Raw genomic sequence first — 104,155 nt, 5'->3', positions numbered from 1 at the left:
CATGGCTTTGTTTTTGCTCTGACATGCACTGTCAACATCCACTGTCAACTGTGGGACATGTGTGCCTTTCCAAATCATGTCCAATCAATTGAAATGACCACAGGTGGACTCCAATCCAAGTTGTAAAAACATCTGAACGATGATCAATGGAAACCGATATTAAGTCTCATAGCAAAGGGTCTGAATATTTATATAAATAAGGTATTTATGTATTTTTTATATATGTATGCATTTGTAAACATTTCTTAAAACCTGTTTTCGCTTTGTCATTATGGGGTATTGTGTATAGATTGCTGAGGATTTTTATTTATTTAATCAATTTAAAAAATAAGGCTGTAACATAACAAAATGCGGAAAAAGTCATCGGGTCGGAATACTTTATGAAGGCACTGTATATTAATATATTCCATTTGGCAGACACGTTTATCCAAAGCGACTAACAGTAACGGGTGCATACATTTGAATTGCACCCACTTCTGGCATTGCAAGAGCCATGCTCTTCCAACTGAGCCTACAGAGGAGCAGATACTGAAGCAGTTGTAACGCACTCAAACATGGAAATATGGTCACGAATATCTCAACAGGAGACTTACTGCCACTATGTGGTGTAATATGGAATAGTATGGTGGACGGCAGGAAATTAGAACGAAAACGGAACATTTTCCGATAAAAAGACTGATTTCATCATGTTTCATTCACAAGAAAAAATAATTTATTTATGTATTATGCAGTGCTAGAAAGAAACCCTTTAGCTCACCATCCTCATTTTCAAATAGTTTTCTAATGCACGCTAAAACACACAAAACAACGGACTTTGAAAACCCACAGCTGCACGCAACAATGGCTTCATTGGCTCTGTCGGTATACAGCAGGCGGTGGTGCTGATTTAGGACTGTGTGAGATCATATGAAAAAATCTCACAAGTATGATCTCACAAAAACGGTGCAACCACCAACCACAACCAAACTCTGACACCTCTTTGCCTCTTCCTCCCAAGGCCTCTATCCCTCCTCTCTCTTGTTTTCTTTTCTTCTGATGACAGGATGCTAAGATACTCATTAAAATTCCTGCTTTACGATCTTCTGGCACAAGAACAAGGCGAATGTCACTTGGCACTTGTGAACAAACCTTTAAAAACAGGCATGGACACAGAGTGCACTGCTATGGCCTCAATGAGTCCTAAAATTTGCCATGTGCGTTGTAGAATGCACCGATCTCTACCATGATGGATGGTTACTTAGAATAAATTGTATTTGATTTTAAATGTTCCGCACTGTAAACCTGAAAGCTACGGGGGCTCTAAATGCCTAAGGAAGGCCTGCTGATAGCCCTCTAAATGTCTTTGTCCTTGCAAGTTATCCATTGCTCCACTAGATGTCGTTATTTTATATGAAATGACCATATTCAGCCTTGCTACTGGACTATTGGTTAAATACAACACAGTTATGTTCTATTGGTGTCTCACCACACACATTATTAATATATGAACACATTTTTAACGACTGAGTTATGAAGTGACAGACCGTAGGCCTACCTATATGCTTGTATTGAAACACGAACTGAATTTTAAACCGGAACTAGTCTGAATGGTTAGAAAGGAAAAGGGCCCGTGCTGTGCTGTCTGCAACAATCACGGCAATGACTGGAAGAGGACCTTTCAAAATGTGTCAATCACCACCAGGCCTGTACACAACAAATACAGTTCTGCCATGTAAATAAAACGTTTCAATGGTCTAAGAAGCAATGTTAGAATCAATTCTACAAATGAAATAAACCTATATTCTACAAATGTCCAAAATCGTTAGTTCGATTGATTAATAACCGCGCAACGAAAAAAATAATCCAAACACAGGTGCTCCAGAGATTTGGGCTAGACAACATGCCGTGGATTGATATGATTGTCCAAATGAATACATTATTAATAAATTAGAGTAAGATTAAATACCTATAGCATACATTAGGGTAATTACGTTGTTATGGCAGATTTGGTTTCTTGGCTCCAATACACCAAATAGGCATTAATGATCATATTTGTTATAGTTTATGTCATTCATTTAATAAATCGTTAAATTGGGCTACACACGCTTCAGTGTCTGCACTTCAAGGTAATAAGAAGGGCTGGAATTCGGGTGGCAAGGACGTTGGTTGTTTACTATTGAGGATAAATAAATTGCATAGATTTCAGCTCACAGAATGACTCCAGTTTATTCATTTATCTAAATGTAATGTTATTATTATGCAATTATTTCTTCATGTTAAGGCCTATCTACACATACCATATCCAACACATACAAACTAGTCGAAGATGTTTTAAATAAAACATTATAATTTAAACATGTATATTTTAATTGGCTGAGACAGTAACATCGTATGGGGAGCTTGGATACAGGTCAATCACCTAATATTAAACAATGGTGAAACTTTACACAACTTTTCCCTAAACCTTGAGCCTTAGTTGGTTTGGCTAGACCGGCCCATCTGGTACAGCAAATGGAAATACTCACCGGAGAGCTAGAGAGGAGTGCGAGAAGAGAGAGAGGAGAGAGAGAATGAGGGGGACCAGATTGAAAACATATCAGCCTGGCGTCTCAAAAGCACATTTCTGACGAAGAACGAACCACCGTCAAACCTTTCAGACCTCTTTTAGGCTACAAAGTTTCATATCCTGCAATGTTTTGTTAGTAAGGGAGGATCGATTTCAAGAACTTGTTTCGTTATTCTCGGTGATGGATTGTAAAAGTTGAGACGACGCACATAAACTCTACGGTGAACTTTATGAGAAGTTGGGAAGAGGAATGTAGTTAGTCTTGATCGTGTTTAGGCTACTAGAATATACTTTATGGATTTTATCCTTGCATTGGAAGGAGTTTGTTACTTCTTGCTTTTTGACGGAGAAAGTTAGACCTAACGGTAATCTTCGATAGCGTTGCTGAAACTTGTACAGAACTAGTGGACAAACAGAACGGAGGGAGACGCACCGGGTCAGACTCGGACCATACCGAACACAGGCATCACCACTGAGGTAGGTGGACTGGACATGCATGTGATGATGAACTCTGGAAATCATCGTTCTTATTCATTATTAGAATATTATTCTTATTATGAATAGGCTAGTAAATCATTTTAGTGCACATCTGAAATTGTTACTTTGAATTGCCTAAAATAGTATTCAAACGTAACCTTTTAAAATAGCGTTTTTTTTTAAATATTTAAAATATTATTTTTTTTACTTAAAAAAATGTATTATATACCTATTGATTCTTGAAGAATATAACTTATAAATGCCTTATGAGTTTAGTTCAACTGTCGTACCCCATCATAACCCCAAATAAAAGCTTGTTTTAGTCCAATATTTGTAAATGTAACAAACGCTGTAAAACCTCAAAACATGGTTAAAACTATCATTTCGATACCATGGAGGGCCAGTCCTTGCATCCATAGCTATGCATATGAATTTGAGAGTGGTTACATTTCTCCAGGCCCATCCCTCAGCTTTGTACCAAAACAGAGGCTGGATGTTCGCTTTGTTATTGTTTCAATTAAGGATTCTAGGTTTAACTTGAGCTTTCGTGAGTTTAGGCTGCTTGAATGAAAGAGACCCTTCCTAAATCCCCTCAATCTGAAAGGTATCCAACTCGCAAAAAGTTCGTGTGTTTGCTACTGAGAGTCATTAGCAGTCACACCCAATGCAGGAAAATGTACATTGCTGTGCATTTCAATGGCTGCAATTAATATGCATTGTTAATGTTTCCCTGGTGTGTTATTAATGTGTGAATAAATTACAATCAAAACATGAAACAACATTTGAAGATGCATTTGCTAATAGTCATCTTTATTTGAGAGAAAATAAGCTGGGGTGGTTGTTAGTAGAGATAAGCATTATAATCAAAATGTACGAAGATGAGTAATATCAAAAAAGATTCTAAATAAATCAATACCTTCCTCTACTATGTTACCACTCTCTGTTTCCAAACAGAGTTGGTTCTGGCCTGGGACGTCTGTGTGTTTTTATGTGAATGGCCCGTTGGTTGGTTTAGTTCATTTGCATTAGAAAAAAGTTTTAGTGCATTTTCTATTGTGCAGGATGAAGAGTTCCAGCAGTTAGGCTGCGAAGAGTTGAAAAGATTTAAAGAAATGATGGGCCTTTCACATTATTCAAAGGGGACTGAGGCTTGGTGCTGCGGTCATCAACCTACCCCCACTTTCATCTCAGCCTCTCAAATGGCATCCTATCCAGCCCTGGTCAAAAGCAGTGCACTATATAGGGAATATGGTGTCATTTGGGACGTGGACACTCACCAAGCAGAGCCATTCTGCAGCCGTTTTCACACCGCTGGCCCACTCCACGAATGCCTTTATTGATTCTGCTAGCTTTTCTCTTCTCCAGAGAACACAGACAAAAAGAGAGGGACTTCCTGGTTTCTTAAGTGTTTGAAAAAGTGGAATAGAAGTTGAGTCTGGTATTCAGGAGAGAGAGAGAGGAGCAGGGGAGATGCCTGGATGAAAAGTGAGTCAAACTCCCCACTGAGAGGATTGAAAAGTATCTTATCCCCCATAAACAAGAACACAGCACCAATTAAGCTACCTGGCCTAGGAAGTCGTTCAGGCAGGGGAAAGGAAATGCCACTGGCTAAACACTAGAAATAACAGGTTGGTTAAGGCTTAAACCATTGGCATTACCATGTAGTGAAATACACTTTCTATTGGATGCTATCTTATTCTTATTTCTGCCTGTTTGAAAATATGAGAAATTAGTATGAGATACCTACAGTATACACGGTTATCTTTAATTGTATTCACATTTTTAACGTTATCTGATGTCCAACTGTTGTGAAGTGTCCATTTACAATCAAACTACACTTAATCACGTCACATGACTAACCCCTTCCTTCCCTCTCTCAAATCAAATCAAATGATATTTGTCACATGCTTCGTAAACAACAGGTGTAGACTAACAATGGAATACTTATTCTCTCTCTTTCTCTCTCTCTCTCTCTTTCTCTCTCTCTCTCTTTCTCTCTCTCTCTCTCTTTCTCTCTCTCTCTCTCTCTCTCTTTCTCTTTCTCTCCCTTTCTCTCTCTCTCTTTCCCACACAGAAAAGAGCAGTAATTGCTGCCATACCCTCCAGAAAACTAATATTTTGGTTTGTTCAGCGAGGCCCCTGACCACAGCAGTCTGCCCTGGAGGCTGTGCGTGCGTGCGTCTATGTGCACGCGTGCTATGGCTCTATCGACAAAGGCAGCATTAACTGTCTCTGTCCTAAGGGGACGACACTAGAACCACTAGAAAACAGTGGCTCACCTCACATATTTCTTATGGAATAGTCCTTATGGATTACATCATGTGAAGTGAGTCAATTTTGTCAGGTTGCTTAGCTTGACGTTTTTCAGAGGAAAAACTATGACCGTAAAGTTTGAAACTGTCACTGTTAATACCATGAATTTTCACCTTTGTGTAAACGGTGTTCTACAGTTATCCAGCTTGGCTGTTTCTACAGCTTTGGCTCAGACAAAGACGTGAACATTGTTGCACTATTCCTCTCAACACCACATCACATCTGGCTCAGGTCAAACCAAATGCTATCTTTGGAGGGAATTGGAATATTAATCAAACGTTGTTAATTCCATTGTTTAACTTCGCCTCCATCAACTATTTATCTGCTCGTTACACTACCTTGTCTAATATAAGTTTTGTTTAATTTGCAAAAATGTTAACAAAAAAAGAGGGCAATATCCCAGCCAGCACATAACGTTCTGAGAACCATATGTTTGTTAGAGCTTGGTGAGAGTGTGGTTGTCCTATGGTTATTTTGCATACAACCTTCCCACAATGTTCTGGGAATGGTGCAGGGTACCCAGCTAGCGCATAACATTCATGTTTCTTAGGTGTGAATTTCAGGACTTCAGCATAACCTTTCTTACACGTTTCCTCGTGGTTCTATTTAAGCAATGTTCTCAAATTGTTCCGAGAGCGTTCCTCTGCGGCAATTTGAGTAATTCAGCATAACGTTTTCTATAGGTTTCGTCATGGTTCTATTTAAAGCCATGGTCTCAGAACATTTCATAAAACGTTCCATTTAAACCACAAGAAAACAGTATCATTCAAAGAACGTTGTAAGAATGTTGTTTAAAAACATATACTTTCCGTTCTCAGCGTAAACAAATCGCTCTCTATGCTCTATTTTGTTAAGTGTGTTCAGGGGTGTTGGCCACGCCCACTAATTGGCCACACCTGGTCCTAATAAGTGCTTTGTTTCCTTTGAAATGAAGTCTGTTTGAACAGACAAAAATGACCAGCTCTGTATGAGTAAAAAAAAAACACATGGCATGCAAGCTGAAGATTATAGGTTGGAATCCCCCTGAAATCTCCCACAATGAAAAATAAATGTGTTTGCATGAATGCCTAAGCAAATTAATTTCTGTCGGAGTTCAAAACTGTTATCTCAAGCTAGCAGTATTTTTAGGTCTTATTGAAACATGTTCTAAGAACATTAAATCATTATTCAAATAAACTATAATATTAGTTCTCTGAACATTAATAAAACCTCAGAGGAAAACTTTCAGGGAACCACAGTAAAACGTTCTTACCTTTCCCAGAACAGGCCATATTTTTACTTCCGTTCTCAGAACGTTTGAAATACTTTCCCTTTTACCAGTCAGGAAACGTATGGCTTCATTCCCAGAATCAATGGGAAACCTAAAATGTACGTTCCCACAAATTCCAAGGAATCAGATGTGCTAGCTGGGATTTATCTTGCATTATAAGACCATCTTAACAATATATTACAATTGCAGCTTTAAGGGGCTCAGCTCAACCACTGTGTTTGAGGATATCTACAGGTCATATTTATTTCATTTCTTTAGATCAAACAAACAGTGAGTTGTGTTTGCTCTCTCAGCACTCCACAGGAGCAGGGTCAGAGGTCAACGACACAGAGCTCAACTCCAGAATCAGTTTGGTCTCACAGCTAGACGGCCTCTATTATTCTCTCTCTCTCTCGTAATTGTTCTTCATCAATCCCAACCAGTTGTACCCCTCATACTAAGATACTGTATCATATGCAGAAAAATCTATTTTAACGCAAATTATACATGATGAAAACAGAGCACCATTTCATGCAATGGCATCACAGATTACACACACATGACAAGACATTACACACAGACCAAGATACATCACACACACACACACACACACACACACACACACACACACACACACACACACACACACACACACCAAGAGACATGAGAAATCAAAGGTCCGGACCAGAGGGCCACAGGAGACATGGGCCTCTCTCCTCCTCTGCTCCTCGTCCTCAGTGCTGTATTTAATGTAGTATGGCTCTGCTTTGATTCACCAGTTAATTAATTCCTGAAGGGACGCTATAGCCCTGACGATGTCTTCTGACTCTTTTTGACAGCAACAGTGTGTGTGTGTGCGTGATATCAGTAATAGAAATGTCCTCGTGCAGTGAAAAGAAGTAAACAGTATCAACAACACCAACCATTTCAAATGCAGCCCAAAACCAGTGACGGGTGCCAGGGAATCAGTGGACTTTGAATGGTGTCAGAGGGTAAGGGGTCGTTTTGACTTCATGATTTGGCCATGGCAAGGGAAGAAACTTGAGATGTGATAACTTATTTGTCAGCGCTGAATAGCTTCAAAGCAGGCAACCCAAATCCTGCCTGTAGGGGATCTGTATTAGATCAGAGTTAAAATGCTGCCAAGCCACAGACTCCTTACTGACAGTCTAAAGAACCCAGGACAGGGCTTGTCTTACATGTGGTATACACTCAGCCCATGTGTTATCCCTTAGCAATCAATCCCCTTTGCCTTCTTCCCCCCACAAGGCAGCACACTCAGCTCCCAGCTCCTACAATCAGGCGCAGGGTCAGGACATGGTTGGGGCTCTCCGTGGGCCCTCTGAGGCCTCGCTCCTCCCTGTTGAAGGCAAGGACTGCATCCTAAAGGGCGACCTATTCCCTATTTAGTGCACTACTTTTGACCAGGGCCCATAGGGTAGGGCACTATATAGGGAGTAGGGTCCCACTTGGGATGCAACCAAGGACTGACAGAGGCAGTAGTAGTCTTCATCCTGTGGGCCCTCATGCCTTCACATTGAGCAACAGAGCCTCGCTGGGGTCACTGGGCCTTCCACTGTGTCAGTAGCCATTAGTACCGCATGGCTTTAAGGTGAGCTGTGTGGGTTTCACTCTGTTATGCCGCTGTTTGGCAGCTTGTCGGGCGTGGTGGACTGGGAGGAGTGGTTTACAGCCAAGGAGCTTAAGGCGTGTCTTTGAAGAGATCCCCCCTCCTGGCTGTGGTGTCCCCTGTCATGGCGACAGCTTCCTCTGAGCAGGAGCTTACTGGTTGGTTAACGGAGGTTAATGTTCTTGGTGCTATAATGGTCGAGATCAGGGCGTTGCTGATCAGGGTGGCGTTTGAGGAGAGTAGACGGAGAGAGAGACCAGAGAGAGGAGTGAGCGAGAGAGAGAGAGAGAGAGAGAGAGAGAGAGAGAGAGGAGAGAGAGAGAGAGAGAGAGAGAGGAGAGCAGAGAGAGAGAGAGAGAGAGAGATAGAGGAGAGAAGAGAGAGAGAGAGAGAGAGAGGAGAGAGAGAGTAAGAGAGAGAGGAGAGAGAGAGAGCGAGAGAGATGAGCAGAGAGAGAGAGAGAGGAGAGAGAGAGAGAGAGGAGAGAGAGAGAGAGAGAGGAGAGAGAGAGAGAGAGAGAGAGAGAGAGAGAGAGAGATAGAGAGAGAGAGAGAGAGAGGAGAGAGAGAGAGAGAGAGAGAGTGAGAGAGAGAGAGAGAGAGAGAGATCTCAGTCTCACTAACTAATTTTTAGTTACATGACGTACAGCATGGTCAAGCAAGTTAATGTTTCCAACATTTTCAAGACCACTAAACAACTACTGATTTAGAACCACGGGGAGTTACCGCAAGTTGCACAAAAAAACAGGAGCTGCCTCCACTATTCCAGCACCATTACAACATCATCAAATCACCTCTGTTTAGTCTAGTACAGTGACAACTAAAAGTTACTAAAAAGGATTTAGTCCAATCAACGTAAGCTAAATATGATGTGGCTGTCCATGGTTCTAATTTCTGTGTGTCTGCGTGCGTTTCTTGCAAGTAGAAAAAACATTAGTTTTTTTGTTGTCCTAGGCTACCTGGCTAAAATACTTGCTCACTAGCCTAACTCCCTTTTTATGGGCAATGTTAGCCTTCTACATCTAGCTACATATTGAACTTCCATTCTCTCAGGCCAGGGCCACAATCTATGACTTTATGGTTGGAACAGAATCACTGTTATAATCATTGGCCCGTATGGATAATTAAGTAAAACCACAAGTCCAAATCCCTCTCTCCAGACATAGGGATTTCAGAAAAGGGCCAATTTTAGCTAGCTAGCTAGCCACCGGACAACAACACAACGAGATGCTACAATTCAAGTTGATTCTGTCAATGATGTATTGCTCTCGATGTGATGTGATTGGAGTGAAGCCAAATCCAAACTGGCTTCCCTTGAAACTTTTTTTGGTGAGCCAGGACCATTCACGGTTCAGCTCACTCAGCTCACTCAATTGAGCTCCAAGCCAAATTCTCGCTGGCTTCCCTTGCATTCAATGCTATGGGCAGCAGCAATGTCATACTCTTTTTGACCAGACAGTATCATATAGATGGGCTACACATACAGAGATAGAGGGGCGCTGTTTCTCTCACTCGGATGCTTTCTCCGGTGAGATACATTCAGCCTATTGCATATTGAAGGAACATTATGAAACACAGAGAGACTAACAAATGTTTTCATGGTAAATGTTTTGGGGATGCCCGGCTTCCCTTGGCATCCATGAACACACGCCACTGCTCTTGTGTCAACGATAGCCCTTGTTGTGATGAAACGTTTCTAGGCTAGAGACTCGTCCAGTGACTAAGAGAGGTTCTCAGGAGACCCTTGAATTGTTAGGCACAACAACCTTGTTTAACATAACAGTACTCCGAATGGTAAAGATTCTTCGTATTCAAACGCCACACCACAAGTGATCTCCCTACTAAAAGCATGTGGGCTGCTTTTACGTGACTACAATCTTTCAGAAGCGGGGGGGGGGGACACGTAACCATAAATTCCAGAAAGTGCCCGACGCCCGGGCTTCAGTCCCTTCAGAGAGAGGCTCGGTAGTGGGCCTGACTCTGCTCTGTGATTTTACTGCACTGCTGTGACCTTTCAGAGTTCAGTCACAGTCATTTGTTTGGCCGACAGCTCGCGGTGTAATAACTAAGCGTGTTGATGGTTTGTGGGAAGCTGTAAGTAATACTCTGTGACGTGCCAAACTGCATTCTGCTCCCGGTAAAAGCAGGAGACCAGCACCTGGAATGCAGAGACGTACATTTTTCCCAGACACTGGGAATACCCTTCTCTCTCACGGCAGGCCATTTTGAATCCTAGGACATTTCTTACAAGAATAATACATGTATGTCAGAGTAACTCAGAACTACACCCAGATATTTTTGTTGCTCATAATTAACCATATGATACCATACCAAGATTATTTTTCATACAACTATGTATGTATATCACGGTCTAACGATCATGGCTAATGTTTAGTTCATTTCTGCCCTTGGAATTAAGAGGATGTTCGTGAAAAGAGGATTAGATCAACAAGAGGAAAGTCTCCATTGGTTTAGCTATGAGTGGTTAAAGCTGGCCTTGCATGTTTAAGCTGGGTTTTCTCTATTTGAGTTTGCACACAGGAAGTGGACTGGACAGTGGGTTAACTGGATAACTGCACTCAATCACTTCTCAGTCTCATAGGGATGAGGAACATCTTTCCATTCCTATCTTATTCAGACAGTTTCCTGATTATTACGCTTTAATGACCTGAAACTACAATGACTCATAAGTACCGAGGCCATGTTAAATATATAATAGTTGAAGAGTAGGAACAGAATACAGCGCATTAAATCTTTACCTTTGTAGCTCTAGTAGGGTGTGGTTTCGAGGCACATGGGATAGACCCTGTACAAAATTGCAATACCTAAAACAAAACAAAAAAAAGCTGGGAAGAGGCTTGAGCTTCTTCTCCTCTCAGAGCCCCTGAAAGGAAAGGAGAGCTGAACCGTATCGGAGGGAACATCAGTTAAAGACCGAGGTTCTAAAACAAACAGGCATTGGTTTCAACACACAGACAGAGGCTGAATGAGAAAAGTAGTTTGAGGAGGAGTTGTTCTTCTGTCATAAATAACCTTTTTGCTGTTAGGCTTTGCATTGTTCGTTTTCACGGTTAAATGGAACATTGGGTGTCGTCTTTAAAGGTAATGGCGGTTAACTATAGGAGGTAGAAGTTCATTATTCCTCACAGCTGCGTATCTAAATCTACTGCTGGGTTTATTATCATGGTAATTAACCATCTCCTTAGCTACTAAAATAATACTTGTCTATTCCCTCGCGTTTATTTATTTTGCTTTTCAACTTTAATAAAGGTATGGTTTATTGTTTCTACCATCAATAGATTTAGCTATGACTCTCAGAGATAAGATATTCATATCTTGACACAAAGGCACACACAAAATAACACACTCAGGAACATGAGCGCACGCGCACACACACACACACACACTTGACATGAACTGAATTTCTTGTGCCATTCTTGAGAACCCATTTAGTTTTCACAGACTGAGTCACAAGCAGTTAACAGAGTGAAACAGTTAAACACGCTGAACAGAGAGTGAATTTGTAGGTCTACATTGTTAAAACACAGTTTACTGCCCCTTGAACAAGCTGGGAGGGTTGGCAGGATGTAAAAGCCTGATGGACTGCTTTGTCTACTGTCTTTACTGTTGTGGTGTCTCTTTGAGACAGCCTAGCAGGTGTGGGGGGCCAGGGGCCCTTTTTCTCCACCGACGCTGCTTTGTGGGGAAGGTGGTAAATGTGGCACATGAGACAGTAGTGTCGTGGAATTCATTCATGTCCCAGTCAGCCAGTCCTTTGGTGTATTTTGGTTTTCATTAGTTAACATCAGCCAGGCTAGAGATTTTAGCTGCTCAATCCCCCTTCTGGTCATTCATTACACCCTAGTAATAATATGTGCCATTCACACATTTAGTTGAGGTTGGGATTAGTCTCACGGAGTGTTGAAAGTCTTTTAACTATCCGTGGATCTTATTGACATGCCCTCCTCATCAGTGTCATGGAACAAGAGAGAGGAGAGCAGACAAGAGCAGACAAGAGTGGAGTGAGCCCTGGTGACCAACAGGAGAGATCAAGCATGCCCCTGGTCATTTGTTTACCTTGGTTTCCATCGGTCAGTGTGGTGTCTGACACCTGTAGTGTCCCATAGCTCTGGCTCTTCTGTCTCCTGTCTCCCGTCCGGCCAGGCCATTCTCCGCCGGGGGAAGATATGACCATGTGTCGCAGCTCTTCAGAGGAGGAGGGACAGTTTTACCGCTCCTCCTCCCCCATCTCCACATACCCCACTTGCACGTAGTCTGGGCTGGAGGCTAGTCTTATTAATAAGACACCCATTATGATCTAGATACACTAAGCCCAGACTTTACAACACCTTCAAGGAAAAATTGTTTAGATGGCTGTTTGAGGACGTTGATGACTGTGCTCAGGTCAGTTGATATTATAGTTTGCTACACCTGCTTTACACAATATAGGGTAGATAGATAGATACACTAAGCCCGGCCTTCACAAAAGGTTCAAGGAAAAACCTCCCCTATATTGTGTAAAGCACGTGTAGCAAACTATAATATCAACTGAACTGAGCCCAGCCTGCAGTCTCAAACAGCCATCAACACGCTCAAACAGCCACCTAAACGAAGAATGACTTGGCAGGCAGCGCGTCGCTTGTTTATCTTTGTTGAACCTAGCCGCTTATCTTTGGTTGCAGTGCAAACATGTAGTGGTTTTGTCCTGAAAGAAATCTAATTTGAGTTGCTGCTTTCTTCCAGGACCCCAGTGATTCATGCTACGGTTTGCTGTCTCCAAAGGTGGTTTAGCGTAAACTAGCCTGGCTGGCATCAAAGTTGATTTAACTGTGGATCTTTTTATCAGTGCTATTTGAACTGATTGTTCAGCCTCGCTTGCAAAGAATAATACACCCTTATATCTTCAAACGTGTTGAGAAAACACATTGAATCTCTTCAGAGGATGCGGCCTACTGTATAATGTGGCCTACTGGCCTACATATCATTGGCCTACTGTATACATATCATTGGCCTACTGTATACATGTCACATAATGAAATGATAATGACGATGCCACCCCATGTCGTTTCCTTCAGAGCTTCTGATGTCCGGAATGGAGACCTCTGCCCCGACGACCACAGAGAAGAAAGGCTCTGGTCTGGATGGAAACGGCTTCACTGACCTCCCGAAGAAACTCTCACCTTCAGCTGTCACCAGAGGTACTGTCCACTTTTCTTCAATGACTTTAAAGAGGGGGGGGGGGGGGGGGGGTTTACTGGAAGGATAAGGGTCCATCTCTATTCTTTTGTGCACATCCACTCCAGGTCGGTTTCTCCTGCCGACACAGGTTTTACTGTAAGGTAAAGGGTCCCTGCATCCCTACATACTGTAAGACTGTCACACAAGCCAAGGTCTTACAGAGACTGACAGGGCCGGGGGTAAGGAGGAGGTTTGAGAGAGAACATGCACATGAAATATACATATCAAAGATAAAATGCGGTCTTGGGAGAAGTTGCTCTGGGCTCTAATCGTCCCTGATAAGGCTCTTCCTGTAGCACCTGGAGCAGTCAGAGGTGACTTACAGTAGAGCTGATGGGAATCAGTAATGTAACGCAGGGCCCTGTTAAAGAGCATCATTAATACTGAACAGGTACTGTAGCATAGCTGTGTGTGTGTGTGTGTGTGTGTGCGTGTGTGTGCGTGTGTGTGCGTGTGTGTGCGTGTGTGTGCGTGTGTGTGCGTGTGTGTGCGTGTGTGTGCGTGTGTGTGTGTGTGTGTGTGTGTGTGTGTGTGTGTGTGTGCGCGCCTCTGTCACAGGGAGAAGTTCATAAAGACTAAAGACAGCGACGTTGCTCGATTTGGCGGCATAATCTCTGATTAATGGTTCATATAACTACATGGGGCTGGCCTGGGAAAGGTAAAATGGCTGTGTTTGTTGAAATTAATGAAAAGTAGCAGTGTGCCTCTTTCATAGGGCGGCCTGGAGAGACAGAGAGAGAATGCATGTTTTAAAGATGTCAGTGAATGTGTGATGAAAGGCCTGTATAATGAGGTTGAAAGACCTTGTTCTTACCTCCAGAGTATCACACTGATGAATTACTAAAAATGGCTGGTAGAGCAGCGTTGCAGTGGGCGAGACGGACCTTCCTTCAGAGATTGACAGAGATGCAGATTGACGGCTAACTTTGAAATGGTAATACAACTTCTTGTGATTTAGTGACATTTTTACTCTTTAATGAAGGGCTTGGTGGCCTGCCATGATAAAGAAATATCCATTAATTGTTTAAGGAAGAACAAAGATAAAAATAGGCCATCAATGTTCTGTCCCTAACGATTGACATCAGGCCCAATTTTTTTTTAAACCTTCTATAGACCTCAAGTTTGTTTTGTGGAGCTTGCAGCGCAATGCCCGTTAGTCCAACAATAAATTAATGATTTTGTGTAAGAATAAGGAAAGACAATTTGAGTTGACAAAGAGTAAAATAGTAGGTGTCTATAGGGGCGATTCTGTGATGTCTTAAATGTCTACTAGGAATTCCTGCAACAGAATCCAGCAGTTTTTCTCCTAATTTAATTCAGAGTGAACCCTAATTCCTTAACCTATCAGAAGGGCCAAAGCTAATTAGTTAATTTGACCAATTTCAAGATGTCACTGATAACTTCAATTAATACACGTGTATGATGACACGAGGATAGTTTGTCTTTGAAATGACATTCAAGACTAGTGTCCACCACGATGAGGAGAAACAGACAGATAGAGAATGCATGTTTTAAAGATGTCAGTGAATGCCAGTATAATGAGGTTGAAAGACCTTGTTCTTACCTCCAGAGTATCACACTGATGAATTACAAAAAAATGGCTGGTAGAGCAGAGCTCAGTGGGCGAGACGGCCCTTCCTTCAGAGATTGACAGAGATGGAGATTGACGGCTAACTTTGAAATGGTAATACAACTTCTTGTGATTTTAGTGACATTTTCATTCTTTAATGAAGGGCTTGGTGGCCTGCCATGATAAAGAAATGAAAGACGAATTGTTTATTAGGCTAAATGAATCTAGGACGTATTTTACATACACTATAAATGGGACATGAATCAAGTGGGACTTTGTTTTCAATAACTTGTTTCATGTCGACATCAATATCGTTAACTCAATTATATTGACCTACCATTTTATTTCCAGCTAACTCATTAATTTTTTATCACTCTACAATTACTTCAATCATATAACTGGCCATGATTAAGCATTTCTAATATGGAGCTTGGAATGTCTGAACAATGGTTCTTTTGTCGTGAAGGAATATGTTTCCAGACCTGAGACTTCTGGCAATTAAGAAAACATTTGACTGCCTACGAACCTAAAATTCTAATCTGTTAATGTGATCACCCTCTCTAATTTAATCTCAGTATGCCTTCCTCAATGGAGCCAATTCACACACGCTGAGGTCATATGTGGAAATACTCTCGGCCGCAGCGAGCGATAGAGAGGCCCTTCTGTTTGGGCCAATCGTCTTCTGTGGATAAGCCCCCTCAGCCCTGTAGAGAGGGTCTTTTAAAGTAGGTTGATTTAACTTTCAAAGGGGCCTGGAGAGAGAATCTTGATTACCAGGCGAAGGGTAACAAGGCAGGCCCCCTGTGCCACCCCACCCTCTGTCTCCTCCCTGCCCTGCTATAACTATGCTTTTCCCTGGTCTACAATGGCTCTGGTTCTGCAGGGTCTCTGCCTGGTCCGCTTGGCCCAGAACAAGTGCTGTGTTCCAGGCTTGTGTTGCTCTGCCCCCCCCCCCCCTAAAGTGGAGCTGCTGTGTTAAACCTGCATCCATCGTCTTCTCTCGTCCCATAACTCCTTTACCCTATCACTATTAGAATAGTGTCACCGTCCATATTTTAATCTTAATAACACCACACACTCACACCCTCAGTCCAATAGAATCGGGTCTGGGTAGAACCAGCTTATAGAGTCGCAGCTTCATAGGTCTAAAATCTGCCAGCACACCAAGACAGGGCAATTACTTATCTCAATAACATGCATTATTATTCCTGTTTGCCAGACACAGATAAGTGAATATGCAGTGAGAGTGCAGCCAAAAGAGACAAAGTCCTTGAACTTAAAAGCACATTCCCGAGCAGAACCGCCTCCTGCTTTGGAATGAAAAGTAGACCATTGTAATATACCGCCTCTGTTCCCGGCGCTGTAGCTTTACTGTCAGTGTGTAGTTTACTACGGGCTGGTGGATCCTTGTCAGCTAAGTCGGGCCCACCTCAGAGGACCAGACATGGCCGACCAGCTCCATTATAGAATCCCCCCTGTTTTATTCTCCTGTCTGTGTTATTTATTCACAACAATATCTTCTCTATCAGAGGACAGGGCTAATGCAGAGTTTTAATATGTTATTTACGCGTAAAAAAAAACAAGCGCTCTATGTGTGTAGACCGGAAGGGTGGGGGTGAAATGAATGGGCCGCTCCCATCTTTTGTATCAGAGTTTAACAATCTGGATTGCTAATAGAACCATTTATCATGGAGCGGTCATTTATTTGATGTGAACATGCAGGCAGCCCAGGTCTGGTCTCATATCCCAGAGGTCTATGGAAATGGGGGGGTGGAGTCGACGCGTGCACACATTGGACTCAAGTAGGAGTCACTTTGTTTAAAATGGGGGCCCAGGTGCACCGACCGACTAGCCTGTCTGGTCCTGTTGATGATATTTGTGTGTGTGTGTGTGTGTGTGTGTAAGTACGGGGGTGGATGGATGGAGCTTTAGTTGCTGCTCCTGTCCTCAATCTGTCATTTATATTGGTGGAAGGACCAGGAAGGTGATGTTAACTGGACCTATAAAAAGTCTGGCCTGTGACTTCCGGACTGCAGCCCACGTTGCTTATTGAAGCATGGCTGGCCTCCCTTTCTGTGTGTGTGTGTCTGCATGTGTGTTCATTGGTAACTGCTGGGCCTGGACACAGCACAGCTAACCCTCACCACTGGGCCGTGCACAGGGTTTTGGTTCTCTTTAATGAATTGAAATGAGCTCCTGTATTTTCTGTGACAGCCCGCATCTGTCTGGTTAGTGGTTATAAAGGCTGCGGGCCAGGGCAGACCGGGTGTATAGGTTTATGGGGTTTCATGCATGACTTTTATGATTTCAAATCCGTTTCATAATTTGGAAGGCATTTATAGACATCATACATTGTCGAAATTGTACTCAGATTTTCAGAAGAGGTGAATATTTGCTATAATTTTATTCAACCCTTATTGATATGTGCTGGTGAATATTATTTTGTTCTTTGAATAAAAAAAAGTTGTAAGTGGGTGAAATATAGGAAGGTCTGTAACAGGGGTTGAGAAACCGGAAAGGGGCAACGTTTGTTTTCAAAGGATTAAGCTATTTGAATTCCTTTCTCACCCGTCTATCCATGTTTTCTAACCTAGGCCATGGGAGCCTGGTGCTATTCGCTGGTAATGATTTGATTCACTGGCTTTGGTGGGCTGGTGACACACACTACCGTTAAAAAGTTTGGGGTCATTAAAATTACATCAATTTGATCAGAAATACAGTGTAGACATTAATGTTGTAAATGACTATTGTATTTTTTAATGGAATATCTACATAGGCGTACAGAGGCCCATTATCAGCAACCAACCATCAGCAATCCAAGTTTATCATTAGAAAACCATTTTGCAATTATGTTAGTACAGCTGAAAACTGTTGTGATGGATGATTAAAGAAGCGATAAAACTGGCCTTCTTTAGACTAGTTGAGTATCTGGAGCATCAGCATTTGTGGGTTCAATTACAGGCTCAAAGTGGCCAGAAACAAAGGACTTTCTTCTGAAACTCATCAGTCTATTTTTGTTCTGAGAAATGAAGGCTATTCCATGCGAGGAATTGCCAAGAAACTGAAGATCTCGTACAACGCTGTGTACTACTCCCTTCACAGAACAGCGCAAACTGGCTCTAACCAGAATAGAAAGAGGAGTGGGAGGCCCTGGTGCACAACTTAGCAAGAGGACAAGTACATTAGAGTGTCTAGCTTGTGAAACAGACACCTCACAAGTCCTCATCTGGCAGCTTCATTAAATAGTACCCGTAAAACACCAGTCTCAATGTCAACAGTGAAGAGGCGACTCCGGGATGCTGGCCTTCTAGGCAGAGTTCCTCTGTCCAGTGTCTGTGTTATTTTGCCCATCTTAATATTTTCTTTGTATTGGCCAGTCTGAGATAGGGCTTTTTCTTTGCAACTCTGCCTAGAAGGCCAGCATCCCGGAGTCACCTCTTCACTGTTGATGTTGAAATTGGTGTTTTGCGGATACTATTCCATGAAGCAGCCAGTCTACACTGTATTTCTGATAAATTTGATGTTATTTTAATGGACAAACCCTAACCTTTCTGAACGGTAGTGTACATCTTGTTGAGAGTGAGTTTGTCATTGTAGAGTGTGATTGATGTGGCCCGGCGAGCACCTCTGGGCCCCTTGGTTCTCCCCTGCAATGCTCTTGCTCGTTCTGCTGAGTCGGGCCGCCCGTGGGGAGGATGCCAAGTACTTAGCACCTCCCAGTCTGGCCCCCTGGACCCGGGACCATGCCTAAACAGGCTCAGAGAGTCCCACTGCGCCAGGGGAGAGAAGCAGAGAGGGAGAGGAGCGAAGAGGGAGAGGAGAGACCAGGGACAAAACAACGAGATATATTTTCTTCTGAGCCTGTTTCCTCTTAGACGATGCCTTATGCCTATGTTATTCTTGAGGTAATAAACAGAGGTAATGATCAATGACGGGCGGCACTGTCGTAGCTATCTTTACCGGGCTAAACATTGCTGGCTGTTAAAGTGCTTAGGTCCTCTCATACCTTAGCCAGTATGAAGGTGGTTATTATTTTGATTGGCTGGGAGGAATGGAATCCCAGACCCTGGTCATTGGGTCCTCCGCTAGATGGATGGAGATGGAGGATGGGTCTGGGCTGTGTAAATAGTGTTTTAAAGAGAGGTGTGTTAGCGATAAGGACGCTTTCTTTATCACTTCCTTGATGTCTGGTCCTAGGGCCGGGGGCTGCCTGGCTACAGCAGGGAATAATTGATGGCGGCTGAGGCTGGATCGAGGATGTACGGGCCCCAGCCCCTGGCCCCCACCACTGGCTCCCTCTGCAGCAGCAGCACATGAGCTACTGGGGGACAGGCAGGGAGCACTCGGGGGTCAGGCCGCTGGCAGAGAGAAATGCGGCAGAAAAAGCCTCTGCATCCCCCAGTCCACCTCTTCCTACTAGTCCAAAAGGACGGCCACTAATCTTCCTGAGAAGGGAATTTTCTTTTCTTTTTTCTCTCTCTGTCTCTCTCTCTCTCTGTCTCTCTCTCTCTCTCTCTGTCTAAATGAGGCCTTCTCAGGGAGGGTTCACAGGGCTTGGGAGAAGCGAGAGGAGAAGCGAGAGGAGAAGCGAGCCCGCTGACACTGGGAACTAAGGTTTACTTTCAACTCAGGCAGACTGGGATCTCTCATTCTTAACAGCTTTGTGGCATTTTATATCCCAAAAAGTTGGATATAAAATGCAATTAACAGTGAACAGTAACATACACTCTGCATTTGAGAGAGGATAAAGAACCATAGAGGCATACTGTGTCAGTAGTGTCTAATATGAGCATGTATTGATTAAGAAGTCAATGGAATGAATTACAGTTGCACATTTTCAACTGGATTTCATCTAGTTACAGTTAGGTCATTTGTAGCTGCTGTGCTTTCAGGTAGTAGTGGCTGTGGTCTTTCAATAGTGGTCACTATTGGTCTTTCAATAGTGGCTGTGGTCTTTCAATAGAGCGTACAGGTCTTTCCACATGGAAACACTCTGTTGTTCTGAGGACAGAATAATCGGCTTGGTAATGGGATTTCTTTCCGCACAAATACATTTCTGTGGCTTTTTTGTAAACATTTAGCTAGATGGCTTTCCAAGATGCCCTCTTCCTTCTCCCTTTTATCTGAACGTGTACTTGGGGGACTGGCTAGCTTGGAGGCAGCCATTAAGATTAGGTAGACTAAGTGAAAACATAAGTTTTTTCTAATTTTGCTGTCCATTTATAGGCAGGGCAATTGATTGCCCAGATAAATATATACTTAAAATCTCTCTCTCTCTCTCTCTCTCTCTCTCTCTCTCTCTCTCTCTCTCAAGAAGTCGTTTCTTGTTGTGCTGGGATATCCTTGTGATTAGAGAGAGTTAAAGTTTAAAGATGAACGGCCCAGATACTCAAGATATCAGATATATTTTATGTTGCGTGATTTTTGTCTTCCTCAAGCAAAACAACTAATGGGGAAAAAAACATAGCCACTGCAGCTGTATTGAGTATCTAAGACTGTGAATTATTTCAAAAGGTGGGACCTGTTATTAAAATATCCCTATACCGAGGTGACTATAGTAAACTATAAATCTATGTTTTGTTAGCAGAAGTCTTGGTTTTCCGGTTCATCACTGTGAATCAAGAGCAGATTTCTAGACCTTCTAAACAATCCCTGTAATAATGGGTATCAAACAATACCTGTCCCATTGGTTTACCTCTATTCCAAGTTCAAAGTCTAATGTTATAGTGAGCTTTGGGCAACAACGTCTAGAAACATCAATCTATCAAAACCATTAAACTGGGTTGGCATGCACTGAGCCCCAAAAACAACATGCTACATTCCTGGAGATTTACAAGTGTTGGAAGAGAGGTTTGGAGAGGTTTGGAGAGGTTGAGAGAGGTTGAGAGAGCGATATTTGGATGCTTCAGGGGATTAAGAGTCTAACCCCCCACTTCTTTTTTCCCTTCATCTTCTTCTTCAAGAAGCGACATACCGTTCCCAGAAGGTTCTGATTTAGCGCTGCTTTCACTGTCGTGTGTTGTGTTGTGTTCCTATAAATTCAAATTACTCCTTGTCGTCTCTGAAGAGGGTTGTGTCCATGTCTGTGTTTTGTGGCTGGTTGGTTGCCTTCTATCGTCCTCTTCAGATCACAATATTGCTCTTGTAGGCTACAATACAGACCCAGTGAGCTACCCTTCTCAGACAGAGAGGAAAGGGGTCTGCAGTCCAGAACATGGGAATCTGCTGCCACTACCAGCGCCCCAGTGATCTCTTGCTCTAAGTCAGGGATCTAGCCCAGCCCCAGACTGCCACTGTTAGCTCACTGTCTGACAGCGTGGCCACAGGGCCTGTGGATTACCCAAACCATAATAAACAGAGACAGGGGAAGGGGAGCACGTGGGAAGGGACACGACACACACACACACACACACACACACAGAACAAGGGCAGCTAGCATGGTGCACTCCTTGTGTAAACAGGTCAGGGCGTGGGACCCTAGCGAGGGGCGGACGGGTCATCTTGGCTCAAACCAGACTGACTAAAATGCTCATAACGGACCTCAGCTTAGACACATCTGCCCTCTGCAGAATTAAAACACAACACGTGTCTGTATGTGTTCGTTTAGCTCGTAATCTCATACGGTAAACCGAGGTTCACTTTACCATGACGCTGTGTGTTTATCTGAAACATGGAGTCTTCATTGCAGTGGGCTGGGTCAGTTGCTCAAAGAAGAGACAAGCTGAGGCTACACCTCTCTCCAGACAGAGCCTCTCAGAGCTCACTCTCCGCCTGTTCAGTAGTTAACTGTTAGGGTCAGGACTGGAGCACCAGGCAACAGGACAGCAGATGTACTCATGTGGTACTGATCTGTGATACTCAACCATCCAGAAAAGAACACATCAAGAGTTATTGAGCATTGCAAATCACTGTGGCTGCAGCAGGAGTCTGCGTCTCAGGCGCTTTAGTCGTGTGCTGGTGCTCGCCCTGCTGCACACAGTGCTCATTTGCATGATGAGGGGATGATACACAGGTGAAGGGGAGGAGAAGAAGAAGTGAGTGAGAGGGAGGAGTGGAGGAGACAAGAGGACACCCTTGGGTGAGTCCTGACTGGCCCATGCGAGACACTATCAAAGTATTTGTGTTGTGGTGTAATATTGCTTTGTTTTTCTCTCTTCCTCTGTTTTTCTTCACTCGATCGTGTTGTGTTTTGTAGACATTACCCTGCCAAGGGTAGTCTGGCTGGCAGCCAGTTGTCCCTGGGCTCCAGGTAAACCCTCCCTCCCCCGTTAGTCAGTCAGGCAAGCCTCACCCTGCTGGGGGAGACGAGGAGAGGAGACTCCCAGGCGTCTTGGATCTGTGAGGGCCGTCACGGCTGTGCCAAACCCCAAAACAGGCCCCCGTCCTCCCACGTCATTCTGCCTGGTGGTGCTGGTGGGATCAGTCTGGCAATGCTGTGTGTGGAGTCGATCCATTCACACCTTCAGGCACCCTACAAACATTGAGGCTTATACAGTACAGTGAGGGGAGGAAGTCCTTCATGACTGAACATGTATCGAAATATTTATCACATTAATGCAAGTAATGAATTAGGGTTCCCTAAATTTTGTTAACTGGACCTGAAATAGTTTAAATTCACTTGATAACTAGGTACTTTGAATAGCTTGTGGCCTGACCCAAGTTGTTGATTTACATCCCCCAATTATTTTTCTAAAAGTATAATGAACAAATAAGAAATGCTACTTTAAGCAATGATAATAAAGGCCCAAAGAGTTGATGTGGAAATATTTCCCATCCCAGCATGGGCCCGTTCCTAACTCCATCTGACAAAAGAGAGAGAAGGAGGAGGGAAATGGAAGGAAGGAGGGGGACAGGACATGAGGAATCTGTGGGCTGAAGCAGAGAGGCAGAGGGAGACACAGGAGACTGGATGGGTGGGTGTTGAGCAGGGTGGTGAGTCGGAGGGGGTTCCGTTTGGATCAACAATGAGACCCTCTCACATCTATTCAAGCCTCCTTCTTCATTTGTCCATCATAATGACATGTGATTCTTTGGGGGGATTTAAGACTGGTTAGTGGTAACACCAGCGTTCCCCATGCGTATTCACCCCCATACAGTGGGGAAAATGCAGCTTCTATGAGGCAATTTGTCTTTGTAATGTTATCAAAATTGAAAATATGAGCTATGAGGTGGGATATTTGATATTTCATTATATATATAAGGTCATTTTTTGAGACATTTACCATCAACTCCTAGCCACCTCAGTTCCCTCAAATTGATTTTGAGGCATTACCATTCATAGGAAAAGAAATATTGTAGAAAAGAAATGTGGGGGACCTTTTTTTATACAAAATAGTAATAATTTGTCCCCTTTTGTGTTTCAGTTGCAATATTTAACTGCTTTAGTAGTAGTGCAATAAAGTTGTACCTATTATCACACTGCTTAAAGGGGATTTGAAATAAGAGAAGGCGGACTAATTGCCCTGTAACTACGGAGACAAACAGCTGGAGATGAAGCAATAACATCTCATTAAAACTGTCAAGAGTTTAATACACAAATTAAAGCTCAAATGGAGGATAAAACACCACAGCAGTGTATTTGTCTGCTAATTATGAATCATTACAAAAAGACCAGGTTCTTACAGTACATTTATGGTTTGAAAATAAACCTTAGGTGTTCCACCTCTGTTTGTTTTGTTTTACTGTATAACCTATAACACATCCAGTCCACACATCACCAGTGGCCCATGGCCAACAATTAATGACTATTAAACAAGTGCAGGTGGTTTCATTCCCTGATTGAGCCGTATTTTCCCTCATAAACACAGTGAAGTCAACGGGCCCTATTAGCAAGCCTTGTTCTCTCTCCGAGAGAACCAGAGAGAATGAAAAAGACTCCAATTAAATGCTCTTAGTTGGAGTGTGAACCCAGACCAAAGCCAAATGTATTATACATTTCTTGAGCATTAGATTCAACGCTCTCACACCCCTCCAGTAAATACATACGTGTATAATGTACACTGATAATGTGAAAGCAATAATCAAATAGTTTAGTTAATCAATCGAGTTATAGTCCATAAAACACAGAACAAGTACCCCCTTGCAAATGTTGGAACTTCAAGTCAGTCAGCCTCCAAAATTCCGGCTAAACCCCAGTAGAGCTGGGAAGTCCCACAAACCTTCAGTGGAACTGACAAATCTAGGCCCCAGTAGAGCTGGGAAGTCCCACAAACCTTCAGTGGAACTGACAAATCTAGGCCCAACGAAGGTGACCATATTCCCCTCCGGTAATGAACGTCTCTTCCCCTCAGGGTTGACGAAAGACCTGCCTTTCAATGAGACCCTTTGTACTTCCCCCAAATGGGGGTTTCTCTCTCTCCCTCTCTCCCTCTCCTCTCCTCCTCCCGTCACTGCCACTCCTCCTGATCCCCCATCATCAGTGAGTCTGCCTGCCTAAAAAAGGCCTGGGACGAGAAGGGAAGGGGAAGGAGATTCCAATGGAGAAAGTCAAAATACCCAGTGGCCCTTGAGTGAAGTGGCAGGGAGGGCAAACCGAGGCATAGGGTCTGCATCCCAAAAGGCAGCCTTTTCCCTATTTAGTGCACTACTTTTGACCAGGGCCCATAGGGTAGTAGGGTGCCATTTGGGTCGCACACAGGGTTTCCATTGATCGCGGTGGTGGAGGATGTAGAAAGTCAGAAGGTGAAAGAAGACTAAATAGTGAGAGATTGATCTGTTTTCACTAGCTAATGACTTGGCTAGCAGTCCTGCAGATTTCACTGAACAGCGTGTTAAAAACAGGGCAGGGATGGATGGACCTTTTCTACATTGGCTCGAGTTCAAGATCAAATACTGATACGCATATTTAACAAAATAAAATAATTTGACCAACAAAATCTGTATGATTTAACTTACTTGATACGCTGGCTTTTTCATTTAAATATTATCTCTACCCCATGCGGTTGGAACTCCACTAAAAACACAGCGGGAACACATTTTGGAAAAACTCGTCTCTGAGCTGTGGGTGTAATGACACATTTCTCATTGAAGGCAAAACTCAATCATATCTCACAACCTGTCAGCTCTATTACCCGTTTAGTGGTTGGAGGTTGTAGTTGTACAGAGCCGACCCAGCGTCTGGGGTGTAACCAGAGTAGAACTGATAGTCCTGCACAGCAGCATTCTCTCTGCTTTGGCTATGGCCCCATAGTCATGCACACACACACACACACACACACACACACACACACACACACACACACACACACACACACACACACACACACACACACACACACACACTGGTGTGATGCAGCAAGCAGGGTTTAGTGAGCCTCGCTCTCTAACCAGCAGGACCCATGATTTCTCCCCTCGTATCACAATCAAGGGGATTCCTCCCTTCCTCTCTCAAATTATACTGGAATCACTGAGCTCTAGTCCATGTAATTATGAGAAAGTGGTAAGATTGGTAAGATTGATAGTAGCTGAGTCTGAGGACAACTCACAAACAGGGTCTCAGTCGATAAAAACCTTCACTGTTCTGTTCTTTCTTTTGAGAGTGCAGCTCAAGATTGTAGTATTATTTGGAAAACTTCAATGTGTCACGTCCTGGCCATAGAGAGGCTTTTATTCTCTATTTTGGTTAGGCCAGGGTGTGACTAGGGTGGGCATTCTAGTTTATTTCTTTCTATGTTTTCTATTTCTTTGTTTTCTGCCGAGTGTGGTTCCCAATCAGAGGCAGCTGTTTATCGTTGTCTCTGATTGGGGATCACATATAAGTTGTCATTCTCCTTTTGGTGTTTGTGGGATCTTGTTTGTTAGCTCTGTGAAGCCTGCAGAACGTGAAGTTTGTTTTTGTTTGGTGTGCTGAGTAATTAAAGAATCATGAACACTTACCACGCTGCACCTTGGTCTCCTTCCGACGACAAACGTTACAGAATGAGGTTTCTCAATTGTAGCCCTTTACTGCAGTCAATGACCAAAAGCGCCCTCTTTGGCCTCATGGGTGGAATGTTATTCATAATTAATAAAAAATAATTTAAACAACGTAGATCTGGGGTTTCAATGTCAAACCATTTTGTTATATTTCAGCCTTCTGTGATGTATATAAAGTGTAATATTGGGATGCAAACTCAAAATGTAACACATTTCAACTCTATATCTGACATGGTACAGGTGTCTTCTTTTATTAAGCCCATAACCACGTGTGTGAGGTGTGAAGTATCACTCTGTGTGACCCTGATTTAGACCACTGCAGTAGAAGGTTAGAGTAGCAAAATTATCTAATGGGCTTTTATTTGAATATTGGATTATACATGTCAATGTTCTTTCTGTACATGTATGTTGATTAAGGTATACGACAAATGGATGAAATTAGTGTCGTGTTTGTTATTACTGTCTCTGATGCTCTCAGTAGGCCAATGGTCCTTCTGTAGACTAATTGTTGGTGTAACATGCTTTGCCTACCACTGCTTTAGTTGATTGCTTAATTAAAAAAAAAGATTTTTCCATTGTTTGAATCTCTTGTTAAAATATCCCCCATCTGATTTGTGAGTTGTTGAGATCTCTGTTAATCTTATACTCGCTTAGATGAGAGGTTTGAGTTCCGTGTTTTGACTGTGTACTCTTCTCTCTTTGTGTAGCCAGCCACTTTCCCAGACTAAGCACTATCATTACACACTGCTCTGTTTGCTTGGTTTGTGTGCCCCTGCCATTGGTATTCAGCCCCTGAATTACAGGGGTCAGGGGTGTCCTATTGGGGATGTGTAAGAGAGGGATGGCTGGAGAGGGTGGTGGAGTCAAGTCACTGCTGCAGTCTTAATAAAGGCCTGGCCCCAGCCTCATCCAGGCCCATAATGTTGCAAGTGTGCACAGGGCTTGTTCAACAATATTTGCCAGAATGTTTTGAATAGTCTAGTGTGCACGACCAAAGGAAAGCTAGGCGAGATGTAGCCTACTGACACACAGAGACAAGCAGCTGCTACTGCAGCCAGACTACAGAACATGTCAAAGGATGTGACTGAAGTTCTTGGCCAGGGTTCTGAGACTAGAGTGGAGGTATCCTCCTGGCTGAGCCCCGTTGGCTGTTTCGATGTGTGGCCTGGCCTGCTGCTTAGTGCTGAAATGAGAGCGACAGCAGTGAGCACGACACAGGCAGAGCTGGAGCAAGAATGGAGCAGGCTCCCGTCGCAATGTCCAAAGAAAGGGGGATGAAAGCAAGGCAGTGGCGGAGCAGGGTCAGGAGAGCGATACTTGGTCCTAGTCAGAAACACTGGTCTGAGATTCACAGGCTAGTGAGGCTACAGGCTCCTGCCGTCATCTCTCCATAAAAAGCAAGTGTCACGACTTCCGCCGAAGTTGGTCCCTCTCCCTCGTTTGGGCGGAGTTCGGCAGTCGAAAGTCACCGGCCTTCTAGCCAACGCTGATCCTCTTTTCATGTTCCTTCGGTTTTTGTCTTGTCTTCCATCACACCTGTTTCCAATCCCATCAATTACATGTTGTGTATTTAACCCTCTGTTCCCCCTCATGTCCTTGTCGGCGACTGTTTATTGTCAGTGCTTGTTCACGGCTGTCCTGGTGTGCGTTGGGTTATGTACCCATTTGATAGTTCTGTTTTCCGGTGGGTTTGTTATTAAACCGCGCCGTTCGGAAACTGTTTTCGTTCTCCTGCGTCTGACTTCTCTGCTGCCAGTACACACTCTTTACAGCAAGGCTGTATTAAGTGGGTTTTTTCCTGTTCATGCAAACTCTTTTGTGGCAATTTTCATATGTTCGGGAAATAATCCTTTAGTAGAAAATGTTTTGGCGTTGGTCATCTTTAATAAAAACAACAGGCGTTCCTCATTAACTGTTGTGATCCCACCTGACGTGTGGTGCAGGCGAGACTCTTTTTTTTTTGTGCCATATGAATAGCAAGTTTTGGGTCTTTATGTGTTTTAACAGAGTTTTGTTTCTCATTAACAGTGTGTGTTTGTTCTCTTTACTCTGCCCTTTATGTTTGAAAACGTTCCATGAGGGCATTAACTCTCTTTATTCTCCTGTTCCTTATCAAGGTAGTTGTTTACGAACTTGGAACGTTTCCATCCTATGTTCAGCTACGTTCGTACCTTCTAATTGTAAACTTGTGTGATGTTCTTCTGCTGAGAGGAGAGGAGAGGACAGCACCGAGCGGAGATCTAGGAGGGGCAGCCAGCTGATCTCTGAATCGTATGAAAAAGTCTTTGGGCATCACGAGCCCCGCCCTGGGGGTACCAGCGGGAGTCGTGTTATAGGGTGACCTGGGAACGCAGGGAGCAGAGAATCAGAGGGGTCACTGCGACAGATCGTTATCTGTACCTGCCATGCACACTAGGGGCCTCTGGGACCCGTCCGGGGCCCCACAGAGCACAGTGTAGGGACAGAACCTGTGTGAGTCAGCATTCCAAGGCCATTCCTCTCACTTTGTAGTCTGACAACATGATGGACAGGCCCGTCCCCACGACACAGGAAATGGCCCCACTCCAGCAGGTCTGCACAATGCCACAGAGTATTGTGATTTAAGAGGAGTGGTTATTTGAGGGTATATGATTTGTCTCAAGATGGCCAATGTTTGTTTTTACCTTTCCTCTCTCTGGTGTCTGAGCTTTATTTAGTTTTAGAGACTAGCAACAAAAATGCAAGCTCTGGTGAAAAAACATATGGCTTAAGAAATGTGATTGTGTTCTAGAATAAGGATGGTAACTTGACTGATTGATCATATTAAGTCATTGCTTTTCAATTGAAAACACGATTCAGTCCTACAGCCACAGCGCATAGTTACTGTAGTGTTCAGTAATGTTTTGTACTGCAGGGCTTGGGCTTCTAGTGGCGTTCTACCACAGCGGGGGCCTTTTAAAGCTGTTGTGTGAGTGACTCATGCCTGAGTCATATTCCGCCTCTGAAGTGTTCGTCATGGAAACATGCCCGGGGTTCTGTTTAATTTATCTAAAACCTCATAAAACAAAGTACACCTGACATTCAAAACTCCAGCAGACAGACAGGCAGGCAGGCACAACAATAATGCTCCACAGCTGTTTTTAAACACAACATGGAAAACGAGGAGCGTTGCTGCTGTAACTAACTCTCATCCCCTCACCAGATCACTGTCTGTCTTCTCCGTAGTCTGTAGCAGTGGATCTATCTGACCGGCCTCTGTGTGTCTTTCTCCCCTGTGTGTGGGACAGGCGTTTTCCACCATAGTGATGTTTTGACACCAGAATAATAGCCCTCTTTGTGTGACTGCTTAGGGTGGTTGAGTGGGTGCAAACCAAACAGGCTCATTCAATGTGCCGGCCAAGTTAATGCACCATTAATAATGGTTGGGGGTGAATTATGGGAGGGGATAATAGGGGAGCGAGGGGTTGAGGGGTCGAGGTGGGACAGGAGACAAAGAGTAGCCAGAACTAGGTCACCTAAACATGACGGAGCGAACAGGCTCCCAACACCACACCATGGTGTGACCACACTCAACACTCACTGACCTATTCCGGGAAAAGTGACTTTACTGTGACAATGAAAAAGACTGCAAGCTGCTATTTTAATCCCACAAGCGTGCATACAGTGTTAGCCACTAATTCCATCCCTTACGGATACCTGCTATTACATTTCTCACATGTCAACAAAAAGGCTTCACCACTCGGGGGGGACGCTGTCTGTAGCGTAGCCCTGAGAGAGCCCCGAGGCAGGCTGAAGAGGCAGCATGGGCGTCCTGAGCCAGTCAGCTCAGTGGACCAGTGGGGGGATTGACCAACCCTGAGCAGGGTTTATTCCATCACCCAGACAGGTCCATTGTTCACACGCAGCGGGGGAGAACAAAAGGCGAGCGCTCTGGAGAGTTCAGGAGGCTGCATGCGTTCACCTGATTCACTGACTGGGCCCAATCCCCCCCCTGAGGGAAACAGTGTTGGAATGTCCCGGTGCTTAGGCCCTCACATCTATTAGTCTTTGGGTGATAACATTTGTTTTTACATCTGGTGGAGCACCGCAGCAGGCCCTCTCACTTTCTCATAGTCACATACACACCCTTCCACACACACACACACACACACACACAGAACACACACACAGAACACACACACGCACACATGCAGAAACACTGGGTTCTAATGGGACCGGACTGTACATTGCATTGTCTGAACTGGCCTGGCCTGGAGCACTAACACATTCGATAGTGGAAAACTCTTTTATTTTTTAAACGTTCCAACTCTTCATGCTATTTCACACAGAGATCCATCCACTTAGGGACATTCCCACAATTATAAGAAGTGGAATCCGTTCTGTGTCTGTCTTTAAGTCAGCGTATACTTACATCAGGTGTTGACAGTCCTATTGCTTTTCTGTTATACAGGCAAAAATAAATCCCTCTTGTTTCAGGTCCAAACTGATCCCAGATCTGGAGGGCGTAATAGGCTCACTCGGATTAATGGATATCCTGGGAGGAGAGACCTCAGCAGTGAAATTAAAAGCTTTTCTGTCTTACTAGCAGAATGATGGGGGGAAATTAGCCTCACTCAGACAGGAAATACCTCCAGTACAATCTGCCTGGGGTCCTAACTACAAAACCCCATGCCAACTGCTGTTACACACAGGGCCTCATGCTGCACGGCACTCTGGGAGATGACAGGGGAACAAGCGGCTTTAGATTTTCCGATTGGCTTTCGGAATAGCTCTCAGTAGCCTCTCAATTTTAAAGCTTTGAAAATACAAATGTGATTATAAGGAATTACACCAAAAGCTCCACCATGTCCTTCCTGTTATTGGTCAATTTGAATTGTTACCTTCAGTGTAATATTTACACTACCCCACCATGAGCTGCGGGACAGGGAGAGAAGGGGGAAGTTATCAGAATTTGCCAGCTGGGTCCTGAGCCACTTACCAATAACCTCCATGCATCACTGTGCTGCGTTGTGCTGGTGGCTACCTGGCTGGCATTAACAAACATCCTGATGGGCCTCTGTCCTCCGCCACGGCCCGATACAAGCGGCGTGTTGTTAGCATGCTGTTTGTGTCATTTAGGTACTTAACGACTGCAAGGGTCTCCCAGAGACTGATTACACAGTGGATGTAATCACCCAGCAGCATCACACCATCGCTACAGGTCTGATTAATCACCACACCGCCTAATAGCACTGCTTAACACACAGGTTTGTCCTGATTTAAGTAATTACCTTAAACCAGAAGTTTATTATCTTTACGACTGAGCCCAGTGATAAAAAAAGGAGACTGTCGAGAAAAGCCAGGGAAGATTGTGTACCTGGTGAATGAGGGACATAATTCAAATACAATACATTAAATATGGCGCTGCCGCGGTTGTCAGAGTGCTCGCCTGTCAACATCCATATTACCCCACTGGAACACTTTACAGGGGGCGGCTTGGATTACACCTCAGTGAAGGATGTAGGTACCAGCTGAATGGGGAATTACTCCAAAGGCCCATTTAGATCTGCAAATTTAAGGTCCTAGTTCATCTCAAACAGAAAGGGGGAAAAACACATTGTCGAGCTCTGAAGAGAACAACTGAAAACGAGTGACGGTTTGACGGCGTGTATATAAGACTGTGTATTAGCTGTGACCATGTCAGCTGATTTAATGGTGTGAAGTGGCGTCTTGATGAGGTTGGATCGCAGTCTGGCAATCGGAGTGTTCTCTTTCCATGGTGTGGGACGTTACTGAAAGGACGGGGAACTAAATAACGAAGCTGGGACTGTTTATGAATGATGCACCATTCTTCTCCTCTTCTTCTCCTCATTGTATACAGCCCTGTCGGTGATGGATGGTTGTGAGCCAGAAATAGCCCCCGCTTCCTGCCTCCTCGCGCTTCTCACCACTCCTCTCCTGCTTCCTAGTCTGATCCCTCTAACAACGCTAAAATAGAACCAGTCTTCCAACGGCCCTGTCCTTTCAGCACTTTATAAACAGTCTCTTCTGACTCGATGGGATGCTGCCCAGTATCCATGACCTGCCAAGTGAAATGTGCAACTCTATAACTTCTGTATTTGCAAACAAGGCAACGGTCTTCATGACACATATCCCGTGACCTTACTAGTGCTGCCTAGTGGTTTGACTTCTCACTGTTTGTTTTGTCCGAGGTACTTCACTGCTGTTTGTGATGTAAAGCAGGTCCCCTCTCGACTGGCTTTCATACAGGGATGTTTAGAAAGAGCTCCAAGTCTTCCCAGAATGGAAAGCTCCACTACAACTAAGCCCTTCAAACAGGCCAACAGTTGTGGCCACTACAGAAACCACTCTGTGGTGGTGGGTGGACAGAACAGCTCCTATTTCAGCCCAGATTACCAGAGGTCTCCTCTGTGAATGCTAGTATAAGAGGATTGGCCCGGCTCCTCTCCGCCCACATTGTCCTCTGACCTCTGTGTCCTTAGCTTATACAAACTCTGCCCTCTCTACACAAAGAACTTGTTCAGCTCCTCAGGAGTGACCTGCCTGCCCAGCACTCTCTCCATTAAAGAGGTGTGGTCAGGAGAGAGATAGTGGGGGGACTTTAGCTTCTAACCTCCTCACTGAATTCCATTTGATCACCCTCAGGCCAGATTCATCCAAGGTTGCTTTAGAAATCTCTGCTGTGAAACACGGCAATGCTGTTACAGTTGACACAGCATAGCGTTCACTTCAACAGGTTCTGGATGGAGAAACAATCTCAGCCAGGGAGTTTCTTGTAAAACATAAATTAGGACCAGCTGCTGTGGGATGCCGCATGCGGAGGGATGCCTCCTGTTGGTTTGGATCCAAGACTGACCGGTGCCTTAGCAGGGGGGAGTTCCCGGTTGGAGACCGGCCTGCTCCTCGACTGTCTGCTTGGGGGCCCTCAAATTTGTCTTGAAATGCCTAACACCAATGTTTTATAAAAAATGACCTGACCCTCATAAAACCTCTATTTTTTTCCTTGCTTTTTTCCATTTTCCATGCGTGGCCAGCTGTGCTCTCTTGTGTTTCCGGACATAAATAATACAATTCCTGTGTCCCTGGGTCTGGTTTTGGTTAAGAGACTGTAAAGCTGTTTTTAAAGCCGTTTCATGCTAACCCTAATACACTAACGTGACTTTGAAAACTACCTTAAAATGATCTGTGTGTCTTAAACAAAAATTAGGTCTCTTCCAACAGCCTTGCTGAGAAAGCGGCTTCAATTACTAAGCATTTACTAAGACATATTTTGTAAATGTACTAATATATCTTAAGTAAATTAAATTACAATTTATTTCATGTGTGTTTCATTGGGTAAATCCTGTATAACCCTGAATAATAATTTGTCTCACAGCTAAATAATACTGTGGCATTTCGGGAATTTGATTCTGTCATGTTCACAAGCATGCTTTAGACTAGAGTGTGACTGAGTGAGTAGCTGGGTACACTATACTACCCAGTCAGTGCTGTCTACGGTGTCTACTGTCTACCGCCTGCTCAGACGTCAGAGGTGCTGTTACTGTTTGGATGGGTAGTGTTGTTGCAGGGGGCTAGAAGAAGAAGCCTCTTCCCAATGCTGTCAGGCCCAGTTTGCGTCGGGACTCCAGTTCTCCTTGATGCAGTCCATCATCCCTCTTAGTTCAAAGACTGACTAGCTGCAGGTCTTTGTCAAAAGCCCAGTTGGAGATCTTTTATGTTCAAGATGTAGGATTTCTTAGGATGACTTTGATTATTTATTTATTCCACTCCTCTTGTGTGATAGTGCCAATATTTTAGGCGAAACTGCTCAGCTTGCTCTGAAATTCATGTTGCTTTATTGTAGCCCTGTTTTGCCTTTGAAACGAAGCTTTTGAAAAGCCCAGCTCTTATTTATGAGTCTGAACCATTTTTCTCTCCGTCTCGCCCTCTTCTTCTCTGTTCTGCAGCCCCTCACCACGTCTTCCCGACGTTCCACACGCCCATCCCGATTGACATGCGTCACCATGAGGGAAGATACCTCTATGAACCCCACACCCTACATGCCATGCATGGGTAAGTCAGGCTGGTCTCTACTGTATACACAAGCTGTTTACACTAATAGATAGAAATTAGCTATTAGATTGCCTTGTTTTAGCCAACACTGCATAGTATTTAAAGGGCAACCTTCCCTTTAAAGGATGAGAGCAAAAGTGTTGGCCAGATTTAATATCACAGGTGAAATATTATTATCTTTACAAATTACTATCCAATGTCATTTCCTACAGAATGTTAACATTGTTCCTTACATCTCTCATTTCCTATAACAGTTGATGATTATGGGGGACAGCGTTGCTTTTTTGCCAGGTATCAACCTACAAGCCTGTGGCCAGCCAATGCACAGCCTCTTTCCATTAGTTAGCTGTACAGGGCTGGATCCATCACAAATGACTTGACACACACACACACACACACACACACACACACACACACACACACACACACACACACACACACACACACACACACACACACACACACACACACACACAGTGTACAACAATACAACAGTCCTCTATATTCCTTACTGTGTCATAGTGGACCTAATCTGTTTGGTCCCAAGAAAACAACATCATTACTCTCCCACACAGTACAAGTACAGAGGTCTCCAATACAGTATCGTAATTGGTTCTATGATGCTTACATGTACCTTCATTCAACTTTCAGGTTATTGTGCTGTCCGTTGGATATTTAGCTTGCTTAGTAGTGGCCATGAATGGTTTGGTAGCAACATCTCAGTTCTTTAACAAGTGAAATTGAACCAGAACGTTTTTTGACTTTGCTATAGTAACAACGTTATCTTTATCTTAACAACGATAGTAGTAAAACACAAAAAAGTCCATCAAATTCTGGAAATAGTGTTCGGCTTAATTTCCATTTCAATTCAGTAGATTTGATGGTGATACATACTGTTTGCCTGGCTTCAGCAGGGCTATTTATCACAGCACCAGGGAAGTAGATGGGGAAGAAAACCTGTCTCTACACACGGCCACCTTGATTAATGTGATTTGATCTTGACAGTGGACCCCTAATTCATCAAGACCTTGATCTAGCTGTCTTTCCCCGTGCCTGTGCCAAATTCACTCTAATTACAGGAACATTGCACAGCAAATTAAGTGTGGTGTCATTTGTCGAGGAGACGCGGCAGTCAGGCCCACTTTATTATACGCTGGTGGCTGCGTGTCAGAGGTCCCCTGCTTGATTGTCGAACATGACATCTCCATACAGTCCCCTTTATCATTGTTTGCATATAACATAATGAGAGGGCTGGTTATTTTGTCACAGCTGTCATAAAGTGGGGAGGAAGAGAGCGGCAGTGGGAGGAAGTGGGAAGAGTTTTTCTACTGTAATAGAGGAGAGATTTTTAATCACTGTCAAATGAGAGGACAGGAGCAGTCCTGGGCTCAAAGCAGTGGTTCAGCTAGAGACCGAGAACAGTAGGGATGGGGATACTAACCTCCTTTGCTGTGCCGGGTAGCTATGCAGGAGCTTGGACTGAAGCTGTGATATAAACCACCCGCATGGAGTGTGTGCGTTGACACAAGCTGTCCCGGCATTCATGACACTATGACAAATCATGGCTGTTCTAGAAACCTCTCAAAACTTTTTAGGAGTAGTTTTTCACCTGTTGTAAGATATAAGCACAGCTACAGCATAGTTAGGTACTTTCCAACGAATGACAATCCAGAGAGAATATGACATCATTTTAACACGCATTATTCCCAGAGAGAATCTTTTTTTCTTTTTTTTACCTTTATCAATATGATCATTAAAACAAAGTGCACAAGTTGTGGTTCAGTTTCTTTAGATGTTGTTGCTCCCATCCTGAGTATCCCAGACTAGGGGGGGGGGGGGGGGTGGGGGGGGGGGGGGGGGGGGGGAATAACAGTGTCTCAGTCTGCCCATTATTATCTATGAGGCGGATTACGTCTACTAAACTGCCCAGGGCTATAAGATCAGATCAAGTCATTGACAGAGGCTGCCAGTGAGTGCAACATTCCCATTAATATCCTAAGACTGTAGCTTCTGGCTCTGTTGCTCTGTGACTTCAGTTCTAACGACTCTATAATCGCTGTCTCATTCCCATTTCCCATCTGTTTGTTTAGAGCTACCAGGAACAACTCTGCAGAGATGACTTGTTTGGTTGATTGGTAAAGTGTTGTCAGCCCAGAAGGTACATTTTTAAAAAGGGCGAATCGTGTAGTTTCTTCCCACAGTGGATCGCTATGAGTCAGGCAAGCAAGACTATTTCTAATGTTATTACGGCAGTGCTGTTTCTACAGTTTTACCTGTCAGCTCTAGTTTTAAACACAACAATTAGTAGATGTTTTATCAATCGGCAAATAATGCTACAGGTTGGCCAGCTTTCCTAGTAGGTAGAAGTCAGTGGAGGCTCCTCAGAGGAAGAAAGGGAGGACCATCCTCCTCAGTGAATTTAATACAAATAACATTTTTAAAACATTTAAAAAGTGACTTTTTAGATACAACTATGCAAAATATATTCCCATGTCAACAAATAGTTGATTAAAACACTCTGTTTTGTAATGAAGGTCTACTGTAACTTCAACAGCAATCTGTAGGATAGCACCATGGTGTAGCCGGAGGACAGCTTGCTTCCTTCCTTCTCTGGGTCCATTGACTTCAATACACCCCCTTCCATAGACACTAATTATGACAACTTCCAGAGGAAGCCTTTCAGAGCTCTTGCAGAATGAACTGACATGTTGTCCACCCAATCAAAGGATCACAGAATGAATCTAGTACTGAAAGCATAGCATCCAAGGAATACACCTTGGATGCTATGAAAGTGAACTGTGTTTACGCGTAATCAGGGGTGTACTCATTATACCGATTCTGTTGGAAAAAGTTTTTTTTAAACGGAAGCAAAAAAAAACAGCTGAATTTGTCCAATAGAAACTCTCGTTTGCATCTGTTGGACTAATGATTACACCGTAGATAAGCTCTCTTGACCTGTGCGCACTTATGTTGTAAAAATAATATATATAAATTGTCCTCCCTCATCATAAACGGCACTGACCGCCACTGGGAGCAATACCGTGCTGACCCGAGTCAACAAAGGATGGTTGTGTCCACAGAAATAGTGATATGTTAACATTTCATTGTTTCAAACCCCACAAAACAACTGTTTGTTGTAAGTCAATTCCCCCCCTCTTTCTGCATATGTGGAACTGCTGAAAGTATTGCATGCTAAGTTTAAGCCCAAATCATCCATATCATGTTGCAGTCCAGGCCCATATACATCTACAGCAGTAGTTCATTCCAGCCCTGCGTGGACGATGTGATTTATCTAAATCACATCTCCAGCACTGAGGTAGCTACAGAGGAGACACCGTCACATTGTAATTCATCTCTAGTGTCGCTCACCGCAGAGCCCCAGCGCAGGGTGATGACACACACAGACAGGCACACACAAACACACACACCAGCCATACATGCACCACACACACACACACACACACAAAGCATACACACACACATTATTATCCACACCTCATTATACAACTGATATCTCATATTGAGCACACTTTTAAATCCAGACAGCCTATATAAAACCACCGTCAACTGAACAGCCGGGGGATAACATACACTGTTCAATTACCCAAAGTGTTTCAGACAGAACACTAAGTGGACTAATTAGAACAAGTATACAACTGTATAGGCTAGGCTAGCAACTCGTTGGTCTAGTCCTAACAGCCAGGGTAGGACTGGAGGAGCCTCCTGCTCTGCAGGGCGACTGAGAACCCCACAACCTCCCTGATCTCACACCCACCGGGCGCCAGGCCCAGATACGCTCCACAGCCTGGCATTGTATGTTTGAAGCTCCTGTCGCATCTGAAGCCCAGGCCTCCGCAGAGTAATGATGAAACCATTCCACGGGAGGGCCTTTAACATTTGAATATTGTATTACTTATTTATGGTGCTGCTCTCTCTACATCGTATCATTTTAAGTAAAGGCCTACTCTTCTTTGTGGACGAGGGTTTTGTTTAAGTTAAGCATTTCTCGTTTTTTGCATGACTGCTGGCTAAAGAAATCAATATTTATGTGATTCATATTTAAAAGTCAGTTAAATCTATTCAGGTCTATGATCTTGTGACGGGACTGATGCCTGATGTAGGTGCTTGCTATTGTTATGATATACGAACATCTCAGGTCCTATGCAAATAGCTTACTGTAACCCCGGCAACCCCGGGGTATTCTATGACAAGGTCTTGCCAGTTCATGCGGATGACGTGTTAATAGTTAATGGTGCTGCGAGGGTTAATGACGTTGAGGCATTTTAACTATCAATCAGATCGTTATCTCCTTCAAATTCAACAATAGGTCTTGCTTCACTCGTGACGCAATCACACTGTATTGCTGCAATAGAATACGACCGTTGGCTTCTCTCTCTCGAGTCACAATGTTACATAGACTACATGACCAAAAGTATGTGGACACCTGCTCGTCGAACATCTCATTCCAAAATCATGGGCATTAATATGGAGTTGGTCCCCCCCCTTGCTGCTATAACAGCCTCCACTCTTCTGGGAAGGATTTCCACTCGATGTTGGAACATAGCTGCGGGGACTTGCTTCCATTCAGCCACGAGCATTAGTGCACTGATTTTGGGTGATTAGGTCTGGCTTGCAGTCGGCCTTCCAATTCATCCCAAAGGTGTTCGATGGAGTTGAGGTCAAGATTATGTGCAGGCCAGTCAAGTTCTTCCACACCGATCTCGACAAACCTTTTCTGTATGGACCTTGCTTTGTGCACGGGGGAAATGTTATGCTGAAACAGGAAAGGTCCTTCCCCAAACTGTTTCCACAAAGTTGGAAGCACAGAATCATCTGGAATGTCATTGTATGCTGATGGTGAAGTGTGATTCATCACTCCAGAGAACGCGTCTCCTCTGCTCCAAAGTCCAATGGCAGCAATCTTTACATCACTAAAGCCAATGTTTGGCATTGCGCTTGGTGAGCTTAGGCTTGTGTGTGGCTGCCCGGCCATGGAAATCCATCCCAACGAACAGTTCTTGGGTTGACGTTGCTTCCAGAGGCAATTTGGGACTCGTGTGTGTGTTACAACCGAGGACAGACGATTGTTACGCCCTACGCACTTCAGCACTCGGCAGTCCCGTTCTGTGAGCTTGTGTGGCCTACCACTTCGCGGCTGAGCCGTTGTTGCCCCACTTCACAATAACAGCACTTACATTTGACCGGGGCAGATCTAGTAGGGCATAAATTTGACCTCTGGACTTGTTGGAAAGGTGGCATCCTCTGACGGTGCCACGTTGAAAGTCACTGAGCTCTTCAGTAAGGCCATTCTATTGCCAATGTTTGTCTATGGAGATTGCATGGCTCTGTGCTTGATTGTATACACCTGTCAGCAACGGGTATGGCTGTAATAGCCGAATCTGTGAGGACAGATGCTGGGAGACGAGAAGCAAGTACAGGGAGTGAATATTTAATAAATAACGGACATGAAACAAAATACGGACAGCGTCTGGCCAAGGGAAACAAAACAACATTAATGCAGACACGGGGAAGAAACTGAGGAAGTGACAGATCTAGGGGAGTCAATCAAAGACGTGATGGAGTCCAGGTGAGTCCAATGAAGTGCTGATGCGCATAACGATGGTGACAGATGTGCGTAATTGTCACGTTCTGACCATAGAGAACTGTTTATTCTCTATGTTGGTTGTGTCGGGGTGTGATTTAGGGTGGGCTATCTAGGGGAATTGTGTATATATGTTGGCCTGATATGATTCCCAATCAGAGGCAGCTGTTTATCGTTGTCTCTGATTGGGGATCATATTTAGGTAGCCATTTTCCCATTGTGCTTTGTGGGATCTTGTCTATGTATAGTTGCCTGTTGAGCATATTATTAGAGGCACGTTTCGGTTGTTCGTTTTGTTCTTTAAGTTTTCTATTCAATAATATAGGATGGAAACATACCACGCTGCATCTTGGTCCACTCCTTATAACGATCGTGACAGTAATGATGGGCAGCCTGGCACCTTTGAGCACCAGAGCAGGCGTGACAGAATCCATGAATTTGAAGGGGTGTCCACATACTTTGGTGATTCCTTTTGGCTCTCTGGACCTAGTAGACTCCTTCCCATGGTACAGGTAGACTCAGGGAGATGAAAAGGTCTGTGGCTAGAGCGACTAACTGAGCTATAGGCAGATAATATCAAGTTGAAGTTTTAAGTTGCCCAGTAATCTAAAGGCTTTCTGTGTATGGAATATCTGTTTCTTCTCAGGCCAACGACAGAGCCCTTTATGGTCATCCGTTAGCTAAGTCCCATGGCAGAAAGTTGGCTTTGAGACAAGCCTTGGTCGTCTGGGGGGCATTTACTGGAAACGGAGTGGACTCACTTTGGGTCAAGCACAGACCAACTGGCCCCTAGAGACAGACAGTACTGGGGATAACTGAGAGATTGAGGTCAATATGGGTCTGTATTCAAAAAGCGTCTCAGAGAAAGAGTACAAACAGATGAGGATTCCAGCTTCAGACACTAAACTGTACACTCATTTCTCATAGGGTAACTAGAGAAACTCTAGAAACTCAACCTGCTTTAAGTCTTCCGTCTGGGTATATCTATATTTGAATGGAGGTAGTATGTACTAGTTTCTGGTGTGCTGAAGGAAAATGAGTCTGGTATCTCCTGCATAGTGCGTAGTCTGGCTTTCCAGACTCATGGTTCCAACCCCAGAGGTTCAGACATACACTACCTGGTGTGTGCTACTGTATCCTCTGATCTTCAGCCTGTCAGAGGATCTATCTGTACAGCTAGCAGCAACCAGGCAGGAGACACACCTCGCATTGACATGCCATGAGTTCCTCACTTTCTCCTCTCCGGGTCAGGTTAGAACTCATATCACTCACACGGTGTCTGATATATCTTCAATATCATCCCTGTCTGGGATTAAAGGAACAATGACAGGTGAACTGCTGAAACCAGCTACAGTGCCAGAGCCAGACCAACGTCTTTTAATGTTGAGGGTTGAACCTTTTGTCTATCTGTCTATCTGTCTGCCTGCCTGCCTGATGTTACAGTATATTTGTCTGTGGATGAGGTAACTTAGGGTGAATTAGTGCGACATCAGGTAATGCCGTAGGGCTATAATATCATTACATTGCATGGTTGCGTTACACACACACACACACACACACACAGTCTGCTCCATGACCCCATCTCACAGGAAACCTCTGTTGCAACGTATTTCCAGATGAAAGCCCTGATAGGATGAGGAATGACCTACGTCCCAAATGGCACCCTAGTCACTATACAGTGCATTACTTTTGACCAGGGCCCTATAGTGCACTAGGGGATAGGGTGCCATCTGGGATGCAGGCCATGATATTAGACGTGATCTCATTCTCATTCCAGTCTATAGACACAGAGCAAGGAGAAAGAGCGTATCAGATTCATCTTAGATTCATTATTCAGGCTTAGACCTGGCTGGCTGATACACTTATACAAACGTCTCAGGTGTGTGTGTGTGAACGAGTGCTCTGACTGCATCACGCAGCACGGTCTGCACCGCTCTGTAGTATCAGATGGGGAAATGGTTAGGCCTTAGGCTATGTCATGTAAGGACTTAGGTCAGGTGAGATACAGCAGAGGGTCCCGTTGTTTTACTTTAATTTGTAACTGTTTATATTTCCATTGTAACTTAAATAAAATCACAGGAACTTGAGATACAAGAAACTGTTCAATAGTTTCCGTCTAAATACACCATGAACCACAGTGTACGTGAACTAAGATAATAACGCACTCTCTCTCTCTTTCTCTCTTTCTCTCTTTCTCTCTTTCTCCTCTCCTCTCCTCTCCTCTCCTCTCCTCTCCTCTCCTCTCCTCTCCTCTCCTCTCCTCTCCTCTCCTCTCCTCTCCTCTCCTCTCCTCTCCTCTCCAGTCCTGGACTAGGTGGCAGCCCGGTCATGTCAGACATCTCTCTGATCCGTCTGTCCCCCCACGCAGCCGGAACGGGGGAGTCCCCCTTCAGCCCCGCTCACCCCTACTTCAACCCTCACATGGAGCACTACCTCCGCTCCATTCACAGCAGTCCAACCCTGTCCATGATCTCTGCGGCCCGCGGACTCAGCCCTGCAGACTGTGAGTTCAACTGCATGCCTAGATTGTGCAACATCCAAGGTCATTCACTGCCATGAGCATCACCTTACAATGTGGATCCCAACAGAAGGAATTGTGTCATTGATCTATTACTGAAAGCTTGGTGAAGAATTGAAGGATTCTCACTTCTGAAGAGTTACGCAATTGTTTTCAGTGCGGAGAGGGGATTTGCTGTTGTGATTGTCAGTAAACAGCATGTTTGAGGGGGCATTCAGATTAGGTTAGACACATAGAGACGGTGCTACATCGTTGCATAAATTAGTCTTATATGCTACATATTGCTCTTTGTGAAGCTCTGACCTCCCTCTTCTCACCACGTGTTCCATATAACACGGGGGTTATTGGAAAGCCATAGCCATGGAAATTGATCAAACAAAACAGTCCCAATGGAACTCCCCCCAACTTTCCCCCCTTTACCTCAGAGCTGAATTACAATAACGGGAGGAGGCGAGGAGCCAGAATAGGAAATAAATCACCTTTTACAGTCTGTCAACAGTAATGTGGTCCTGCTTTTAAAGTTAAATAAGCAGTGCAGGGTTGGAGATCTCACAGTGATAAAGCCATGGGAAAGAGGGAGCAAATGAAGGAGGCTATTTTCGGTTGAGGGAACGCAAATAGGTGGTTTGGAGAGAGAGGAGAGACGGCCTTGGATTTCATTGAGAGACGGCGGACATTTAGTTTGACGTTTGATGTTCCTATGTGAGCCATTTCAAAAACAACTGTTATATCTTCTAGAATAGGGGCAACCGTGTTCCAGTCTGGATTTTGTTCTTTTAGTTTTCAATTAAAACTGATTTAATATAGAACACTACCCATGGAAATGAAATGGTTTCAGGAAAATCTCTTCTTAGTCGCTGGCCAACGCATATAACAGGGGTATAACAGGGGTATAACAGGGGTATAACAGGGGTAGAACAGGGGTAGAACAGGCAGAGTTTCTGCTGATCTTTTCTTATTGCCGTGTCTGCGCTACATCCCATTAGCATGACATTAGCAGTGACAGGCCTCGGGATTCCTTTGGGCCCAGTCTGCTGTGTTCTATTCGTCATTCACATTCTCTTTCTATGGACTTTCTGTTCATTTGATTGGAGAAAAAAAGAACAGTTGCACGGCAGGGATGGCTCAGCTCTGCTCGGGCCTTCATCGGACTGCTTCAAAAGATATGTTCCTCATTGTGCTGATCCAAAGTGACTCCCTCCATTTAAGTGGTTGTGTGATCCAGGAGAGAGCGAGAGAGAAGGAGAAAATAAAGGTCTGGTTCTGCTATATGAAGTCAGTACAAGCACATGTCTGTTTTCTTTTAGCGCAGCACGGCCTAATTGTGTCTGAAAGATCACTTCCAGTGGGAGAGGTGACACATTAGGGGGAGAGAGAGAGGGGAGAGAAAAAGAGGGGAGTCCTGGTCTCTTCCTCCTCTGGACCCTGACCCAAACTATAAACAGAGCAGATATATCCTTCTTAATTCCTGGAGAAACAGATGGACTTTGGAAGCCTCTGGGACAGAGTGCTGCTATTCAACAGCAACTATAGGCCATATCCAACTCTTATTGCCCCTGACACTTTTAAAAGGGCTTTACTGGGTGTAGTTGTTAACAGACTAACACCATTGTCACTGTAGGATTCAGGGTGCTCCTTCAGGGTGTGTGTGTGTGTGTGTGTGTGTGTGTGTGTGTGTGTGTGTGTGTGTGTGTGTGTGTGTGTGTGTGTGTGTGTGTGTGTGTGTGTGTGTGTGTGTGTGTGTGTGTGTGTGTGTGTGTTTTCAAAGAGAGAAACCCCACATTACTTTGTTTCTGAGTTGGAGGAAATGTGGAGGAATATTGAGTGGGGCCCTTTCTTTCTCTCTCTCTCTCGCTGTCTCTCTCTCTCTCGCTGTCTCTCACTCTCTCTCTCGCTGTCTCTCACTCTCTCTCTCTCTCTCGCTCTCTCTCTCCTTAATCTGCAGGACTTCTGACACGCCTCACTGCACATCACTAACCTCACTGCCCAGCCAGCCTAGCCCTCCCATTCCCTCCCGTTCCTCTTGTCCTGCATCAATGACTGCGTTCCAAATGGCACTATATGCTCTATATAGTGCACTACTTTTGATCAGAGCCCAGGTCAAAAGTAGTGCACTATATAGGGAATTGGGTGCAATTTGGGATGTAGATAATGTCTCCCTAGGACAGGGCCATGATGTCGCCAATCCTAACCCTAACCCTTTTCAAACGGCTCTGGCAGCATGTGGTGAGACCAAGTAGACCGACCGGGGCTGGAATCTGGAATGTCTTTCTCCCCCCTCACTCATTATCTCTCTCTCTTCATCTCATTCATTCCCCCTAAACCTTCCTTCCTCTCCCTGCAATGTTCTTGTCTTCCCTCACTCATTCTCTCCCTTGTCTCCTCCTTCCTCCCCTCACTCATTCTCTCCCTCGTCTCCTCCTTCCTCCCTTCACTCACTCTCTCACCCTCCTCTCCTCCTTCCTCTCCTTTAATGTCGGTCTTCCCTCCCTCATTCTCCTCCTTCCTCTCCCCCTGCAGTGGCGCATGAACACTTGAAAGAGCGGGGTCTGTTTGGGTTGCCCCCTCCCCCTCCTGGAGCCAGCCCTGCTGAGTACTACCACCTGATGGCCAGCCACCGTAACCCCTACGGAGAGCTGCTGATGCAGGGGGGTGGGGCGGCAGCTGCACACCTGCCAGACTACATCACCCCCATGGATGGTGAGTTAGACTGGGACCACAGAGGCCCACTCCTCTTTACCGTATATCTGTTGTATCTACAACAGGTTGATACTGTCTGTGTGGGAAGGGCTGGAATGCATGGGAACAAAAGGGGAAACATTTTTACGAGTATTTTTTCACTTAATTCCTGGTGATTTACAGTGGGGAGTTCTCAGACTTCGCCAGTTCCCAGACTTCCACCCTTGGAAGTGTGTGGGTATGAATTGTAACATTCATTTTAGGGGAACGATTTTCTTTGTGTCCCCTGCCCCTTCCTCTGTTGGTACCAGTGTGTACTCTAAGACTATGATATGGTGGCAGGAAGGTACTTAACTTTTAAAAGCAACCCTGAGATTGCAACGACCTCACCTTAGGAGAATGATGAAACCCCAGATCAATGGAACTGTAGGCAGCAGAACATTAAAAAAAAAGGCTTTTATACATTTTTCATTACAAACAACTTCAAAGGGCAAGAAGCCCTCAGGTACTGTAACCACAGTATAGCTTCAGTAAGTATTTTCCCTCTCTCAAGTCTGTGCCAGGACATTCCATAAACTACAGACCTGATTGTACCGAGACGACATTTACTGGAGGAGGTTGCTCATTCAGAGGGGAGGAGGGGGACAGGGGGAGGAGGGGGACAGGGGGAGGAGGGGTGAGGCAGAGGGCGCCTGGGTCAGAAATATGTTTCAATGTAATGAATGCCTACTTTCATCCTCAACTACCTCTGTCACCTTAAAAGGGTAGTGGTGTCTAAGGGGGAGACGGACTATTATACACAGGGATAGTGTTACCGTGCAGTGGCGTTACCCATTAGGCTATAGTGTGGTGTGAGGGAACACGACAATAAAAACCACCCGATACAGAAGCGTGGATATCAAACGAGTTGACTGTGTCTATATAACAGATGGGTTCAGATTAGGACAGCCACTGATATTCACTTGCCTTTTACTGTATCGCTGCGTGACATTTACAGGAATCCCGAAAGACGTTAAGGCAATAGGAGACACTGTCGGCCCTGATCCGTCACCATATGAGGCTCACCGCTACCAGTGTTGCTATGGTAGCTACTACCACTACTGCTTCCACTGCCGATAAAACACACAACTCACCCCATAGATGTCGCCTCAAGCAGCTCACACTTCGCGCCAAACACTCAGAGAAAGAGAGATCGGGCCCCTCTGCCCCAGGTGAAGGGTAGGGTTTGATTTGACACACAGACAGTGAGTTTTGCTACCTGTCCTGTACAAGTTCAATTATTGCTCTGAGGCTAGTCGGTCTACCTGGGTGTACTGTGAGAGAGTAAACATTGTCCTCCAGTCTCTGAGTTCTACAGCATCCAGCAGGCCCGGGGTTCTGAATGAGCTGTTGTGCTGCATTGTGTCTGGGCCAAGCTTCTGCTTGCTCAGGCCAACCAGGGGCACGCAGCCAAAGGCCTCAGCTTGCTGTGCGTATAAAAACTGTCATAACTTAATTCCCAAACAGTGAAATACACTGAGCAGGCCTCTCTGTAGCCCAGCTCCCAAGACAAATGCTGTGTACTGTATGATGCATTTGGCTTGTTAGTAGTGTAATATCTATGCTACACAGAGACACAATGGACCTTAACTACCAGGAGAAAAAAAGTTTAAGTAAGACCACAGACACTTTGGCTCACACAGCTTCTCCAGGAGGCCTGGCCAGAGCAGGCTGTGAGTGTGAGAGCCAGCCTTATTTAGTGACGTGGCCACTCAGGACTCAAGGCCAGCCCAGCCTCTGGAGGAGGAGGGGTCCACTTCACACACACACAACCTAGCAGTCGGTCGTCCACACACACAACTTAGCAGTCGGTTGTCCACACACACAGCCTAGCAGTCGGTCGGTCGCTGCCTGGTGCCTGGCTTGCTGACATAAATCACAGGGGAAAGGGGAGGCGCTGCGCGGGGGGACGAGGAGAGGTGTGGTGAGCGCCAGGCCCGGCTTTCCATTACCTCATTTATCAGGGGAAGTGGCACATTAATAAACACATCTCCCCTGAGGTGAGCCGCTAACACAGATAAATAAGGCTGCCATTTCTGAATGGCTTGTCCCAGTCACTGAAACTATAGAGCCAGTAATGCAATGTAAATACTAAGGGCTAAATTCACCTCAGCTTTTTTTGGGGGGGGATGAACCTGAGTTATTAACTAGTTAACTACCGCTAAATTACAACACGTATTCTCCAACACGAACCCCCTCCCCCGATCGTGTGCTCAATGTCTTTAACAGCTCATGTGAGAAATGTATTTATACTACGTTTGACAGCAGAAATATCCCCTGAGAGACAGTGGTGGAGTCCCTTTCAGGGCTGAGATCCATTTTAATTTAAAAGTGATTTATTTGTATTTTTATGTAAATGGGAAACTTTAAAAATAAATATCTTCTACTCATCTGTTTATTGAGAAGTCATTGAAAATAGATGCATTTAAAAAAATATATTGTTGTTGTTCAAGTTTACTTCCTGAACTGACTGCCTTCAATTCAAATTGACCCCAGCCCTGGTCAATATGTCCCAGGACATTTCCAAAAGTCCCAAAACACTAAAACTGAGCACGTGTGTGTTACTGTATTGGAGATCAAATGTAGAAATGACAGTTAGCCATTAGAGCTTCTGCTAAGAATAATGGCTCAGCATGTTATTCTCTGTGGTGGTACAGTAGCCTGAGTTTAATCAGCCGAGGCACTGTTTGTGTAGAGCTGCTGGTGCAGTGCCTGGTGTTGGCAACACATGTTATTGAGCCATTATGGACGTCCGGTTGCAGTGTCTTTGGTTATTATCCCACAGGTCCTAATGACACTGTTGCTCTGGACTGGCTCCACTAACACCACTGCTAATGTCTAGCACCTGTTGAGCCCTGAACAACTGGCTGACTGGCTCTCCTGCTGACATCACTGGCTCCCCTAGAGCAACGGACTCCAGAAGCACACCGGTTACATATCATAGGAAATTAGAGGATAACCAGCTTTATGAATTTCACCTGTGATTTGGTGTTTTTTTTTACAAAATGCCATTACCGATACAGTTTAAGGCTTTTATCCTTAAAATATGTTTAAACAGCTGGTTACAGTAACTACTGTACCTGGCTAGTAGCAAATTAAACACAGTGGCACTTTTTCATTAAGTAATTATTGGATTGTTATTATGTAATTTTTATCCTACCTTGTCATTTTTCAAAGTATGACCAGGTAGCTTAGAGACGTATACAAATACACTGTGACAAAATGCACATTATAAACCATGGACATAAGACCGATCAAAAACACTTTGCATGCATTTCAGTTGAAATCAATTCTCTAAATTGGCCTCATTTACCAAAGTGAAGTACAGAATGTTATTTCGATCACAGTGAGATTTTGATCTGTTTTAATTCAAGTACATTATTTAGGCTTAGATGTATTATCCTTTACACTGAATCTTAATGAGGTGTAATGGGTGCATCCCAAATAGCCCCCTTATTCCCTTCATAAGGCCCTGGTCAAAAGTGGTGCACTATGTAGGGAAATAGGTTGCCATTTACGATGCATCGATTTTGAAAGACAACAGAGCTAAGATCTTTTCAAACAGAATAGAAGCTGTTTGTTTGGGAGCATTTTGTATTATTGAAATTTTAGACTGTGTACGTTGAAAATGTGTGTCACTAGGGCACATTAAAGTTCTTTGAGGATTGTTGGTTTATGTTTTTTATTTTCATCTTTCATCTCCATCCCCGTATCCGTCCTCTGCTTTACTTCCTTCCCCTGCTATAATTCCAGCACCGGATAAGAGATGAGTTTATTTTACTGCAACAATATCTTCTGCCAGGCTCGGTTTCCATCACCTCAGACAAATTGTTTACTGTATTAGCTGGGAATCAATCTTGAGCACTTATTGATAGTGCTGCTCTTTTCCCAGGGGGTTTGGGTGTCGGAGGGAGGCTGCGTTAGCATCCATCACCCAGTCCCAGGCTGGGCTAGAGGCTAGGCTGAGCTGGAGCATTCCTCTAGGTCTGTCTCTCTCGCTGGAGCTCCAGAAATAGCACAGAGTTGGGCAGGGTAGGATGGGGAAATGACACAATGATAGTGAGGAAAAAAAGATTGACTCTATATAATTATTTCTGCCTGTATGAAATAAACACAAATATTTGCAAACATTCGTAATATCTCACAGTGGTAAAGTGGGTGCCGTCCCTTAGGGAGAGAGAGAGAGACACTGGGCTTTTAAATTGGCTTGGAGTGAGCGATAGGGGGAGGAGCAGAAAGCAGGCTACATACATGGCATTAAAAGGTTAAACTGATAGCCACTATAGATCAAGCATGGTGTGGGATATATATGTGTGTGTGTGTGTGTACAGTACCAATCAAAAGTTTGGACTCAACTACTCATTCCAGGGTTTTTCTTTATTTTTATGTTCTACATTGTAGAATAATGGTGAGGACATCAAAACTATGAAATAACACATAGGGAATAATGTAGGAATCATGTAGTAACCAAAAAAGTGTTAAACAAATCAAAATATATTTTATATTTGAGGTTCTTCAAAGCAGCCACCCTTTGCCTTGATGACAGTTTGCACACTCTTGGCATTCTCTCAACCAGCTTCATGAGGTAGTCACCTGGAATGCATTTCAATTAACAGGTGTGCCTTGTTAATTTGTGGAATTTATTTCCTTCTTAATGTGTTTGAGCCAATCAGTTGTGTTGTGACAAGGTAGAGGTGGTATACAGAAGATAGCCCTATTTGGTAAAAGTCCATATTATGGCAAGAACAGCTCAAATAAGCAAAGAGAAATGACAGTCCATCATTACTCTAAGACATGAAGGCCAGTCAATACAGAACATTTCAAGAACTTTGAAAGTTTCTTCAAGTGCAGTTGCAAAAACCATCAAGTGCTATGATGAAACTGGCTTTTATGAGGACCTCCACAGGAAAGGAAGACCCAGAGTTACATCTGCTGTAGGCGATAAGTTCATTAGAGTTACCAGCCTCAGAAATTGCAGCCCAAATAAATGCTTCAGAGTTCAAGTAAGAGACACATCTAAACATCAACTGTTCAGAGGAGACTGTGTGAATCAGGCCTTCATGGTCGAATTGCTGCAAAGAAATCACTTCTAAAGGACACCAATAAGAAGAAGAGACTTGCTTGAGCCAAAAAACACGAGCAATGGACATAGACCAGTGGAAATCTGTCCTTTGGTCTGATTTCCGCATGTGTAGTTCCCACCGTGAAGCATGGAGGAGGATGTGTGATGGTGTGGGGGTCCTTTGCTGGTGATACTGTCGTGATTTATTTAGAATTCAAGGTACACTTAACCAGCATGGCTACCACAGCATTCTGCAGCGATACACCATCCCATCTGGTTTGCGCTTAGTGGGACTATCATTTGTTTTTCAACAGGACAATGACCAAACACACCTCCAGGCTGTGTAAGGGCTATTTGACCAAGAAGGAGAGTGATGGGAGTACTGCAACAGATGACCTGGCATCCACAATCACCCAACCTCAACCCAATAGAGATGGTTTGGGATGAGTTGGACCGCAGAGTGAAGGAAAAGCAGACAACAAGTGCTCAGCATATGTGGGAAGTCCTTCAAGACGGTTGGAAAAATATTCTAGGTGAAGCTTGTTGAGAGTATGCAAAGAGTGTACAAAGCTGTCATCAAGGCAAAGGGTGACTACTTTGAAGAATCTAAAATCTAAAATGATTTGTTTAACACTTTCTTGGTTACTACATGATTCCATATGTGTTATTTCATAGTTTTAATGTCTTTACTATCATTATACAATGTAGAAAATACAAAAAATAAAGAAAAACCCTTGAAGGAATAGGTGTGTCCAAACTTTTGACTGGTACTGTATATATACTGTATGTAATGCATGTGTTACAGGTCCCAGTTTTGGGACTGGTGGAGCAGATAATCGTTCCTGTAACACAGGATAAATGATGAAACAGGAGAACATGGCTTCTCTTTCAAAGGTTCTCTCAATTATCTTATTCAACATTTTCTCAAGTACAAATCGTCTTTTTTCTGTCTTTTCATTGCATTTACATTTTTTGTTTTGTTTTCTTTAAGGTGTATTTAATCATTTGTCTCATAAATCCCTGACATATTATTTCATAAACATGTCAAAAATACATAAATTCACACATAAAAATGATTACATTCCAATCGAATTCTAATCCAAAAATTCCTTACATTTATACCCCACACACATGTACTCTTAACTGAAATGCACTTGTTTAGGTTATAATTATGTGGTTGACTGTTGCTCACTATAGCCCCATAGGAGACTCTAAAGCATGACAACTTTTAAAGACTGGTATAACTCATTAGAAGTTACTTTATACCCATGCTCAACATACATTCACCCAAGTGTAAGAAGGGATAATAGAAAGACAAGACTATTGCAACTGAGATTAATGCTAATTATTGAAAAATGACTGAACAAGCTAGCACAGCGCTAACCGAAGTTAGCAACCAACTGACCGGAACTAGCCAAAAGCTAACCGGAGCTAGCTCTAAGCTAGCAGCTTTTCTAACATTTACAGTACAACAATTACAAATTTATTAAACCTCACAGTTGCAACATTACATTCTCTAAATCCTTAGGATATTGTCAGGAGTGTCTTTTTTTTATATAAAAATGTTCAGGAGTTAACTATTTGTTTTCTTCTAGATCAAAGGAATTCCCCTCCATCATTTCACTTTACACTCGACATGCGTTTTTTATCTAGTACAAAGTTATACAATTACTATGTTGTTCAAAATCATTACATTCACTTCAACGGACAAGTTACAAAACTATATTGTGATATTCAGTGTATTTTTGCACTTTACTGACAGGATAAATTATGAAACAGGAGAACGTGGCTTCTCTTTCAAAGGTTCTCTCAATTATGAGCAGTGGTGTAAAGTACTTAAGTAAAAAATACTTTAAAGTACTACTTAAGTCATTTTTGGGGGGTAACTGTACTTTACATTACTATTTATATTTTTGGCAACTTTTACTTTTACTTCACTACATTCCTAAATAAAATAATGGACTCTTTACTCCATACATTTTCCTTGAGACCCAAAAGTACTCGTTACAATTTGAAATGCTTAGCAGCACAGGAAAATGATCCAATTCACGGACTTATCAAGAGAACGTCCCTGGTCATCCCTACTGCCTCTGTATCTGGCAGACTCACTAAACACAAATGCTTAGTTTGTAAATGATGTCTGAGTGGTGGAGTGTGCCACTGGCTGTCAAAAAATAATAACAATAACAATAAAAGTAAGGAAACCGTGTCGTCTGGTTTGCTTAATATAAGGAATTTGATGTATAGCGTTTACTTTTTACTTTGACTCAAGTATGTCACTTCAGTACTTTTTCCACCACTGTACTTAAGTACATTTAAAACCAGATACTTTTAGAGTTTGAATCAAGTAGTATTTTACTGGGTGACTTTCACTTTTACTTGAGTCATTTTCTATTAAGGTATCTTTACTTTTACTCAAGTATGTCACTTCACTACTTTTTCCACCACGGTACTTAAGTACATTTAAAACCAGATACTTTTAGAGTTTGAATCAAGTAGTATTTTACTGGGTGACTTTCACTTTTACTTGAGTCATTTTCTATTAAGGTATCTTTACTTTTACTCAAGTATGACAATTTAGTACTTTTTCCACCTCTGATTATTAGAACACACAGGTTTAGGATCGCATATATTTCCAGTGCGAAGCGAACACGTCTCACTGCCCCCTACTGGCCAACAGTAGTATCAACGCATAGCAACGGCGAAACCTTGGAAGACTGACAATTCATTAAAAGTATTCTTCCCCAATACAAAGAAACAATACATAAACACGAATGTGACCATACATTTTGTGTGCGTCACACATGTACGTATTGAATCAAATGCAACTATGCCCAGCTGAGAGGAGAAGTTCAGAGGTTGTCAGACTAACGGTCTGTATGTGTCTGTGTGTTTTTCTTTTCCACAGTGTCACGGTTCTCCAGTCCCAGACTGACCCCCAGGCTGAACAGAAAGCGAGCCCTGTCCATCTCTCCTCTCTCGGATGCCAGCATCGACCTGCAGACCATGATCCGTACCTCACCCAACTCTCTGGTGGCTTACATCAACAACTCACGCTCCAGCTCTGCAGCCAGCAGCTCCTACGGACACCTCTCTGTTGGAGGCATCAGGTACCCTAGCCAGTAACTAGTCAATATGTAGTAATAACTGATTGCTCAAACTATTGATATAAGATGCTTGGATAGGGTTAACTGATCACATGATTATAAACTCCATTTAAGTCATATAAAGTTATACATGCCTCCGGAGTGGCGCAGTGGTCTAAAGCACTGCATCGCAGTGCTAGAGGCGTCACTACAGACCCAGGTTTTATCTCAGGCTGTGTCCCGACCGGGAGACCCATAAGGCCTATCCCATAGGCCTATATATTTTTGATAAAGATTGTATCACAACTAAAGTTGCCAAATAACGTCATAAAATGAAGCACATGAATCCGCTTTACAATGGGTGTAGAGCCTAACTGGCATAGTTTCAAGTTTGGGGAAGATCATTTTCACCATAACAATGCACCTTGATGATAAAAGCATTACATGCATAATGGCATTTGTGGACACTTTTGAGAATGGAGAACATTCGCGCTTATAGCTTACTGCCATGTGCATATTGCTGCGCTTATAATGTGAAGAAATTGCCTTTTTTTAAGCTAAACGTTCTCATCTGTTGCATAAGGCTCATTGCTTAAACAGTTTCTTTATGCTAGTGTCCAAGACTATGTTTGGAATATTTATTTCTCCACAGAATAGAATGTAAACTTTTGTACTATTTTGCTGTTTGCTAGGCCTACTCAGTACTCGTTAGGCTGACGAAAGGTAAATGTGGACAGTTCTTCCAATATCTTCAATATGAGCCTCGGAATTGGATAAGGACGCGCGTAGTTGAGTCCCCGATGTGTCTGTCTTCACTTGTAGCCTGTGAGAAAGACCTGATTACTTGACAGAGAGCCATGTGAGTGAGAGGTGCTTCAGCAAGGAGCCGGGAGAAGGGGATTATAATTATTATATTCAGCCCAACGGCATAACGGCCACTTGGGCCACAAAAGGCATGGATTTGTTAGGGGGCATTACGGCCACACAAAGGTGATGCAGCCAGGAAATTAAGGCATTATCAAGTTCTTGTCAAATTGTGAATGAGAGACTGATGAAGTGTGTACAACCTGCGTAAAAAGAACTAAGCAGAGATTATGCCTTTAAGTTTTTTCAAATCATCATTAGAGTCGCAGTATGCAGCCTTAGAATGTATTAAAAATCCAAACATATAGCCCAACATTTATATCACAACTAATGTAACTCTAAATTAAGCATATGGGAGGACCTGTTTCTTTGTTAACAACTCAACACAGAATAGCCACTTGTGCACTCCCTCAAATTGTTTGGAGAAACTATCCTTTCTATTTTATTCAGCTATGTTCAATTGTATTCTTCATACTATATAATAATATAAAACATGCCATGGAATTCTAAGCAAATCTTGTCTGCTAAATGAACTAGTGTAGCCCACAGCCATCAGGGCCTAGCATCAGGACAACTCAGAGTATGCTATTCTGTTCTTCTGAAATAGACTACTTTTCCTTAATATCATGTTTCTTTAGACCTGTCTAAAATAAATAATGGATTTATTGTGATGGTGTACGCTATATTACATGGATGTATTAGACATTTTAAAATATAGATGTTCCGAAAGGTCTGCATCAGTGGCTTGTAGGCTGCGTGTGGAAGCCAGGAGTTGCTAAAAGTGTTTATGTTAATTCATGTTCAATTACCGTGAGACCGACAGTTATTTGCGTGACAATCACCGGCTGACAGAACTTCACGGCTGACAGTCCTATACATGACTAACAGTGGGTTCAGGTGAAAAGTTTGCAACGTTGAGTTACATTTGAGTCATTTAGCAGACCCTTGAATTACAGGAGTTAATTGCCTTAACTCAAGGGAACATTGATATATTTTTCACCTAGTTGGCTCAGGGATTCAAACCAGCAGCCTTTCAGTTACTGGCCCAAGACACTTAACCTCTAGGCTACCTGGGTTGATAGTGGAATTTTGTGTCACAGTTGGAGATAAGAGACATATCTCTCATGTGCGTTAATATCTTGTGTTCCAGTCCGTCCTTTACCTTCCCCCATCACATCAACCCCATGGCCTACCAGCAGCTCCTGTCCCAGCAGAGAGGCCTGAGTGTGTTCGGCCACACCCCCCCTCTCATCCAGCCCCCACCCACCTTCTCCAGTCGCCAGTCTGCCCTGGGTCTCTCCTCTCTGCCCCCCGCCTCACACAACCACAACAATGGCTCACAGTCAAAGGTGAGACTGCTCTTCTTCTTTGGTAACGGTGGTATGCAAACCAGCTTTGATGTGCGTAGACTTTTTCCTCCAGTTTGTCAATCTTCTTCCTGAACTGTGCCTAAATTGTCTGGTACGAGGTAGATCTTCTCATTATCCATAACCGCCAAATGTGAGCCTTGCCCTGTGGCCTTCTGGAAATCCTGGTATTGTGTGGGACGCTCAAATCAAACCAGCATGACATCTATAGCCGTACAATTTTCTTCTGTTTGTTTGCGTTGTCAGTGAACTTGTTTTAAGATGATTTAAAACATAAATACTGCTGTCCCTTTCCCTCATCCCATTGTATACATCCACTGTGGTTTGTGGTCGTCTCTGTGGTTCTTATCATACCATTCACTGAAATGCCCCTCCGTAAGGTAAACTCCATACCCATGAATAAGGGGACTGGGGACGTTAAACCCTCATTCTCCACACGAACACACACGATCCCAACCCCACGGTTCTGTTACAGACCACAGTAAACACAGTGGGATGCCGAGGAGAAGCAAAGTCTTCCTCTGATTAGGAACACTTTGCTGTGGTTTAGTGCAATCCCAGAATCACAGTCTAGCATGACTATTAAAGTCAACTGCCAGATACGGCCTATGTCAGCTTATTGTGAAGCATCAACTGTGTAGGTGGTGGGGTGTGCCTACTCTCGTTTCTCCAGGAGTCACCTGAGGTTTACACCGAAGCCCCGGGCAGTGGTCTCACTCTGTAGATGGATGGGATGTTTTCATATTGTACTCCACCCTCTCATCATAAAACACTTGAAATTGTTTAGTCTCTGTGGTGACTCAACTCTGATATATGAATGTCTATTTGACTAGAGCCCTGTATTAACCCCTAACCTTTTCTTCTCTTTTCTTTTCTTTTCTTCTCTCCACTCCTCTCCTCTCCTCTCTTCTCCTCTCTTCTCCTCTCTCCCTTCCTCTCCTCTCATCTCGTCTCCTCTCCTATTCTCTCCGCTCCTCTACTCCAGAACACAAGTGGGGACTCGGCAGTGAGCAGTACAGTCAATCCCATGATCACCAAGAGGTCAAAGGTGAAGACAGAGGTGGAGTGTCCGAGGCCACTGTCCCCAGGTTCTCCGGTAAGAATGGGATTAGGATCTACTACTTTATAAATCAGTTGTCATGATGAACTTTGTTGCCCTGTACAGGAAGTGAGACATACGGGCTGATAGGATCTAAAGAGAATGATGTGTTGAGGGCAATTAAAAAACAATCAATCCTTTGCAACTGATCAAGAAAAAAAAACTGTTTCCTTTACTTCCTTTCCTCTGCCCAAATACTCCTCTGTCCTGAATTGACACAGACCCCTGGGAACCAGCCAGTCCCCTGACCCCGTTTCTTTCTCTGCTACGGCTGAAAGAAGAAAAACTCTGTGTGATAAGAGCTTTGCATCCATTCGTTTGTTCCTCCCTCTCTTCTTTTCTCCCTGGCCGCTGTAAACTGTGCCACAGCACTTCATTTCAATGAAATATTGGCCCCACGTTATTGTCATCTGAGGTGCTTTTTTCTCTCTCTCCCTCGCTCTCTCTTTCACTCTCTCTCTCTCTCTCTCTCTTTTGACAAATTTGCGGAGCCCTCCTCTTCGACTCAGAGGCAGGTTTGATGCATGGGGATGGCGGTGTACATAGTCGTCTTGGGGCCAGTAGAATTGATGAAGATAGTGGCGAGGTGCAGAGATAAACATGCTGCAGTCAGCACATTGGAGCAGGGAAGGGTGGGAGGCTGGCGCTGTGGAGAGGGAAAGAAGAGACCAGGGGATGTGCTGCACGTCACACAAACACGCACACGGCCTGCAGGCCTGGGATCTGTCTTAGCCGTGTCAACGAATCCCTGCCTGGTCAGAAACAAAATGAACACATCGGTCTGTTCCTCCAGTCAAGTCAATCTGGGCTCTCTCAGATAATGCCAGGGTGTCTCCTCCCCACATCAGTAACAGTTAATAGTGTTAATGGCTTGTGTTGGGTTCAAATTCAAATTAAATACACATTTCCTAGACAGTAAGATAGAATGGACTATAAAGTCTTCCTCTTTTCTTTTCTCGTAACAGGATATTCTAGGTGGGATGCTGGACATGAAGGAGGACTTGGATAAAGATGAATGCAAGCATGAGCCAGAGATGGTGTATGAGACCAACTGCCACTGGGAAGGATGCTCCAAGGAGTACGACACGCAGGAACAACTGGTCCATGTAAGGAGGAGACGGGGGACAGGAGGGGACGGGGACACGGGACAGGGGACAGGCATCAGACAAGAATTTCCTTATCTTTAACTAGCTCAGAAAATATTCCTGCCTGTTTTAAATCAACCAACCTGGAGCCGGTTTCCTAAAAGCACCTTACGGCTAAGTATATTACCTGTGGTTCTAATGAAGAAACCAGGCCCTGGGCCAAGAGCAGAGGAAGGTCGCTATCTGATGAGTGTGTGGTGAGAGAGAGGAGGTCTGCCTTTCAGTGCAGCTGGAATAAGTGCAGAATAAATCCCACTGACCTCTTGGTCTATATGTGCTCCCTAACCTCTGACCTCTGAAGCCCAACATAAAGCCATCCAGCCAGGAACACTAAACCCTTAACCCCTCCCTGATTTCCCTGTCTCCACAGTAACCTCTAACATACTTAAGAGTCCATATTTCAGTGCTTTCTAAGACTGAGGCTTGTCAATGGACTTCAACTGGGCTCCTGTTTTATTATGCGTTCCTCCAGATAGATACTGAGAGTCAGATGATTAATTGGTTGTTCACATAAAGTAAGCTTCGCTAAGTGTTTAGCTTCCATGAGACTGGGATTGTTTTACTCGATTGGACTTTTTGGCATGTAGAGTTTTGGACGAGCAGGGGCATTCCAGGCCGTCACTGAAGCAGAGAGAGACGGGGACAGACGGAGAGAGAGACTGAGAGAGAAAGAAAGAGAGGGGTGGCAGAGAGAAAGAGAGAGGGGGGGAGTGAGAGAGAGAGAAGATTAAGAGAGAGAGAGATAAAAGAGAGGAAGAGAGAGAGAGAGAGAGGGGGGTGGGGGCACTGTGACGCAGAGCTCAGACTAAGGCCTCCATTATCTGTCCTCATTGTTTCCCTCAGTCACCAACAGTTACACTCCAGCTGAACGTTAAACCTCTCGGAGATCCTTCCTAATGATAGGCACACACACACACAAACACCTTCCTAATGATAGGCCAGGATGGTTTAGGTTAGGCAGTTACGGACAAAGAGCTGCTTGTCTGAGAGAGCAGTCAACGCACGCTCAACCGTGTCTTTGGCTTAATTATCATGGGCCAGACATCAAACCAACAAGCAGAGAGAGTAGCCTAAGGAATATGCTGGCATTTAGCTACCACAATGATGGTCCTTGGCACTGAAGTGTGTGTGTGTGTGTGTGTGTGTGTGTGTGTGTGTGTGTGTGTGTGTGTGTGTGTGTGTGTGTGTGTGTGTGTGTGTGTGTGTGTGTGTGTGTGTGTGTGTGTGTGTGTGTGTGTGTGTGTGTGTGTGTGAATGAATACATGCTTGTTAGCTCTATAAGCTTGCATGGTTGAAACCCACGCCTCCTATTGGTTACCTGGTTGTTAGTAATTCCTGATGTTCTCAGGGTATTGGGTCTATTTCTGCAGATGTGCTCATCAAGGGAACCCCAGGAAACGGTGGTGTTTGAGATGTAACCCCTCCACGCTCACTGGGCCCCTGCACTTCAAAACTACAGCCCTAATGAGGGAAGAGCACAATTCCTGTCCAGACCCATTTGTCCTAGACTATGCACGCCAGCCAGCGGGATGCCACATCAATCTTGGATAAGAGAGTTGGAAATCCGTCACGGGGCAATTCCATTAAATTATAGTGTTGAGAGGCTGCCCCTTTAGACACATACAAACAGAGTGGAGCAAAGGGAGCATTTGCCCGTTTGACGACTGATTTCATTTCCCTAACCGTAGAACCCCTCTTGTTTAAAGAGTGTAGACCAGTGGTACTCATCTATCAAAGACTAACGGAGCCACACTGCAAATAGTGCGTACCCGACAACACAATCACGTCGTCTTTCTTCACTGTCTGACAAAACGGAAAGTTACCAGCAAACTTTGATTGATGGCTTTACTCCTAATTTCTTCGAAAGGCAAATGGCTGCTCCGCCTCTGTCACAAGCTGAAATGGACTGGTTCTAACGGACCTCTGTCACAGAGAAAACCTCTGTCTCCAGGTGATAGTGTGTTCTCTCGAAGTAGTACAAATGCACTCAATGACAGACAGAACAGACTAGAGGCCTAGTAAAAAAAGACAACCTCAGAGGGACTTCTGTGGGGAGAGAAACGCTCAATCAAAACAAAACAAATTGTGTTGGTCACGTACACGTTTAGCAGATGTTATTGCGGGTGTAGCGAAATGCTTGTGTTTCTAGCTCCGACAGTGCAGTAATGTCTATCAAGTAATATCTAACAATTTCACAACAATACACACAAATCTAAAGTAAAGGAGATATAAGAATATATCATATTTGGACGAGCAATGTCAGAGTGGCATAGACTGAAATACAGTAGAATAGAATACGGTATGTGCACAGTTGAAGTCGGAAGTTTACATACACTAAGGTTGGAGTCATTTAAAACTTGTTTTTCAACCACTCTACAAGTTAACAAACTATAGTTTTGGCAAGTCGGTTAGGACATCTACTTTGTGCATGACACAAATCAGACAGATTATTTCACTTATAATTCACTGTATCACAATTCCAGTGGGTCAGAAGTTTACATACACTAAGTTGACTGTACCTTTAAACAACTTGGAAAATTCCAGAAAATTCTGTAATGGATTTAGTAGCTTCTGATTTCAACTGGAGGTGTACCTGTGGATGTATTTCAAGGCCTACCTTCAAACTCAGTGCCTTTTTGCTTGACAACATGGGAAAAAATGTGGGTTCGTCCTTGGGATCAATTTCCAAACGCCTGAATATACCACGTTCATCTGTACAAACAATAGTATGCAAGTATAAACACCATAGGACCACGCAGTCGTCATACCGCTCAGGAAGGAGACGCGTTCTGTCTCCTGGAGATTAACGTACTTTAGTGTGAAAAGTGCAAATCAATCCCAGAACAGCAAAGGACCTTGTGAAGATGCTGGAGGAAACAAAAGTATCTATATCCACAGTAAAACGAGTCCTATATCGACATAACCTGAAAGGCCGCTCAGTAGGGAAGAAGCCACTGCTCCAAAACCACCATAAAAAAGCCAGACTACGGTTTGCAACTGCACATGGGGACAAAGATCGTACTTTTTGTGGAAATGTCATCTGGTCTGATGAAACAAAAATAGAACTATTTGGCCATAATAACTATTGTTATGTTTGGAGGAAAAAGGGGGGGGGGACTTGCAAGCCGAAGAACACCATCCCAACCGTGAAGCACGGGGGGTGGCAGCATCATGTTGTAGGGGTGCTTTGCTGCAGGAGGGACTGGTGCATTTCACAAAATATATGGCATCATGAGGCAGGAAAATGATGTGAATATATTGAAGCAACATCTCAAGACATCCATCAGGAATTTTTAGCTTTGTCGCAAATGGGTCTTCCAAATAGACAATAACCTCAAGCATACTTCCAAAGTTGTGGCAAAATGGCTTAAGGACAACAAAGTCAAGGTATTGAAGTGGTCATCACAAAGCCCTGACCTCAATCCTATAGAAAATATGTGGGCAGAACTGAAAAAGCGTGTGCGAGCAAGGAGGCCGACAAACCTAACTCAGTTACACCAGCTCTGTCAGGAGGAATGGGTCACACTAAGAGAGGGAATTTTTACTAGGATTAAATGTCAAGAATTGTCGAAAACTGACTTTAAATGTATTTGGCTAAGGTGTATGTAAACCTCCGACTTCAACTGTACATATAAGATGAGTAATGCAAAAATATGTCCACATTATGTAAACCTTATTAACAACAGGAGAAGTTGCAGGCCATGCACAGAAAGAAAACCCCGCCCCCTTCCCCTTAGGCACTTATGTAGATGCAAAATAATTACTGCAATCGAATGACTGTTGCTTTACACCTATCCAATCCCTTAGATCGACACAAGTGTTTAGGGGCTAGGGGTGGTTACTGGACAGGTCCGCAAGTCTCACAGGCTGTAGAGATCCAGTCTCATCCGGGCGTGTCTCCCCCACAGCACATCAACAACGACCACATCCACGGGGAGAAGAAGGAGTTTGTGTGCCGCTGGGATGAGTGTTCCAGGGAGCAGAAGCCTTTTAAGGCCCAGTACATGCTGGTGGTTCACATGAGGAGACACACGGGGGAGAAGCCACACAAGTGTACCGTGAGTAACTGATCGTCGCCAGGCTCGGCCTTTCGCTGAGCATTTGTCACACACACGCACGCACACACACACACACACAAATATAGAAATGCCGTTTGGGCTTTTCTCAATATTTCATGTGATCATTCTAGAAAAGAAGGAAAAATGTGCTCACAGTTTGATTACATTACATATTCGCATAGAGGATGTCCCTAAGCTGGTTAGTAGGGTGTATGTTAGTAGTTCCAGCTGTTATTACCATTATATCATGTAAGGGCAATGGGTCCTTCTTACAGTAAGACCTAGATATATCCTCTACGGTACTGTAATGTAAGTCCCTCATGTACAACATCTAACTTTTCACATAAATCATGCACTGGTGTCAAGGGGAGATTTGTTTCTGAAGTTTGGATTGGTGACCATGTACAGTGCATTCAGAAAGTATTCAGACTCCTTCACCTTTTCCACATTTTGTTACGACACAGCCTTGTTCTAAAATGTATTCAAATCGTTTTTTCCCCCTCATCAATCTACGCACAATACCCCATAATGACAAAAACAAAAACAGATTTTTTGGGACATTTTTGCAAATGTATACAAAATTAAAAACAGAAATATCACATTTACATAAGTATTCAGACCCTTTACTCAATACTTTGTTGGGGTACCTCTGGCAGCGATTTCAGCCAAACTCCAAGCGGGCTCTCATGTGCCTTTTACTGAGGAGTGGCTTCCGTCTGGCCACTCTACCATAAAGGCCTAGTGCAGTGCTGAAGAGATGGTTGACCTGGAGGTTTCTCCCACCTCCACAGAGGAACTCTGGAGCTCTGTCAGAGTGACCATCGGGTTCTTGGTCACCTCCCTGACCAAAGGCTTTCTTCCCTGATTGCTCAGTTTGGCCGGGCGGCCAGCTTTAGGAAGACTCTTGGTGGTTCCAAACTTCTTCCATTTAAGGATGATGGAGGCCACTGTGTGTCACATGAGATGACGCTGGAGAGACGAAGCAGGCACATTTCATAAAGAACGGACATGGAACGAGAAAGGAACAGGGTCAGGAAAAAGGTAAAACAAACAAAAAACAACTAATGCAGAAGTGGGGAACAGAGCTGGTGAACAGACAAATATAGGGGAGGTAATAACAGGTGATGAGTGACTCCAGGTGAGTCCAATATCGCTGATGCCGGTGACGAGGGAAGGCAGGTGTGTGTAATGGATGATAGGAGTGCATGATGCAGGGCAGCCAGGCGAACCGGCCGAGACATGGGCGCTGGCCAAGCCGGTTGGAAGCGTGAGAGCCTGGCGAGCCGGCTGAGGCATGGAAGCCCGACGATCAGGCTGAGGCAAGACGCCTGGCGATCCCGATGCAGAGAGGGAGCCCGATGATCCGGTGGAGTGTGACGTGGGATGGGAAGCTGCCGAGCCAACCGAGGCAAGGAAACCTCTCAAGCCAGTCAGTGTGTGAAAGCCCAACGAGCTGGCTTAGACACCCCCGGTTCCATCGGTGGTGGAATCCACCCCCACGTCACCAACAAAACAAACAAAACAACTCTTGGACCGGCTGGGCAAACAAGAACTGACGATCCGGCTGAGGCCCGACGTGGATGGGCGCCATCCGAGCCAACCGGGGAAAGGAAATCTCTTGACGAGCTGGCTAGGCACCCCCGGTTCCATCGGTGGCTCCCAGAGCCGATGTCACCACTAACCGGAACGCCAGTCCTCCCCGATGCTTCGTGTGAGGGCTGTCATATGAATGACGCTGGAGCGACGAACCAGGTACGGGGAGTAAAACATTTAATAAAGAACGGACATGGAACAAGCCATGGCTTGAGCTCTATGGACAAGCCAAGCATGTCAACTGTGGGACCATATATAGACAGGTGTGTGCCTTTCCAAATCATGTCCAATCAATTGAATTTCCCACAGGTAGACTCCAATTAAGTTGTAGAAACATCTCAAGGATGATCAATGGAAACAGGATGTTCAATTTCGAGTCTCATAGCAAAGGGTCTGAATACTTGTGTAAATAAGGAATATCATTTTTTTTATTTTTTATAAATCTGTTCCCAAAACCTGTTTTTGCTTTGTCATTATGGGCTGTTGTGTGTAGATTGCTGAGGAATTGTTATTATTTGAATGAGACTGTCACGTAGCTAGGAGTGGTGGGTATGGAATCAGGAGCAGAGAGCAGAGGTTTCGGGGAAAACCGTATTTATTCGGTTTAAATGGTCACGCCAAAACAATAGGCGCAAAATAAAGACCGACCCAAAACAGGACACCAAACAGTCCGAAAAAATGCACAAAACATAACCTTCCAAGACAAAACAGAAAACAAGCCTGCACAAAAGCAGATGAGCATAAAAGGCTTAAAATAGCCCTGCAATAACCCCGAAACAAGAAACAGGTGAAACCAATAAAGACATAACCAACAGAAAAGGGAATCGGTGGCAGCTAGTAGACCGGTGATGACGACCGCCGAGCGCCGCCCGAACAGGAAGAGGAGCCGCCTTCGGTAGAAGTCGTGACAGAGGCTGTAACGTAACAAAATGTGGAAAAAGTCAAGGGGTCTGAACACTTTCTGAATGCGCTGTACATGCCTCCACACCAGAGTGTCATTCATTACACAATAATTGCAAAGGTCATCTTTATAGAAATGAAACGGAAATGGAAAACAAGGATAGATGTGAAATAAACTGTACAAAGATCCTGTGTTTGACTGCTTTGGTGTTTTCCTTTCTCTCTCTTGCAGTTTGAGGGCTGCTGTAAGGCCTATTCTCGCCTGGAGAATCTGAAGACCCACCTGCGATCTCACACCGGGGAAAAACCATATGTGTGTGACCACGAGGGATGCAACAAAGCCTTCTCCAACGCCTCGGACAGAGCCAAGCACCAGAACCGCACACACTCCAACGAGGTGTGCACGCGCGCGCACACACACACACTTCATTGAGGTCCTACTGGGGCAGCCTCCCAAACACCACCCTATCCCCTTCATAATGCACTACTTTCAGGGCCCTGGTCAAAAACGGTGCACTATGCAGGAAATAGGGTGCCATTTTGGATGCAGACACGTTCCCACACTGCACGGCACTGCAGCTCCATTTTGCCCTGCCAAGACTTCAGACAGACTCACTTATAGAGCCCATTAGATATTCTCTTAGACAGACATCCATAGGATCAATACTCTTCTACTTTTTGTGACTTACTGTAAGGTCCTGGGCCAAAAGATTGTGGCATCAAGAAAATGAGAACGGACATACATATCTTCAATCTGTTGTCTGTTGACTTTTTCTCATCACGCACAGTGATTGTTCTTGGATGTCTATACTTGCCGCATTAAACCACGGCCGTGCGTGTGTTCCTAAGTGTTTGTGTTTGTGTGTGTGTGTGTATGCAGGCGTGTGTATGAGTAAATAATGATGTACAGAACTAATGAGCGTGGCAGCCCCACAACAGATTAGTGTGAATCAAGCGTAGGCATCCCTAATGGAGACCCAGACCACCTGCAGATCACCAATACAAAATTAACCCTGGAACCATTTCAAGCCTCCTACTGGCCTATCCATCAGGAGATAGAGGAGGGAGGTGTAGGGGGAGAGCACAGCATCCCATGGATCTACACACACACACACACACACACACACACACACACACACACACACACACACACACACACACACACACACACACACACACACACACACACACACACACACTACCCCTCGGGATGAAAAATAAGACTGGATCCATCCCACCAATATAACTAACTTTATTACTGGAAACCATATAAATCTTAGTGATACTCCGTGGCTGTAAGCAGAACCAACAAGTCACTGGTCTTACATACATAATTTATACACTCTAATTGCGTGTTTACAACTACTGCTAGTCACAGCTAATCTGAGTAAGTAGGAGGGGATGGATATTCTAATTCCCAGTCATGTATTTGAATGTTATTAAACAGAATATGAATTGCATAATATTCATCTCCCTCTGGATCCTATGTGGCTCACTTGGTAAGAGTGAGGTGGTAACAATGCCAGGGTTGTCGGTTTGCTTCCTGCTGGGGCCACATTTAAATGTATACACTCACTGAACTGTAAATCGCTTCAGATTAAATACAGTTGGAGTCGGAAGTTTACATACACCTTAGCCAAATACATTTAAACTCAGTTTTCACAATTCCTGACATTCAATCCTAGTAAAAATTCCCTGTCTAAGGTCAGTTAGGATCACCACTTTATTTTAAGAATGTGAAATGTCAGAATAATAGTAGAGAGAATGATTTAATTCAGCTTAAAAAGATTTCATCTCATTCCAGTTGGGTCAGAAGTTTACATACACTCAATTAGTATTTGGTAGCATTGACTTTAAATTGTGTCAAACGTTTCAGGGAGTTTTCCACAAGCTTCCCACAATAAATTGGGTGAATTTTGGCCCATTCCTCCTGACAGAGCTGGTGTAACTGAGTCAGGTTTGTAGGCCTCCTTGCTCCCACACGCTTTTTCAGTTCTGCCCACAAACTGTCTATAGGATTGAGGTCAGGGCTTTGTGATGGCCACTCCAATACCTTGACTTTGTTGTCCTTAAGCCATTTTGCCACAACTTTGGAAGTATGCTTGGGGTCATTGTCTATTTGGAAGACCCATTTGCGACCAAGCTTTAACTTCCTGACTGATGTCTTGAGATGTTGCTTCAATATATCCACATAACTTTCCTGCCTCATGATGCCATCTATTTTGTGACCAGTCCGTCCTGCAGCAAAACCGCTTCACGGTTGGGATGGTGTTCATTGGCTTGTTAGCCTCCCCCTTTTTCCTCCAAACATAACGATGGTCATTATGGCCAAACAGTTCTATTTTTGTTTCATCAGTCCAGAGGACATTTGTTCAAAAAGTACGATCTTTGTCCCCATCTGCAGTTGCAAACCGTAATCTGCCTTTTTTATGGCGGTTTTGGAGCAGTGGCTTCTTCCTTGCTGAGCGGCCATTCGGGTTATGTCGATATAGGACTCGTTTTACTGAGGATATAGATACTTTTGTACCTGTTTCCTCCAGCATCTTCACAAGGTCCTTTGCTGTTGTTCTGGGATTGATTTGCACTTTTCTCACCAAAGTACGTTCATCTCCAGGAGACAGAACGCGTCTCCTTCCTGAGCGGTATGACAGCTGCGTGGTCCCATGGTGTTAATACTTGAATACTATTGTTTGTACAGATTTCTTTTGATTTTCCCATGATGTCAAGCAAAGAGGCATTGAGTTTGAAGGTAGGCCTTGAAATACATCCACAGGTACACCTCGAATTGACTCAAATGATGTCAATTAGCCTATCAGAAGCTTCTAAAGCCATGACATAATTTTCTGGAATTTTCCAAGCTGTTTAAAGGCACAGTCAACTTAGTGTATGTAAACTTCTGAACCACTGGAATTGTGATACAGTGAATTATAAGTGAAAGAATCTGTCTGTAAACAATTGTTGGGAAAATTACTTGTGTCATGCACAAAGTAGATGTCCTAACCGACCAAAACTATAGTTTGTTAACAATAAATTTGTGGAGTGGTTGAAAAACAAGTTTTAATGACTCCAACCTAAGTGTATGTAAACTTCCGACTTCAACTGTAGATGTACATGACATGTCTCTATTGTAATGTATGTTATCTCTCTGAGTATAACCTTTATAAATAAAGGTGAAATAAATACACTTGTGTCCACAGAAACCCTACGTGTGTAAAGTCCCCGGGTGTACGAAGCGCTACACGGACCCCAGCTCTCTCAGGAAGCACGTGAAGACAGTCCACGGACCAGAGGCCCACGTCACCAAGAAACAGCGCAGCGACCTGCCGCCCAGCAGACCCATGCCACCCAAAGAGAATGGAGAGAACGAGACAGGCCGGGGCATGGAGGAGAAGATGGACAGCACCTCGAGAGGTACGGAGGACTACCTCCAGGCCACGTCTATCAAGACGGAGAACTCTGTGGTAAGTGATCATCTGGTGTTGCAGCCTATCATCCAATGAGAGATCAATTGGGGTTGCAGGCTATCATCCAATGAGAGATCATTTGGGGTTGCAGGCTATCATCCAATGAGAGATCATTTGGGGTTGCAGGCTATCATGCAACGAGAGATCATTTGGGGTTGCAGGCTATCATCCAATGAGAGATCATTTGGCGTTGCAGGCTATCATCCAATGAGAGATCATTTGGGGTTGCAGGCTATCATCCAATGAGAGATAATTTGGTGTTGCAGCCTATCATGCAATGAGAGATCATTTGGTGTTGCAGCCTACCATTCAATGAGAGATAATTTGGAGTAGAAGTATAATTCAGCAAACAGACAGTTTTACCATACGGTTATGTTTACCATACGGGGGCGGCAAGTAGCCTAGTGGTTAAAGATTTGGGCCAGTAACCGGAAGGTTGCTAGATCGAATCCACAAGCTGCCATGGTAAAAAGCTGTCGTTCTGCCCCTGAACAAGGCAGTTGACCCACTGTTCCTAGGACGTCATTGTAAATAACAATTTGTTGTTAACTGACTTGTTAAATAAAAAATGTGTGCCTCCCAATCTATGGTTAAGCCACTTTATAGATTTGTGCAGTCAGATAATGCCCTTCTACTTTCTCAGTCTGAGCCCCTACTAACAATGGCATGCAAATCTTACCTAACAAACTTTTATTCTTCCTATTTAACACTCTCTGCACATTTCCTTTCCATTTCTCTTCTCTTTGAACTTTTCCTTAAGGACAGACATTACTAAGGTGAGCACAGCTTCAGTTTGAGCTTCAGTTCAATACAGAATATCTTTCATCATTTCATGCACTACTGCTGTATGACAAGCCACAGCCAGTAAGGAACACAGTCCAAAAATGTGTATAATAGTTATTACAGAATTTTAAGTCCCACGTACTGTACACCATAAAGAGGGACTGGGGAGCCCAACAACCCGGAAAGCCATAGATTCATAGCCCTGTGTACTGGCTTAGCATGTACTCAAGCATCCTTTCATCTCCCCCATTTCTAATTCACAGACGGTCTTAAGGGAGCTGTAATCTGTAGCCACCCCAACCAACACTCGTTATTCACAATTAAAGTTGTGGAGAAAAGAACTTGCATGATTCACTGTACATCTCCTTATGTTGTTCTGTTATCACTGTTCCACTTTCTCTTCGTTAGATGGCGATCCCTTTCCTTTTTAGATAGTTTATAAACATGTTGTCTCTCTCTCTCTGCTTCTCTCTCTTCCACTCTCTCGCTCTTTCTCCTTCCCCCCTCTCCTTCTCTCGCTCTCTCTAGATGTATCAGTCCAGCCCTGGTGGTCAGTCGTCATGTAGCAGCGAGCCGTCGCCACTTGGCAGTTCCACCAACCATGACAGTGGAGTAGAGATGGCCCTCCACAGCAGCGGGGGAAGCATGGGGGACCTGACTGGGCTGGACGACCCCTCAGGGCCCCTCATGGACTCCTCCTTCTCTGGCCTCTGGTCTGGGACAGCAGGGGTCGGGGTGGGCCTCCACCTCCGTCAACACCTAGGCCTCAGCCACATCCACAGACTAGAACACCTGAAGAAGGAGAAACTGAAGACTGTGAGGGACTCCTGCCAGTGGGCTAATCATCATCCATCTCCTCCAGTCCAGAACACCAAGCTACCGCCCATACCAGTAAGCGGTGAGTGACCGTAAAAAGAAAGAAGTAACCAGTGTTCTCATAATTATCCTTTTTGAGTATTCAGTACATTCAGAAAACCACTCAGACTATATTTCTCCTGTGTGAAATCCATTTTTCTTCTCTTCAGGGTCCCTTCTGGAGAGAGGAAATATGGATGGTGGGCCTGGATCGTTCCTCAGCCTCAGTGAGCTGTGTTCCAGTAAGGTGACTGTCCTGAACCAGCTGGACCATCTGATGGAGCGCAGGGACAGCGCCACCAGCACCGTCTCCTCTGCCTACATCAGCCGGCGCTCCTCTGGCATCTCCCCCTGCCACTACAGCCGCCGCTCCAGCGACGCCTCCACGTTCAGTGGCCACCGCCACCACAACCTCAGTTCCACCGGCTCCTACGACCCCATCTCTACAGACCTGTCCCGGAGGTCCAGCAACGCCAGCCAGAGTGGAGGAGGGGGAGGGCTGCCCAGTCACCTCAGCCTCACCCCCGCCCAGCACTACCACCTCAAGGCTAAATATGCGGCGGCTACAGGCGGAGCCCCACCCACACCTCTACCCAACATGGAGAGGATGAGTCTCAAGACCTGCATGGCCCTCTACAGGGATGCTTCCCAGGGAGACTCGTCGTCTGGTTACTCCTCCTTCAACCCCATTGCCCCCAGTGGTGTTCCCAGGCGCTGCAGCGGCGATATGGGAGGCTATAACGGCCGCAGCATGATGCCCCACGAAGCTCCGTCCAACATTCCCCGTCGGGCTAGCGACCCCGTCCCCCGACCGCCACCCCTGGACCCGCTGTCCCATCAGCCTCAGGTGCAGCGCTACAACAGCACGGGCAACATGCAGAATCTCCACCCACACGCCTCCCAGCCCAACCAGGCCCCGTCTGCAGCCGAGCGCCGCCACCTGGCGCCCCAGAGCCACCAGCCGCGCTCCGACAGCAGTCTGCAGCGATACCCTTACTGCCCCCGGCCGCCCAGCATCTCTGAGAACGTGGCCATGGAGACCATGGCCGGCGACATGAGCGGTAGTCGCAACAACAGTGAGGAGGAGATGATGGTACTTCCGGATGACGTCGTTCACTACATCGCCTCTCAGGGCGGAGCTGGAGAGTCAGACTGTGCCAACGGGTACAACCGACAAGCACAATGTGGTTTCCATGGAAACACATTAAACCCTAACCCCCAGCAGCAACAGCAGTTTTACCACCAGCAAAGGATGGCTGTGGTGGACACCAATATGAATATGAACCCCTCGTCTGCACCACAAACCATGCCCCTCTTCTGTGCCCTAAGCTCAGGCCATCCGCAGCAGTCTTTCCCCTCCTTACCCAGTAAGACGAGCACCATGCCGGTGCAGTGGAACGAGGTCAGCTCAGGTACTGTGGAAGCTCTTCACAACCCAAGTCAACAGCTGCCGTTCGGTCGAAGCAACCCAAACCTTGCCATGGTCCAACAGAAACAGAACTTTGTCTCGTTCCAGAATCAGAATCTTAACTCCAACCAACACATTGCACAGATGATCCACAACCTGGCTCACGCAGCCCAGCAGGGGAGATACATAGAGCTGCAGAAGGCGGACTCGAGGCTGAGCTGTGTCCAGCAACAGAGCCTACAGCAACAGCAGCCCGCTAATGCTAACCTCAATGAACCAGTGAGTCTCGGGCATGGGTTTAACCAGGGTCTTGGTCCTAGCGATGCTACCGCTAACACGAACCAGCGGTCCTCCTGTAGTAGTATGGCAGTTGGTGGCACTCTGGGTATGTTGAGCCAAAACAGTAAACAACAACAGACGGTGCACACTGTAGACACACAGAACAGCCGGCTGGGTGCGCAGCCAGGGGGGAGTCAATCGTCTCAAGTCACATTTAAGGATAGCGGTGTGAATTCTTCGCGGATGATCTCACAGAAGTATAATATAGCGTCCCAGGTTCAGCATCCCATCCAAAATGGAGGTCAAATACTCCTCCAGCCAAGGCCGCCCACAGAACCTAAGTCTCTAAGCAGACAGCATTCAGGGTCAATGACAATGCAGCGACAAAACTCAATTGGCAATCACTGCAGCAATGGCAACAACAAGGACAGCAATGTTATGTACTACACAGGACAGATACACGTGTTTGAGCCAAACGGAAATGTCAACATGCAGATGATGGCATCATCAGTAGTGGACGTTCTTCAATGTCCCTCAGACAGCACTGAGACCGCCATGACCTCACCGGGAGTAAGCAACCAGGTCTCCAGTACGGTGGACTCGTCCAATGGGACCGGGGCAGAGGATCCCCAGATTGACTTTGACACCATGCTGGATGACGGGGACCACTCCAGCCTGATGTCAGGTACCATCAGCCCCAGTATCCTCCAGAGTCTGTCCCAGACCTCCTCCAGACTCACCACCCCCCGGAACTCTGTCACCCTGCCCTCCCTGCCCCTCCCTGCAGGGGGAAGCAACATGGCCATCGGCGATATGAGCTCCCTGCTCACCGCGCTTGCAGAAGAGAACAAGTTCCTCAACATGATGTCATAAGGACGATCCCAAATACACTGAAGGCAGACACAGGTAAAACCAGGGTACCTACCTTGGTGTATTTGGCCCAGGACGTGTGTTAAAAGAAATGACCTATTGTGACCCAAGCTCTATGAACGATAGTATATCTACCACCAAGAGTTTAAACTGACTGTGTGAATGACAAGAGGGGGACCTACTAGTTAACATTGTTGCAGAGGTCCTCCTGACCATGTGATTGAACACTAAGCACCTCATTGGAGAACTTTGACGACCACCAGAGACTAAGGAACCTATGAGATTCTGAAGACTTCATGCTAAAACACCACTATGTTTGTGCTACTTATTGTATTATCCTGTACAGTATCATTATGAAGCTAATATGGCGATTTCATATCTATTGAGAAGCCATATTTTGCCTTAGAGGAGTAAGTAAGTATAATGTAATCCACAGCACAATTCTGTTAATGTTGTACATGAGATAGTGTGCAGTTCTGCAGTAAAACAAGTTTACCAAGTGCCTGGCTATGCCGCAGAATATGCAAGACGAGCATATGACACAGTTCACGTTGAAACGCAACTAAGTCCTTCTGTATGATACGGATTTGGGATTTTTCGATCTTAAAGACACACGTATATATGTAAATAGTGTAAATGACTTGATCTAAAATGATTTGATTCTTTCTTTCAGATCTTATTTGAAACTCATTAAAAAACATTCTGTCAGTGAAATTGCAAAAAAAAAAAAAAAATTAATAAATAATTCAATAGAGTCAGAAGAAATCTTTTTCTAATCTATTTAGTCATGTCAGGTCTATTTCCATACAGTGTCTTCGATATGAGCCATTGTCTTATTTGTCTGTTTGGTTGAGTTGGACTATTGAGATGAACAGTGACGTCTCAGTGTCGGGGACAAGTTGTGACTGGAATTAAGCAACAATTTCAAAAGAATATGCAAATACTTGATATGATACGTATTCTGGGGGTGATAACATTGCCATTAACGCTTGGTGATGAATTAGGAAAAAAAAGGACCCTCCTTTTCAGTGTCAAATGACTTTTCTCCAGTCCTTGATGATGACGAGGATAATAAGATATCATAGAGTATTAGGAATCAAAGTTTTTTTTGTATACTTCCATGCAACTCTGTTGTGTTGGATATGTATATATATTTTGTACATTTTTATGAAATACAATATTGTTTTTAGTTTTTTTTACAGAATTGCTGTCTGGTGAGTTATTTCAAACCATGGGCGTTTTTTTCTCATGGAATATGACGTTTGAAATTAGGTTGCGTTGTTTTAGCTCTCTCATATACAGTACCAGGCCGATTTGAATTCAAATTGGCCTGTAAATTAATGTTTCACTTACCTAGAAAAGTAAAGTACAGAAATCCCCGCCACAATATAAATGGTACGTTGTTGTATTTCCCACTCCTTGGTTCAAAACTGAACATGGAGACAGTCGACACAATACACAGTAGCCAGTACATCAGAGAGTTGAACTCTTCTTTGTTAACCTCTCCTTTAATCTCCTTTAATCTTAGAAGTATATGAGTGTTGATTGCTTAAATAATTCAGGAGAAAAACTGTCTTCTTTGAAGCCACACAAGTTCTCTCCCTCCTTGCTGCCAACAAAGCATTTTTTCCCCTCCACACCGTATCCTATCATATCAGACATTTATAAGACACCGGCTATCTTTCAAGGTGATTATGGAGGCTTTGAAATAGCCTCTTCTGACCCTGTCTTGCCCCTGCTTGTAATGTTGGTATGGACACAATACTAGTTTCACTATAGAAAGAGATGAGAAAGGACACACTTGTAAAAGCGCAGAGCGCATACAGAGCAGTTTAAAAAGTTAGCCTGTGTGTAGTCCAACATTAGCATTGTCAGATTAGCCCAAAGGAAATGCCTGTTGAAACCACATAAAACACACACCAGTTGGAGAGAGAGAGAGAAAGAGTGAGAGTGAGGTCCAGGGAGGGACAAAGCGTCAAGCAGAGTGTTAGCGCTGAGGAACAAATGATTTTATTCTGACAGCTAATTCAGCCGAGAATACGTTTGATCTGAGGATTTTGAGAGCTTTTGCCACTGGAATTCCTTATTCTCTCAGAAATGAAAGCGAGAAAATAGCCCGAGGATATGAAGTCGTATCAGTAAAGGGGTTAGTGAGACTCAAGTCATAAATTAGCAACACCTCAATATATTGGTAGATCTAATAGTATGATAATAGGGAGATGTACTGACTTGTGCAGTATGCATAGACTACAAACACATCGTCTATATTGGGCAGACATTGAGGGGAAAAAAACTTTGGTCGTTAGAAATCTGGAGATGTTTCAAAAGAACCCAGGTTTATTACAGGAGGCACCAGCCTCAACCTCAAACCTAGCATCCCTAACCATAGCTTCATGTCCACATCCTGGTTCAACCCTAAGCCTAGCTTCATGTCCACATCCTGGTTCAACACTAACCCTAGCTTCATGTCCACATCCTGGTTCAACCCTAACCCTAGCTTCATGTCCACATCCCGGTTCAAACCTAAGCCTAGCTTCATGTCCACATCCCGGTTCAACCCTAACCCTAGCTTCATGTCCGCATCCCGGTTCAACCCTAAGCCTAGCTTCATGTCCGCATCCCGGTTCAACCCTAAGCCTAGCTTCATGTCCACATCCCGGTTCAACACTAACCTTAGCTTCATGTCCACATCCTGGTTCAACCCTAACCCTAGCTTCATGTCCACATCCCGGTTCAACCCTAACCCTAGCTTCATGTCCACATCCCGGTTCAACACTCACCCTAGCTTCATGTCCACATCCCAGTTCAACCCTAACACTAACCCCAGTTCAACCCTAACCCTAGCTTCATGTCCACATCCTGGTTTAACACTAACCCTAGCTTCATGTCCACATCCCGGTTCAACACTAACCCTAGCTTCATGTCCACATCCCGGTTCAACCCTAACCCTAGCTTCATGTCCACATCCTGGTTCAACCCTAACCCTAGCTTCATGTCCACATCCCGGTTCAACCCTAACCCTAGCTTCATGTCCACATCCTGGTTCAACCCTAACCCTAGCTTCATGTCCACATCCCGGTTCAACCCTAAGCCTAGCTTCATGTCCACATCCTGGTTCAACCCTAAGCCTCAACCACAACCCCCTAACCCTAACACTAGCTCGATGTCCACAAGTACCAGTTCGGTTCTCAGTCACAGAAACAGTAACCAACGGTGCAGTAAGTCCTCAGTAAGTCCTCAGTCCTCTGTGATATTATTAGCCGAGTTCATTTTCAACCCTTTCTCATCACAGGGCCCTCAAAGGAAAGCATGTCCCTCTAAACCCTGCAGTAAAGCAGACACGTCTGTTGTGAATTAAAAGGGCTTTCGAAGTATGCGTTTTACAGCATGTCCTGCATTCTTCAGTCCCCAAGGGGAGAGGAATGTGATTTACAGGGTCTCCTTGTGAGTGACAAGGTATTCAGAACACACACACACACACACGACTCTCCATACAGCTGCCCACATACATCAGCCACAGACAGTCTGGCACACGGCACAGCGGGGCAGCTACATGCTGACTAACACTGGCACTGGTCTGGACTGGTCTCCACCGCTGCTGACCAATGGACCTGGAACATCCACAGACAACTGAGATACATCATTTCCATCCAGTCAAACCTGTGGGACATGGGACTAGTGCTAGAGCAGTGTACTGAGGCACAGGCCCAGGAGAGGAGCACAGTACTAATGATGCTTTAATAAAGCGCTGCTGTCCTCTGGAACAGGCCCTTGACTGATTGGATGAGCAATGAGAGCAGGGCAAAGAGCTGCAAGCACCATGCTGGAAAATCAATCAATTAACCAAGCAGGCAGATCCAGGCTGGCTTGATTACAGGCAGCAGGCAGGCAGGCCCCCCTAATTACCACACAGGAGTAAGTCCTTACATCGCTCAGCATGGGGTCTAAAACAACCATCTTTGGGTCATTGAATAGAACAACAATTGCATTTGATTATTCAACAAATGAAGCATTGCAAAAGATTATGTATGTAATGATTTGTCATTTTAACCTCAGTAAAATTGTGCTGTGACAGTTTCCTAAACCAGCCCTGCCTGATAAAAATTCTGAACACCTAGTTTGTCTTCTGCAGCACCCTAGACCTTCATCAGAGAAGGCTTTCATCCTCTGTCCCCTAGTCAGAACATCACCATCCACGATGGTGCATCAGATCAGCCTCAACACACACACTTCCCCCTGCGGAGGGGCCTACACATGTCTGTTAGTGATCTGCCGGAGATCTGAGGGTCTCTCCGTTCTCACCAGGCCCCCGTGAGAGCTTCCAAGAGGGGCATCTCCCGCCCCCCCCCCCCCCCCCACTCTGCTGGTGCTCGCTCTCATTTAACTTCCAGAGTGAAGAGCATTTGCTGCATGAGACAGACCCGGGCCAACACACTTGAAGTGCCTCTCCTACATCTCCTGGATGTTGTTAATTAGATATAGCACAATACCAAAGCTCTCCTCTCCCAAAGTGGTGTCAGGGGCTTCTGTCAGAAAGAGAGAGAGAGATCGAGCGAGCAACCGCAAAGTTGTCAGCACAAGCACCTCCGATGAGGAGGAGGAGAGGGGGGAGATGATGGTTTTCCCTGCATATAGGATGTAGCAGTGCCTGGGCTGGTCCTTATTAAGGAAATTATTGTGTTTGAAATGTGATTGTGCCAAGGCTGCTCAGATGGACCAGCACATTTTATATATGGGCAGCCAGTCTACACGACGACAGTGTTGCTCTCTGTTTGACTGGCCACATGGGAACTCAAATTGATTCATAAATGAACGTTGTCTTTCAGTGGCAAAGAGGCCCGGCTAGAATTCAGAGAAACGTACATGATATTATTTTAATAAAAATGAATGCCCTATCAGGGATTTCCGTGCATGATCCGTCAAGGATGACATCACAAGCAGGAACTAAAGCTGCGGGGATATTTGTGGGGAAGATTCGGCCTTGTTAGCATGTAATATGTAATAATATGTGTGATAATGCACGGCTGGGGCTTGAATGGTGTAATGTGGTGTTTGATAAGCAGCACAAGGGAGTGTAAGGGGGGGGGGGGGGGGGGGTTAGAGGACATGCAGTCTCCTTCACCATCTCCTTTGTGACAAAGTAGATTTTCTTTGACAGGGTGGATCCGGTGCTCATTGGACCAGCAACATTGCAATCATTCATTTAATCAGAATTCTCCATCGGTCAGAGACACCATTCAACCCAACAACTAGCATTGGCTTTGAGTGACACCATGTCTGCTTGATATCCCTGGTCATTATATGATCTCAATGATGGTTAAACAACCACATTACAGGATAAGTCAAAACAGCACATGAATATATATATTTTAGTGCTAAGTTTTGTCAAATGCACAGTTAACGTGAAATGCTTAACTTGTATGCTCTTGCTAACAGTGCAGCAATCAACATAAATGTTTAATTAATAAAATAAAAAATAAATATAATAAAGAAAAGATGAGAAATAAGAAGTTAAATAAGAAGCTTTGGTGGTTCAATGTTAAGTGAGCAGTGTCTTGGAGTCAAACACTAGATTCTGAGCAATAAAAGGTTATATGTTTTATTGTCAGACATAAGACTGTAAAAACACCAGAAAATCCACTCCAAGTGATTTCAATTTTTTGGAAATATGTTCCAAAGTATTCCCAAGCATAACAGAGACATACAGTTGAAGTCAGAAGTTTACATACACCTTAGCCAAATACATTTAAACTCAGTTTTTCACAATTCCTGTAAAATTTTAAAAAATCCAGTTAGGATCACCACTTTATTTTAAGAATGTGAAATGTCAGAAAAGTAGTAGAGAGAATGATTTATTTCAGCTTTTATTTCTTTCATCACATTCCCAGTGGGTCAGAAGTTGACATACACTAAAATAGTATTTGGTAGCATTGCCTTTCAATTGTTTAACTTTGGTCAAACGTTTTGGGTAGCCTTCCACAAGCTTCCCACAATAATTTGGGTGGATTTTGACCCATTCCTCCTGACAGAGCTGGTGTAACTGAGTCAGGTTTGTAGGCCTCCTTGCTCACACACACTTTTTCAGTTCTGCCCACAAATTGTCTATAGGATTGAGGTCAGGACTTTGTGGTGACCACTCCAATCCCTTGACGTTGTCCTTAAGCCATTTTGCCATAACTTTGGAAGTATGCTTAGGGTCATTGTCCATTTGGAAGACCCATTTACGACCAAGCTTTAACTTCCTGTCTGATGTCTTGAGATGTTGCTTCAATATAGCCACATAATTTTCCTGCCTCATGATGCCATCTATTTTGTGAAGTGCACTAGTCCGTCCTGCAGCAAAGCACCCCCAAAACATGATGCTGCCACCCCCGTTCTTCACGGTTTGGATGGTGTTCTTCAGCTTGTTAGCCTCCCCTTTTTTCCCTCCAAACATAACAATGGTCATTATGGCCAAACAGTTCTATTTTTGTTTCATCAGACCAGAGGACATTTTTCCAAAAAGTACGATCTTTGTCCCCATGTGCAGTTGCAAACCGTAGTCTGGCTTTTTTTATGACGGTTTTGGAGCAGTGGCTTCTTGTTTTACTGTGGATATAGATACTTTTGTACCTGTTTCCTCCAGCATCTTCACAAGGTCCTTTGCTGCTGTTCTGGGATTAATTTGCACTTTTCGCACCAAAGTACATTCATCTCCAGGAGACAGAACACATCTAATTCCTGAGGCACTGAGTTTGAAGGTAGGCCTTGAAATACATCCACAGGTACACCTCCAATTGACTCAAATTATGTCAATTACAGGCTGACTAAACCGCTCGCATCGCGTGCGCGGGCATGGCAAAATAAATTTAGAAATCTATATTATTCAATTATTGCACCCACACTGCTTGCGAGCGTCTGAGTTGCCAAGGGCAAAAATAGAAGTCAGTTCTATTTCTGACGCAGATCGCGCTGCAAGTCCTGCCTCTCCCATCTCCTTATTGGTTTATAGAAGCTGGTACCCGTGTGCCATCTCCTTATTGGTTATACCCACGTGGGTGACTGAAAGACAAAATAGGTCAGTGGCGGTAATGCACCTAATTTATGAAAGTTGACAATCACAATATAAAGTCAAGAGAAGAAAAAGCCTGGAAGGAGGAGAGATGACTAGAAACGATTCGGTTGACTTTTTAACATATGGATTAATTGGTGGAGTATAGGACCTTGTGCATTTCAGGTAAAATAACAACTCAATGTTTATATCCCAGGACAAATTAGCTAGCAACTGCAAGCTAGCTAAATAGGACAAATTAGCTAGCAAGTGCAAGCTAACTAGCTAAATTGCCATAAATGTTTAGTGCTTTTCGACCTGTCCCCAAATTAATATAATTAATTCAGAGTTTGTTTTGATATTTGAACCTGCCTGTCGTGATCATGATCACGTTTGGTGTGGGGGGGCAAAATACATTTATGCACGATGGCACACGCGCGTAGCCGGTTTGGGTTCCGTGTTAGCCTATCAGAAGCTTCTAAAGCCATGACATATATTACTGGAATTTTCAAAGCTGTTTAAAGGCACAGTCAACTTAGTGTATGTAAACTTCTGACCCACTGGAATTGTCATACAGTGAATTATAAGTGAAATAATCTGTCTGTAAACAATTGTTGGAAAAATTACTTTTGTCATGCACAAAGTAGATGTCCTAACCAACTTGCCAAAACTATAGTTTGTTAACAAGGAATTTGTGGAGTTGTTGTAAAAGGAGTTTTAATGACTCCAACCTAAGTGTATGTAAACTTCTGACTTCAACTGTACATGTATGTGCTCATAAACAAATGTAAGCAAGGTTTGAAATTATTATGTTTTAGTCAAATATGATAAAATATAAATGGAGTTCCTGCCCCCTGACCCTCCCCCTCAAGAAGAAATTGTCCCGCGGCTGAATCTAGTTGATGATCCATGTTTTAGAATGTCCAAAGAGAGAGAAAGATCTCCTTGAATATTATTCTCCTGCAGCACTGAGGTGAACGGTGCAGCAACCTGGGAGTCATAAACCCTTCTGAGGTGGTTTATAAGGAGAATTAATAATATATTAATAACTCATGGTGATGTCCTACTGACTTCCTGACTTCTGATCCGCTCATTACAATAGGACCACCAAACAGCCAATAGGAGGAGAATGGCTAGGAAGAGTAGGACGTCAAGGGCCATGTCTCTGTACCTGGTGAATATTAACAACGCTCCCTGCATAATCTACCTCTGCTGAAAGGTCAGAGTGGAGTGGGAAAGAAAGACACCCACTGGCTGAGTTAGTGAGGGAGAGGGAGTCACTCACTTCAAAAGCTGGTGTCTTACTCATGATAAAGTCTTATAAAAAGTTCATGGATTTAAATAGCTGCAAACTTGTATTTTATACGTGTTTGAATGTGTGTATCTACCAATACTGTACGACCGTGTGTGTGTGTGTGTGTTTGTGCGTGGGTGTGTACTTTAAAGTACTACATAAGTCTTTTTTTTTAGGTATCTGTACTTTATATTTAGGACTACTTTTACTTCACTATATTCCAAAAAAAATGATGTACTTTTTACTCCATACATTTTCCCTGACACCCAAAAGTACTCGTTACATTTTCAATGCTTAGCAGGACAAGAAAATGGTCCAATTCGCTCACTTATCAAGAGAACATCTCTGGTCATCCCTACTGCCTCTGATCTGGAGGACTCACTAAACACACATGCTTTGTTTATAAATGATGTCTGCGTGTTGTAGTGTGCCCGTGGCTTTCCATATATAAAAATATATATATTTTCAAAAATGTGCTGTCTGATTTGCTTATAATTAGCCATTTGAAATTATTTGCACTTACTTTTATTTTTGATACCTAACACATGCTAATGGGGCGGCAGGGTAGCCTAGTGGTTAGAGCGTTGGACTAGTAACCGGAAGGTTGCGAGTTCAAACCCCCGAGCTGACAAGGTACAAATCTGTCGTTCTGCCCCTGAACAGGCAGTTAACCCACTGTTCCTAGGCCGTAATTTTAAATAAGAATTTGTTCTTAACTGACTTGCCTGGTTAAATAAAGGTAAAATAAAAATAAAAATATTTTAGCAATTACATTTACTTTTGATACTTAAGTAACCTTAAAACCAAATACTTTTAGACTTTTACTCAAATAGTATTTCTCTGGATGACTTTTACTTGAGTCATTTTCTATGAAGATATCTTTACTTTTACTCAAGTATGACAATTGGGTACTTTTCCCCACCACTGGTGAGCACCTCTGTCATGCAGTCATGTTGTAAAGCTTTGTGGGGAATGTCAAATCAGATGGCGTGGTTTAAAGTTGAAAGATTTACTGAAAATGGATTCCAGATGCAGGTTCAACAACACCAAGTCCCAGTTGTGATGCTCTGAGCAGCTCAGCAGAACTCTGGTGGCAGACGGCCCCTATCCAAGCAGAGGAGGCTAAGCAGTAGGCACCCTCATACAGAAGGTCCACCTTCTCCTCAACACACAGAAACACCAACCCTGCGTCCCAATAAAAGTGCAGTTCTCCGGCAGGGTGTACTTTTTAACCTCACTTCATGGATTTGAAAGAAAGTGACTGGTGGAAGAAATAGGCTTTTAAAATCGCGGCGAGTAGTTCACGAAGGCAAGAAAGGACGGGTTATTAGAGGGTAAAAATTGTCTTTGCGTCAAGCAGAGGCCCGACAGTGTCCAAGCTTGGTCCCACATCCACAGCCCAAAAACAGGCTCTTTCACCTGGGACCCACCTACTTACACAACAGTCTGTCAAGAAGTGGAGGCTTTCTCTTCTCTCTGCTCTGCAGCTTAAATGCAGCGGTTTTGGGGGACCTATTCATCCTAAATCCCAGACAATAGGGGTGGGGAGAAAGTGTTAAAGGATGCAGGGGCGCGTCAAAGTGAAGTTGTTGTCCGTGTTAATCACGCGATGGAAAAGAGAACATACAATGGAAAGGGTAGAAGTATTTTAGTTTTGAACATTTTTAAACCAAGAAGTATTCATTGATTCTTATAAATCAAATGTGATAGAATATGACAATACAGTTTCCCAACAAAAGCAGTGTTGGGTTTTAATTTTGACAAAGAAAAAACATCACAGCAAATTTGATCAAAATATTGCAGCACAAAAGTCACAGCACCATTTTAAATAATGTATATCAGTATAATCCCGGATATGTATCCAAGTATTTCAGAAACAGTTGAGAAGGCTTATCCAATCGGTTGCGAGGCCATCAGTGTCATTAACTAATATAACATACATATTCATGATGTGTTGCTATGCAAAATAGCATCTGTCTTTCAATAGCCTACCATCTGTTTAAGGGACTTTGTAATATTTATTGTTTATGAGAGAAATACCACACAATAAGGTGTTTGGAAAACAATTGTGATGCTCATTACCTTGAAAGTTTATACATAAAAATAGGTATCAGTGGTATTTTGATGCATAGTAATTTATTGATGTCTGATGACGGAATGTCCAATTTAGTATTCGTACAAAATCGAGAGGAGAGGAGAGGATGAGAGGGCAGTGTGGTGAACCTGAAGTCAGGCTAGGTTTTTTTTAATGAGTGCTTCCTGAAGCCCCAGAGAGGGGAGACCTGGAAGTCCTGTGAATAGCAAGGTGGCATTCCTGACCCCCCTCTGCTGCTGCCACTACCCTGGCTTCCTGACTCTCATAGACCCCGCTATCTGCAGAGTTTTAACACGCTCCATCAATCCCATCCCTCCCTCGCTGTCTCAGCCTGGAACTTTCCTGAAATGCTACTAAGGGCCTGGATATTAGAGTCCAACAGATGATCACTACTGACCATCACTGCAGTGGGACTGGGCTAGAGATGCTATAGGTGCTTTGACCGTGGTCACACTCTCTCTCCCTCGCTCTCGCCCTGCACTACTACCCAGGATGTCAAGCGATGCCTCATGCCGGAGATGTTTTCCCACCTAAAATGATAAACACCTTTCAAGTGCTAAAAGCAGAGGTTTTGCTGTTACTGTCAGGTTCAGCATTCAACTAAAAGGGTATCCAGTGATTTTACCACCCTCTCTGGGACAGACTAACGGTGGATGGTGATGTTTATACGGCCAGGATGGTGGTAGTGTTGTTTCACTGGCAGGGAAGGGCTAATGCCCTTGATGGTGTGATTGTCCCTGGACTGTGATGAGCAAGGACACAGTAGTAACAAGGCCCTGAGACGGTTACTACGGAACTATTTCAATGAGCAGAACTGATACAAAATCTATTTAATTTGAGATTCTTCCAATCAAGACAGAGGATTTCACTTCTGTGTACTTGGGCACCTTTTCCATGTATTTGTTTGAATGTTTCTTACTTTGTCACGAACAAATCTATACTGAAAGGGATGTTTCATAAGGCCTCAATAGAATAAGTTTCATAAAACCTACATCTGCCATACAATATAAGTATGTGGAGTACATTGTTTTCTACATCTAGTGCTGGCTTGAGAAGGTGAAATAAAAGGTTTGACTGGGAATGCAGTTGAGACACAGAATATCTAACCATGAAGCTGTCAAGACAATCTCTCCCAGAACATACCCACTTACCCCACAACGGAGCAAACCTCCCCAAAACTCTTGACGTGTTCCCTCAGAGAGCCAAGACCCAAACAGGAACCATCCCTCTTTGATCTCCATGGCACACAAGGTCAACAACGTAACGGTGGTTTGGTTCAAACATGAATAATATATTTCTACATCTTCACAAAGAATAGCTGGTTTGAAGATTGCATTCCGTTGCGGTCTGAGAAGACAGGTTCCCCTGAAAGGAAGTTCACTTCAATCCAGAATTTCAAAACAAAAGTGTACTGTAGCTAAGGCCCAAAATAACAAAGGAGCCCTGTGTTGGCTACATTGGGTGAAAGTACATGTCCCTGTCGACGATGGGATTGTGTTCCTCCAGTGGCAAAGACTATACTGTTTAAAGTAGAGTTTAAACTATTGTAGCCATTGAAAATAGATACAGTTTATGTCTCCATGTAGAAAATGATCTTATTTGTGAAAAGGATTTAACAGTGACTAGGCTACTGATATCATGGATTTATAGACTGATGCAATAACTCCACAGTAACACATGCTAATGGTTTTCCTAGCGAGAAAATAATTCACGCCTGCCAAAAATCTACCAAGTAAAAAGGCTCCAAAACATGATTATTTTCCTCTTTTTTTTTAAAAGAAAACCTACAGTCATTCTCAGTTTATAAATCACTGTGGCTATTAACACGCCTTTTCAATAAGCAGGAAAATGCACCATCATTTTCCACAGCAATTAGACAGCCTGATGTAAAGTAACTTGGCTGAGGCACCAGGCATGTTGTATGGCTCCTTCTAGCCTTGTTGGAAGGACTTAACAGGGCTACAGCGGCTGAGCAGCGCATGCTTTGGCTGGGAAAGCAGGGCTGGAGTTGGGCAAGAGTACATGGTGACGTAACGCTGCTTACAGAGAGCGAGCTGGCCTCCTCTCCCCCTCTCCTCTCCGTTCCTCTCTTACCCCCTTTTCCTTTCCTCTGCTCTCCTATCCGCTCACCACATCGCCTCTCTCGCCAAAGAAAACCCATTCCCCTTTTCTCCTGTCTGATTATCAGTACAGTAATAACCTCACACAAGGCCTCTGCAGACAGACAATATCTAAAATTGTGGCTATGAAAAATAGTCCTTCTTCCGCTCTCTCCACCCCTCGCCCCTCGTCCGGACTGCCCGGCATTAGAACCCAGTTATGCAAAGCAGCCAGAGCCCGATGCCTGTCACCGGCTAATCACCACAAGGATGATCGATGATGTTTATTTTGTGATGACGGAACGCAGCCCCCCGACTGATGATAATTGTAATAAAAAGGACAGATCTAGCCTCTAAAGTTAAATAATCAGCCCATAATTTGCATTAATGTCTGGTTGGGGTGTTGGGGGACTTGACAGCTATCTAGGGCCCCCGCGCCTCTCTGGTTTGTTAGGACGAGTCCACCTTCAAGAGCACCCGTTGTCCTTGGCCTCCAGAGAGTTATTGTCTTACATCCCATATGATGGTGGTCACTATCATAAGGACTCATTACTAACCTTGAGAAAGATGGCCTGAACTTTGCTTCAATCCCACTGGGCACAGCCGTCAATTCAACGTATATTCCATGTTGGTTCAACATTATTTCATTGAAATGACGTGGAAACAACGTTGATTCAGCCATGTGCACAGTGGGATGTATTCAACATAGTATTCTCAACAGCGTAACGTGTCCTGATATCTGTACTCCATTGGTTTGTTGATGTTAGTCCATTGACTCCATTCCAGCAATTATTATGAGCCGTCCTCCCCTCAGAAACCTCCAATGCTGTACTCATTTTATACCGATTTAGTATATACAGTTGAAGTCGGAAGTTTACATACACTTAGGTTGGAGTCATTAAAACTCATTTTTCAACCACTCCACAAATATCTTGTTAACAAACTATAGTTTTGGCAAGTCAGTTAGGACATCTACTTTAAGTAATTTTCCCAACAATTGTTAACAGACAGATTATTTCACTATATCACAATTCCAGTGGGTCAGAACTTTATGTAATGGCTTTAAAAGCTTCTGATAGGCTAATTGAAATCATTTGAGTCAATTGGAGGTGTACCTGTGGATGTATTTCAAGGCCTACCTTCAAACTCAGTGCCTCTTTGCATTGACATCATGGGAAAATCAAAAGAAATCAGCCAAGACCTCAGAAAAAACATTGTAGACCTCCACAAGTCTGTTTCAATTTCCAAATTCTTGAAGGTACCACGTTCATCTGTACAAACAATAGTATGCAAGTATAAACATCATGGGACCACACAGCCGTCAACCCGCTCAGGAAGAAGGCGCCTTCTGTCTCCTAGAGATGAACGTACTTTGGTGCGAAAAGTGCAAATCAATCCCAGAACAACAGCAAAGGACCTTGTGAAGATGCTGGAGATCCACAGTAAAATGAGTCCTAGATCGACATAACCTGAAAGGACGCTCAGCAAGGAAGAAGCCACTGCTCCAAAACCGCCATAAAAAAAGCCAGACTACGGTTTGCAACTGCACATGGGCACAAAGACCATACTTTTTGGAGAAATGTCCTCTGGTCTGATGAAACAAAAATAGAACTGTTTGGCCATAATGACCATAGTTATGTTTGGAGGAAAAAGGGGGAGGCTTGCAAGCCAAAGAACACCATCCCAACTGTGAAGCGCAGGGGTGACAGCATCATGTTGTGGGGGGGGGGGGGGGCTTTGCTGCAGGAGGAACAGGTGCACTTCACAAAATAGATGGCTTCATGGGGAAGGAAAATGATGTGGATATTTTGAAGCAACATCTCAAGACATCAGTCAGGAAGTTAAAGCTTGGTCACAAATGGGTCTTCCACATGGACAATGACCCCAAGCATACTTCCAAAGTTGTGGCAAAATGGCATAAGGACAACAAAGTCAAGGTATTGGAGTCCAAATACTAATTGACTGTATGTAAACTTCTGACCCAATGGGAATGTGAAATAAAAAAATTCTCTCTACTATTATTCTGACATTTCACATTCTTAAAATAAAGTGGTGATACTAACTTACCTAAGACAGGGCATTTTTATTAGGATTAAATGTCAGGAATTGTGAAAAAAACGAGTTTAAATGTATATGGCTAAGACGTATGTAAACTTCCGACTCCAACTGTATTTACAATATGCACAATTCTCTGTAAGCACATACTTTCCTACGGCTGTTTCTTTCGATAAATATATACAGCAGTATCATCATACCAAAGCTAGACACTGACCATTCATCTGACCCTCCATCTGTCCAATATCACCGACTAGAGTGACCCGAACCGCAGACGTTCCACTGGAACAAGCCCCTTAAACCCCCTGAGCAGAGCAATGTTCATTAGACGGCCAAGCAGCCAAGGACTTGGAAACATTTGCCTCAGTCAGTTCAGTTGTCCTGTTTTTACTAAGTGTTTGAACCGAGGGGTCTCCAAGGGAAACGGAGCCTCTGATGGAGAGCCAGCTGGACTAAAAAGAAGAAGGCAAAAAAAAAGGAGTAGGAAAATAAGAGAAGAGGCTAATGGGGCTCCACTTTTAAGTGTGATGTACCAGAGGAATAGATGAATGTGGAGAATTCCCCACATGCACCAATTCACACTAAGGAGGAACACTGTTTTTTCTTCTCCTTCTCCATCTTTTGGCTGAGGAACTTTCAAACCTATATCTAAATTAGGACTGAGGTTGAAGTTAAACAATATCCTGAAATGAATACACTGTTGACATCCATCAACTAACGGAGATACTGTATTGAGACAAAATAATATATATTTTTTTTAATGGGGGGGGGGGGTGTATCGACGTGCTTCTTCTTAGATATTCTCTTGAAGATCAGAATAGTATGTGTTGTACTCTGTATAATACATGAGAATTTAGACTTTAACTAGCATCAAGTCATACACATCGCCTTAGAGAGCTAAGAAATTCTACAAACGAAATGAAACAAAATGGCCCTTTCTATTTTTACCACAGATGTCGATGTCATCGGAAGGAGTTGTGTTTGCATTCATTCAGAGGATTGTTGAAACAAAATGTGATTCTCCTTCCCCTCATATCACCTTCATGAATATTCAGTAGCCTCAGCGCTGAGGGGAAAAACAAACAAAAAACAAACACAATTATCACAAGTGGCAATTTCAACCAGATGTCTGTAGGATTTGCCGGGCTGCGGCTATGGTAACTACAGTGTTTGATGGAGAACAAGCGTTCCAGAATCCTCCGTCCAGCCAATCGGAGAGACTCTGGGGGCTCTAATGACCCCTAGGTCAGAGGGGTCACCAGAGTAAAAAGCGGATCTGAGAAATGGCGGGCCCACTGCCAAGACAGGCCCATAAATCCCCTCTCTCAGAGGAAGCCATCTTGTATTATGCTGTTAAATCAAACCATAATCACAGCCTTGCATTGTGCTGCTGGCCCCGACCCATGGCGCAGAGAGGAGGCTACAATACGGAGGGAGATCAATTAGCTTGTGAGCTGAGCAGGAAAATAATGTGCTGCCTCCGAGAGAGAGAGCGAGAGAGAGTACTTTTGCTTCGCAAAAATACATTTTGGCAGCTTTACCAATTTTTTTAAATAAAATGTTTTCTACATGAAAAATACTAAACAAATTATTTTTTATATGAATATATACATCCTAAATGATAACATATCTACTTTGAAGTGCTTACTGTAAGTTGAGAGAACATTATACAGACAGAATAACAAAAACATTATATTATATAGCCTACATATGAAATGGTGTTGATCCATTGTAGAATGCATGTTCAACAGGTTGAAGTGTCTAGCTCAATTTAGCAGCCCGTAAGCGCTCCCTAGTGGAGACACATGGAACAGTTTAAACTCAACCAATTTGACAGAACACCTTTAAGATCTTTACCATACTGTACATACAGTGTGTAGAATGATTATAGTTTAATTAGTGTAATTAAATTACTACTTTAAAAACATATACAGTACTCTATTTACAAGAGTGTGCAAAGCTGTCATCAAGGCTAAGGGTGGCTACTTTGAAGAATCTCAACTAGAAAATTATTTTGATTTGTTTAACACTTTTTTGGTTACTACATGATTCCATGTGTTATGTCATAGTTTTGATGTCTTCAGTATTATTATACAATGTAGAAAAAAGTACAAATAAAGAAAAACCCGTGAATGAGTAGGTGTCCAAACTTTCAAATCAGACATCTTCAAAGGGGATACAAATCACAACAGGCGTTGAATTAGACTGTTTGTAAAGGTGTAAAGGTTTGTAAAGGTGTAAAGGTTTGTAAAGGTGTAAAGGTTTGTAAAGGTGTAAAGGTTATTTTTTATAATGTCAGATTTAATTATTTTCTGTAGAACATCCTTTTAACTAGAAGTGGCTCTCTGCTGGCTTGAAAGGACATGAAACGTGGTGTGTTCATCCCTGAATCCTACTTTGTTCCAGTTTCATCCTGTATAATAAAACAGAGAAATTCACCTCCTGGATTCCCAGATCAGCAGACATCTAGGTGTCAGTTTGACACTGGTGCTGCTCTGCTCTCTACCGCTGGGGGACTAAGCCAGGAGCCTGATGAGGGCCCTTCCATATTAAACAGGCAGATTAGACACCTTAAACGGAGGGCAGCCTGGAGAGGTGCTGTTACCGAGACCTCCGAGGTCCTGCTGCCTCTCATCAGGCAGGTACGGAAGTGAGGTCACACACACACACACACACATGGGCTACAAGAAGAAAACCTCTCCTCTCTCCCCCACTGCCTGCTCTGCCTCACTGTCTTCCTCTCCTCACTGACCTCTTAGTCTGCCAGCGTCTGCTGCCGCGGTAATGCTACCACCATTCCCACCATGCACAGGGGCATACGAGCTCCCATGAGTCCCCACACCGCTCCCTGCCATCTGCCGTGATTTATAGAAAATGGCCGATGATTTATGGCCTAGTCATCTCACAATGAAGTTGTTTTCTTTCATTATGGCGACCTCCCGACCCAGCCGCCACTCCCCTGACTGCTTGGGGAAATGTGTGCTAATCACACACCATAAAGATCTTTAAACAGAAGGGGGTTGGCCGGGGCAGGGGCAGTGGAAATGGAGGGGGCTTTAGTAGAATACATTTTCAACAGCGTGTGAATACTAATAGAGCTGAGTTGAGCAGACCTTGGTGGTGGCGTGTCGGAGACGAGACACGGCCACCGCAGAGAGATACCTGCCTTAATGAGACTGTTTTAGGGTATTAAGGACGGTGGAGACTAGGTAGCTGCTTGACAGGCCGCTCACTGCAGCTACTGCACTGTTTCTCCTTCAGCTTTCATCTCTAAATGAAAATGACCTTTTTGGAGTCTTGGGTGATCCAGAAGAGTTCAAAGATTAATGCCTAGTTAAAGCTTGTAAACCTGGATGTCTCAGCGGTCACACATTTGCCCCAATGTTAATTGAATCATATGCCGCTGATTGTATTGTTTGTTAGAGGGAATCCACTTCAAAGCTGGCCAGCCTACTAACACTTTCTTTTTGATCACTAATGATGCAGGTGGTGATAGTGTTTTTCCACTCTTTATTGGGGAGCCTTCAGATGACTGGAGAACGCGCACAAGCCAAGGGTGCTGCAGTGACAAATGAGTGGCTGTGGTCTAATTGCCGATTCACCACATCCTAAGCGTAATGGCCTGTGCCCTCTATCCTACAGTGCACCTGTGAGCCCATAAGAGGAGTAGGACAACTAATAACTGCCCCGGCCAACCCCCTTCTGTTTAAAGATCAGTTTCAGTTTGCCTCCTCATGAGAAGCAGAGAGGGCGGGGTAACGTGGTAGCCTACTTTTGCTGCTAAAATTATTTCCCAAAAATTTCTTTTTTCCTCTCAAGAAAATGCAAAGAGCGCCATCTGCTGCTATTCCCATGTCCTGCAGGAGATGTTTCCTCCCACATTCGAGAAGATACTGTATGTACTGTATGCTCTCAAATGTATACTTCAAATATACAACATATGTGATTACATGCTTCGGACAGGGACTGAAGTTGGTTTATTTCAAGTTTAAATTTCAACAAATTCTATCACGTGAGAAAGAAGTGAACAAAACATGAAATATGTACAGCTGTCATAATACACAGAAAATATAACAGACTGCATATAAATATAGGTACGGGAGGGATAAAACAATGACTGAAGCTAAACAAAAGAAGCATGCATTGTAAGTGGTTCACAAGGAATAGAATAGCCAAGCCAATATTACATCTGTGGAAAATACTGCCATTAAACTATTGGCTTTATTTACAGCAGCCTTGGGATGCATCCCAAATGGAACTTTATGCCCTATATAGGGCACTACTTTTGACAGTCCCATAAGACTGGTCAGATGTAGGGCACTAGGTAGGGAATAGGGTGCAACTTGGGAAATAACCTTGGTCTTCAACGCAACACATTTCCTGTATAATTCATGACATATAATACAGTATTTCAAAATGGGGGAAAAAAGAACAATTCAAAAGCAGTATTCAGAAGCTATTAGTATGGATTAATATTGCCAGGTGTACTGTAAAAAAACAAACAAGGCACAAGCAAATACACGCTCAAGATACATGGCTTGAGGATAATAGGGTTTGGTTTTTGATACAGGCCAATGTGTGCACACAGCATACAGTTACAGTATAGTATAGTATACAATGTTTGGTCTGTTAAATCAGCCCTAGCTTGGTATCTGTGATGGATATGAATAGTGTGTGTGTGTGTGTGTGTGTGTGTGTGTGTGTGTGTGATATAATACAAGCTGACCAGACATTCATAGATTAGAAGCAACGTTTCTTCAACATAAAGTCAGAGTTGGGAATGTTAGTTAATCATTGAGGTTGCTGGGTATAATATTGCATGTTCCCTCGCATGCAAATGAGGTCTCTCTCTGACTCTCTTTTAATAACAAGTTTGTGAATCAATGATTAAAAGTACTGTACAAAACACTAATTTTGAGTTTCATTTTTGATTCAATTGCAACAGGCAGGTCTAACAAAAGAAATACTGTGTTTTGTATTTGACAACATTTTGGACTTGGTCATAGCCAATGTTCCATCTAGTCTGTAGCTGATAAAATTGCTAAGAGTTCTCACATTTGAGAAAAAAAGAAATCATTGTGCACTGTTACAGTACATTTTAACAGTCAATGTAGTGAAACTATACTACAGAAACAGTAAGGCCCGATAGTGTTCTCAGTAACACGCCACCTTTATCTGGACTTTTAACAAGGTTGGGCTCAATTCCTTTCAATCAAATCAGGAAGTAAACTGAAATTCCAATTTCATTTTTTTTATCCCCGTAGACAAGCATTGAGGAAAATTGGGAAATGAAATTTCTGAATGGATTGAATTGAAATGGAATTGACCCAAACTCTGAATTCTAGTTCTAACTGAAACTGTAACCTTTAACATTCATAATAAGGAGAGTAAAATACATTAGGTTTAACGCCATGATTAGTATTTCTAAAGCAGCAGTAACATTTCATAGGAGAGCTAAAAAAATGGCATCTATACATTTCAAACAAGGACGGTTAACTTACAATGGTAATTTACAGTGCTTTGACAAAAAAAGTTCATCCAAGTAGTTGGATTTTATGTTACTAATTCATTATTGCTGGATTCAATTCAAAAGACTATTTATTTTTTGGCTTCCTATGTCTTTAAAATGGTAAAGATGTTTTGTTGAGCACTGGCACTTACAATGTCCTTAGATTCTCGACTAATACGTCAGATTGTCAAGGTCTTTATACTATATGACAAATAGGTATTGCCCATATTTTGTTCTTAGACAAAAATATTTCACATTTGAAAATTCTACGACTCGTCATCACGGTTTTACATTGCAAGAATACTTCAGATCCCAGTAGTTTTGACTCATTAAAACGTGGCCCGAATGTTAAAGCACAAAAAACAGCAGACTCAAACCTCGACCAACTCTACCAATAACTCCCCTTTCATAATAACATATTGTAATCCTTGTGAAAATTGAAAATATTCCTTCACAAGTTGTTGGGGCCCAAACCACACAGTCAACACAGGTGTAACACATAGGCAGTTTACAGAGGCTTTTCACTGCATGTACTAATCATTGGCCAGCCAAATGATCTTCTCCCACTAACGGAAATGAACGTTTTTAGATTCTCACTAACTGAGAAATTCTACAAGGATTATTCTTTAAATACAGGCTTAAAAACATAGCATCGTCACCAAGAACAAATTCTTCAGGCGCCAAATACTATGGAATAATTACTATCAAAATCGCCATTTTTAAATTGCCCCTTTACAAATAACCAAACACGTTTCCAAATAAGCCTCTCTGTCCATTGTGAGAAGGAACACTAGAGGCAATGAGGTGGTCGTGTACAGAGCGACACTCGGCTTCCATCAACATCAAAACCTTTCAGACGGTTTAAAAAGGACTCAGGTTTCCTTCAAAGCTCTTTACATTCATTTGACTAGGTGTGAAGTAGTGTTGCATTCAAATCTTAATAAAATGTGGAATTAAAGTATTTACAAGACGACAAAACAGAGGGAAATAAAACGTTGATTGCGACAGGCATAGGGTTTCCCAACCAGGAACAGCCTACAGCCTTTATTATAATACATTAAAACGACAAGGAGGTCTGGAAAGAAAGATTGAGGCACAACTGTTTCCCTACCTGGGTCGCGTTCATTAGGGCACGCCATGGAAAATATTTCAAAACGGTAAAAATATAATACAATTAGTGTTTCTGATTGGACCAGTAGTCCACACAGTCCCTTCCTGTTTCAGTCTGTTTTGCACCGTTTGGTGCCCTATGAACACAACCCTGTACTGTATGTACCTGCACACACACGGATGGAGCCGGAGGGTCATGTTCATTAGTATGAGGAGATGTCTGAGGAGCTGCTACTGTTGCTGGTGGACGTCTGGGCTCTCTTTATGTACAGGTTCAGCAGCTTCATCTGGTGGGATAGTAAAGACGCTGAATGAAACCAACCCAACCTAACACGACGTTTCAAGACATTGAAAAACATTCTGCAACCTGTAGATCTTGGGAAAAAAACAGAAGGGAATTAAAAGACATTGTCTGCATCCCAAATTGCACCCTATTTCCTAGTGCACCACGTATGGAATAGGGTGCCATTTGAGAGCGAACCAGACAGGGTGTACCTTGCTTCCTGTGAGCTGGGCCAGGTAGGGCTTCAGCTCTTCACCAATGACAGAGTAGACAGCCACCAGACAGAACACACTGGCCTTCCTCACACTGCTCTCTGTGTTGTCATACCCCTGTACACAGAGAGACATCAGAACAATATTAGACATACTCTGAATACACCAAACATTAGGAACACCTTCCTAGTATTGAGTTTCTGCCCCCCCAATGTTTCTATTGGAAGTAGATACATTCCAAGTGCTTCTATTGGAAGTAGATACATTCCAAGTGCTTCTATTGGAAGTAGATACATTCCAAGTGTTTCTATTGGAAGTAGATACATTCCAAGTGTTTCTATTGGAAGTAAATACATTCCAAGTGCTTCTATTGGAAGTAGATACATTCCAAGTGCTTCTATTGGAAGTAGATACATTCCAAGTGCTTCTATTGGAAGTGTCTCTTGATCCCTCCTGTCTCAGCCTCCAGTATTTATGCTGCAGTAGTTTATGTGTCGGGGGGCTAGGGTCAGTTTGTTATATCTGGAGTACTTCTCCTGTCCTATTCGGTGTCCTGTGTGAATCTAAGTGTGCGTTCTCTAATTCTCTCCTTCTCTCTCTCGGAGGACCTGAGCCCTAGGACCATGCCCCAGGACTACCTGACATGATGACTCCTTGCTGTCCCCAGTCCACCTGACCGTGCTGCTGCTCCAGTTTCAACTGTTCTGCCTTATTATTATTCGACCATGCTGGTCATTTATGAACATTTGAACATCTTGGCCATGTTCTGTTATAACCTCCACCCGGCACAGCCAGAAGAGGACTGGCCACCCCACATAGCCTGGTTCCTCTCTAGGTTTCTTCCTAGGTTTTGGCCTTTCTAGGGAGTTTTTCCTAGCCACCGTGCTTCTACACCTGCATTGCTTGCTGTTTGGGGTTTTAGGCTGGGTTTCTGTACAGCACTTTGAGATATCAGCTGATGTACGAAGGGCTATATAAATCAATTTGATTTGATTTGATTTTGAGATCCATCCCAAGTGCTTCTATTGGAAGTAGATATATTCCAAGTGTTTCTATTGGAAGTAGATACATTCCCAGTGCTTCTATTTGAAGTAGATACATTCCAAGTGCTTCTATTGGAAGTAGATATATTCCAAGTGCTTCTATTTGAAGTAGATACATTCCAAGTGATTCCACGTCAACCAATCAGTAAGTACATCAATAAATCAACCAATGGACTAACCAATCAGTCAACTTGATCTATAAAGCCCTTTTTACCTGCAGTAGTCCTGGTATGATGTCAGGCAGCAGCTGGTGCAGGGACTCCTTGGTGATGCGTTCGATCACCTTGGTCTGCATCTTGATGGAAGCCAGGTTGATGGGGTAGTCAGCCGTCTGGACGATGGGACACAGCACCTTGATACACTGTTCTGGGTGGATGGAGCCGGCCAGGGTGGAGGCTGACTCCTCTGCTGCCCGCACAACCTGGGTAGTGAGGGAAGGGTGGAGTGAGGGGGGTGAAATGTTTAATCATGGAATGGGATCATTTTGGTTTACTGACAGAGAAGTGTACATGTACAGCACCAGTCAAAAGTGTGGACACGGCTACTCATTCAAGGGTTTTTCTTTATTTTTTAAAACTATTTTCTACATTGTAGAATAATACTGAAGGCATCAAAACTATGAAATCATGTAGTAACCAAGACAGTGTTAAACAAATCAAAATATGTTTTATGTTTGAGATTCTTCAAAGTAGACACTTTTTTGCCTTGACAGCTTTGTGCAAGGTTGGCATTCTCTCAACCAGCTTCATGAGGTAGTCACCTGGAATGCATTTCAATTAACAGGTGTGCCTTGTTAAAAGTTAATTTGTGGAATTTCTGTCCTTCTTCATGCATTTGAGCCAATCAGTTGTGTTGTGACAAGGTAGGGTTTGTATACAGAAGATAAAACACCAAATAGGGCAGTCGCAAAAACCATCAAAGCGCTATGATGAAACTGGCTCTCATGAAGACAGCCACAGGAAAGGAAGACCCATAGTTACCTCTGCTGCAGAGGACAAATTCATTAGAGTTAAATGCACTTAAGATTGCAGCCCAAATAAATGCTTCACAGAGATCAAGTAACAGACATCTCAACATCAACTGTTCAGAGGAGACTGCATGAATCAGGCCTTCATGGTCGAATTGCTGCAAAGAAACCACTACTAAAGGACACCAATAAGAAGAAGAGACTTCCTTGGCCTAAGAAACATGAGCAATGAACATTAGACCGGTGGAACTCTGTCCTTTGGTCTGATGAGTGCAAATGTCAGATTTTAGGTTCCAACCGCCGTGTCTTTGTGAGACGCAGAGTAGAATGATCTCCACGTGTAGTTCCCACTGTGACGCATGGAGGAGGAGGTGTGAGTGTGCTTCGCTGGTGACACTGTCTGTGATTTATTTAGAATTCAAGGCACACTTAACCAGCATGGCTACCACAGCATTCTGCACCGATACGCCATCCCATCTGGTTTGCGCTTAGTGGGACTATCATTTGTTTTTCAATAGGACAATGACCCAAAACACACCTCCAGGCTGTGTAGGGGCTATTTGACCAAGGAGAGTGATGGAGTGCTGCAACAGATGACCTGGCCTCCACAATCACCAGACCGTAACCCAATTGAGATGGTTTGGGATGAGTTGGACCGCAGAGTGAAGGAAAAGCAGCCAACGAGTGCTCAGCATATGTGGGAACTCCTTCAAGACACAGTTGGAAAAGCATTCCTCGTGAAGCTGGTTGAGAGAATGCCAAGTGTGTGCAAAGCTGTCATCAAGGCAAAGGGTGGCTACTTTGAAGAATCTCAAATATAAAAATAGTTTGATTTGTTTAACACTTTCTTGTTTACTACATGATTCCATATGTGTTATTTCATAGTTTTGATGTCTTCACTATTATTCTACAATGTAGAAAATAGTAAAAATAAAAACCCTTGAATGAGTTGGTGTGTCCAAACTTTTGACTGGTACTGTACATCCACAGGCAAGACTACACTTCATCCCAACAGTCTTTTCATAATTTTATTTCAAGAGCTATCATCTCCATAAAAAAACTAACACATCATCACAGAGTTGAAAGCTGTTAATTCAAGAAGTGTAGACTTAGCATGTCCTCTAAAGCAGAGCCTCATAGACGGAGAGAGCCAGTGAGAGCTACCTCTTTGTGGGAGTCTTTGTGTAGCTCTAGGGTCTTCATGATGGTGAGTTCTGCGTAGTTCTTGAAGCGGGCCGGCTGGTTGCGTAAGATCTCCTTCAGCACTCGTAGCGCCAGTGCCCGGATGGTGTGCTGCAGGTTGGGGGAGAAGGAAACGACATGATCAGAGACAAGCATCAGATTGTGGCATTGCTCCTAAAACAGAGTTAACTTGTTTGATTGCTGTTTTTAAAGTAGTTTTTCTTCCTCTCTCTCTATCCATCCATTTATCCATTCATCCAGAGTCCTTACATCTTGGTCTGACAGAGTCTCCAGCAGCAGGAGCAGCATGGTTTTGAAGTGTTCCTCCCACACTGCCAGGCTGTCCTCCCGGGCTATCTTCAGCAGCTCCACCAGGGCTCCCCTCCTCTCCTCTGGCCTCTCACTGGGGTTAGACAGCTCCTTCAGCAGCTCACCCACCTTTTACAACGACCACAATAGATATTAGTCAGTGATATTTAGTGATCTATAGAATTACATATAGATCACTAAATGGAATTTAATAGGACCTCCATGTCCGTGACTTCAAAGTGTTATTATGTAGCTATTGTAAAACATAGAAAACATTGTCAAATGAATTCAGTCAATCACCAGTCCCAGCTGCTCCGCAGGGGAACTGTTCTTGGTGTGCAGCATCTTGTTTTCTCCACCACACTCTTGGCGGCCTGCGAGGAAGAAGGTGGGTGGGGGGGGGGTCTCCATTACAGTTAATATATAGCTTATTATAAACAGGGTGGTTCAAGCCCCGAATGCTGATTGGCTGACAACCGTATTCCACGGGTATGACAAAACGTGTATTTTTACAGCTCTAATTACGTTGGTAACCAGTTTATAACAGAAATATGGCACCGCAGGTGTTTATGTTATATACCACACCTGGGCCTTATTGCTTAAATGTATTATGACCATCCAAAATGGCACCCTATTCTCTATATAGCTCACTACTTTTCACCAGAGCTATGAAAGGAATAGGGTGGTCAAAAGTAGTGCACTATATAGGGAATAGGGTGCCATTTCAGAAAAGTAGCATCGGGAACAGGGTGTCATTTCAGACCCTTGAGACAGCCTCACCATCTCGAAGCTGCTCCACGTCGTCCTCGTACACCGTCTCTCTCAGGGCAGCCTTGTCGTAGGCGCTGATGGTGTCAGAGTAGTTGTAGGGGTTGTAGTCGCGGCCCCGGGGGCCGGAGAAGGAACGGGGGGAGGGGGTGTTGAGTAGGGAGGTCTTGTTGTCCAGGGCCGTGCGACCCCCCGGCCCCTCCACCACGTCGGCACCAGAGTGAGATGCTGTTCCAACACCCGGCTGAGGAGAAACAAGACTATTGTTAAAACGTGACATAACAAACGTACAGTTTTATAAAAATAACTAAATGTATGTCCATTCTAGAGAAAATAAATATATTGACCAGAGAACATTTGCCAAACAAGTGCACTTGTTCAATCCCCCCTCTGGATTTAAAAGGAATGGGCTGTTGGAAGATACTCCCTCTTTCTAGGGAGTTTTTCCTAGCCACCGTGCTTCTACACCTGCATTGCTTGCTGTTTGGGGTTTTAGGCTGGGTTTCTGTACAGCACTTTGAGATATCAGCTGATGCACGAAGGGCTATATAAATACATTTGATTTGATTCTAGTCCATTCTAACAATCCAAATCTTTTAAATCAATGAGGGAGGGAGTGAGTGGAGAATAGTAGGGAATTGCCCAAGCCTCTCACCGTGTCCTCTCTCTTGCCTCTGCCCGGCTCCATGAGGTCCTCCTGACTGCGGAAGCTGAAGTTCTGGATGGCCTCAGTGACCCCTCGCAGGGAGCTATAGATCTGATCGGTGTTCAGGTTCTCTGTGTCGTACTCCAACATGCTTCAGGTCACACCGGGAGGGGAGGGTTATTATTCAAGTAGGACACCAACATACAACACCACCACGGGAAGACGTCTGCCCAGTGGGAAAAGCGGGGGGGGGGGGGGACTGGTTGAAACGACGCCATTTTATTTACCTAGTATGTAAAGATGTCATTTCAAGCAGTTTATCCCGCTACACGACCATCCTTTTCATATAAAAGATCAACCGTGCTTAACAGTACGTGTTGACAGAGAGTGGAACAGGCTGGTGAGTCAAGGTGTTAATGTGGTGAACTGCTGCTGCGGAATGGAGGGAAAAAAAGGAAGTGAAAGGAAAAACAAACTAGACCGTGGGGTGGGGACAAACCAAGGGTGACACAGCTATGTGACATTGTACCTGGGAGAGTAAGCACTCCGTAGGGTCTTGAGGGAGGGGGCAGCAGGGGTGGAGGAGAGAGAAGGGAAGGGAGGGGGGTACTTTGACAGGCCATCAGCACTCCAACCCCATAGCCGGCTGTAACGTACACAGAGCACGGCAAGGGAGGGTAAGAGGGAGGAAGGGGGGGGGGGAAGAAAAAGGGGGAATAGAGTCGCAAGGGAGAAAAAGAGAAATGTGAGGAGGGAACAGTGCGGAGAGGGGGGACTGCTTGTTGTCATTGTTAGTAGCGATGTAACTAACTTCTATGGTGTGTTGGGGACCAGGTATTAAAGGTCAGACCTACCTGGGAGAGAGCCCCCCATGGGAGCAGTTGGTGGGAGAGGTGAGGGGGCTGCTGCGACTGCTGGGGTGGCGAGGTGGGGGAGGAGTACGTCCCATGGTGCTACTGGGAGAAGCCTGCGGATCACACAGAAATCGGAGAAAGTACAGTACATTATAAACTGGGTGGTTCGAGCCCTGAATGGTGATTGGCTGACAGCTGTAGTACATCAGACCGTATACCACGGGTAAGGCAAAACATGTATTTTTACTGCTCTAATTACGTTGGTAACCAATAGCAATAAGGCACCTCAGGGGTTTGTGGTATATGACCAATATACCACGGCTAAGGGCTGTATCCGGGCACTCTAAGAACAGCCCATAACCATGTTATATTGGCCATATAACACACCTCCTCTGTCTTTATTGCTTAATTATATAATGCTATCCCAGTATATTTAGATTACAATACAACTATTGTCCATGTGACAGCATGCCAGTGAGAAGATATTCAGCGTATTCGAGAGGACCTTCCTGAGCAAATGCGCTATTCAAGTTGCCCTGTGTAAATTCACTGCTCATCTTCTCATGGCGAGTAGATATTTGGGACACAGCGATTTTATCCCTGCTCAGTCTCATCCTCTCGACGATGTGGATTACACGTGAACGTCAGAGTCTGGTCTTACCACTCTGGTGTTGCTGGAGTTCCGCAGGTGGCTATGCAGCAGTTTAGTGGCTCCGTCCTGGAAGGTCTTGGGCAGGGCCCCCAGCAGCATGGTGAACTCTGGGGTGTTCAGCTCAAACAAGGCGATCAGAACCACCTGAGCCGCCTGGGGATTAAAGGGTCACAGAGAGGTCAATGGCTAGAGGTCATCAAAGAGGGTGTTTACTTTTTCCCATTAACATCGACACGCGATAATGTGCATTTCAAGGTCATTTCTGACGCTTAGAGAAGCGACGGAACATTCGTCAAGCCCATTCTGCTCTTACGGAACCATCAGTCAATGGATTTACAAATACATGAGCCAATAAACATCGCACAGAAATACAGTAGCACATATTTGTTTAGGTTCCGTTAGCATTCAGTTAGTCAGGCGAGTTAAAACCATTGTCAGTTCTTGTAAAACAGTTAAAAACCCGTATCAATGTTTCTCTCGTGTGAATCCCATGCATGTCGGTCAACCAAACCTGGTCACCGCAGATAAACAAGACAAGAACCATGAGGAACAAGTAACAGCAGCACAGGCTACTATTAAAACGCAATATTACCACACATTCAGAGCCATTATGTTGCCCATTCCCACCCCGTCGCTTAAAGGGGCAATCTGCAGTTGCTAGATGAATGTTTTGACTTCTACGTGAATTGTATATGCACCCATTGATTCTTGAACTTATAAATGCTTCATGAACTCAGCTCAACTGTCGTACCCCATCAGAATCCTAAATGTAAGCTTGTTCAACGCCACCGTTTGTAAACAAAGTCAATGTAAACAAACCCGGTATAGCCTCAAAACATAGTTAAAACTATCATCTTGATATCATGCATAGCCAGTCCTTGCATCCCTAGCTCTGTCTATGAATTGGAGAGTGGTTGCATTTCTCCAGCCCAATCGCTCAGCTTTGTAGCGAAACAGTGGTGGGGTCCACACCTTCGTTATCATTTCAACTGCTGATTGCCACTTTAACATTCACTCATTATGAAGAAACCTTTGAAAGTAGAAACAACTGTTATGGCTCATTCAGAGCCAATTCAGTCCCCAATCCCACCCCTGCACTGTCCTTTACATTCAGTTATAAAGCAGAAACAACTCTGTGTGCCAGCAAGGCGAAGTTGGGTTAGAGACAGAGAGCCCAGGCTTGAGGAAGTTATGTGAGGCAGACTGCAGACCGTGCAGCTGACTGATGGGTCGGGGGACTCTAATACCTGCTTGCACCTCTCCTCCACGTTCCCCTCTCCAGGTAGAGAGGCTACGGTGGTGTTGGGCCTGCCTGACAACTCTTCACCTGCCCAGCTATGGTGGAAGCTCTGGGGTTGGGGGTTGACCGACAGGTAGGTTGGGGAAATTATCAGTTTAAAATTAAAAAAAATAAAAACAACCAAAAATCGATGAAGCCAGCAAACAATAGTTATTTTGGAGCTTTGGCTGATCAGTTGAAAATTGGCCGGCTGGTTAAATCTGGGACATTTACAGAAATGCTGATTAATGTGCATTGTCCCTGTGAAATATAAAGTCAATTAAAAGAAAAAGTGCCTGATGCTATTGCTATGGAAACAAACCCAACTCTGCCCACCTTCCGGACGTCGGAGCTCTTTGGTTCCGTGGTCCAGGTGATGATGCGGGAGACGGCCAGGCGCGTCTCGCTGGAGTTGACAAAGTCTGCGGGGTCCATTTGACGGGCCAGGCACTCAATGTACCTCAGGATGGCCACCTTGACCTTCAGGTTGGGGGTCTGGGTCTGGTCCACGATGAAACGCATCAGGATGTTAAACTGCTGGTCGAACGGGAACGAGTCCCTGGGAAAGAGAGAGGAAAATAAAGAGAAAAGGGCATGAGATGAGAGGGATTGATCCACTAGAATAAGGATCATCATCTAGATTCAGGCACGGGACGTTTTGTTTTGCTGAATGGATTTTCAGGGGGCCGGTACATAATTACTTATCACTTGTAGACTGCAAATTGACTGCAAGAAGACCAAACAGATATAATATTTGACTAAAACATAATAATTTCAAACCTTGCTTATATTTGTATATGATCACGTGTCTCTATTATGCGTGGAAATACTTGGGAACAGGTTTCCAAAATTAAATCAGCTGGACCTGATTTCCTGGTGTTTAATTTGAACAATGAAAATGCAAAAAATGTAGATTATTTTTTTTTTAAATCTTTTTTTTGTTGCTCAGAAAACATGGGGGGGTGCCAGTGGGCCGTCAGTTGGGGAACCCCGCACTAAAAACTCCACAAACAGCCAAGAGCAACATCTAAGGGCTTTTCACACTACCAAGCCGAGCCAAACCAAGCTGTACTGAGCTGCCCTGGTTACACATCCACCATAGTTGGTGGAATTGTGCTGGAAAAGCAAGAAGTGGGGAAAAAGACCTGTGTGAGAACAGGAACAGAGAGGAAGCTTTAGTTCTGACCTGGTGACGTCCAGAGCCTTCTGGACCTTGGCCTGTACGGAACCCAGGAGGTCAGCTCCCATCTTCTTCAGCAGCTGGGTGAGCAGGACAAACAGCCAGTCCTGCACGTCCTCTCTGTGCAGGGTGATGAAATCTACCAGGGTCTCCAGAAACATGCTGAACACCTGAGATCAGACACAATGACCACCCAGTCAGTCACTCAATAATAGGCTATAGGTATTTGTTAATTGTTAATGATTATTACAGTAGGACAACATACAGAACAACAATAATTCATCAATCAACTATCTGAATAGATTCGATTGCATTACTATTCAAAAAGGTGACGGACAAAAACACTTACTCGCTGATGTTACAAGTCCACCGCAAAGACCACCATGCGACACAAAAACAGACAGACCGTTAGTACAGTAACTACATTAGCTTCACGTCAGAACACAGGTTATATCAGACATGGGGCGTTTCTATTGTGGGCTCACCTTGCTGTGTGGGTCAGCAAACATCCTTGTGAAGATCTCACACAACCGCTTCAGCTCCACACGACTGAGACACACGAGCAGGGAAAAGTAAGGCGATCAATCGTACAACACCTTTTGGTTTCAGCCAGATTTTTCATCTAGAGGACAGTTGTGTCGGTGACGGCCTCAAATGCATCACATTACAAAAGGTCAAAAACAGACGGTCTCTATCCCACCTGAGAATTCTCTGGCTAACGAGCAGGTTCTGTAGTCCCAGCAGCCCCTCCTTCCTCTCAGACCAGTTGGAACTGGCACAGTGGTTCAGCACCTCGGCCACGTCCTCCGTCTGTCTCATGTAGTGGGGCGGGCCGCCGTTCCGCGAGCCATACGAGCGCTCAGAGCAGGCGCTGCTGGCGTCGCTGTTAGCGTCGTCGTCTGAGTAGATCCCCGGGGACTCGTACCGCCGTCTGACTGGCCGCCGCTGGAGGGGTCAAGGGTTAAAAGGTCAAATGTTCGTGCGGGTACATACACAGCGGGCTCACTGAGTCATGCCACCGAGTGAAGAGAAATCGATGACACTTCCTGTTCAACAAGCTGCCATAAGACTGCATTCGAGAGGCAAATACGAGTCAACATAGGACGTAAATCCAACAAAATGTCCCCCCCCCGAGAGAAAAAGCCGTCAAAGCTATTATGATCAGCATACGCTATGATTCAGATGGTAAAGAGGATAGAGAATCTAAGTCGCACGTGACAAGGTAAACCTCCACCTTGTTGTTCCTGGCGTCGCCTAGTAACAGAGCGTCGGCTACAGCTGCCTCCACCTCGGTCCCGGTGTTGAGGATCCTCATGGCGTTGACAGAGGCTGAGATACGGGCCTGGTGGGCCAGACCTAGACGCTCTGGAGGAAACAGAGATATTATAATACTTTTAGAATAGTATTGTAGTATTATTAGGAGCACAGTGATACAGTATTAAAGGAAAAGCAGTCGACCTATAAACTAAAATGGGGAGTAAAAGTCATGGGGGGGAAACTAATGAAGCAAATTACATCAGCAGGTCATGAGAAACTCAAGAGAAGATACAGTGTATAGCACAAAATAATAATATGATGAATTGAAGTTTTATTTTACAGCACAGTATAAGGACCAATAAAAACAAACGCGTACTAACAAAAACAGTGAAACAAAACAACACAGATTGACTTGAAAAATAAGACGCATCCAAACTGAAATAAGGAGGATGCTCAGCTCTCTGTCGCCCCCTGTGGGTGATTGAGGTGAACTGCACCATGGAACACTGACATGCCATTTGTCTGGTCTAATAGAGACATGCAGGACAGGTCACCTGAGTGGCCCACAGACTCAGCCGAGTGGAGAGCACTGGTGGAGCGGGAGACACGTCTGGATGCTAGAGGAGGAACATGGGAGGGAGTGGGGGGGGGGGGGGGGGGGGGGGGGGGGGGGGGGGGGGGGGGGGGGGGGGTG

At 44.1% G+C, this 104,155-nt stretch overlaps 2 protein-coding genes across 12 annotated transcripts in view; one reads left to right on the top strand and one right to left on the bottom strand.

Moving 5' to 3' along the window:
- The first annotated feature begins 2,549 nt into the window (after positions 1 to 2,549).
- Positions 2,550 to 72,811, top strand: LOC109890624 (zinc finger protein GLI2). The gene is made up of 14 exons (XM_020482584.2): positions 2,550 to 3,022; positions 13,289 to 13,411; positions 33,861 to 33,966; positions 41,872 to 42,071; positions 44,607 to 44,786; positions 52,775 to 52,976; positions 54,967 to 55,165; positions 56,169 to 56,279; positions 57,248 to 57,388; positions 61,336 to 61,485; positions 64,211 to 64,375; positions 67,176 to 67,439; positions 68,754 to 69,123; positions 69,251 to 72,811. The coding sequence occupies exons 2-14, from the start codon at positions 13,297 to 13,299 to the stop codon at positions 71,638 to 71,640; spliced, it is 4,593 nt and encodes a 1,530-aa protein (XP_020338173.1). The 5' UTR covers positions 2,550 to 3,022; positions 13,289 to 13,296; the 3' UTR covers positions 71,641 to 72,811.
- A 17,353-nt stretch (positions 72,812 to 90,164) lies between these two features.
- Positions 90,165 to 104,155, bottom strand: part of LOC109890430 (CLIP-associating protein 1-B) — a 42,617-nt gene continuing 28,626 nt past the window's right edge. For 2 of the 11 annotated variants that reach the window (XM_031824449.1, XM_031824450.1), the window contains 19 exons: positions 104,016 to 104,078; positions 103,439 to 103,569; positions 102,905 to 103,149; positions 102,690 to 102,753; positions 102,554 to 102,556; positions 102,211 to 102,374; positions 101,361 to 101,583; positions 100,993 to 101,094; positions 99,755 to 99,898; positions 99,094 to 99,206; positions 98,769 to 98,885; positions 98,249 to 98,390; positions 97,606 to 97,837; positions 97,126 to 97,199; positions 96,787 to 96,954; positions 96,499 to 96,627; positions 94,582 to 94,788; positions 93,325 to 93,441; positions 90,165 to 93,116 (listed from right to left, as the gene is read on the bottom strand). In XM_031824449.1, coding sequence (XP_031680309.1) covers positions 93,033 to 93,116; positions 93,325 to 93,441; positions 94,582 to 94,788; positions 96,499 to 96,627; positions 96,787 to 96,954; positions 97,126 to 97,199; positions 97,606 to 97,837; positions 98,249 to 98,390; positions 98,769 to 98,885; positions 99,094 to 99,206; positions 99,755 to 99,898; positions 100,993 to 101,094; positions 101,361 to 101,583; positions 102,211 to 102,374; positions 102,554 to 102,556; positions 102,690 to 102,753; positions 102,905 to 103,149; positions 103,439 to 103,569; positions 104,016 to 104,078 — 2,522 coding nt within the window. In that variant the 3' untranslated portion in view covers positions 90,165 to 93,032. The remainder of the gene's footprint in view (positions 93,117 to 93,324; positions 93,442 to 94,581; positions 94,789 to 96,498; positions 96,628 to 96,786; positions 96,955 to 97,125; positions 97,200 to 97,605; positions 97,838 to 98,248; positions 98,391 to 98,768; positions 98,886 to 99,093; positions 99,207 to 99,754; positions 99,899 to 100,992; positions 101,095 to 101,360; positions 101,584 to 102,210; positions 102,375 to 102,553; positions 102,557 to 102,689; positions 102,754 to 102,904; positions 103,150 to 103,438; positions 103,570 to 104,015; positions 104,079 to 104,155) is intronic. The other 9 variants (XM_031824451.1, XM_031824457.1, XM_031824453.1 and 6 more) reach the window with 5 other exon arrangements.

The sequence above is a fragment of the Oncorhynchus kisutch genome, linkage group LG5 (assembly GCF_002021735.2).
Source record: "Oncorhynchus kisutch isolate 150728-3 linkage group LG5, Okis_V2, whole genome shotgun sequence".
In the NCBI taxonomy this organism is placed as follows: domain Eukaryota; kingdom Metazoa; phylum Chordata; class Actinopteri; order Salmoniformes; family Salmonidae; genus Oncorhynchus; species Oncorhynchus kisutch.
Note: the sequence above shows the minus strand (reverse complement) of the source record. Positions and strands in the feature narration are given on the sequence as shown.

Excerpts from the sequence above, each read along its gene's own strand:
- LOC109890624 (XM_020482584.2), top strand. The coding sequence starts at position 13,297 with ATGTCCGGAATGGAGACCTCTGCCCCGACGACCACAGAGAAGAAAGGC. Across the intron at positions 33,967-41,871 it reads ACCCTACATGCCATGCATGG|TCCTGGACTAGGTGGCAGCC; the intron begins GTAAGTCAGGCT and ends TCTCCTCTCCAG. Across the intron at positions 64,376-67,175 it reads ACCGCACACACTCCAACGAG|AAACCCTACGTGTGTAAAGT; the intron begins GTGTGCACGCGC and ends TTGTGTCCACAG.